This window comes from Orbicella franksi, chromosome 6 (genome assembly GCF_964199315.1).
Source record: "Orbicella franksi chromosome 6, jaOrbFran1.1, whole genome shotgun sequence".
In the NCBI taxonomy this organism is placed as follows: Eukaryota; Metazoa; Cnidaria; class Anthozoa; order Scleractinia; family Merulinidae; genus Orbicella; species Orbicella franksi.
This window is the reverse complement of record NC_138150.1, coordinates 29,835,396-29,958,717: the sequence shown is the minus strand read 5'-3', so window position 1 is coordinate 29,958,717 and position 123,322 is coordinate 29,835,396. Positions and strand designations below refer to the sequence as shown.

Sequence of the window (123,322 nt, the reverse complement as noted above, 5' to 3'; positions counted from 1 at the left end):
TTTGCAGTGCTAAATGGCGAACTTTACATGAGGGAACGTTTGCTTTGAAAAAAAATATGATTTTGCGTGCGTAACTAGTGTCAGTCCGTAACCCTGCAGTCAGATAATGAGTTACTTGTGTCAGAAATGCAAACAAATCGGGGGTCACCGACTTCGTTTCAAAGATAAAGCGTAAGGAAAACTACACTAATTTTGAGAAAACGGCGCACGTAATTCAGCATGCTCTACTTTGGTGAGTTAACGGAGGGAAACGATCTTAGTCATATGTTGTAGTAGTGGGTCTGTTGCGTAAATAATTGCAAATGTTGCCAACCCTTAACCCTTCAAGAGGTATTTGAAGCCGCCGCACAGATAAACAAAGAGCTAAAAATAATGGAAACCGATCGTGCATTTTGCAAAAACATCAAACTTCTAATTGATAGATTTTCTTCATTTTTTCGCTAAACGTAGAAAATCGGTAGAGAAAATGATCCATCAAAAGAAAAATGGGGGTCACCGAACGTCCAAGATCGATAAATCCAGGTAAAGCTATAGCAATGGCCATCTGTCCTACCATTGTTCATTTTATTACTTAGCGCGCGCATCGATGTATGACGTGGCGTGTGAATTTTCGTGCGCAGTAAGGATGCGCAGAAACAATTAGCGCGAACGGTCCTTACAATCCCTAAAACGTAGAAGAAAAGAGGAAGAGTTCCGATTATTCTTATAAACCAGAAATAACTTAGCCTTCTTTATAATCGTGCGCATGGCATTACTCTCTACAAGTAAAAGAGGAACACGTAACTGCTGTAGAAAGTCTGTTAATACGAGTGTTTATTACCTGATAAATTTTATGATAATGTGAGTTTCATAAAGCCCATATGTAGCATCAAGCTTGTGGACCGTCGTAATCTATTGAGACTGATTTTAATTTTCGGATATAAATGCCTTTTTTAAAGTTTTAGGGTTTTTTCTATTCTGGTCATGTGACTGGTCAAATATGGCCGTGATTTTAAACTTTAAATCTGCAGGATTCTTCAATGGCACAAACTTGTCCAAAAAGCTTATCCTTACTAGGTCTGGTTTTCAAAATATGACGGTTACAAACCTTCCTTAACAACAAATTCATGACCAATTGGTAGTTAAGACGAGCCGAGAGGAGGACCGGAAACAGCGCAAATGAGAAAAAGAAAACGAAATTGTAAGTATTTATAGCTGTCTTTCAAGAATTAGCATTAATTAATGAAGTAAAAAGTCCAGTAAACTGGGGGATTACAAGACCTTCAGCGCTCTAGTGGACAAAAACATGATACCTGTTACTGACTCCTCTTAAATGACATCTTGTGTCAAAGCTAGTTGTGTTGCATGACTTGCATTGTAATGCTGACGCTGCTAAAAGGAAGAAGTAATTACGAGTATTGCTTCTCTAGCAAACAAACACACTTACGTACACGAGTATTGAGGTCAAGTATTGGCTTTCAAGTAAATCGCCGAGTGACCGCATTGTTTTTTTTATTATTTGATTAGCACTCGACCAGTGGCCAGCTCGTAAATACGCTTCAGTAAATAAATGAATAAACGAACACAGACTCAACTGCCTTGACCTAAGATGTTTAGAATGTGAACTGGTATTAACTAACAATCTAGCCTACTAAAAGTTCAATTCAGGACCAGTTCAATTCAGGATTAATTTGCAGACTCCTCTTTGTTAGCCTTAAACAAAGACAAATATCACTCGTATTTGAAAACAAAAAAAGCTACCATGAAAGCATTGTTCATATTATATAGTATGCTAACATGTCTCAACGAGTTTCTCAAAATCTCTTGAAAAAGTAAAAAAGTTAAAGTAACCATTTTGCGACGCTCATTACCCAGTCACTTTGAAACTGACATTTACTGCGAAGTAAGATTTTTAGATGTAGCAAATATTATAAAAATTCAACTAACTTTGTTTCTATTTCTTTTTTAGTGCAAAAATGTCACTAAGTTTCTACTTGGCTAAGTTTCTACTCGGTTGGGGGTTACTGTCAGAAGCAATTTGTCTTTATGCCATTGTAAAAGTTTGGAAGTTAATTGAAATGTGTTGGTAACTACAATATAAAGTACTGAAGTGTCACTAGTTTCCAAAGTGATGTCAGCAGTAAATCAAGCTATTTGTTATATAATTTCACAGTATAATCAAGTCGTGTGCACTGCCATAAACAAGAATTAACTACGTAAACGCTAGCAACAAATGAAGACTACACGTGAGCAGTTATTTCACTATTTTACAGAATTCGAGAAAAGCAGAAAATAGCAGTAAGTATAACAACTGTTTCTTTTATTTGATGAGTTTGTGTTGCTCTTTATTGAGCGTAAATCAAATTAACAATTGATAGCTATGACAGCATCCTTTTCGTTCTTGTTCAGATATTGTAAACATGTTATGATCCGCCGGCATCATACAGTATGTGGGATTTTGTATCATTCTTGTAAGAATAGCTCTCTTCTTAACTGCGATTTGTGATTTACTGCGTGATAAGATCACACCATCGTACGCCCATTTCTACCCTTTTGTCACTTCACCTCTTTACCTTCTTACGGAGCCAGGATAAAATTCCGACAGGAAAAGTGGGAGGGAAAAAGTCAAAAGAACAACATCACATGAAAAACATGCAGCTCAACAAGACTCGACAGATTAATTATCATGCACATTGTATAGTTAAAGTGATTGGTTAACTCATAAATGTACTGCTCGATGTGCTTCATTCGAGTGATCACAAGCAAACCTGAGGAATTTTTCTGCCAGGAAAGAACTGTAAAAGCCAATAACCAGAAGTCAATAGTGAAAATTCAAAGAACTCAACCGATTTTCCACCTAGTTGGACGATGTTAAAATAATTTTTTCTACCGGTATATTGTGTAACCTCACATTAATACATGCACCGGAACAGGTTTAATATTGCAGCTTTTTCCCTGATCACATTCTGCTCTTTCCATTACAGAAGGCTGTTGTTTGATATTGGGCGACCAATTTTGTCACAACAAATAAGACAACAAAGATCGAAGGGAGAATCTTTAATTAAGCAAAGTGTTCCATCTACACGAAATGGCACAACTTTCAGCATTACCAAACGTGGCAGAAGGTGTTTGCAATGGCTGGCTGGCAGACAAAACCGACCACATTTCTCTTGCTCGTCAACCACAAATTCTTCGCGTCCACAAACTATTTTGGAAGAATGACAAGTCCTCGCGTGATTTGCTGAAAAGGATAAGTAAAATAAACTCGGGTGCTCTTGGTTTAAACGCCGAATCAACAAATTGCACTGGCGAACTAGTTAACAAGCAAGAGGACAGCGCAACAAAAGAGACTTTCAACAATTCAACCTGGGCTGTTGAAAAACGGCCCATTAAACGAAGTAATAAAACTGATGAAAGCTTCCTTTCGCCGGAACCGAGCTCTGAAGGGTCTCAAGGCCGCAAACCAGACTCTAGCTACATAAGATCGATCAGCCGAATCAACTTAACCTTTTCCGAAGTTTCCAAGAAAAACTGCAGTCATGAAACACTCGCTGCTTCCTTGTTCCAGCCAAAGTATGGTAAATTTGTAACCCAATTCCTTACAGTGAACGAAGGCGCTTTCTTTCCTTCAGAAGTGAACTTACAAGCGAAAAGAAAACTCAGCTTTGAATACATACAGGACGTTAGTATGCTTCAGTATGGACACAATTCAGTGGAGAATGGAAATTTTCGGAGATAATCTTTCCTCTGCCATTCTTCAATTCATGCCGCGTTTTTTACTCCGCCTAACTGTTCCAGCTGAAACATTGAACGAGTCATCAAACAGCTGAGCTACATCATTTTCAACTGTTATGGAGCCGTTGTGGTGTCATTGCTAGTAATGCACTTAGTTAGGAGAGTTTTACTTGGCAAGACAGTCTGTCTACATTTTAGCCATGAATTTTACGCTTATGTGAGGTTCACTTGAATTCCTCCTTCGTTCCGAGGTCAACCCATTGATGTCAACTGCATGTTGCTAATTTTCATCCCGTCGTCTGATCCACGCAGACACTAGTCACCAACCTTTCCACGGTGAACAATAAGAACACAAAACCTTTTCAGTCTAAGACGTCCTTTAACTAAGAATTTAAGAATTCTTATAACACAAGCTTTCTACTGCCTAAACCGCAGTCTTCAACAGATGAAATGATGAATGGGGAAATAAAAAGTTGAAAATATAGTGTGATACGGAAAAATACAATGACATAAAACGATGGAAACAAACTTATAAATTTTTGCTTAAAAGAATGCTGTGTGTCAGTGCCCTGATAGTGTTAGTGCTCACTGGGGGTCTTCATGGTGAGGCAAGTTTCAAAAAACTTTCTAATGCGATAATTGCCTTTCACGATATTAGGGGCGTTATTGAAGTCAATGACACGGTTATGAGATCATGCAGGATTTACTATCCTGAAGCCTTTCGCCACTGTTTGAGCGTTTCAAAGAACGTTTTAAAATTTAATATGAACCTGGCTCCAGCCCCTCGATATTTTCAAGAATCGACTTTCTTAACCAGTTTTGGTTCAGGCAAGGTGATGGTATCCAGTACTTTTATTTATTCATGCTGCTTTGTTAACATGGCCAAGCCTTTGGAGCCATGTTGTATTACCAATAATCAAGAAATTATTTTACTGGAAATTATTGGACCACAAGAGAAATTTAATGTTTTCAGTTTGCAATTTTTTTTTTTCATCCAAAATGTACAATATACATTGCGGTATAGGTCTGTATAAGTCTAAAACCCCGGCCAAATGATTGCAACATTTCAACGCAACATATCGCAACATTTTTGGGCGCAATATGTTGCACGCGTTTGGCCACCATGCCGGATGCGACGTGTTTGCGACATGTTGGGTGACTTGGGTGTTCTTGGCTCAAATTTGAAAATGGTCAAAATTTTCACGCAACATTTGTGGATGTTACATGATTTTGTAGTCCTTTGGCCAGGCTCGTGCAACTGTGTTGCGTTAGGCCATGCGCATTAGTTCGATTTTCAACTCCCAAGATGTCGCAACACGTCGCGACAGAGTGGCTAAACGCACGCAACACGTTGTACCCAACAATGTTGCTATATGTTGCATCGAAATGTTGCGATCGTTTGGCCGGGGCTTGCAAATACTGGGCCAACAATGTTGCGATATGTTGTGTTGAACTGTTGCAGTCGTTTAGCCGGGGCCTAAGAGTTGTTAAAGCTTGTTGTTCAGAAAAAAAGAAAAAAAAATTTTTTTTTTTTGGTGCTTTTTTCGTTTAACGGCTAAGAATGATTTTAAGCAACAATGATCAAAGAAGGGAGAAGGGAGAAGAAGGGAGATTTACCTCTTTTCTAACTACAATCTAGCCTCAAACATAAGCGTACGAGCTGGGGGAGGGCGAGGGGTGCTGCAGCCCCTCAGCTACGAAAAATTACGTAATTTTTCCGGCAAAACGGTCATGATTCGGGCAACAACACTTGAGGGAAAACAACAACAACAACAATTTATTTCTACTACTGTAAACAACTAAAAGAATTTACAAGATTATAATTATAAATAAATAAATAAACAGTACAGTACAGTACATACAGTAGTGGGACACCCAAAAAACATTACAAAGTAACGCTGGTGGCGTGATTTCCAAAAATCGTAAAAAAAAGTTTCTACTTTTTATGAAGCTATGTGCTGATTAGACGCCCGACCGGGAGTCTGTAGGACGTTAAGTGGTTTCTTCAGAGAGTTGGTACCTCAAGTAGTACAGTGTAAAGCGTACCTTTTGTATCTGCTCCGATCTTAAGTATCGTTGGCGCCCCTAAAACGCCACGCAGTCAGTCAGGACAGCGGCCTTTCCTTTCTTTGTACATTTTAAGGCTTGTAAGCTACTTTATCTGAAATTTGCCTCGCAAAAAAGGACTTAGACTGAAATGTTATGAGGGACCTGAGGTTTTTTGTTAGCTCGGACATGCTCGAACAGGGATAGAGACTGTCGGGGGAGAGTCGGAGTCACCGTATTTTCCCTTATCGTTTATTGTGTTCGCCAGAACGTAGTTCTAATCGCGTAACGCATAAAAATTGGAGACCTGTGTATCTATCTCTCTATCTATCTATCGGGGGACACCAATTTGGCCCCCCAAAAAAATTCTTCAGGAGCGAATGACGTCATGTCCATGCTAGTCGCGTCTCCATGTGTTTATCTGCTGTTACCGGCAAGTTGCGTATTTGAAGTTTGAAGTTAGAGTTATGGCGTTAAATGACCTTGTAGCTAAAATTTATCAGTGTTTTCACGAAATGTGTACGACTTTTGGGACAACTTGACAAAGGTGCAGTTCGGCTCCCTGTTGTCAAAAACCAACACTGCGTTGTGCGGAATAAATCGATGGAGGAAATGTGTCGTTTCCCCTTGCTGGCTTTGATTTCTGTGCGCAAATTATATTACTTTAACTTACCGAGTTGTGTAGCTCGGCAGATGGCCATGATTCGTGGTTATAGAACCATCTTACCGAGTTGTCTAGCTCGTTATAGCGGGCTAAAAGAGTGGAAACAGAAGCCGCACATTTAACTAGAGAATGTTGGTATGTAATCAAACACCTAGAAAGAATGTTCAGCTAGTTAAACGGCCTAGTGAATAACAGTTTATTTATTTTACATGAATGTAAATGATTATGTTGTTCTGGTCCCCTTTAGTCTCAGGTCATTGAAAGTAAATTGAAAATAACAAAAAAAAAAAAAAAACTTGGCATAGACGCAGAGCCTGAATTATGAAATTGTGCCACAAACCAAAACGAATTTCCTTTTGGGCAAACAAGATTTTCATGAACGCAAATCGAATGGGAGCTTTAAAATTGCTTACAGGCCAGAGTTCAAACTTGGTTTTTTGTTTACATTTTGAATTCACGCTGAGTTTACGTCAAAACATGAAATTTTTAAGGCGTAGTATTTTTGCCAGTCTACGGAAACTGGCGCCGTCACGCAACGTTTTGAACAACAAATCGGCCATCGTAGTCTATACAGGGGACCTCTTCACTGGCATGGACTTTGACACTATGATATATCTGTGTGTGTAAAACCTCGGTTGTTCATGAAAAATGTTGAAAGTCAGCTAGTTAAATCATTTAAGGTATATATATGAAAGTGACAGTGTCGAACGCAATCATGATCTTTGATAACTACTAGTATTTGAAATAATTTATCATGATTTGCAGTTGTTAGTTTTAGTGCCAGCGGTCCACATCGGCATCAGATCCATCAATCGTAGGAAGTTTTAAAATATGTAAAGGTGATGATTACGGATCCCTCGCCATATTAACAAAGCTTGTAGGTCCTTTTCAGCGTTTCTTTGAAGAAATTTCAAGCACTCGTGGAAGAATATTGTAACATTTCTATACGATTTTTATCCCAACATATTAATAAATATCAACTGAGTCGTACAACGTTCCACTTAGTTTAGTCTCTCAACTTGCGTACAATTCTATTTAATTGAAGGGACGTTCCTTACGTAGTAGTTTCTTGTTGTACATAGAGTGTACGGTATATCATGCGCAGTGACATAAAAAAAGAAGGGTTTTGTTTAGAAATGTCCGTGATGGTAATATTTAAAACGCAAAAAGAACAAAACAAATCAATGAAGCGGCACAATCATTAACGTATTACGTCACGTAGGAAATAGAGTCTAGCGCTGCGTGCCACGAGAAGCAAGGAACAGACGAGGTATTAACAGCAAGAGAAACTGTATTTATGCCATGTGCGATCTCCTCACATACACAATCTATGTCCCGGATTCCGGGACCGAGAGGGGTCTCGGGACTAGTTCCCAACATCTCCCCCCTTATATAAAAAAAAGAAATGTCTCTTACAAAATACCACAATGGGCCCTATAAATGGCCTAAGAGAATAAGCAACTGTAAGTCAATGTAGACCTCTAGGTCAGTTCATAGTCTTCAAACCTCGAAGGAGGTTTGATGATCCTCGTTCTTGTTCTTGTGTTCCCTAGAATGGGTTCTGTAGGTTTGTCTTGGCTGGCTAGAGTTGCAAGATTCGTGGACCCATTTTTTGAGAGTCTCTCTGTTTCTGCGTGTTGTGTCTGCGCTGGGGGATGATTGTTACATGTAACTACAGTTTCTTCTGCTTGTGGTGTTATGGTGACGTTGCCGTTGTCCGGTGGTGGTTCCTGGATCAGTGGCGGAGGGGTGGTCTGTGTTGGTGGAGGAGACTGTTCAACTGTTGGCGTGATATGAACCCGGTTTCTACGGATGGTGCTGTTCGGTGTCTGAATGGTGTATGATCTGGGTCTGTCCTGGGAGAGGATAGTTCCCTGTATCCATGGATGACCCCTCTGTGTAGGTGGAGGTTTCGCATAAACACTTGAGCCAACAGCAAGCTCGGGATGTACTTTGGTTGGTGAGCTGTCGTAGTAGCGTTTGCTCGCAGCTCGCTTCAAGGTGAGCTCTTGAGTGACGACAGCTAGGTTCACGGGTGAAGGCTTGATGAGGTGGTTTGGTGTTGGCAGTGTTGTTCTTGTACGTCGACAGAGCATACGCTGTGCAGGTGAATATGTGAGTCCCTGGGGCGGCGTGTTCCTGTAATTTAGCAGTGCGGACTGGAGGTCAGTGGATTTCTTCAGTGCTGTTTTGGCCACTTTGACGGCAGCTTCGGCTCTCCCATTGCCTCTAGGGTGATATGGTGAGGAGGTAGTGTGTTTGAATCCATATTGTGTGGCAAAGTCCTCATATTCCTTGCTTGCGAATTGTGAGCCATTGTCAGTATGGCACATCTGTGGTATGCCAAACCGCGCAAAGTGGGCCTTGGTCTTGTTTATTACTGTGGCGGAGAGGGTGTCCTGGAGTTCGTCGACTTCTATCCAGTCCGAGAAATGGCAGACAGTAACCAGGTAGTCCTTCTGCTCATGGCTAAAGATATCTTGGCTCACAATTTGCCACGGCTGCGTTGGGATTGGTAACGACTTCATAGGTTCTTTTGTAAGAGTTTTACTGTACTGGACACAGACACTGCAGGTGTCGCACATGTCTGAAATGGCTTTCCTCATGCCTGGCCAGAATAGGACTTCGCGGGCCATGCGAATGTTTGACTCTGCTCCAAAGTGGTTCGCATGTATTTTCCCAAGCATTGTTGAGTACATGGACTGTGGAACTAGGACTTGCTGACCTTTGTAAATGATTCCATTGTGTATGCTTAGTTCCTCTCTGAAGGTCCAGAAAGGGCGGAGGTTGGTGGCCAGGTGTTGTTTGTCGTCGGGCCAGCCAGAGATGATAGTTTGTTGTAGATCAGTCAGGGTTTGATCCCTTTTGGTTTCTGATTTGAGGAGTTCTTCTGTGACATCTGTGAGACGGGGGTTGTGGTCATTCTCGGAGTGTTCAAGTTCAAGGCGGAACACTTCAAACCCTGTTACATTTGCATGCACTGGGGTGGGTAAAGCAGCGCGGGATAGTGTGTCTGCTATATGAAGGCTTGTACCTTTCTTGTAATGTAGGCTAAACTGATATCTCTGAAGTCGCATTAGCATTCGCTGAAGACGTGCGGGTGACTTATGAAGTGGTTTCTTGTAGATGGTTTCTAGGGGTTGGTGGTCGGTGTGCACTGTGATGTCTGACTTGCCAAATAGCCAATGATCAAATTTCCCAAACGTGTTGCAGATGGCAAGACATTCCTTTTCGAGTTGAGAGTAGCGCTGTTCTGTGCTGTTCAGGCTGTTTGAGGTAAAGGCGACTGGTTGGAGTTTACCGTCAGCATTTGGTTGGAGGAGCGCTCCCCCCAGGCCTTCTTCGCTGGCGTCTACTTGGAGTACCACAGGTTTCGCTAGATCATAGTATTGGAGGATTGGTGCAGTGGCGATCAATTGCTTTGCATCATTGAATGCTCTTTCTTGAACCTCTGTCCAGGAGAATGGGAGATCTTTCTGTGTTAGGGCAGTGAGGGGTCTAATGACGGTACTCAGATTTGAGCAGTATGGCGATAGGTAGTTGGCCATTCCCAGAAAGCGTAAGAGGGCTGCCTTGTTTCTCGGTTTGGGCATAGTAGTTATCGCAGTGACTTTGTCAGGGTCAGCTTTCATCCCATTTGCTGTGATGATGTTGCCCATAAACTTCACCTCTGGTAACTTGAACTGCAGTTTTGTGGGGTTTAGTTTAATGTTCTTTTGGAGGCAACGTTCCATTAGGGCTACAAAGCGACGATCATGATCTCGCTCAGCTTCAGTGAAATCTGTTCCCTCTCCAAAGACCAAAATGTCGTCAGCTATACAGATTATGCCCTCTAGACCCTCCAGAGCAGAAATAAGTCGCATCTGAAATTCTTCTGGAGCACTTGAGATCCCGAAGGGAAGGCGTTGCCAGCGGTAGCGGCCATAAGAGGTGTGCATTGTGGTCATGCGCGAGGACTCTTCGTCAAGAGGTATGTGGAGGAATCCATCGCGTACATCAACAAGAGAGAAGCATTTTGCATGGGCTAGTTTATGAAGCTGCTCGTTGAGGGTTGGCATTTGGTAAATGGGACGAAGGATGGCTTTATTTACCGTCTGGCTGGGGTCGATGCATAGTCGGACTTTTCTGGGAGTTTCTCTGATGACTTCATTTGAGCACCATGGAGTTGGTTCATCAACCTTAGTTATGATGCCGGCGTTCTCGTATTTGTCTAGGGCACTCTTTTCTGCCGCCCGTTTGGCCACTGGGATGCGGTGGATAGGCATTTGAACTGGTGTTACATCGTGTTTGATTTCAAAATGCACAGGGGGCCCAAGGCAGCCGAGACCTTCAAAGTTCTCAGCATATTCCATTAGAATGTGTTCTTTTTGAAGCGCACCTGCGGGGGGTAGTCGCCGTTTAGCAGGGATGTTGATCGGTTGAGACGGAGAAGGGAGTGGGTTGCAGGTGCTTGGTCTGTTGTTGTGGAGTTGTTCGATGTGGTTGCATTCCACTTGCTCTTGTGCTTGCATTTCCTGTGCAGTGGGCGGGGTGTCCTGTGCTTCGTTGTAGTGGGCGATCGTTACTGACGGAGATAGAGAGAAGATAGTGTCTGATTCAATTCTGATAAGTCCCAATCTTTCACTGTCGCCCCCTGATAAGAGGGCGGGCTTGTTGGCCATGATGTCATCTGGTAGGATTTGGAAGGTTAGGGTGACATACTGATTTTTCCTTTGGCATAGCAGCTCGACTTGGCCCAAAGGTCTCAGTGGGCGAGTGTTCCCATATGGTTGTAAGAGAAAAGGTGATTTTGACATGTGGATGTCTTGGCCTAGAGTGGTGAGGGTACTATGAGATAGGGTGTTGCACGAGGCTGCTGTGTCAATTTGGAATGTAATTGGCTGGAAGTGTGAGCCGGTAGCTGACAGGGCCAGTTTTACAAAGTATTTCCTCTTCTTCTGTGGAGTTCCTAGAGAGTAACATTGCTCGTGATAATAATCCGCATATACCATGTGGTCGGTTGGTTCGTCTCCACTAAATTGCAAGTGATGCACATCTTCCCGACGTCGACTGCTGCCCCTGTTACTGGGTGTTTGGCTGGGGTTCCGGTTGTTGCGAGTGGAAGGAGGCAATGGGCCTCCCCGTCGTTGGAGTGGTTGGCCGTTTGCCAGGCAGACATTGGCGAAGTGGTCATTGATACCGCATTTCGAGCATGTTTTGCCCCGTGCTGGGCATTGTTTCCATGGGTGAGGTCCCCGTTTGTCTCCACACCAGTGGCATGTTCCAGGCTCTCTTCGTAGTTTCATTTCTTTATGTTTCACCCAGTGGACTCGTTCCTCGGTGGTTGATTTTGAGGAGTCGGTTATCAGCTTGTTTGCGGTGTAGGCAGACTCTAGGGCCTTGGCTTCGGTCACCACATCTGCCATGCTCTTAGGTGTGTTGTCAGGCTTGAGATGTGTTTTTAGCAACTCGGCTCGCATGGCGTCGTTGTTGAGTCCAAATATAAATTTGTCGCGGTACATTTCGTCACTGAGTGTTCCGTAAGAGCACAGGCTTCCGGCTTGCCTAATTCTTACTTCCCATGCTTGTACCGATTCGGTCAGGGTTTGGTTATGGCCCCAAAACTTAAATCTGTCGGCCAGAATTGAACTGCCGGTCGATCCCGTGTAGTGGATGCGAAGTTTCGCCATCCATATCCAAGGTTTGGCTCTGTGAACAGTCGCGATCTGAGGTTCTATCGTGTATCGTATTACCTGAAGTGCTTCGTCTGGCATGGCCGATCGAAGTGCGGCGATTTCGAGCTGGGGTTTCTTGTAATACTCGGCTGGCTCCGTCTCTGGGTCTTTGTCCAGGTTACGGTAGTCTGCTTGAACGCAATAATCATTGAACCTGACTTCGAAGTTTTTAAAATTTTCGGAAATGTTTCCGGTTAGGTTGAGTTCTGGGCGCTTGAGGTTCGACGCCATGAGTTTGTGTATCCAACGTAACGTTGCGAGAAGAGGTTTCGTGATCGAAGTTTTCGCTGGGGCGGTTCTAAAAAAAAAGGTTGATCCCACTTCTGACACCAAGTCTAGCGCTGCGTGCCACGAGAAGCAAGGAACAGACGAGGTATTAACAGCAAGAGAAACTGTATTTATGCCATGTGCGATCTCCTCACATACACAATCTATGTCCCGGATTCCGGGACCGAGAGGGGTCTCGGGACTAGTTCCCAACAATAGGAAAGTCAAACTGACACAGATTACCACATATATTATAGTATTGAAACGACATCGAGTTGTAAGATATTTGTAGTACAACCTCGAAAAAAGTTCAAACGCTAAGCCCTGACAAGTTTTTCTCCTTCCTTGTGTGGTTGCCTGTCCTTCTAAGGTGAGTAACGAAAGAATGTCGATTTCATCTTGTGCCACAGTTTCATGCTTATTGCGTGTTGAAAACAACAAGATGCTAATGTGATTGGGCTTGATTTACCTTGCGTGTCGAATCTCTTCAAAGAAACGGCGAACGTTTTGGAACCATTCTGATTTTTTGTCATTCAAACAAGGCGTTATGTGCATTGTAAGGACTCCCCGATGTAAGGAGGCTATCGTATATGGACTTAGGTCACTCCAGGAGAGCAGTTTGCACAGGTTGTGCATGTGAGTTGATATTTGTGGTTGTTGTTGTCATTAAAACTGTGTTTGGGTCGTCTCTAAGCCGTAAATTTTAAAGCTGTAAGATAGCGAAGGAACCCTAATCGGAAGCTAGCTCTACTGAGCCATGGTTACAAGACGCAACATATTTAAGAGACGAAGTGTAGAAGACAACACTTTCCATTCCAGCCTTATAAAATGCACACTTTAAATGATTTTACGTCTTATTCAACGATCAACATGTTACCATGAGCAATTCAGAACAAGCACCTTACGTCAGTATAAGCTGAGTCACCTGTTTTATTTATTCACGTCAGATCACTTTCATATCTAACTAGCAAAAAGGAGATCGTGATGAAATTTGTTCAAACCATATAATGTCACTTTTGTAATTATGGCCGTTTTTGTATGAGTTTGACTACTAGGCTGGATTAATTACTTCCTACTTTAGTATTTACTGTGGTCTGTAACAGTATTTGAGTTTTTATTTTTAATTTAAAATGGAAGAGAATAATTGGAGTTTACTGACACCTGTCTAAGGTTTATTTAATTTAAAGTAAATTCAACATGTGCATGCATTAAGATCAAAGATAGTTATAATGTTGTTGATCCGTTGAAGAGTAACATTGGATTACGAGCCTTAGTTTTCTAGGAGCTGATAGTTGATGGCACCAAACGATGAACCAACTATCAAGAGTGATAAACTGATGATTTTGGTATAATTTCGTGATTTAGATGTCTGCATTCGTGAGGAAAAGAACGTGACGAGCCAAACAGCGGTCTGCGTGGGAGATTAACGTTTCACCGGAAACGTAGCGAACTGCAGCGTACTCGCAATCATCATAATTGAGCTTTTATATAGCCTTGTATTAAACAGTAGATGCCCTGGTTTTTGTCCTTTTTGACGTTGAGTTATTTAGTAATATTTATAAATCTTTCCGCGAGACTTCGGAGAAACTAGAAAATGGTCAGTCTCTCGAGGGCCAGTGAGATTTAAGATTAACTGTTATAGTCAACCAATATATGCAGCCATTAGCACTGCACATCCAGTGTGGGTACAAAAATTAATTAATTAATACCTAAATTATATCACGATCATTTAATCAACCTTTAAGATGATTTCCAGCCCGTACTGCGTATTGTCAGATCTCACTCGAAGGACTGCAAATCTTTGAGGCATTTTTAATTCTTTTTCCTGCAATTCCTTTGAGTTTTTCAAAGTTATTTCACATAATGATATCAGAAAGATCGAAGCATCAAGCTTTGCATTCATAATGGCGGTTGGCACGAAACTTTGAAGTTGTCTCGTGTAAGTTGTTGCGAAATTTTACATTTTGTGACGTGTTACAAAAACACAAACGTAGGAAAAAACACTCGAGAGTGTGCAGCACGGACTAGGAATCATCGTTAAGGTCTTGACATAACACCCATCTAAACAGAGGTTCTTGTTTCAGTTTCAGATTAAACCAGGATAAGTGTAATTGGTGTGAATTAATCATTTTAGATTGATTCGCTAACTGGAGAGAATTGCGAGCAAATATTACGGCAAAAATGAACTCAGGTAAGTCAATATATCGTGGCACATTTTACTATATGGTGAACCTATTATAAAGACAGCAAAAAAAATTTACGTAACGTGTACTAGTCTAACATTTTACTGATACTCACGATTTACAGTTTAAATAGCTTCTCCAGATAAACAATTCCTCGGTTAGAGCAAACAAGCGCCTTAATTTTGAGTCAAATTTTGGCAACATCTCAATGTAATAAATTCTAATAGGTGTCTCAAACAAATCAGGCAATACTGGTGCTTGTTCCATGAAAAAAACACTTTCGTTTCCTTTTATTTTCCAGGCAAAATGACTCTGGAGGACTTTTCTTTGCCTGGGACAGTTCCTGCAGAAGATCTTTATTTCCAGGGCGCCATTACAAAAAACGACATTGAGCTCGATTCATTGAAACCGATCAAGCCAAAACGAGATAACGATGCTGATGAAGAGGGGAAAGATGCGGCTCTACCAAGCAATTATGGAATATGGAATAATTGGGTGAATAACACTTCACTGCATGGTATCCGTTATGTGTTCTGGAGACGTCCCCTCTGGGCCCGGATTGGCTGGTTGCTATTGCTGCTTGCATTCACCGCATATTTCTTATTCACCGCGTACAAATCATTAGACAAATACTTCAAACGCCCTATAAACACTGTAATCACCCAAAAGTACGTCAATAGTCTTGAATTCCCAGCTGTCACCATTTGCCCACAAAATCTTATAAGCAAGAAAAAGATGTATGCTTTGGACGGCGACGCTGATTTTGTTCGGTACGGTCTCAACGACAGCTTCTGCTCAGCTACGAAGTCAGTTCGTGGTGACAAGCCCTGTGGAGCAGCCATGGTGTGCTGTTGTTTACCCTTCTTTCTGTTCGATGGCGGGAACATTGTTCCAAACTGTACAACTCCGTACCTTGCAGCCTTGATTGCCGCACAATACACCTCTGGAACCTTTTTCGACACCATAAAATTTTACGAAAAGTACAGCCCGGGAGTCGAGGAAATGCTGAAATCTGAATTATGTGTATTTGATGGCAGAATAGATAAGCTATGTGGCGTATCGGATTTCTCGTCATCCGTGACGGACTGGGGTGTGTGCCACACTTTTAATGCGGGGCTTGGTGGACCGGACAGCATCAGAAAAGCTAAATTTACAGGCGCCGGAGGGGGTCTGAACATCTTATTGACCGCGCAGATTGATGATAACACAATTGGAAGACTGTCAGAGGGATTTAGTGTTATAATTCATCGACAAGGAGACCATTTTCTTCCTTGGGATGGGATTAACGTTGGACCTGGTATGCAAGCCACAATCACGCTGCATCAACAGAGGGTGAGCCAAAGTAAAGATACTTAGCTGTCGGTCGTACTCGGAAATTTATAACCCACCTTGATACATGGGAGTAATTCCCCCTTCCCTAAAATTGTTCTGCGTTTTATAGATAGACCTCAGCTTACTCTATAAGATAAGATGTCCTTTGCTGGTTACGACATAATATGATGCCACACTTAAATATTCTCACTTTTTTTTAAAGGTTAGAGTTAAATGAATCCGAATGGATCCATAAATCATAACCGAATGTAAAATGGTATTGATCCTGTAAAGCTGCTCAGCAAGACTGGGGGAAAACGAGGAATTCTGCCCAAGAGCAACATTTGGCTTAACCTGCATGCCAAAACAAGGTTGCTGTGGCAATGTCAAATTACGTGGAGAACCAATTACATGTAGCACGTTAAAGTTTCTGCGCATGAAATGAACAGGATGTATGATCAGCTGTTGAATGTTTTAGCATGACAGTGGAGATCCTCTTTTCAACTTTACGTATTTGCATCCAATACGTGCAACACAACCATCCCGTGATATGTGTATGTTATATTTATGTCATGTTTCCCATTAAGCTAAGTTGGATTTCTTTCTCATTTTTATTTTCTGTAAAACATACACAGAAAATTGATTAACAGTTATGATTAACAGGTTTCGTGGTGTGATTCTTTGTCTCTGACATTTTTCTACGTCAGCTAAAAAATCTAGAGGATCCTTATGAGACAAAATGCGAAGACAAGAAGTTAAAAGCCTTCAGTTCCTACACACTCAAAGGCTGCATCTATGAATGTTTGGCTGAACACATTATGGAATCTTGTAAATGCCGTACCGCTGGCTATTCAGGTTTGAGGACCTTGCTTTTCCGTTTCTCCTTAACAAGCCCTTCACACAGGTCCCTGCGATTTTGCCTCTAGCGGCAAACACACCGTTGTTACTGTTGTGTCGGTCACGTGACCTTATACGTAATTCCACCGGAGCGGAACGGGAAGATTGCACGTGGAACGCGAAGCTGTTTTGTGAGCTTCATGTAGATTCAATTCGTTCCTTGTTGGTGAGCTTAAATGCGATTAAAGGGACACAGTTATTGACGGAATACAACAGTTACGCAGTGCAGCGGGCGGGAAAATGGTCGCCAATACCGTAATAATGTTTTTGCTGTTTGCTAGTTAGTCTTCAAAGAAAAAAGTGAGATATTTATTGTATCCTGTCTCTTTTCAGCGGAAACCTCGTTGAAGACTTGTGCTAAACTTGATCAACCCTGTGTTGTGAACGTTACCGGTAAGAAAACATCCTAGACATCAACTCTAGAGCGAATACACATTGGCGTTTTCTCGAAACCTTAAATACTTTGGTCGTAACCTATCTTCAGCTCAAATGACGTGCCACTTTGTTTTTGTTTTGTTTTACCTTGGTTTTACTTCGCTTTTTCTTTTTCTCTTGTTTGGTTTTGTTTTTCCTCAAGTTACGGTATAAGATAGTTTCGGCATATCAAGAACTTATTACGCCTCTGTTCCTAATGTAGTTTTCAATCTCTTTGATCACACCAATAAAAAAAAAAAAAAAAAAAAAAAATATATATATATATATATCAAGAGGCTATGTTCATAGTGTCTTGAAAATATATATTAGAAAGACTTTCAGTAAATGGATTGGTTGTATGACTTTCTTGTGGAGTGTCATAGCGAACCAGACTTTCTATTGATCCACTTTATTTCAACTTGTGCTCTGACTCTTCCTGCCAGTTATGGACTGTTTTGCTGTCTTTCAAAGTCATTAATCCCCCTTTTTGAGGACTTAGCAAGTCTTTCAGTTGTGAATTTGGTTTTACAGATTAATACCTAAAACCTCTCTTTGATGATTAGGCATTGAAGTCCAGAACCTTCTCATCAATACACCAGGTTTATTTTGCACCGGGATTTCCCCATGGCTATCCAACGAGATCTGAGTTTTTAAGGCAAATATATTAAATACAAATGCGTTTAACGTTTCCAGCCAACCTCAACGTTTCAGTCTGTGACTGTACTGTCCCTTGCAATGAGATCAGATACACAACAGAGGTGCATTATTCCAAGTTCCCGGATGCAGGTTCTGCGGCTGCGTTACAAGCTGACGGTATCACCTATCCACCGTTCGAATACTTAAGGTAATTGTACCTTTATACCGTTCGAATACTTAATATCACCTATCTACCATTCGAATACTTAAGGTAATTGTGACATTACATTAATAAACCAGTATACGGAGGCGAGCTTTGACAGCCATGAACTTGTCGCATTAGAAACTCTGGGAATAATTAATATGATTCATTTGTGAAAAGAATATTAAACGAACGTACCACACTATGTAAATTAAATAATCCCCCTGGATTAAATTCTATTGACAATCCATCTTTAATTACCTGCAAGTATTTGGTTAGATTTTCATTTACACTCCGTGATAAGCAGAGGGAGGCATTTTCAGTCGAAAGTACGTGTCTCGCTTAAGAGGCAGTGACCTCAGGCCCCCGGGGCGAGGGATACTCCCTCATATGGGCTATACAGGTATGTGCGGCCCCAAAGAGTAGGGTTTTCCAGCCGTTTTGATCATAAATAGGGTACCGATTTTGGCACGTTTGGACATAAATAGAGTATGGTTTTTGCACTCTAGTATATATATAGGTATGTTTTTAAGAAGAAGCCACTTTTGCATCATTATGGAAAAGAAAATCAACAAAAGCTCTTCACAAATTGTGTTTACGGAAATTTAGCATTGGTCTGAACTAGGCAACTAATTATAAGGCAGGTCTGAAACAGGGTTTTGATTAAGGGTCAGGTCATAAATAGGGTTTCGAAATTTTGTCAGGCCATAAATAGGGTAGGGAAAATCGCAGATTTTGGACATAAATAGGGTAAGGAAAATCGCAGATTTTGGACATAAATAGGGTAAAGGTTTTGGCAAGTGGGCCGCACACCACTACTCAATTTTTCTGGGAGGCCTCAGGCAACGTTCATTTGACCACGAAGCACTCTATCCGGCCTCTACTGACTAGAACATAGGCACCTGCACCATCAACGGCACAGATAGGAAACAACGTTTTATATGTACGATGTAATGTTCCCATGGTTTATTTTTCCAGGAAAAACTCTGTGTTTCTTCGGATTGGCTACAAAACACTTAGCTACGAGTTACTTGAACAGAATGTGGCGTTTGGTGTTGAGGCGCTGTTTGGTAATTTTTCTCATAATTTTCTTGCTTGTTTGTTCATATATCTGAAGTGGTAACTGTTGTAGCCATATTTGATTAGATTCCTGTCTGCGTCTATACCGCTTTACTTCAAATAAACTTCGTATGTATAATTTTTACACTGGTAGTGTCTGAGAAAAAGCAAAACAGAGAACCAGACCTTAGCATATTAAACCGTTCCAGGGTAGCTTTTATGTTTAATAGCCCAAAAGTAATATCAGATGATGCGAAATGGATCACACAGCTTTTCTTTTTTGCAAGTTTGTATAGAATATTATCAGGGTCAAAAATATAATGACCCTCCAAACCCGCAAGCAGCATTGTATCCGTTTTGTTTTCCATTAATTCCTTGCATTAATCGAGATTATTATCTGGCTTGTGTTTGCTCTGATTGGCTAATTCTAGGGCATTGTTCTACCTTACTACTGACCCACGGGCCGGTCACGGGTCTGCAAAAGCTAAGCAAAAAGCCATATAATAAACAATAAACAACTACACTACACTCTACACACTACAAAAACACGGCTACAGAAACGATTTCTCAATAATAAGAAACTAGAGACCGAAGCAGAGTCAATGTTATAGCAATCACAAGCTTTCGACGCGGTCACAACATCTTTCTTAAATGAATATGCCGGGAATCTTTTTGTTACGCGAGCTTGGATGGACCAAGTTACGTGTCAAAACATCCTCGTACAGCCGGAAGTTGACTAATAGATTCCCGCCATATTAGCGTCGAAAGCTTGTGATCGCTAAGAACATTGACTTTTTTTCGGTATCTCGTTTCTTATTATGTCTACCACGTACAGAGCCGGGAAACAATATCTTAACTCGATTTCTCAATCTTAGATATATCAGGAGCGCTTTCCTTAAATTTTCACAATTTTCCCCTCTGAGGATGTTCACCCTGGGTACTGAACTGGGTCTTGATTTCTTTCTTGGTTCTTCAATGGCCGGTTCCAATTAAACCGATCTGATTAAATTGACTGTTCTCTCTGTGCAAGACAAATTTCTACAAAAGCGAGGATAATCATTATATTATTCGACTACTGTTCAACAATTTTCCAACTAATGATATATTTAGATTAACCTTTGTAAACATCGTAAGTTTCTTGATGTGTCGTCTGCCCAAGATTTGGCACAAGTCTTCACAGTTACTCTCGGTTACGCTTTTGAGTGCACTTACAAATAGGGCAGACTACAGAAATCACAGGATATCCATGGATGGTAGATGACAAGGACGTCCTGGCCATATATAGGCATTCGGTCAACTGGTCAAATAATACTAACTAATCAATTATTAGCCGAGAGCCAGTCAGGTCTTTACAATACGGGAAAATCTCACTGAAACCGAGGCCTTGCCGTGTTACCGGCAAGGCTGGGGTTTGAGAATTCCCCGTAAAGATCGAACCTTCCAGGACAATAAGTTGTTTATTATTTGGCTTTTTGCTCTGTCTTTGCGGGCCGTGAGTATCACGGAGAATAATGCCATAGAGTTAGCCAATCATAGAGCGCGTTCTATCGGCTACAAACGCAAGCCACACAATAACGTATTTTATTGTTATTTATTACATTTTTTTCTTCTTCTTCTTTTTTTTTTTTTTTTTTTGTGGTTAGGTGAAATTGGAGGTAATATGGGTCTGTTTCTTGGATGCAGCCTAATGACCATTTTTGAGTTTGCCGATCTTCTTGTGGCCTTGGTTTTCGTTCGTTCATTGCATAAAGAATATCAGACTTAATAGACCTTAATATACCCTCAGATATCAGAGCGATTGATCAGGAAATATAGTGTTTTGTTCAACTCTTGGAAATGGAACATGCGACTGAGTCATTCCTGTCCGGTGAACCCTATCAAGACAGGCCAGGCTCCTGTAATTGTAAACTGTCAGCACCCGTTTAACTACTGAAATCACGACTTTTCTGAAAAGTAGCTCTGCATGTACGCATATAATGAGTCAAGATATTCACATTTAGCTGGAAAATCAAGGCCGTCACGTTTATTTATCAATTCATAACCACTTGATTTTGATGACACAACTGCGCCCTGGCTACAGCAGTGCGATACTTACTAGACTGGTCTAAATCTGCGAGAACCAATATACAAATGAACTGTTCGATTATGTTTGACCGTCCATAGCCTAGAACCATTTGTTATCGATTACTTAACAGTATTTTCAAGCCGAACAGGTTCGGAGACGAATTTGACATGAAATTAGACAAATGACTTCCACAGAGATTTCAGCCAAAACCTGAAGGAGCAATATGTCATTCATTTTATCAAATCTTTTCATTACTGAAGGTGAAAGAAGGATGTAAAAGAATAGGCTTGTGATAAGATCGCTAGCTCCATGACTTTACATTTTTAAGTTAGACAGCCAAGTATAGCCATTGTAATAACGTCACGTACGCTTACTAGTACCAAATAAATTTGCTTTTGACACAAGTAAATAGTACTGTATAGAAAATGAAATGTGGTTCCCGTTGTTATTTGCAATGTATGCATTCATAGCAAAAACAAGTTTTAATTGGATTTTACAGAAAGCAGCAATATATATTTTAAAGAATATTTATTTAGTATGTGCATTAGAAGGTCCCTGCTAGGGGAAAACGAACAGAATCGATTCGAAAAATTGGCAGGCTTGAGAAGCGAGGGTTGTGTTCCTCCTGTCCTTATCTTTGTAAGATATCAGTGCTCATGACTGACTTGTTGCTAATTTTCAGCCACTGGCGACTGTATGGTTCTACGGTGGACAGACATCGCCACTTGGCATTCAAATATTAAGTGAAGACAAGAACCTCATTATTAATTGACGCCAGGCTTCTTCCTGTTGGCATTGTTGCAATTCGGAATAAGAAGTCCGGAATTAATTTTACTGGCACATGAAGACATTTGAGTACAGAGACGCGTAGCCAGATAAAGATTATGACTGAGGCAATGTCCATCAAAACATGATATACTGATGCAATGTTCTGAACGTCCGTGGTTTAATTCTCTTCCTAGGTATTAAGGTTGTTTATGATTACTGAAAACAACAAAGAAGAAAAACAATGACTGAGGCAAGTGCCTCTTTTTACCTCTTACTAGCTAAGTCCCTGGAGCGGGGATTTCAGAAAACCGAGTATGACAGAGCGAGGGTCCACTGTTATTTATAACAAAGTTTCCATATAACGCGCGCTCTGATTGGCTGAAACAGCGTGCTTTATCAGAGAACAGAGCACGGGTTGATGACGGTAAGTTGGCTTCCAAATTTTTGCTTCGGAATTTTGACGAATTTGACCCAGATTAAACATCCCCTGTGACTCAGACAAACGCAGTGGAAACGAGCTATTTGTCTGCAGTAAATATGGCTCAAAGAGACCATTGTTAGCAACAGTAGTGTTAAAACTGTACTAAAATAACAAGTTTTGCTAGATTCCCGCCGACAAAACACATAGCGAAATAAACAAATTCTCAACCTAAAGAGTGCTTCGATAAGGACATTATATTTGTTACGAAGGCAGAAATTATACTTAAGAAGTAACACAACGACAGAAAACAACAATTGAACTGTCTCTGTTTATGATGAGAAGCTTTATTTTTGTAAAAATGCTCAATTGCTTAAACAACACTTACATGCAGTGTAGTAACGCTCGTTCTCCGGTCATCTCAGCGAAGTGAACCGACGAGTGGTCAATGCAAAGCTTGCTCTGATATTCTCTTCTGTGCTCGGAGTAGAACCAGTGAGAGCCGTTTAGTCTTTCTAACTTTTACGCTAGTTCGGGCAATCTCGCTGCATGCGGCTACAAGCCGTAAATAATTGCAGCTCCTTTCAAATTAAACTCGGCATTTCGCATTTTCATCCGCAAGCTTTGAGCTCCGCGTTTCGTAATTTCCACTGGAAAGGTGCTCGTTTTCATGGGCCACAATACGGCCGGATTCCTCTGGACTATAAACTTTTACCTGCCCTTAGATCCGTATTTAAAAATGAACTTAAAAGCGAACTTTGAAGGCATCGTTCTTCTCTCGAAAGCCGCTCAAACTACTCGAAACTGAAAGCTTGGCTGAAGTCCAGTTTGTGATTGACAGCTGTCGCTTCGTTAGCCAATCAAATTATTTAAACAATTCTAACAAGGATTGTGATTGGCTTATTTTAGTGTGCTTTATCAGAGAACAGTGCATCGCTGACGCCACTTTTGCTCGTTTGGAAAATAAAGTTTGGTTTGAAAATTCAGCCGAATGCGTGGAGAAATTATCGGATTCTTTATCATAAAACAAATAAAGAAGCCTCGGCTGTGCTCTGTTCTGTTGTAAAGCACTTAGGAAGCGGTAGAGCACTCAAGAAGTAGGGAAAAACACTCGACTACGTCTCGTGTTTTCCCCTACACTTCTTTCGTGCTCTACCGCTTCCTGCGTGCTTTACAACAGAACAGAGCACAGTCGAGGCTTCTTTATTTGTTAAATATGACATTTCAAATGCAAAAATTTATCATTGTAACTCATTACAAAATCCTATCATTTCTTAAAAACTGACGCAAACAAGAAGATCTCACCTACGTCATGTCGTAACGGATGTTTTAGTAACGACGTCTGTCGAAAGATAAAAGATACGATAATATTTGTATGCATATCGCGTTATTTCTAAAAAAAACAAAAAAACAAAAGAGGAATAAAGTAATATATTTTATCCAAGTACTCTTTTAAATTGCATTCAGCTTGCTTTGTTCCAGTCGCTGAGGTTTTTAATTTTTTAGTAGTTCGCCCTTTTTCTAAAAAAAGATATTGTTTTTCCTGCCGAGGCTGAATATCCATATTTTTCTGCCGATTGTACGCTGAAAATATTCTTATGAATACTGTAAGACTATAGCAACATTTCTGTTTTCGAATGTATTTGGTGTCTGGATGATAGTAGAGTAATTTTGGAGCCAGCCTGCAGGAATTAACATCTAGCAGAAATGTTATTAGCATCGAAACTACGGCTTGTGCTGTTTTTGTTACTTTTTAGCTAGTTTCCCGTTTGGAGGAAGGAAGAATTTTAACGGTATAAACTTTTCAAAATCTCAACCTCGGGTTTATTCTTAAAATATTCTTAAATTTTGGCACATTTCAGCCTCAAAATTCCTATCAAACGTATTCTTATAAAAAGGAAAGCGTGTACGAAACATCCGTCACTTTTCTTGATTTATAATAATTAATATTACTTTCAGTATATAACGACATTAGCTCTGTTAATACCACTCCTAGACCATAAAAAATCAGCTTAAAACCACTAAACAGTAGTTAATATATTATATATGTTATTTTAAAATGAAACTTTTTTTTTGGTATTTTATTCATCGTCACTGTATCAGTGAAAAACATATATATCTGATGGAGAATTTTTTTGTCGACACGGCATCTTTGTATTGTGGTTAAAACTCCTGACCCTTTGATAACTTTTAAATTTAGCTACCCTTATTAACGTGTAGGTAAAAAAAAAATTAAAGGAGGTTAAGTCTGCCTTTTGAAACATTTTTTTTCGTTCCTCTCTCCTAACGATGGACATGAAATCTTTGTTTTCGTCGGCTATTCGCGGCCTTCCTTGTGAATAATCTGATTTACATTACATTACCACGACTTGAGCGATAATCTCGACAACGTCCCCCTTTACCATTTTTCCATACATATAAGATAAAGTTAAGCAACTGTCGTGCTAAAATTTAATTATTATAGTGTAAAAGCTTTTGGACATCGAACTGAGATAAAATCTACTTCGGCCTAACTATGGAGTTCACATACATTAGGAATAAAGTACATGTTGCTATATAAGCCGAATAACTCGGGAACCTTCGTTAGCTACAAGCAACTAATAGTATACTGTACCTGATTATTTCATTGAGTCCTATTATTTGATTGCCCCTCTTTACAACGAAATAGTTCATTGCTCGATATGGTCAGCAAAGCCATGACAGTCTCCATTGGTGGTTTGATCCTTTCCATCTCTTTTGGCGTTCTCGTGCTGATTGATTTAATCGGCAACACGCTAGTGATTCTAGTGGTAGTAAGCAACCGTTATATGCACACTCCAGTGAACTATCTCCTCGTAAATTTAGCCCTGGCTGATGTTTTAATCGGCTTGGCAATTCTTCCACAGTACGTGCTGCGTTACGCATTTCACCACCCTGAGGGTATTGCCGGCGACTGGATGTGTAAGTTCATAACTGGTGGAAATTTTATTTGGGTTGGGGGAGCTGCGTCGCTATTTACGCTCATAGCCATCGCATTCGAACGGTACTTTGCTATTATCCACCCATACACAGCACTTGGGAAAATAACCGCAAGGAAACTGAAGATACTGGTCATGGCAAGTTGGGCTTTTGCAGCCTTAAAGGATGGAACACCTTTCTTCGTCATAAAATATGATTCAGTTATTGACTTTTGCATGGAAACATGGTCTGACATCACGTCCGCGCGTGCTTTTACAGCGGTCATTTTCGTGCTAGACTCACTGATTCCCCTGTCCTTGATGGGTTATCTGTATGGAAGAATTGTCCACTGTTTGTGGTTTTCTGGTACACCTCCTGTGCGAGAGCTTTCGGGATTTGCTCTGCTGCGAGCGAGAAAGAAGATCACCAAAATGATTCTGATTGTAACAGTGCTTTATGCTTTATTCTGGACTCCAGCTGTGGTGTTACATTCCATTTCGTATTATGGAATTCCCAATATCAGTTACGGCTCAGTCGCATATAACGCTTCCGTGGTGTTTGTCTTCCTCAATTCCTCTGTGAACCCTTTCGTTTACAGCTTTCAAAATGAACGCTTTCGGAGAGGATTTCGAGACTTATTCAAATCTCGTGAAGTCGAGTACAATATAGCCCATCTCGGTCAACCCGCATTAAGCAGCTTAGAAAGGGAAACGCGAGGAAACAGAACAAAACGCAAGTTTCCTGATTTTCATCGCTGGACCGCCAAAGTCGCTGACGCCAGAGTATAAACAGCAAGGTACTTTGCCATTCTCGATGCTAATTACATGACTAATATGAAAATCACTAACTTAGCATATGACTCAATAATTTGTGGCTGAACACTATGAATGATAAATACTTTCAACTGCAGTGGTAGACTTTCCAAGAAATATTGTGAGTAGGTTACATAATCAAAACTTTTAAATCGTACTTTGCTTCAATTCCTCTTTGAATACTTTGGTTTGCATCTTTCAAAGTAGCCGGCGCTTTTGGAGGATTTCGAGATATGTTCAGCAGTCTTGAGCTCACCTGTCTAGTTTAATGAAGATCTTTCCTTTTTATTGTTATTAAAAGTATTAAGCTTTGTCATCTTTTTTTTTTTAGGTCGTTTGTACAAGAAGCTGAAAACATTGATATGTAATCGTGTTGAAATAAAGGTGGTATTTACGTATATAAGTAACTCCACCGCAACCGTTTCAATTTACCGCTGGGAAATTTCTTTTCGAAAGATATTTGCTTACTCTCCGCATTCGAAGGGAGTCAAGTGGTCGATTCGGAATGTTTATTCTTTCGGCTTCCTGTTTAACAGACAGCCGGTGACTTTAAAATCGTAATCCCGTGATTAAACTATGGCGAGTGTGAATAATAAGTTCCCCCTTTGCCTAAGGCATAGCCAACTCGTAACGCCGCTGGTGTGCTTGTCACAGCCGTCAAACGCAGCCTTGCCAAAACCGCCGTTCCTAAAGATTTCACTTTTGGCTGGAACCGCATTCATGTAAGGCGTTTCATCGCTATGAACCGACTAATTCATGTTATTACACTTTTATTTCGAAATTTGGATCAGTTGTGACTGGTAATTCCCATTCAAGAGTGATTTCAGAATGCGAATCAAGTTTCCCCCTTCTCAGTACCGTCCGGCCTTCTTTTTGTTTTGTATGTTAAGTGTATCTGTGGCAAAGGATCATCCATCTCAGTTTATTTCGTTAACATAACTGTGCCAAGTTATTCCTAGTGTCTCCATGAAGACAATACCGAGCTTTTACTTTACTTGCACGACAGAGCTCGCTTGACAGAGGCTCTAAAGCGTCGACTTTGAAGAGTGTACACAAAGGAATTGACTGTAGAGTTCAAACAGGTCAACAGCACAGTCCATCTATACAGTGGTGAGCCGTACACGGCATCGGAAATGTTAAATGCCAGGATGTAGAGAATCAGATTTGGCAACCAACATATTGAATAAATAACTGTTAACGTGATAGCCATTTTGGTGGCTTTTCTTGGAATTAAAATGGCTCTACGATGAAGCCTTGCTATTGACCTCTTTACCCACAGATGATAAACCACTTTAGAGTATAATACTGCCATGATGGAAACAGGTATTGCTCCGACTACAGAAAACCAAATTATTCCGTAGATTTTAGGAAGCAGAGGATCTGGCCAGTTTTCTACACAAAAGTTGCTTCGGTCGTCATAAGACATGATAAAAAACAGAGGAAGATTGAGCAAGGAAGCAAAAACCCACGAAGATGACACTAATACTCGCAGTTTTGACTTGGACAACTTGCGACGAACCTGATAAGGCCGGGAAGCATGGCGGCGTTCGAAGGCGATTGTCACCAGTGTAAAGACAGATGCTGCCCCTCCGATCCACATGAGATTTCCTCCCGTGATAAAACGGCACAAGAAGTCGCCTACGGAGCCAAGAGGATGTGCGAAAGCGTGGTTCAACACATACCGCGGAATTGCAAACACTGCTACCGTTATGTCTGCCAACGCCAAGTTTAGGAAGAGAAAGTCAAGAGTCGAACGACGAAACTTGAACCGCTTTCGCTGAAGAATTATTAAGCAAACCAATACGTTTCCAACAAAATCGGTTAGGGATAACAGTAAAAAAGTGGCCGAGAGAACCACGTCGTTTACAGAGGCCATTTCAACTTTGTAAGGTTGACGTAAGTCACAAGACTTAAAGATGTTTTTTGACGAGGTGAATTGACCGGACTCAAGTCACGAAAGGTTATTTTGTCCCACAAATATGCTGATTAGTTTCTCAACAATACGCCAGCTTGAGTTAATATTTGAGGAAGGGTGTTATTCCCCAAGAGGACGGTTATAAATTGGAATTGTGAGTTCAACCTGAAAGCAAAATAGGCAGGAAACTGAAATTATTATTTTCCTTTTCAACCACGCGTTGTATGTAATTTCACCTTATTTTACCTGCGACCTAATTTCTATTTTAGTTTCCAGGTGCATGCCCTTTCTATTTTGCAACTTTCATAGAATCATTGACCAATTTTCGTTTTTGTAGTTTATACTCGGTTGTCGTTAGTATATACAAGTCAAAACATGTTCATTTTTAATCCTGATATGTGATAAGTCAAATTAAAAATGCCGAAATATATACTATCCTTTCGAGACCGTAATAGAAGAAAATAGATATAAATCAAATGATTATAAATGTAAAAACAGAGCCACATACGGGATACCTCCGAATGAATTTGCTGGTGGACAATGTCAATAATTCATGAACAATGAAAGATGAAAGTCCTTCGTGATTAAAAGTCTTTATACGTCAATAACTTAATACTCAATTTGAGCAGACATTGCATGAAAATATTTTAAAGCCCGTTATCGTACAGGACGATAAAAATTTAATAGGAAAACTGTTTAAATAACTGCGACAAAATTGGTGGACAGTCTAATCCATTATTCCGGCTGCCTTTTATTTAAACAGAAGGATCTTGCTGTCAATTATCCCTGTAAAAAAGTGCTTAAAACTGATAAAAAAAGAGTGCATTGACGTCCAGACAGCCTACAAGACTTGCGGGCCTCTAAGATTGCCTTTACTAGTTTATTATTTCCATCTACATAACTATTTTTACATGTATTTCTTACCTACGATGTGGTCGGAATCTGACATCGTTAAGAGCCTTTTATTTACTTGGCGGTGTAATTTTCCTGAAGATGTTTTTGCGCTCACAAACAGTAAACTGGACGCACCGGTTTTTAATGAAATATAAACATTTTTTTTCCAGATCACACAGATTAAACTTTAGTTGCATCGTGCTTATCTGTTATAAGTAAATTACGTTCCCGTGAATGGCCATTTTAATACAGGATGTCAAATATCTCATTAACCCATACATGTCCGTGAAGTCCATGTCTCTAATTTGTGACATTTATAGTTGCCGTGGATCTTGTTAGCATAGTTATGGCAGATACGTCAGGACATCAAGGAAATTATTGCTCAGAGTATTAGTTTACAAAACAAATGGCACCTCATTATGCGCGGCTGCTATACCTCCAGCAGCGTGCTTTCTTTGTTTGCACTAATGCAAGTTTTGAAGCCCCCGGCTGTATGGGATGCACATTACTTAAAGTTTGCATATAAACCAGGAATTAATTTGTGTTGTTAAATGGCAGAATGGAGAGGCAAAGGGGCCTGTGTTATTTCACTGTTTTCTTCCCATAAGAATATATTATTTTATAGGAATAACAAGGCTGAAATTTGCGAAATATTAAGTATTAAGAATAAACCCAAGGCTGACATTTTGAAAAGAATATAATTTTGTGTGTCGAAAATTTGTAAATACAATACAATTATATGTCGTTGGCTAAACCGTATAAAAACAGCAAAAACAGCACTAGATGTATGGCGATACTAGTAACATTTGTGCAAAAAGTTATGTGAGTCCTGTCAGACTTTGTTGCCAACAGTCTTGCTCCAAAATTACTTCAACGCCATCAAAGTCAATAAAACGGAATGTCATACGTCATAATCTAAGAATATTCACAAGAACATTTTCAGCCTAAAATCGATAAAAAATATAAGAATATTCAGCCTGAGCGGGAAAAACAATATTCTTGTAGAAAGATAAAAGAGTGTATTGTCTTATTAGAACAATTGCAATTTGAAACTAATGTTCACCAATGCAAAATTCCCAGTCTGATAGAGCTCTCTTAAAAGTATAAATAAGAAAGAAAATTTTGCCTGTGTCATAGATGAAGTCAGTCCTGCCGGCAGGTGCTACAGAAGGGAACAAGAAGCGAGTGGCGGAAATGAATATGCCGATATAATCATGACTGAAAACGAAATTAAATTAGTTTTTTTTTTTTTAACGAAGACTGTAGCAGCCTTTTAGAAGAAGTTTGACTAATTAAACGTTTCTTCAGTTTTGAAAAATGCTGATTGGGCAATTGAGAGAGGAAGGACTTAAGAAGAATATTTCCATGGTTGTTGTTTTCGTTTATTGCATGACAAACTGCCGCCTAGCCACAAGTGCTGTTTTGTTTTGCCTGGGGCTGTTGCTGTGGTCGTTTTCATTTTGTTTTGTTTTGTTCTGCTTTGTTTCAATTTTTTTTTCTTTACCTGCGTAGCAAGCGTTACCTTACGCATTCTGGTCGCGCGCACCTCCAATTTGCTTGCGACCAGAATGTAGGCTCTTTGTACGGGACCGCTTGCTAAGCGGGCTAATTTTTTCTTTATTTTCTGTCTTTATTCTCTTTTTTTTATTATTTTTAGCATTTCGCCACAAAGAAAAGGATGTCATCACGTACGCTCATATTTGAGTAATAAGTCCAGAAGCTTCAATTAATTACGTGTGTTGTTTTTAACGAGTTATTTTGCCGCTATGGTAACACTTTGCGTCACGCAAAAAACTTCAAATTGTTCACCAAATCGAGATTTAGCATTGATCCATCAGGGAAGATGCGCTGGAAAAATGCTGCAAAGCATTAGGAGCCACCCTATTAAGTTTGACTCCAGTGGTAACGAAAATCTGTCCTGGAGCTGAACAATGAAAGCAGCCATTAATTGCGTGACCGGATGCGTCACGCTTTAACACGTGACGAACATTGTTTCAACATAATAGACTATAAAATACTACAAATATTAAACGTTTCAGTTTGATTTTTCATCACACTTAGTCATGTCAGCTTAGGTAAGAGTTTTTGGCGTATGTTGTTTTTAAGGTGAAATTGAAGAAAGGGAGAAGAGGCGCCATTCTCAGGAAACGGCGCTTCGAATCAAGGTAAATGTAATCACACTGGTAATATCTAATGTTGAATGGAAACAGAGGGATTCCGGGAAGTTAACTTAGTCCGTCCTGTTTGTCATATCTTCGACTGAAGATAAGGACAGTTAGTTCCCACTCCAGTTGCTTGGTATTTCCATAGCCAATGCCACATCTTATATTTCCTACATATCACTACAATTATCTGCTAGCTATTGATCGGTATTGATATAAATTTTTAGCTTCATCGTCATCCCTGACATTTCCTGGTATCATGCTTATGTAGAATATGTCGCGAAGACAAAGTCAACACTTGCAAGCTGTAGGTTGCGCTGTTTCCCAGAATTAACTGTGGGCTTTTAGCCAATGAGAAGACAGATGGTGACTACAATGTATAATAAATATATTTATTGATTTCTCAATTGTAGTGCTAGTAATCTATAATTCACTGTAGTTGAGCCAACGTTCTCAGTGGAATGCTATCTTCACTAAGCATAACCTTATGACATCGAGATTGTCCACGGGCATTCGCTCTTCATTTCTACGAGGTTACGGCAGATGAGGCCCAAGGCCAAATCAAGAGCGACTGACATGATTGTTTTAGTAGAACTTTAACTCTCTGTATTTCCTTCAAAAATTGATTTCCTATTATTTCTCTTCATATCAAGAAGTGTTATCGAAATCGCACGTTGCTGTATTTTCGTTTGAAACTTCAGCAATACACCTGTAAATAGTGGACCGAAATGTGGGGAAAGACAAATAAAAAAATAAGTACGGCAAAAAAACAAAAAACAAAAAAACAAAATACCAAAAACGTCCAAAGACAATTTGCAGATTAATTTATTCTCTTTTAGACCTTAATCTAAACAAAAAGCTATTTATATCGATTTTTTTGGTAGAAGAAATCCGACATTTTTCTTTTAGTATTATAAGAAAATTGCACCGTGTTGGCCGGATCTTTATGAATATGGCTAACTACCATATGTTACCTCTGTTGCAGGCGTGAATTCAGCCATGAACCCATTTATTTATGCTCTGCACAGTACCAAGTTTCGCCAGCACATAAGGCCAGCCCTCTGTTGCAGGACATTCCGTTCAGCGGACTTCCTCGAAGGTCATATTAGTAATTATTTGCAATGTGAATATACATTAAAGAAATATAGCGGTGCCTTAAACTTTGGAACTTATTGTTAATCTTCGTTCAGACTGTGACCGACCACCTTTCCCGCCACCTCATAGTTAAGTGACAGCCCTGGTGAAGCAATGATGTTTTCCAACAAATCAAAACCTTACTAGAACAGACAAAAATCTACCATAATGTTGCTCGACCCGAAGTTTTGTTCTTTAGCGACATGGATCCTACTTTATGTCAATCAACTGCTGCTTTTATTTCTGAGCAATGTCCCTTACACATGACATTTTCCATTGCAAACTGAATAACATTTGTTTGAATTCTATTTTGGATGTTATTATATTTTCTTTAGTTTAAATAGATTATTCCATATATCGTCATGGAAATTCCTTAACAAATTGTTGTTGTTGTGGTTTTGTAAGATTATGTTCACAAAATCACACGACATGAGCTATTCTTCTTGCTGAAAAATACTGTATCATAATTTGGCTCTAGCTAATGCGAATGCTTGGCCCGAGGTTGAACATACGTTTGGAATTTAATAGTTCCCTCGTAAACTATATACATGTTTGTTGAAGAATAACAGAGTTCTGACGTCTTCTAGGAAGTTGTTTATGATTTACAGGACATTTCTAACCCTAAAAATAGAACGTTTAATATTGATTTTCTCTCTCTAAATCAAAGAATGATTTATGAGCTTAGTGATGTAAAAATAGTTATTTGTCTTTGCGGTTACATATTGTCTTTTTCGTTTAACTTCGGGTTAAAAATCTTATCGTAGAGAAATCATTAAATCGACAAAAGATTTTGGTAGCAAATAGAGTTGCCCAGTGACGTTAACCTTCAAGCAACACGTTCCGAGCAGAAGATTTCGGAGTCAATGACTTTCATACTATATTGAGTTACTCTGCTCCACTGGCGAAGAAGGACAAATTATTAAAGAAATTTGAGTGCTTGGTCACAGGTCTATGCAGACCCTTTTCATGTAAAATGGCTTTCAATTTAAAATTCTTCTGCCGCGTGCATTTAAATTAGCCTCACTAACTTCGTTTGAGTGTAAAAATTATTTTGAATTACAAAATGTGTTGTTACGGGGTTAATAAGTGTAATTTTAATATTTACAAAACATTTTATAACTGGCAGCTATTTATGAAAAGTCTTTGACTTTCCTTTTATTGCCATAGGATATACGGTCTTCCGGAGCTTAATATGTCCGCTGTGCCAAATAATTAGTTTTTATCACATAGGGTTAGTCTGTGCGGATAAGTGCCCACAAGTAAACAGTAACGTTTCAGCTTCATAAGAGCTGAAAGGTTCGCAGTATTCGGTGGTTTTGGCTAAAGCTTTTATGTAGGCTACGAGCAGGCTCTCATCGTTGGTGTCGAACAAAACGAAGCGAGAGGCCCTTCACCAGATGCAGCTCGCTTCGCTTGCTGACTCAAGATCGCGACTTTGCTCATCGACTTTGCTCCTGCCGTAACGCATGAACGCCTGCTGCAGGCAAGCTTTTATGAGGTCAGTGCTTCATGTAGCTTTGAGGACGTATTGGTTTCGTGTAATTCGCACTGTCTGTATATGAATTGTTTTTAGTGTGGAGGTTCATCAGTGAAAAACAATATCGAAACTGTCCATAACATTCGCTATGGTTTTAAAAATAATTCTATTTTCAAGGCTAAAAAAGTAAAAAAAGTAAAAAAAAACCAAATGTTTTCGACATTAGGTCATCTTTAGGGTACTGGTAAAGACCGTCCGCTAATTGTGTATTTAATATATCAGTTAATTACGTAATTCTCGATGGGAACAGTTTCGCAATGTAGTAATGAACCTTTCTGTCTAAGGATGGTTTCCATTGTTGGATCATTTAACAAATTGACGTCAGTTTTTTTTGCGTCTGTCCTCTTATCGATGATCAATTGCGTCATAACATTGTCAAAGTGGCTGTGGAACCACATGCCGCAGGCGAGTGGTTCCGCAGTAAACTGACAGGACCGCAAAATGGTCAAATGCCGGGAATAAATGAGGAGAAAAGACGCCATAAACTTGCTGTAAACAAAGATAAGTGAATTTTATTCAAAATGACGCAAACAGCGTCAATAGCTTTTCTCGCTTTTTGATTGGCTACTTAAAAAAGTCCATAAAATCTCATTGGTTAAAACGTTGACAGTTTGACAGCTAAAAGTTGAACTTGAAAGCTTGCATAAATTAAAATTTTGTCCGTCTGTACTCTTATTGATGATAAGATTAGACAGTTATTGTAAAATAGGCCTTCGAGGATTCAACGCGGCTTTGTAGTGGATTGAGCCTTGCAAAGTATGCGCCAGCTAAAAGAATGCGAAGGATTCACACGTAGATGGCGGGCAGGCTCAGAGTCGCCACAACTGTTAGTGTGTTCATCAAATCGCACCTGCACATTTCTCATGATTTTACCAATGTAGCTCTCTCACCGCAAGAAAAGATAAGCCCGATGATGTGCTTGAACGTCTTAACAATTACCATCCTTACATTGCTTTCACAGACGGAGAAAATCCCGACCATTTCCTTAACACTGCTTTCACTTATGACAACCAATTCGACTGCAAAGTCTACAAGAAACCGGGAAAACTACCTACACATTGGAAATCGGAAATTCCCACTGGAAAAGAAATTGCATCACTGCCGCCCTCCACGGAGCCAAACGTATCTCTTCTGATTTTAACAACGAAATCAAAAAATTGAAAAAAACTTTTCTAAATGCTGGATACCCTAAGCGTTTTATTTCCCAAACAGTGAACAGTTTCCTGAATGATTCGCCCGCAGACGATGTTTTAATGCCCAGTTTCCTCTTTGAAGAACACAGGAAAGTTTTCATTAAGCTCCCTTACTATAATAAGAATGAAAAACTTAGTTAAACTTCCATTTGCAAACTAAACAATTTCACGAATTCCAAGTACATTTTTATTATCCTGTGGCAAACGAGACAAATCAAAAGCCTTTTCAACCGACAAAAACACTCAGATTACACGCAGACTACAAAGGAGATTTTCATCTTAAATAAGGGAAGGGTTTTTGGAAGTGGGCCACACACCCCCACCAAATTTTCCTGGGATTTCGCACCACAGAATCAGGCCACACATGGACACGAAGTTTGACCTTTATAACTACATTTTAGAAACGGTATTCTTATCCAAAAGTCTAAAATCTGAGGACAATACCAGGAGGAAAATTCTTCTAACAAAAGAAAGCATAGATAAATAGCACTACGGTTAGCCTAAGGTAAAATGGCCCTTCGGATTCGCAAGTAGTCGCGAGTAGCCTCAAGTTGTATTCGCATAGGGACTTGCGTTCGAGGGCAAAACGGACTTGCAAGTTTCCTCGAAAGAAAAAGCAAGTCGCAAAAAAAAAAAAAAAATCAAGGTTATGGGCTTAGTCCTATGAGGCCAATATCCTGTATTTCGTTGGCTAATAGGTTACTATAACAACTAATGGACTTGACTCAACTTGGTTGACTTGGGTTGGGTGGCCAAATGGTGAAAAACTTGCGTCGACTTACGTGCAAATTTGATATCGACCAAAGTGAGCGCAATTCATCGCAGGTGGACGCAAGGCCTGGCCAAACGGAGTCGCTAGCTGGTAGACCCAAGTTTTCCACTTTGGTATACCTGCGAGATCGTTTGGCCAGGGCTTAAGGTGAAAATTACCCTTCGGATAGCCTTAATAAAAAAATGGGTTACATGCGTGGTGTTCCGATAAACCTGAATAACATTCCGGTTGGCCTCAATGGCATTTCGCTCGTTCGAAATTATCTCTGACTCGAGAGAGATTAGTTTTTTGGTAAGGTGAAATTTCTGTATGCAGTTGCATTCAGTAGGTGTAGACCGTCCATGCATAGTTATACCGAACCATCTGACTATACTATATATACATACGTTCTCTATCTCAGGCTATAATCAGGCTATAATCCCTATTGGTCTGTTGTTTTTCGCTTGTTTTGTTTCCGTTCTTTGTTTGTTTGTTTGTTTGTTTGTTTTTCCTGTTCTGACTGTTTTTGTTTGGTTGTCTGCTTGTACATGATTTAAATTTATCTGATGTCTTTGGTATCTTTTTTTTCTTGGCCAGGCGACGAGTAACCTGTATGACGTTAACCATTAGCATGACCTGCAACATAACATGGATTCCAATCACCGTCATATTTCTTCTGATTTGATTCAGTTCACAAGTGACCCGGGATTCTCCAGTGGATCAACTGGAAATTCTGCTTATCACTTTTAACTCGTGCATCAATCCTATGGCGTACAGCTTACACGGCACTCTATTTAGTAAGAGCTTAAAGAACATAATCTGGTCCTGTAAGCCACGGTGTAAAATGAACATTGTTGCACCAACTGTGCCCGATACACAACCACGTGTAGAAGATGATGTAGACGTCACATCATATCGAAATGAGGCCTTCGTAGAAACCAGAATTGAAAGTAGACTGTCAGAAAGGAGTCCACAAAACCACCAGAGTTAATAAATAGTCATTGAAATATATTTCCATCAAAATAGCATTGAAGATGTCCATTACGTCCATGGAAACTTCATCTCGGTGTTGGCGCTGTTTTAACGTTCTCATTGGTAGTAATAGCTGTTCAACGTCACTTTGAAGTCGTTCATCTGCTCTGTGATAGCTGGAAGCTCACCAACGACGACTCTATTAACTACTGTTGTGATGACAGGCTGCGAGCTGGCTTGACGGCGTCATTTTCATTTTGCGCCTCTTCTTTGTGGCTCAATATGATGGAGATGACGAGTTAATTGCCCAGAGTACTGGCCAGATGAGGTTTTTTTTTTGTTTACTATCATTAACAGAACGATTGTTTATGTTTTTGTTTTTGAACTGTTTTGGGAAATAATTCGTGGTAGGACACATATATAGTTTACTTATTTACTGCCGTTTGTTTGCGGTTAGCATTTATATACTGTGTTTGCTTGCGATTAGCATTTATTTACTGCTGTTTGCTTGAGGTTAGTATTTAGTTACTGCCGTTTGCTTGCGGTTAGCATTCATTTACTACCGGTTTGCTTGCGGTTAGCATTTATTTACTGCGGTTTGCTTGCGGTTTGCTTGTGTTCTAATAAAAGTAGTATTAACGTATATAAGTTACTGCGCTGTAACCGTTTCCACCGCTTACAGATGTCGGCTTTCGAAGGGCGTGTATTGGTCGGTTCTGAATGTTTATTCTCTCGCGTTCCTGTTTAACACACAGCCGGTGACTTTTCAATCGCGATCCCGTGATTAATCTATAACGAGTGTAAATAATAAGAAGAAGTTCCTCCTCAGGCAAAGACTTTGCCTGGGGCAGGTCCCGGATGAACAACTCGAATCGTCGCTGTACGTCCCACAGTCTTTAAACGCAACTCTGTCAAAAACGCCGTTCCAAAACATTTCACTTTTGGCAGGAACCGCATTCATGTAAAGCGTTTCCGTGATCTTTGTGAACGCTGAATCATGTTATTACACTTTTATTTCGAAATTTGGATCACTTGTGACTGGTATTTCCCATTTAAGAGTGGTTTCAGAATGGGAATTAAGTTTCCCCCGCTACCGTATCCTGCCATCTTTTTTGTTTTGTCTTTTTTAGTGTATATGCGGCTGAAAGTATCATTCAACTCAGCTTAAACGTCAACGTAACTGTGCCAAGTTGTTGCCAGTGTCTCCATGAAGACAAAACCAAACTCTTACTTTACTTGCACGACAGAGCTCGCTTGACAGAGGCCCTGAAGCGTCGACTTTGAAAAGTGTACACAAAGGGATTGACTGTAGAGTTCAAACAGGTCAACACTACAGTCCATCTATACAGTGGTGAGCCGTACACGGCATCGGAAATGTTAAATGCCAGGATGTAGAGAATCAGATTTGGCAACCAACAAATTGAATAAATAACTGTTAACGTAATAGCCATTTTAGTGGCTTTTCTTAGAATTAAAATGGCCCTACGATGAAGCCTTGCTATTGAACTCTTTACCCACAGATGATAAACCACTTTAGAGTATAATACTGCCATGATGGAAATAGGTATTGCTCCGACTACAGAAAACCAAATTATTCCGTAGATTTTAGGAAGTAGAGGATGTGGCCAGTTTTCTACACAAAAGTTTCTTCGGTCGTCATAAGACATGATAAAAAACAGAGGAAGATTGAGCAAGGAAGCGAAAACCCACGAAGATAACACTAATACTCGCAGTTTTGACTTGGACAACTTGCGACGAACCTGATAAGGCCGGGAAGCATGGCGCCGTTCGAAGGCGATTGTGACAAGTGTGAAGACAGATGCTGCCCCTCCGGTCCACATAAGATTTCCTCCCGTAATAAAACGGCACAAGAAGTCGCCTACGGAGCCAAGAGGATGTGCGAAAGCGTGGTTCAACACATACCGCGGAATTGCGAACACTGCCACCATAATGTCCGCTAACGCCAAGTTTAGGAAGAGAAAGTCGAGAGTCGAAGGACGAAACTTGACCCGCTTTCGCTGAAGAATTATTAAGAAAACCAATACGTTTCCAACAAAATCGGTTAGGGATAACAGTAAAAAGGTGGCCGAGAGAACCACGTCGTTTACAGAGGTCATTTCAACTTTGTAAGGTTGATATAAGTCACAAGACTTAAAGATCTTTCTTGACGAGGTGAATTGGCCGGATTCAAGTCACGAAAGGTTGTTTTGTCCCACATATATGCTGATAAGTTCAGTTTTCAACAATACGCCAGCTTGAGTTAATATTTGAGGAAGGGTGATATTCCCCAAGACGACGGTTATAAATTGGAATTGTGAGTTCAGCCTGAAAGCAAAATAGGCAGGAAACGGAAATCTAATATTTTCCTTGTAATCACGCGTTGGTTATGTAATTTCACCTTTAATTATTTTACTTGTGACCTAATTTCTATTTTAGTGCCAAGGCGTATACCCTTTCTGTTTCGCAACTTTATAATAGAATCATTGACCAATTTTAATTTTTGTGGTTTATGTCGGGTTGTCGTTAGTATATACAAGCCAAAACATGTTTATTTTTGTGATAAATCATATTAAAAATGCCGAAATATACACTATCCTTTCATTTTTATTAGAAGAAAATAGATATAAATGATTATAAATGTAAAAACAGAGCCACATACGGGATACCTCCGAATGAATTTGTTGCTGCACAATGTCAATGACTCATGAACAATGAAAGATGTAGGTCCTTCATCATTAAAAATCTTTATACTTCAAAAACTCAGTACTCAATTTTTTTGAGCAGACATTCCGTGTAAATATGTTAAAACCCGTTATCGCACAGGTTAATAAAAATTTGTTGTACAGTCTGATCCATTATTCCGGCTGCCTTTTTATTTTAACAGTAAGATCTTGCTGTCAATTATCCCTGTAAAGAAGAGCTTAAAACTAATAAAAAGGAGTGCATTGACATCGAGACATCCTACAAGACTTGCGGGCATTTACGATTGCCTTAACTAAATTATTACTTCCAAGTGCATAACTATTTTGACACATATTTCTTACCTACGATGTGGTCGGAATCTGACATCGTTAAGAGCCTTTTATTTACTTCGCGGTGTAATTTTCCTGAAGATGTTTTTGCGCTCACAAACAGTAAACTGAACTCACCGGTTTTTAATGAAATATAAACAGATTTTTTTTCCAGATCGCACAGATTAAAATAAAGTTGCATCGTGCTTATCTGTTATAAGAAAATTACGTTCCCGTGAATGGCCATTTTAATACAGGGTGTCAAAAAAACTCAATAACCCATACATGTCCCTGAAGTCCATGTCTCTAATTTGTGACATCTTTAGTTGCCGTGGACCTTGTTAGCATAGTTATGGCAGATACGTCAGGACATCATGCAAATTATTGCTCAGAGTATTAGTTCAAAAAACAAATGACACCAGGAGCGGCTCCTGATGGCACCTCATTATGCGCGGCTGCTATACCTCCAGCGGCGTGCTTTCTTTGTTTGCACTAATAGGGAGCTTAAGAAAACCACGACGGCAACGGCAACAGCAACGTAGCTAAACAAAAGGTTTAATGAGCAGAACAATGGCGTGCACGTGCGTTATAATTCTTGGTACATTTCTTTGCCGTCCTCTGCAAAACAGCAACGTGAAGCGACCAAATTCTGCGTTGTCTGGAGAACGTGAACAACGGCGGCTAATTTTTAAAATTTTCATTTCGAATTAATCGATGTGCCCTTGATTCAGTTTCGTGATAGCTTTGACAGTGATAAACAAACTAAATGACTTTAGGGTACTGCGAGATTCGTACGTAAAATATAAAATCATTTTTTAATCGACGTTGTCTTCGGCGTTGCCGTCGTGGTTTCTTAAGCTCCCTAATGTAAGTTTTGAAGCCCCCGGCTGTATGCGATGTACATTACATAAATTTTGCATATTAAACACGAATTAATTTGTGTTGGTAAATGGAGGAATGGACAGGCAAAGCGGCCTGTGTCATTTCACTCTTTTCTTCCTATAAGAATATGTTTTATAAGAATGACCAGGCTAAAATTCGCGAAATTTTAAGAATATTTTAAGAATAAACTCAAGGCTGACATTTTGAAGAGAATATAATTTTGTGTCTTGAGAATTTGTAAACACAATACAATTATATGTTGTAAGCTAAACCGTGTGAAACACAACAAAAACAGCACTAGATGTATAGAGATACTAGTAACATTTGTGCAAAAAGTTATGTGAGTCCTGCCAGACTTTGTTGCCAACAGTCTTGCTCCAAAATCACTTCAACGCCATCAAAGTCAATAAAACGGAATGTTATACGTCATAATCTAAAAATTTTCTCAAGAACATTTTCAGCCTAAAATCGATTTTAAAAAAATAAGAATATTCAGCCTGGGCGGGAAAAACAATATTCTTGCAGAAAGATAAAAGAGTGTGATGTTTTATTAGGACAATAGCAACTTGAAACTGATGTTCACCAATGCTACATTCCCAGTCTGATAGAGCTCTCTTAAAAGTATAAATAAGTAAGAAACTTTTTCCTGTCTCATAGGTGAAGTCAGTCCTGCCGGCAGGTGCTACGGAAGCGAACAAGAAGCGAGTGGCGGAAATGGATATGCCGATATAATCATGACTGAAAACGAAATTAAATTAGTTTTTTTTTTTTTACGAAGACTGCAGCAGCCTTTTAGAAAAAGTTTAACTAATTAAACGTTTATTCAGTTTTGAAAAATGCTGATTGGGCAATTGAGAGAGGAAGAACTTAAGAAGAATATTTCCATGGTTGTTGTTTTCGTTTATTGCATGACAAACTGCCGCCTAGCCACAAGTGCTGTTTTGTTTTGCCTGGGGCTGTTGCTGTGATCGTTTTCATTTTGTTGTGTTTTGTTCTGCTTTCCTTCAATTTTTTTTTCTTTACCTGCATAGCAAGCGTTCCCGTACGCATTCTGGTCGCGCGCACCTCCAATTTGCTACGCGGGCTAATTTTTTTCTTTATTTTCTGTCTTTATTCTCTTTTTTTTTTATTATTTTTAGCATTTCGCCACAAAGAAAAGGATGTCATCACGTACGCTCATATTTGAGTAATAAGTCCAGAAGCTTCAATTAATTACGTGTGTTGTTTTTAACGAGTTATTTTGCCGCTATGGTAACACTTTGCGTCACGCAAAAAACTTCAAATTGATCACCAATGATTATCAACTAAAATCGAGAGTTAGCATTCATCCATCAGGGTAGATGCGCTGAAAAAATGCCACAAATTATTATGAACCACCTCATTAAGTTTGACTCCAGTGGTAACGAAAATCTGTCCTGGAGTTGAACAAAGAAAGCAGTCATTAATTGCGTGACCGGATGCGCCACGCTTTAACACGTGACGAACATTGTTTCAACATAATAGACTATAAAATATTAAAAATATTAAAAGTTTCAGTTTGCTTTTTCATCATGGCACGTAGTCATGTCAGCTTAGGAAAGAGTATGTCGAGTATGTCGCTTTTCTGGTGAAATTGAAGAAAGGAAGAAGAGGCGCATTCTCAGGAAACGGCGCTTCGAATCAAGGTAAATGTAATCACGCTGGTAATATCTAATGTTGAATGTAAACGAAGGGATTCCGAGAAGTTAGTCCGTCCTGCAGTTTGTCATATCTTCGACTGAAGATAGGGACAGTTAGTTCCCACTCCAGTTGCTTGGTATTCTCATAGCCAATGCGACATCTTATATTTCCTACATATCTCTACAATTAACTGCTATTGATCGGTATTGATATAAATGTTTAGGCTCATCGTCATCCCTGACATTTCCTGGAATCGTGTTTATGTAGAATATGTCGCGAAGACAAAGTCAACACTTGCAAGCTTAGAAAAAAGGACTATCATCAGCAATTCGGTTAAGAAACAGAGAGGAACTCTTTACAAGCTTAAGTTATAATTGTCACAATCAGATTGAGCCCCAGCACTAGCTACGATAATTTCGTCATGGCCTTGCGACCGTTTTTCACGGTTCTTCCGTTTAACTTGTCACGCCATCTCAGCGTTACACATTCCAAATCTGTTTCCGTGGACTCCTGGTCTATTCCAGGCCCTAAGCGTCATTTTTATCGCGATCTGGGCTGCCTTGTTGTGTGCAACAAAATACCGTTTCTGAAAGCAAGAATTATGTTTCTTGTTTTGAAGCAGCTCCTGTTTAGGGCAGCGAGGACAAACATACCAGTCCCTGTAGAAGCAATGTAGGGAAGTACCCTATATCCCTTATGAAATCCCTTGCTATCCCTTATGAGATCGTTTATTGTTTTTCTTGTTGTTTTTGTTTGTTTTGTTCTGTTTTATTCCCGAAGTAAAAGTAAAGTCGATTTTTGCTATTTATATGTGGTTCTAAGTGGTTCCATGTGGTTTCTGATGCCAATTTTTTCCAACACCCATAGCTCTGAAAAGGGAGGCAATGATCTCCTCTCTGACGTTGGCAGATAAAGCACTCACAGTTGCCTTCTCTGTGGTAGTGTTGCTAAATCTCCTTGGCAACGGCTTGGTCTGCCTGGTTGTGTTCCGATTCCGAGGCATGCGAGCACCAATCAATTACCTGCTGGTCAATTTGGCAGTGTCGGACATGATGGTGGCACTTTTTATCATTCCTGATTACATCGTTAATTGGGCATTTCAGCATCCATCAGGCGTCACAGGAGACTACATGTGCATGTTTATCACTGGTGGAAACTTCGTTTGGGTCGGCATGGCTGCGTCCACGTTCTCTTTGGTAGTAGTAGCCTTTGAGCGTTATACTGCGGTCGTTTATCCCCTCAACAAGAGCCTGCGACTTACTAATCGACGATTAGTTGCTGTTATAATGGCAAGTTGGCTTTATGCCATATTTTTCAACCTGCCCTTGTTTTTTGTGGTCCGACATGAAGATGGAGTTACTCACTGCGTCGAACGTTGGTCAAATAGCACTCTCAGGGAAGAGCACAAATTAGGCAAAGTTTACACAGTTGCCTGCTTTTTTGCCTTTGGTGCAATTCCCATGGGAACCATTGCATTTTTATACTTAAGGTTGCTCTGTAAGCTTTGGAAAAGTGGTGTTCGCGCCACGCTGATATCTGAACAGATAAGAATCAAAGCAAGGCGGAAAGTGACCAAAATGGCAGCAGTCGTGAGTATTGTGTACGCAGTGTGTTGGTTACCAAATCTGGTGTTATACATGTTGTCAGAGTATAGACCAGATCTCTATGAATATGGCTCAGTACCTTATGTCACCTCTGTTGTGCTTGTAGGAGTGAATTCAGCCATGAACCCTTTTATTTACGCTCTTCATAGTACCAACTTTCGCCAGCACATTAAAGTAGCCCTGTGTTGCAGAGACTATCGGCCAGCGGATTATCTTCGAATTCCATAGAAATTTGGGGACAAAATCTCAACAATAAACTCAATTAAAATACTGCTAAATTTAAAAAGACAATGAAGTTACAACAGTGCTATGAAGGGGAAGTAACGGCCAAAAATAATAATCAGTGTAAAAGGGATCAAAGGAACCATATAAACTTAATTATTCTGCCTTAATTGTGACTTAGTAGGGATGTTAAATTCTTTTCTATATTGGTCGTTTTCATACAAAAATGAGTGTGAACTCGTACGTTGAATACTATTTTGTTTATTTACTTATTATTATGTTAATTATTTGGATATGGTTTTATTAGGAAATTGTACAGCGCTGCTGGATGTTTAGAAGCATGCGGTAAATAAAATTATGCTATTATTATTATTATTATTATTATTATTATTATTATTTATTAGAACCAAAGAGAGTCGAGTCGTCAGGCTAACTCTGTAGTTGAGTATGGACTGGTTTCTAAACAATTATTGGAGGAGGTTTTTGTGATATCCGGAATAATCAAGGTCGAGCTAAGTGTTATTAGCCGAAGGCTGAGGCTGATTACACTAACCGAGACCTTGATTATTTCGGATGTCACAAAAACCGAATCTGAAAATTGTTTTATTGTACATTGTTTTAAAGAAAATAACGACAAACGCATTATCGCATCGAACGCAGTTTATTTTCGACAAGCCATGTTTTTACTTTACTGTCCTTTAAACATTAATCTTAGAAATCATGCAGTGCGTGCGCAACCTACAGATTATTCACTAATCTGCTAGCAGGTTAGTGAATAATCTGTAGGTTGCGCTGTTTCCCAGAATTAACTGTGGGCTTTTAGCCAATGAGAATACAGATGGTGACTACAATGTATGATAGATATATTTATTGACATCTCAATTGTTGTGCTAGTAATCTATAATTATGCAGTATACTATCATTGCAACTTGGGTAGCCAGCTTGAATGGAATTTTTTCGGTCTCTAGCTTTATCTACCGCTACGGTGCTGGTTGTACTTTACCTGTAAAAAGCACTGATAAAAGGGAACTTTTGATTAGAAAAGAACTCCTATAAATTTATCGGTGGTGCGTTCATTAAAAGTCATCAGCGAATTCACTGTAGTTGAGCCAACGTTCTCAGTGGAATGCTGTCTTCACTAAGCATAACCTTATGACATCGAGATTGTCCACGGGCATTCGCTCATCATTTCAACGAGGTTACGGCAGATGAGGCCCAAGGCCAAATCAAGAGCGACTGACATGATTGTTTTAGTAGAACTTTAACTCTCTGTATTTCCTTCAAAAATTGATTTCCTATTATTTCTCTTCATATCAAGAAGTGTTATCCAAATCGCACGTGGCTGTATTCTCGTTTGAAACTTCAGCAATGCATCTGTAAATAGTGGATTGAAAGGCTGGGAAAGACAAAAAAAAAAATAAATACGGCAGAAAAAAAAATGCCAAAAACGTCCAAAGACAATATGCAGATTAATTTATTCTCTTTTAGACCTTAATCTAAACAAAAAGCTATTTATATCGATTGTTTTGGTTGGAAGAAATCCGAAAATTTTTCTTTTAGTATTATAAGAAAATTACACCGTGTTGGCCGAATCTTTATGAATATGGCTCACTTCCTTATGTTACCTCTGGTGTAGGCGTGAATTCAGCCATGAACCCATTTATTTATGCTCTGCACAGTACCAAGTTTCGCCAGCACATAAGGCGAGCCCTCTGTTGCAGGACATTCCGTTCAGCGGACTTCCTCGAAGGTCATATTAGTAATTCTTTGCAATGTGAATATACATTAAAGAAATATAGCGGTGCCTTAGACTTTGGAACTTATTGTTAATCTTTGTTCAGACTGTGACCGAGCACCTTTCCCGCTACCTCATAGTTAAGTGACAACCCTGGTGAAGCAATGATGTTTTCCAACAAATCAAAACTTTACTAGAACAGAGAAAAATCTACCATAATGTTGCTCGACCCGAAATTTTGTTCTTTAGCGACATGGATCCTACTTTATGTCAATCAACTGCTGCTTTTATTTCCGAGCAATGTCCCTTACACATGACATTTTCCATTGCAAACTGAATAACATTTGTTTGAATTTTATTTTGGATGTTATTATATTTTCTTTAGTTTAAATAGATAATTTCATGTATTGTTATGGAAATTCCTTAATAAATTGTTGTTATTTTGGTTTTCTAAGATTATGTTAACAAAATCACACGACATGAACTATTCTTCTTGCTGAAAAATGCCATATCACAATTTGGCTCTAGCTAATGCGAATGCTTGGCCCGAGGTTGCACATACGTTTGGAATTTACTAGTTCCCTCCTTAACTCGTTTAACTTCGGGTTTAAAATCTTACCTTACAGAAATCATTAAATCGACAAAAGATCGATTTTGGTAGCAAATAGAGTTACCCAGTGACGTTAACCTTTAAACAACACGTTCCGTGCAGAAGATTTCAGAGTCAATAACTTTCGTAATATATTGAGTTACTCTGCTCCACTGGCGAAGAAGGACAGATTATTAAATAAGAAATTTGAGTGCTTGGTCACAGGTCTATGCAGACCCTTTTCATATAAAATGGCTTTCAATTTAAAATTCTTTTGCCGTGTGCATTTAAATTAGCCTCACTAACTTCGTTTGAGTGTTAAAATTATTTTGAATTATAATTTTTTTTTTTTTTTATGACGGGGTCATGATAAGGCTAATTTTAATATTTACAAAACATTTTGTAATTGGCAGCTATTTATGAAGAGCCTTTGACGTTCCTTTTATTGCCATAGGATATACGGTCTTCCTGGGCTTCCAAATATCCAAATCGAGTCCGCTAATTGGTTATAATCACATAGGGTTTGTCTGTGCAGATAAGCGCCCACAAGTACGCAGTAACGTTTCAGCTTTATAAGAGCTAAGTGAAAGGTTCGCAGTATTCGGCGGTTTTGGCTAAAGCTTTTATGTAGCCTGCGAGCAGGCTCTCACCGTTGGTGTCGGCGAACGAAGCGAGAGGCTCTACACCAGCTGCTCGCTTTGCTCGCTGACTCAAGTTCACGACTTTGCTCATCGACTTTGCTCCTGTCCTAACGCATGAACGCCTGCTCGCAGCCTAGCCTTTATGAGGTCAGTGCTTGATGTAGCTCAGTTTGAGGAAGTATTTGTTTTGTGTTATTCAAGCTTGCTGTATATGAATTGTTTTTAGTTTGGAGGTCCATAATATTCGCTTTGGTTTTAAAAATATTTCTATTTTCAAGGCTATTAAAGTTAAAAAGTGGAAAACACCGAACGTTTTCGACACTAGGTCATCTTCAAGGTAAGTAAAGACCGTCAGCTAAAATCAGTTACGTAATTCCCGATGGGAACAGTTTCGCGATGTAGCAATGAACCTGTCTGTTTAAAGATGGTTTCCACTGTTGGATCATTAGGTCTTCGAGGATTCTACGCGGCTTTGTAGTGGATTGAGCCTTGCAAAGTATGCGCCAGCTAAAAGAATGCGAAGGATTCACACGTAGATGGCGGCCTGGCTCAGAGTCGCTACAACTGTTAGTGTGTTCATCAAATCGCACCTGCACATTTCTCATGGTCTCACCTATGTAGCTGTCACCGCAAGAAAAGATAAGCCCGATGATCTGCTTGAACGACTTAACAATTACCATCCTAACATTGTTTTCATTGACAAAGAAAATCCCGACCATTTCCTTGACACTGCTTTCACTTATGACAACGACTGATTCGACTGCAAAGTCCACAAGACACCGGGAAAACTACCTACACATTGGAAGTCGGAAATTCCCACAAAACGGAAAAGAAAGTAAGATACCAAAAGTAAGGGACCCTTCGGATAGCCTTAATAACAAATGGGTGTTCCGATAAACCTGAACAACATTCTGGTTGGCCTCAATGGCATTTCGCTCGTTCGAAATTATCTCTGACTCGAGAGAGGTTAGTTTTTGGTAAGGTGAAATTTCTGTATGCCGTTGCCTTCAGTAGGTGTAAACCGTCCATAGCTATAGTGAGCCATCTGACTTGACTATTTATACATCCGCTCTCTATCTCAGGCTATAAACCCACTTGGTTTGTTGTTTTTCGCTTGTTTTGTTTCCTTTGTTTGTTTGTTTTTCCTGTTATGACTGTTTTTGTTTGGTGGTCTGCTTGTACAAGATTTAAATTTATCTGATGCCTTTGGTATCTTTTTTTTCTTCGCCAGGAGACAAGTAACCTGTATGACACTAATCATTAGCATGATCTGCATCATAACATGCATTCCAATCACCGTCATATTTCTTCTGATTTGATTCAGTTCACAAGTGACCCCAGATTCTCCAGCGGATCAACTGGAAATTCTGCTTATCACTTTTAACTCGTGCATCAATCCTATGGCGTACAGCTTACACAGCAGTCAATTTAGTAAGAGCTTAAAGAACATAATTTGGTCCTGTAAACCACGGTGTAAAATATGAGTATTTTTGCACCAAGTGCGCCCGATACACAGAAGAAGATGATGTAGACACCACATCATATAGAAATGAAGACTTTTTAGAAAACAGAATTGAAAGTATACTGTCAGAAAGGAGTCAACAAAACCACCAGAGTTAAATAAATAGCCATTGAAATTTGTTTCCGTCAAAATAGCGTTGAAGATGTCCATTACGTCCATGGAAACTTTATCTGGGTGTTGGCGCTGTTTCAACGTTATTCATTGGTAGTTGTAGCTGTTCAACGTTACTTTGAAGTCGTTCATCCGCTCTGCGATGGCTGGAAGCTCACCAACGATGACTCTATTAACTACTGTTCTAATTACAAGCTGCGAGCTGTCTTTACGGCGTCATTTTCATTTTGCCGCTCATCTTTGTGGCTCAATATCATGGAGACGACAATTTAACTGCCCGGAGCACTGGCCAGATGGGATATTTTGGGTATTATCAGTAATAGAACGTTTCTTTATGTTTTTGTTTTTGAACTATTTTGGCCGTATATAATTCATGGTACGACACATATATAGTTTGCTTTCATTTACTGCCGTTTGCTTAAGGTTAGCATTTATTTACTGCTGTTTGCTTGCGGTTAGCATTTATTTACTGCTGTTTGCTTGCGGTTAGCATTTAAGGGGTGAAGGGGAAGGCGACTAAATGTGTCCTAACATGAATTATATGCACGATTTTGCCTTGCTCTTTTCTCAGATAGCAAAAATTAAATCTGAATGAGAAATAACGACTTTATACTTTGCACGGTAATACGAAATAAATGGAACCATGATTGGTTGGTTATTCGTTTGGATTTTAAGGAATAGAAAAGCGTTTTCACCATCACTACGGCTCTTCACCTTACTTCAAGTCCCACTTAGAATGCAAATCACATCCCATGCCCTCTTTGAAAAAATCAAAGTGTGAATATCGATAATGGCTGTATTCTAAGTTCCCGGTGGCCTTTTATTTTCAGACAAGAGGCCCAAGTGTACTTGAAAACACATTAATCCGTATACAATACAATATGTTCAAAGACTACTCAGATCTTGAGTACGTATGGAATTTAAAACAGCTCTGTTTCGCAGGCCAACACAAAGTTAGCCCATTCATCAGTTATTCCATCCTGACACTGAAGCCTACTAAAATACAAAAATACACATAAACAATATGATTGGGCAATACGCAATAAACCGTCACAACAGACCGTTACAAAACATCGCAAAAAACCGTTATAATGTTGGAATGAATCTATAAAAATTTAAAACTTATGCGCGTGCTACATTGTACATGATAACATTTTAATCTCTAGACATGTTTGTTACTCTTAACTGATGGCAAGTTTGGTCAGAAAATAGACATATAACATATAAAATTGCGTCTCATTACACATTTGATATGGATTGCCGTTAATATTGATTTTGTCTCTGTAAACCTGTCAAAGAATAATTTATAAAAAATAGTTTTTTGTCGTTTGCAATTACCTGTTGTCTAGTTCGTTTAATTAGTTTCGTTAAGTTCAGTTTAGTCTAAAAATCCTGTTGTGAAGCAATCATAAAATCAAAAAGAGATTTTGGTAGCAAATAGGCTTGCAGAGTGACTTCAAACTTTAAGCGATATATGTTGCGTGCAAAAGATTTCAAAGTCAATTAGTTTCATGTCCCTTAGTCAAATTTGTATATTGAGTTACTCTGCACTACTGATGAAGCGAGACAAATTATGACAGAAATTGAGTCCTTGATCACAGGTCGAAATGACGTTGCTTTTAAGAGCATGTGATATATGGTCTTTCGGAGCCGAATACCTTCATCCAAATATCCAAATGGACTCCGCTAATTGGTTTTTAAAAATAACCTGGATTTAGTACATAGGGTTTGCGTGTGCCGACAAGGCCCACAAGTTCAGAATGTAAGCACATTAACGAAACCGTTTCAGATTGGTGGGATTGCGGCTTTCGCTTAACGCGAGCTGAGAAACTTCGCAGTAATCGGCGGTTTTGGCTAAATGTCATTACGGTCAGTGCAATTGATGTAGCTTTGAGGGAAGTATTTGTTTTGTGTAATTTGCACCGAGTGTGCATGTAGTGTTTTTAGTGTAGAGCAGCTGTAATATTGAAAGTATCTCGATTTTATACCCCACATCACAAAAAGAAAAGAGAGCTCTGGACGATGAAAACTCCTACACTAGGTCATAACGGCAATGGGATTTCACGTTTTATCAAACGGCTGTCGAATAGATTTTATCTTTTAGTCGTAGGAATCGAAAACTGGCTTACCTTAGTCTCATCATTGCCTCAGTTCCATGCTTGTAATCACGGTACAATACTGAAAAGTGAGTAAATTACAGAAGTGTGTAATATTGTCTACAGCAACAATTCAAGCAAACTGCAAACTAATACCGTGTTCACACCGGGTCAAAAGTGTCTAGCCGTCCATTACGATTATGCGACTGAGTATAATTAAAACTTACGTTTCTGACCAATGTTTAATTCCAAACTATTTTCTCCAATAGGACAGCGTAACACTGACTATGCAACTGTGAATCAACATGGTGTCTAATGTTATTATCTCCCTGTGTTCGGTCATGGTTGCTATTAATTTGATTGGTAACTCGCTCGTCTGTCTTGTGGTACTGAAAGATAAAGCCATGAGAACTTCCATGAATTTCTTACTGGTAAATTTGGCAGTATCCGACATGATTGTCGGTATCTTCTCCACATTCAGGTTAGTGAGCTCAGATGAGCCAGCTTAGCGCACGACAGACACGAACACCTAAGACATCGTCCAGACTAGGCCGGGGGAATTTAAAAACGCAACAATCACCGGTCATTTTGGATTTGTGTTTGAGGAAAACTCGGTCAGGGAATCACATGATTTTCGTGACGTCATCGTTTTCAAAAAGCTCCTTTTTCAAAATGTTCTCCGTCCACACGAAAACGAAAATCCGACGTTTTCAAATTCCTCCGGTTTGAAGAGCGTTTTCGAAACTCTGTTTTGGTGACGGATTAGTGTATACTGTAGGCCTAACCGTAGAAATTAAGTTGCGTTTTCAAATTCCTTCGGCGTGGTGTGGACGCTGCCTACATTGTTGAAACATCAAAACACCTTATCGGTCATCTGGTGAATACCGGTACAATAGACCAATTCTATTGACCCATCAGCGAGGGCATTGTATCTTATTTACTTCATAAAAGTCGAACAAAATCCTATATCATAATCATTTCTGCAAAGATCAAAGCTATTTTGTCAAGGATAAACTTCAAACAATGTGACGCGTCAAAACTGCATCATCATCATCACCATCATCGTCATTATCGTCATTATCATCATCAACAGCATAATCATCATTATAATTTGTTCCGCTTTGTCCCACGGGGAGAGCGAACACTAAATATATATTGCAACTGTTATCAACGCCATTGAGTTTAAGGTAATTCCATCGAAATAGAACTCACAATAGATTTTCTTTCAAACTTTGCCTGTTGGCTGCTTATATCAAGAGAACTTAAAATTTGAAATAAAAAGGGGGGTCCCCATATTCGTTTAGGAGCAGGAGGACCTTCAACAAACCCCATAACTCCTGAAATTATCTGCTTTCAGTAACCGTTATATTTGAACCATTCACCTTACGCTTTAGGAGGGCAGAAAAATAGGGAGAAAGTTAAGCGAGAAATACAACAATGGATGTATTGCATAAATGTTAAGGAGCAATTTGATATACGTTTCATGATAAGGACACTCATAGTTAGTTCACAGGGATGCTATACGTTCCAAGCACGCAGTGTTCTAGGGCCACATTTATCTTTTACGAGTGCTAGCTATGCTCTCATTTTGCGTGATAATTTTTTACTCTGCAATAGAAATTGGTCCACATTCACTGTATAGAAAGAAGGTGATCTCTGCATTCAAACTATATAAAAAATCGTTAGGTCCCGGTACTCGTTTCCGAGAAAAAAACAATGATTTGTCTCTCGCAAGCCAAGAGCCACCATTCTGTATATGTTGTGTATGATTACACGAACACGAGTTTGACTACGAATAAAATGACAACCAAATAGAAAATTAATGAGAACAACAGTCAGTAAAAAAGGAAGCTAGGCTAATAAGGAAAACCAACAGAAACGCGACTTACAGAAATTCCACCAGAATGATAAAGTTGAAATAGAACAGATCCTGAATACGCGATGCACGGCTATTTGCTTGATGGAATTTACAAGCTATTATTTTAACGAAGAAATTGTTGATACAAAATTTATAATTATAAGCGGGCGGGGTGCAAATGATTTGTCCCAGTGGGCCGCGAGAAACTTAACGTACGAATGTTACAGCAACAAAGCTAGTAAAGCTTTGTTATACGTGACTAATTCCTCTGCACTAACCAACAAATTTTGTACTTTTTCATAGGTTTCTTGATGACCCTTTCAAAAATTACCAAGGCACAACAGGCGCTGACGTTATCTGTAGTATGTTAACTGGAGGAAGTTTTATATGGACGGGGATATTGGCCTCTATGTTATTCCTCGTGCTGATTGCTGTAGAGAGACACTGCGCTGTATTGCACCCGTTGCAACACAAGACTGGACTAGTAACTAAAAAACTGAATGTTATAATTGCAGTTTGTTGGACTTACGCCATTTTATGGAATATTCCCTCGTTTTCCTTTCGGCGCTATAATGAGGAAACTGGGGGCTGCTTTCTACCCTGGCCCATTCCCTACCTCGGTCAGGCTAGAGCTGTTTACTGGGTCTTCACCACCGCTGTAGTTCCTGTGATTATTATGGGCTATCTCTACACTCAGATCATCCGTAAACTATGGAGTACAGAGCAACCGGCATCTGTTTCGTATGGAAAAGCAAGGTAAAGAGGGCGGAGTGGGGGGTGGAAAGCCTTGGATCAAATAAAGTACGAGTATCAATGAGCTTTGAAAGAAGATTTAATAGAGAGTTTCTTACTAGCCTTTTCAAACGAGGTGGGCGTGCACTTGAGGTAACTAGGAATCACCTCTCAAACAAGGTCCAAACTGAAACTTAGTGAAATTTATTCTGAACAGAATTTCACGTTAAAAGTCTAGGGTTAAATTTACGTGTAACACATACGCGGAGCTTTGCCGGTATAAGTACACTTTAGAAAATGGCTTAATGTCTGAATAGCTCTTCTGGGAGTCTAAATTATATCTGACTCGAGAAAGGTTAGCTTTTTATCAAGGTGTAATTTCTATGTTTAGCTGCATACATGTGTACTACTGAGTTCTGACTATTTTTGTTTGCTTCGTTGCTCGTACATAATTGGAATTTATCTGATATCCTTGGTATAACAAGTTTCTTTTTTCCTTCAACAGAAGAAAAGTAACCCGGATGACACTAATCATTAGCATGATCTACATCTTAACATGGATTCCAAACAGCGTCATATTTCTTCTGCTCCAATTCAGCTCTTACGTGACCCCGGATTCTACAGCGGATCAGCTGGGAATTCTGCTTGTGACTTTTAACTCGTGCATCAATCCTATAGTATACAGCTTACACAGCACTCCATTTAGTAAGAGCTTAAAGAACATAATCTGGTCCTGTAAACCACGGTGTAAAATGAACATTATTAGGCCAACACCGCCCGATACACAACCACGTGTAGAAGATGATGTAGACGTCACATCATATAGGAATGAAGCCTTTGTAGAAAACAGAATTGAAAGCAGACTGTCAGAAAGGAGTCAACAAAGCATTCGGACAGAATAACCATTGAAATTTATTTCCATAGATATAGTGGTGAGAGAAATGTCCATCATGCTAATGCGAAGTGACAACCAAGTCAAAGTTCGGTCATTTTCTACCAGTTAACCACCGATTAGCGCAATACCGTTTTTAAACATTCTCTCTCAGCTAGAGATTGCAGATTTGACATGCTATGTTTGATTCCTTGGGTTGATTCCTACATACTTACTTACTTACTTTTGAAGCCTCTACGAGTCTGTGTGCTTGCTGAGAGCAAAAAAATTCTATGTTATTACAACGCTCAACAATTCTTGGTATTTTCAGTACTTCTTATAAAGTATTTAAAAATTTGGACTCCGTTAGTTCGGCACTATGAACCTTTACTAGTGTATTATTATCCACGTCCAGCCAGTTTGTTGCTAAAAGAGTTCAAGTATTGCACGATTAGACCATGCTTGTACGATAACTGAAAACCCACTGCCATTTTTTTTCTATTGTTAGAGGATTTGTTTTTGCAGTGGGTGTTTTCAAAAGTTGTGGAATAAATTTATTTATGACGTAGGTATATCGGAGCGGTTTTCAATTGAGTGTCGTAAAACGAAAGCCAAACCAGTTACTTACCAATTAGACTACTCAGCCAATCTTGAACCGTAGTAAAACCAAAACCAAAGCCAAAGTAATTGCTAGATTACTTTCAACACGTAACTGAACACCGCTCTACTAGTAACAGGTTGATTTAACTCATAAAAGGGACAGACAAGTCCTAATCAGGAAATCTCAGTACTGAATTGTTTTATGATGAAAATGTGGTTTGCCCGCAGAACGAATTTAAGATCGATGATATATACTCGTCAAACATAAAACATGTTCACCTCCAGTCCGGACTACAGTGTAATACAAGAAGCAAATTACGAGCGTAGGGATCTTTTGAATCATGCCAGTTTTGAATGTAAGAACCGGTTGCTATCAAATTCCATTGCTTTATAATACTAATCTTTTAACTTACCACTGTGCGGTGTAATTGGGTGCCTTTCCTAAGAATCATTTCAAAGCGATAGGAAGGTAGAGGCCTAGTGGCTTTGAACACTTGTCATGTGGTAGTTCTGATCCCAAGCTTGGCCATTTTCTCTGTGTTTCCTTTTTAGGCAAAACTCTTTAAATTCACAGCGTTTTCCCTCCGATCAAGTGTATGTATTGACGTGGGATTCAACGTGGAATGGATTGGTATTACATCTAGGGGGAGTATCAATATAATACACTACACCACCACACGGAGAAGTACTTGTTAAAGCGTGTAATATTACTGTGTCAAATTCGACAAAGAACTTATACTATTCCCCCTCACTGGCAGCATGCTCCCAGTCCTCATTCAGACGTTGTGTTTCCGGAAAAGAGTTTTAAAAGCAAGTAATGTGGCTGCTTAAAGGCCAAAATGAAATCTATGGTAGTGCTGGAATGACTTTTAAGGATTTCTGGTTTCCAGTATTGTGGTTTGTTCACAGGAAAGACGTAGAGATCGGGGAATCCAGATAAATAATCGATATGACAGAATTTTGTAGCACGAAGCAACGACTGAATAACTACACGAGGAGAAGTCCTCCTCGAGTAGCCCATTCCAGGCTCCTAACCAGTTATCCCTGAAGAGCGACACTGTTGCATGTAATGCCTCATCTTGCTGTTTACAGAAAAACCAGAATTAAACATTTTATTGAAACAGGGCCGTTTTAGACAATACGGATCTTTAATCGACCACATTTTGCGGTCTCAACACATGTATGTGTTTCCATGGTCATCGCTTGTAAATATGATAAATAATTACAAATTACCTCTCCTGATTGGCCAAGAATATTACTAGGCTTGAGTTCATTGTGTTTATGTGCGTCGACTCTGACCCATTACTTTGCAATGATTGACAAAGATGACTTAACCTTAGAATTTATAATGGCGGCTTTATTATGACTGTTCTCTTACTAAACCCTGAAAGACTGGTCCACATCAGTAACTTGGCACCTATTTAGGTTATAAAATTGATCGAGGTATGTATAATCTTCTTTTTCCTTGATTTTAACTGTAACATGGGTTAATCGAAAATTTCAGCGCAAAAAAAATAATTTTATGTCTTTGGCGAATAGCAAGGTCAGAGTATTAAGTGAATAACATTAACGGCTCGATATTTACTGTTCAAACTTTAATTTATCACGGATCAAACACAATTACATTTTTATTTATCCAAACGAGGGTTTGAAACATTTTCAGTGTCAACCATTTTGAATTTCACAAACCTATCTTAATACAAGCACAATTTTGAATATGCTGCAAAGTTACCGACGAAGAAAAAATGACACTTAAGAAATGGTCAAAAGGAACAATTGAAGGGTCGATACTTGTGTAACGTGGTCATTGAATCAACATCATTCTATAACAATACGAAAAATCGCTTCACGGCTCGCTCTATTTCTTTTTAAACAAAATATAAGTACATTAAAAAAAATGAATATTTCTCATACACTGTTTTGGATTCAGTTTAAAATGGTACATTTTCTAGTTTCACAACATTTCTTCAAACCATTGTTCCGGTGACAGCTTCACCAGGCTTGGCACGGCTAGTGAACAATTGAGCAGTACTTCAACTTCATCCTAAATCTTGAATGAATATCGTAATTACGTACAACCTGAGGTTTCATTCAAAACAATCGTTGACACTGAATTTATTTCCAATAACCAATTTCGTTATTTCATGTTCGTTTGTAGTGTGTTGTGTTAGCTAGAAATAATTTTACCTGGTATTTCTATAATTATTTCTGTACTCACCAAATAACGTATGCAGGAAAAACGATGCTTTATTAACTGGCTGTAAATCTATTTTATCAGATGAAATTGTGATCGATCAAGCTTCGGGCAGTTGAAGGAAATTAAAGCAACGTACAATACCTTGGAACTTGCTCAAACGCGCCAGCTGCCCTCCCAAGGAAACCTCTAGCTTTTATCCTCGGTACAAAATCTAAATTCGTTTCAGTTTAATGCATTCTATTAAAATGAGAAAAATTTCATTTCATTTCATTTCGCCCTGGGATATTTTAAAGTTCATTATTTTTCCACAATAACGTCTTAGGATCAATGGGGACGAGTGAGTGAGAGAGTAATTTGGAGAAAAAAAAACACGAATTAATTAAACCTTTGCTACAATAGGACCCCTTTCATTTGAACCCAGTTATTCAAGTCGAATCCACGGTTATTTCGACCTCAATACGATTCCCTTGGATTTGCCCTTCAGTCATTTACTGTCGGCTATTTCGAACTCACGCACGCTATTTCGAACTAATTTTTCGTTTTCCCAGAGAGTTCGAAATAGCGGGCTTTAACTGTAACTTAGACTGTTACAGCACTCAATTTCTTGAGTCAAAAAGATTTTTCCATTATCTTGTTTTCATTTTTGTGCCATTCTTCGTCTCCCTCAAATGCCGTCTACTTATTTGATTATGACACTGCATTTTCATTGTTCGAGATTAAGTGCTTTATTAAAACTCCTTCAGTGTGTTTCCTGTATGATGTGATTGTTCAATGTGACACGTATGTGATTAATATCTTTCCTTTTTTTTTCACTTCAAGTAGACGTCAAAAGAACACAACCAGTCCTAATCACGTTCGATTTCATTTTCAATCTTACTCAGGCTCTAACAGTTAGTTAACATAGAGTTGAGATTGCTTCCAGTTAGGTTTACTTCAGCCAGTGTTATGTTTAGGTAAGAATTACGGAAAGATTATCGGGAAATCTCTTCCTTTTTATGTCTTTGTAAATGCATTCTGTCTGCAGGCTCCTTAAAGATTTTAAGTTTAACACTTTTGCAAAATGTGTCTTATTGAGAAAACAGCTCATCACTTACTTTGTCTCTCTCCGACAGGAAAGCTCTTTTTTAGCGCCAGTCATTGTTCATCTATTGTAGTCAGCATGGTTAGCAGAGCAGTTATTTCCCTGTGTTCCGTCATGGTGGTGGTAAATTTGCTGGGGAACTCGCTCGTCTGTCTTGTTGTTCTAAGAGATAAAAACATGAGAACAACTATGAACTTCCTGCTCGTAAATCTGGCAATATCTGATATGATTGTTGGTGTCTTCTCCACATTCAGGTTAGTGATTCTTGCCTCCATGTACTTCCTCTGTATCTCCTTCAATGTTGCACTTATGTCTCCGTGAGCATCGTTACTATGCATGGTGTGCTATGACGAGCAAGTACCCTCTTAGGCAAACATAACTTGTACACGGAACGGGAAAACTTCGAAACATTTATTTTGTTCGTTCATACGAAAGGTATCAAATTTCAACATGCGTGTTGTTCAGTTTGTGCTGCCCCGAAGACATCCACTCACTGCATAAAAAGCGTCAATGTGTTTGTCGTCCACTGCGCTGCTGGAAGGAGCAGCAGCAGTTTTATTAGTTTCTTGTAAACTCGAGAACTCTTCCTTCTCTTAAGATTTTTTACTGCTTCGACGGGCCATTAACAAATTAAAATTTATCCTTTTTCGAAAGGAAGAGTTAGGCTTATCATGTAGATCTCTTTGACAAATTTGACTGGCAACTCTACAGGTTACTTTGTGCAAAAGGATGCTCCTGTTAATATAATTAAAATCCCGTAGACATTTTTGTTTTTATCTTTGTTTATTAGAAAAACATCTTTTCGAAATGCCTTCTCATCTCAAACAATATTCGTATAAACAGTTTTGTACCGATAACATTAGTCTTGGATTAATCTAATCCTGATTTCGAGTTAAGTTCTAATGCATGCCGTTGAAACTGTGGTTGTGCGATTTTGTTTAGTACTCACTTGATTACACACTGAATAGCACTCCACTCAGACATGTTACATATATCACATATAAAATAAAAAATAAATCCAACAGCTTTCTATATAGGAACTGGCTAAGTGTAGCAGCTTTTTTATAAGAATTTTCATAAAACACTATTTAACGAATTTATTGGTGTCTTGCCCCAGTCATGACAAATGGGGACTCTCTCCCCATCTGCAAATCGTTTCCATCCGCTAACGTCTTAGTCTGTGAAAGAAATTCTATGTTGTGACCATCAAATGGAAGCTATTTACCATTTAAATAATTTTTTTTCGTGCATGGAGAGCCTGTAGGCTGATGGATGCCCCGGGAGATTTTATGTTGTAAAATACAAATATTAGCCCCCTCAAGAACGAAGTTCGAGGGCTTATATGTAGCTATGTAGAATATAAAATTTCTCGATGCAACAATACGCACATATAGGCCCTCGACATAAACACTCTATGGTCTTTTCGTTCATTACTGCATTTTCCTGTAGCCGCGGCATACCTAAAAACCGAAAACGATATGATTTCATTCATTGAAATTTGCAACTTCCATGAGCACTTGTGGCTTCCGCCATCAAAGAATCCTCTTAGGTTAAAATAAAAAAATAATAATAATGAGCCTTCAAAAGCATTTTCTATTCCAATATTGGCCATTTTGCTGAGCAGGCAACATCGTCTGATTGTCAACCGTGGGAATCTATCGCCTCATAGTGTCAGGGTAAGATTTTACCGTGTGATAAGTTTTGGCCAATGTCAACAAAGTAAAATTGAGTAATTAATTATAATTAACAATGATATTTATTATAAGTTCGAGATAGAAGACAATTCCAACTAAAAGTTGCTTGAAATAACACTTAACAATTATTTCAAGTATTAAACTTCACGCTTTAGAAAAATCGTGCAAACTGAATTTTCATGTGAAAATGATTTGCCGTTGTGTACAAGCGCTCATTATTTTCATAATGATTTCATTCAGCGATTAATTTCGAGTTTTTAAATTCAAGAAACCGCAAATGTCATTATTTTAGTCTCCTCAGGAATTTGATTGTCCAAACGTTTCTACACGTTCCTTCAAAACTTTGGAGAAACGAGAAACGTTGTCATTTTGCTGATCACATCAAACCACTGCGCGCTAATGGCCGATAGTTTGCGATGGCTCAGCCAATCAGGTTTTAGTATTTGCATAAGTAAACTAGTAGATTCTACTAATTTCCTATAGAGCTGTTTACAATTCTTTTCAAAAATATGCTTCATGACGTATCATTATAAGTATTTCGTATGAATTTATTTATTACCTTTCTCTAGGTTTTTCATAATTAACCCTTTTGAGAAACTACGCGGTACGTCTGCCCATGCGGTTTGCAGTTTACTGACGAGTGGGTCATTCATGTGGACAGGGATTTTAGCTTCTGTGCTGTTCCTCGTTTTGATTGCTGTGGAGCGTTATCATGCCGTACTATATCCTTTACATCATCAGACTGGAATGGTAGTTACAAAACTGAAAACTATTGTTACCTCCTTATGGGTTTACGCACTCGCCTGGAACATTCCAACGTTTGTGCTGTTTCGTTACAGCAATCAAAGTGGACGCTGTTACCAAAATTGGCCTAATCCCTACTTGGGTCGAGCCAGAGCTATTTGGTGGGTCCTCAACACGGCTCTGGTTCCTGTGATTATTATGGGCTATCTGTATATTCAGATTGTCCGCAAGCTATGGAAGAATATACCAACGGGCAGAATTCAATCCCAGAAAGCAAGGTAAGCTAGCTGAATATCGAATTGCATTTTTCTTGTGCAGTGTCTTTGCATGAAAACCAGTTAGGCCTACCTGTTATGAGAAACATCAGTACTCTAGTAATGTTGACTGAAACCGCAGCTAGGATTTCACGAACAAAATCACGATAGTGTGAAATTAAATTTCAAAATTCTGGACACTACGTTGATTATGACAGAATCAGTAAGGTAAATACTCAGTTTTTTACTGTTGTTTTTCTGCTACCAATTTTCTCTGTTCCCCTCTTGCTAGGAGAAAAGTAACCCGGATGACACTAATCATTAGCATGATCTACATTTTGACATGGATTCCAAACAGCGTCATATTTCTTCTGCTCCAATTCAGCTCTTACGTGACCCCGGATTCTCCAGCGGATCAACTGGGAATTCTGCTTATCACTTTTAACTCGTGCATCAACCCTATAGTGTACAGCTTACACAGTACCCCATTTAGTAACAGCTTGAAGAACATGTTGCAGTGTTGCAAGCCGCGGTGTTCAAGAAATACTGTTGTACCAACCACGCTTGTTACTATTCAAAGAGACATAGACGTCACATCATATAGAAACGAAGACTTTGTAGAAAACAGGATCGAAAGTAGACTGTCAGAAAGGAGTCATCAAACCACTCAGAGTGAATAAACATAAAAATTGCAAAAGTTAAGGTCTTTATTGAAAAGCTGATCCCAACGGATGACATTTCATGCCATGTCTAGTAGCTCATACCGGATCTAACGAAGGGATGCTAACACCCACTGCTATATAAACAATAGCTTCTATTTGGCGCGAAAATATGCTCGGATATTTGTCCGCGGACACTATCATTTTCGGAAGCGAACAGTTTTCCGAGACGTAGCTGAAGGAAAACTGTGAACTTTGAGGAACAGATAATTTCTAAGAACAAATATCTCAGCATATTTCTGCGTTTGTTTTCTTCAAATATTTTCCTCAACAGGCACAATTTTGAAAATTGGAGAATATCACTGGGATATTCCTCCGTTTTGGCTGGACCATATTCAGTCACTTGACGCATTTAGACAAATCTCGCGTAAGTGAAAATAATTGATGGACTATGATAGCGGATATTCATATCTCTCTTGTGGGAGGTGTAGGAAATTCTGGAAATTTTGTATTTTGAAACCTTTCGTCTGCAGTCACACAGGTACAAAGGTGACAACAAGAGAAGATCAAGGAGAGAGAGTTAATCCCAATATAGGCTTTATACCCAAGGTAATCCCTCTTAAGTTAGTTTTAGACATGGTATTACTCGCGTGACGTGTGAATAGCCCGAGCGAAGTTCTCGCAACTACTTGAGACAAAATGGCGGAAAATATGGTGAAAAGTCGAGTAAAAGCGATTAAAGAGGGATTACCTTGAGTACCTATATGGGGAATTCACTCTCTTACCTTGATATTCTTTTGATGACACCTACTACGCAGTACAGGAGCGTGTTTATAAAGAATGACCTAAAACCGACTTTGCGTATATAAATAATCCAAAGTAACTTCCTAAGATACTACTAAAAAATCCCTTTGGGAACACAAAGTTTCTCCGGCGCACAATTTGAAGGGACATCCCGAGCACAAAAATGAGTGAAAGTAGTATGTTGCACTTTCTCAGGCCAGGGCTTGTGAAACTGGAAGAAGCGCAAGCTCAGAACACCACCATTTCTCTTTTATATTTCTTGACTAAAAGCGACACTTTGGCCACTTTCATACCAGAGACGGACAAGTCTTCTTGGTGTTAAAACAGGACGAACAAAATTCTGGGGGCTGAGTCGTTCTAACTTTTTGAGGTCTATTGTTCGTCTAGATGGACAAGTCGTAAAACGTCCGACTTCAATTCACACCAGACGAAGAGATCACAAATAGTTGCATCTCGGTGGCTGTCTCTTTAAGGGAAATGGAACTAGCAAATAGAGTGATGGCTCGTGCATTGCAAAATCGAAATGAAGGATGAAAAGCAAGGTATCCAAGCCTGTTAGTGCCAGGCTCTTGCCTTCAAATTCGCTGTCTTTCCAGATCTAAATTTACCACGACCAATACAAGGTGAGTTGTCCTTCTAAAATTCTCTGCGGATATGACTTGTCTGTTCAGACGATTCGTCCGTCTTCTATTGTGAAAATGGCCAATAAGATAATTTCAAGATTTTCTTATTTGTGCGATACGTCAGCGCAAGGTTGATAAACAATTTATCACAAATCCTGTCAAATAAGACTAACCTTCCCCAATTAAAGGGCTTTTGTTTAATTACGAGTGCTTATTAGAAGTGAAATATTTATCGAACTGTATTGAATGCTTTAATTAAAAACAAAGACGGTTAAATGAAAACACGTCCCGGCTTCACAGTTAATTTCAAAGCTTGTTTAGTTCTAGCTTGTTAATTCCTTTTCGTGCCTCAGTCTCCGTTCGATATAATTAACACTATCTCAAAATGGCACCGATTTGAATTCGTTTAGTTCATTGTAGGTAGTAATTAAACGATTCAAGGCTGCAATTTACCACTATTTAGCAATACTAATAAGAGAGTTACATCAGTAGAAAACGAGATTAGTTTCCATCGAAAAGGTAAACAAATATTTCGTATTGGCTTTGCATGTTTTGAAACACAAAAATTTACATTTGCCAGAGCTACTTACTGTGCAGGCAACTGTCAGACAATGATAAAAGATACTGTGGAAGAAATAAATTTGAATTCTTTACAGTACCTGACTACCAAGAGTCAAATCAGAGAAATCGACAACCCGTGCTTGCGAAATTCTCGTATATTCTCTTAACACTGGTGTCGGCGGATTAAAACTTAGTTCCGAAACATATCGGTTTTTAAGTTTCCAACTTGAACCAAGTACTGGAGGAAAGCTTAATGCTTCAACTGTGTTGGCTGAGTTCTCCTTTGCTACTGCATCAATAACAGAATTATCACAAATACGAGAAAGGCGAGGAAGTGCCTTGAATCTGAATATGTATTCATAATCTACAGTCTGGTAGTCCAGGTCTTCGATTGCTTGGTCTACAGAATGGCTTCTACGACTTAAAGCACAGTTTAAAGCTTTGAGCTTCCCTGTACTTCCCATGCTGTAGCTTTTACCGTTTATTTTGATTGCATTCTTTTCACTTTCTGTTGCACTACAAGCCCGCGCTAATCTTCTGTTTTCCTGACAAGCCCCGTCGCTTCCTGAATGGCTGTCCTCGATTCGTTTATCTTTTCCCGTCTCTACCATCTCTTGGGTTTCTGATGAACTTGATATATCTGATGAAGTTTGACGGTTCGGTGTTGCAGCATGCTTTCTCTGTACTGGAAATTCAATCTGTTTTCTACATAAGTCGGTGGATTCTTTTCGGCTTTGGGCTTTGTTTTCATATTCCATACTCGCACACAAATCATACAGCGCTACTTCTGCTGGATTCCTCAACAATTTAGCGCGAGACCGTGGTCTTTGCAATTCCCTTGTGTACTTTTTAAATTGCGAAAAAGATATGTCTGTAGTCATATTTACTTGCGCATTTTTGCCTTCTCTTTGGCTTTGTCTTTTGTTGACAATTTCCACCTTAAAACCAGAAGAAACCGGCCTGGATATAGCCATGTCTTTCAACGTTTCCCTTGCAGTAATTCCTTTTTCTTTAGCAGCTGTTTTCTTTAAACTGTGGTTCTCGATTGCAGTTCCCTTCACCAAGAAGTCATTTGACGTCGCCAGACCAAAACGTCTGCGCGAATTAGAAAGGTCATTAGCAAGTTCGCTTTTTCTAAAATACATTCTTCTGCCAATATACATGTAAACCGTTGGATCTGTGTACAACAATGACTCGAAGCCGAAGACAGAGCTTGAGAGTTCTCGTTTGCTCTACGCTGGCGAAATGAAAACCTTGAGCAAGCGTTTGAACAAGACATTCAATTTTACGGCGTTGAAGTCTCGCTGATCTTGAGGAGACAAAACAAAAAGGTTAAATTAAGAATCCTGCCAACGCTAATTGCTGAGAGAGCGTTTGAAAAGTTAATTGCCCCTCATCTCTTTCAACTCCTTAAGAGCAAGGAAATCTCCATTTTGTCAAGTTTCAATTACAATGAGCCTTAACGATTCATGAACGAAATACTGATTTTAGCATTGTAGGCGACGAGAATTGTTTCCGAAACGTTTGTCTTCTCGATGTCTTGAAAATTTTTATTACGTGCAATGTCAAATAATATTTTCTTCTCACTTTCTAAGTTGCTATGGCAATTAAGGATTTCAGCAGGTGTTTGTCACTAGACGAGACAAATTACTGAAATAGAATTTTATAAACAAAAATTATTCAAATTCATGATGCGACGTAACTTATGCGTCATGGCTTTTTTCTGCTTTCCAAATAACTGAGGTATATTGTGAAAAGCAGTTCCAGTTCTTCAGTCAAGGAACTTTTAGATCAAACGAAAGCGACATCAACTCGCTTTACTGGATCTGGTTAGAAGCACTTGCATTTATGTCTTTAATGACAGTGTTTAATATTTGTCGTTTTAGCGGTTCGTGTAAGGCGAGTTGTAGTCGGACGCTTTAATTTTAAAAGAAATAACGAAATAAGCTGTTTTGTACTAGAAACAACGAAGCAATTAAAGCGAGACAAGGTCATTTTTAGTGCTTACAACGACAATCCAAGCCCTCGATCCTTAAAAAAATATAGCTTCCAGTCTCATCAAAACAAAATTACAAACGTTACCTTATCTGAAATATACTACATATATTATATAAACTAAAAATGTAATAATATTTGTATATGTATTGTAAAAGATCGCAATACAGATAGCAAGAAAATAATAGAATACGTCGATTTTGTATACAGCATAGTCCCTAGGCCTTCTTTTGGCCTCGCAGGGCGAACGTACTGAATGTTAATTAAGGGCCTAAGAATGACTTTGTCAATCGGAGAAGTTATGAAATTTCGTGAGAAGTTAAACGTGAACAGTAAGAGAACGACTGGGTCCTAGACTGCTCTTAAAGGCCGTTTCGTGGATACAATATTCATGGTGAGCCTTCGCATTTAATGGTCAGTGATTCATCGCATTCTGAAGACTAGATACAACGATTGTCATGGCCTTTTGAATAGGGGAAATCCAAGAGCATCGAGCTCTCTGTCTCACTTTTTCTCTTTCTTCTGAGAATACACAAGCCATTATATTGTTAATCTCAGCAAAAAGCAGGCGAGAAAAGGGCCAGCTGAAAACCGCGCAGAAAAATTCTACAATATTATTCTTTTGGCCGTCAAAGATCGATTCGAGAGATCTATCAGTTTGTCTTTTTCACAACCTTGTTATGTTGCGAAATAACCATACCAAAGAAGGCCTAAGCACGATGGGGATTTTTAAATTTTTAAAAGACGGCGATCAAGAAAAGGTACAGTTTATGTGTGACGTGTTCTTAAATTCCATGAGTATTCAAGTTAAAGGCCGGAGTCGTTTAGAAACAATATAATAATATCAGTCCTTGGCTTTTTATATTAATTTCTATGAAGATTCAACGGGTGCGAAACAAAAGCAAAATTAAAAATGTTTCCTTTATTCAATACCTGATGACTTTGAAGTCAATCAGAGCTGACCAAGGATCCAATCTTTATTTATATGAAGTTTCATTGTATAGTTTCCATTTTTGGGGGGGTGTGTGTGTGTGAAATAAACTTATACTCTGGATGGATTCATGTCAATATATGCGTACCTTCAAAAAGTTAGCACTTTATCTTATTACCCAAGCAGTGAGGCCTGGGTTTAAATTTCGGCTTTCTTTTTTTCCGCGTTCAGTCACAAATCGCCGTCTGGTCTCTAAAGCGCATGCACCACCTGTGCATGCGTACAGCACATGGAATTTACAGAGGTTGTCGTGGAGAAAAGTTAGCACGGATTCCATGATTTCTAGGGCGATGAAATCACATACAAACGAACACACCGTTCAAGGTAGACCAACACTAAAGGACGTTAAGCGTTTTCGGAACGGGTCGCTGCAAGCCTTACGAGAGATCAATTTACGAGCGAACATTTTGAGTGAATCATGAATCATGTTATACCAAAGGAGTCATCAACCGGGGCTATCAACTCTTCAACTTGATAAAAAGCATCTTCAGAAGCGTCTTCGTATTTTTAGACGTGATCGTGAACCAGGCAGAATCCCAGCACGAGCTCAAGAACGTCTGAGCAACAAGAGCAGAAATGTTAGAGAATTTGTTTACGAATTCATCTGTTCGGGTACACCTAAGTAAAATGCTCTGAGAAACTTCGTAAAGTATAATAAAGATAAAATCTCGAACTAAACGATATTCTCTCGTTATTTTGCTTGTAACAGAGTTATGTGTCTTAACAAGAATGAAACTCATGTAGCGAATTATTGTACATTTAAGCTGAAAGAAACTAAGATATGTCAGTGACTCCAGCAAAAAAATTCTTGGTTTGCCCTGTCACGCAATCCTGACGCGATAAAAAATTTATTCGAAAACCATCTAGTGGATAAAATCAAGAAATTGTGATGTTATAGGAGATTAATAAAGATGACACTCCTCGGATTTTTAGGTCTGTGCGTTTTCCCAAGCTCAGATATTCGTCGAAATATTTTGCAAAAATTTACAGAGACCAGTATGGAACCGCCATGTTGGTGTACCTCTGCGGTACGTCTACATTGCGGGCGGAGAATATTGTTAACATCTGGAACTTACTTTGGCTATCTAGGCGACTGATTATCTGTACTGAACAAACCAGCATTTACAGAAGCACTTTTCCTAATACTTTAACTTCTAAATGGGCTAAAAATCACGAGATAAGTATATGATTTCGACAACCGCGTTCGTAAGTCCATGTCACGCATCGCCATAACAATGAAATTCAAAATGTCTCGCTTGCTTGAGAAACGCAAATAACAACGACAAAGGCTAAGGAAAATAGACTGAAACGTTTATAGGTTGATATAAAGACCTTGACTCATTTCACACCCTAAAGACTTGCAAACGAGTAATAAGCTATTAATCGATTCCGAGAAATGCAATCAAAAGCAGACTAGCTTAAGCACACTTCAAATGCAGAACATTTAGCTCAATTGCAATATAGCTATTGCTTCTCAGTATTAAGACTGCCTGGGTACACGCAGCAAAGCGTCTTGTATTTTCAAAAACTTTTACCATCAGCTCCTTCCACCTACTACCAAAATAAAGAAGAAAGAAAAAGTCTTTAGATCTGTTGTCAAGAATTTTTTGTCTTGTGGCTTGGTTGTACAGGAAGAGCAGAGAGACTTAATAGTAAGCTTTATTAGTCTACAATTCTTATAATAAAACCTTAAAACCTTTTTCATACCGGAATGGTCCTATGGCCTAAAAATCTTTTACAGTTAACAAAATAATTCTTTAACTTTTTTAACAATGAAAATTAATTTCTAACTTTTTTAAGCAATGGTGATTAATTTCTAAGATTTCTGTTGATCGTAAGAAAACGAATTAACTGTTAGCCTTAACAAAGAGCCAAAATATTAACCGTTAGCCGAAAAAGTCACCACCCCACTAAGACCTTCATTGCCCATTTTTTGCCTGTCGTGAAATTTAATTTAAAGTGAGATATCCTTTAAAACGTACGAGTTCTAATATTTACATCTTGAGTTACACCTTAGTTCCTGATTTGTATACGGTAAACTTATTTAAATTTGACGTGCTATTGTGAAGATCCCTTACTCCGCACACAGTATTACGTCTTTGACGTCCAGTAGGCGTGACCTCAACCGGCGTGACTTGAACGTTGTGTGACGCAGTACGGACGATGGTCATCTTTACTTTTTGCAGGTTTGCGTTCAAACGCAAAAATTCTTGAAAAATCGCATCAGCTCTAGCAAGCTCAGCGCGAAAAGATGTATTGTCTGTTTTCACGGGAGTGCAGTGTTTCAACTGAGCCAGTTCAATCCCTCCCAAGCCGAGCTGCACAATAGATCGTCGCCTCGAGATCGGCTGCTCGCTTTTCTTGGCTTTCGCTCGAATGAAATTCTTCGCCGATATAGTCAGCAGTTTCAGCTTCTTTTCCAAGTCTTTAGCGGCCATATTTGCCGCAATCTTTTCTTTGGATTCTTTCAAGTGCTTCATAAGAACAGCAATGACGACATTGACAAGAACAAACTGCGCCGCCAGTACAAACGTTACGAAGAACAGCGTTGCAGTGTATTTGCTGACGGAGCAGTATTTTTCGCACTCGGCTGCCTTGGAGCGCTCAGAACGGAGTGTGTCCTGGAAAAAAATGGAGTTCATATTTCATAAGCGGAATAAATTTGTTCGCACCATATTGTAGGTAAAGGCCAAAGATTCGTAGCTCTAGCTAAGAGTGTCTGGAAAGCGAGAAAACAAGCAAAGAGCAAACTGGTGATTTATCTACGGGAGATGATAAGAATGGGGAGCAGGGATGGCTCGGTGATGAGAGCGCTCGCCTTCCGCCAATGTAACCCGGTTTGGATCCCGGCCCGGTGCCATATGTGGGTTGAGTTTGTCGTTGCTTCTCGCCTTGCTCGGAGGGTTCTTCTCCGTGTGACGTCACAAAAAAAATAAATTTGAGAAATTATGGGATTTGGCGCCATTTTCGGATAGAGCGTCCTCAACGAAGGGTCTTTGCCAAAAATTACCTCTTAATTGTAATTCCCAGCCGAAATATAAAGGATGAAAATTTGGTACTGCCCCATATAAATCTCTCTAATTTTGAGTCAGTTCTAAACTGAAGAAACTGAAACAAATTTTGAAGGGTTTGTATGGGATGCTATCAAACTTTGATCCCTTATATCTCATCGTGAATTGTAATTCAGAGCTAATTTTTGGGATGAGGGCATCTTTTAGGATCCTCTATAAGAATATGACATCATATCCCATAATTTCAAAACTTTTATTTTTGTGACGTCGTCACTTTAGGACTCTATTCGACCAGGATAGAGGACTGCATGAAAACCAGCTGAGGCTGGTATGGCTTCCTCTCGCAAAATTTCAGCTGCTAACTGTGCTGTATTGGGTTTTCATTTAACAACTTCTAAACTGGAGTCTTGAACGAAGACGTCAGCCAACTGAACAAAGATGTCAGCCAAGTTCAAAAATCATAAAGTCTCTCAAGTGTCTACTGACAATAATTTGTGACATACTTATTAGTCAAATATATATTTTCTTACCTCTAATATTCCATTCCAGTTATCTCCCGTTGCTATTCTAAACAAAGTCAACATGGCAGTGCCAAAATCCCTGAAGTGCGCATGCGGGCCGAGTCCTTGGCAGGGATGGGACGGAGAACACTCTGTGACGCAAAAAAACGCGATTGACTCAAACACAGTAAAATTGCGTCCCTATAAAGCCAGAATATAAAAATAGAGGGGGGGGGGGGGGAGGGGAAATACTGTAAACATTGTTCAGTACTCTGAACCACTCTACTGTAATGTTGTGTACTGTGATGTGGTTCAGTACCCTAAACCACTTTACTGTGATGTTGGTATCCTCATTAAAGATTACTATTACTGCTGCTGCTGCCACTACTACTACTACTAGTACTATTACTACTACTACTACTACTACTACTACTACTACTACTACTGCTACTACTACTACTACTTCTAGTACGAGTATGAACACGGAACAGCTGCAAGTTTCCAATTCAGCATTAAATTCTAAAATAAAGATTAAGACAAAACAAAGTTTATTAACCACTATATATATTTGCCTTTATGACCAAATTCGTGAGAGGCGCAGTGGTATCATAGTTAGTGCGCTCGTCTCCGGATCGAGCGGTCCGGGTTCGAGCCCTGGCCAGGAACATTGTGTTGTGTACTTGGGCAAGATACTTTACTCTCACAGTGCCTCTCTCCACCCAAGTGTATAAATAGGTACCGGCGAATTTAATGCTGGGAATAACCCCGCGATGGACTAGCATTCCATCAAGGGGAGAGTAGAAATACTCCTAATCACTTCATGCTACAGAAACCGGGGTAAGCTCCGGCCTAATGGGCCACTTGGCTCGTATGCAGATTTTACCATGAACAAATTCAAAAACAGAACATTTAAAGAATATGTAGTGAAAGAAAATTCAATCAGGAAAAGAACCCAATCATGAGCAACGCCGCGAATTTTTGCGTTAGAACACTTTATTATTGAACTCACCTAGGGTTCCAAATAACTGGATACCCAAACAGGAGTAGATAAAAAACAAAAGAAGGAACAACAAACCAAGGTTTGCGACCTAAAGGAAAAGAAGGAAATAACGTTGCAAAGTCGTTCGATAGATGCGTTGAAGATATGCAACTGCTCTGTTAAGACTAAGTATAAACTCACGACGTAACTACTTCCCAGTTGGCTTGATAGTTCAGTTGGTAGAGCACTGCACCTGTATGTCAGAGTTTATGGGTTCAAATCCCGTTCAAGCCTGATTTTGTTTTTTTTTTGTTTTTTCAGGCTTTAATTTTACAGTTGCTTACGCTTTGTGTATAATTATAACTGCGATGATCAATCATGTCTTCATATCGTTCATATAATCTTTCATGTATACATTTGTAGAGTAGTTTTAGACAAGACAGGGGAACCAATGAATGAATGACTGCCGAGACTTCATTTGAACGTCATCGCTATCAGCCATCTGACCTTAGAGAGCTTGTATGTGTTAAGATGAGAATTCGTCAACTTGTAAACGTTTTAAAATCACGAAATAAGAGGTCCAAACAAGACGTATTTAACAAACAAGACGTATTTATCCGGAGTCTCACTGAATCACGTGGGTACGCCGCCTTCTGAACTATAGCTGATCTACTTTGTAATTCAAATATTTAGCCAGCGCCTAGTAGGTGTCCAACTGTTAAAAGAAATGTAAAACTCGGTCCATGTTACCAAATATCAACTCCTCAACAACAGAAAAAACGCCCAATTAATCGGTAGGATTACTACAGTTGACAATTCGAGATGCTCTCTTATAGTCCTGGTAAGTGCCGTGAAAACGTTACTTCAGCATCAAACTGGATCTAACTTAGGCTTCTTGATTTAACTAAATCTAATCTTGAAGCAGAGGAAGAATTGATATACAGCTGGGATGAGAGTTAAGTTGCAAGCCGATGGTGTGGGTTGTAGTCCGTTCTTTGTACTTAGCACCCTATTTATACTCCCTGCTGGTAATATTAACTCAATGGAACAAACCTGAGGGAGAGCCTCGAACAGCGTGTCCAGTAACGAACGTACTCCTTTGGCTAGCTTTACAAGCTTCAGAACTAAAAATCAACCATATTTAAATAATTAGATTAAATAATTAGACAGAAGTTATTTTAAAGATTTTGGGCAAAAGCCACTAATCACTCACCCTTTCAAACACACTGCATATTACGGTAGGTGGTGTAAGGGGATCCATCACTTATGAATACATAGTGTAAATAAATGGTTGGACATTCTTGAAGCCTAAAAAAACCGTGTCGAATTTCTAAATACTTTGTCAGAACTAGAACGACTTTGTCTATTGTTGACTTGAATATAGACTGTACTAGTTTCATAACAAGTTTCTATCAGTTTGCACTACAGCATATCCAGAGCCATTGTCACGTGACAATGACCAAAATATAGACCTCGTGGTTTTAAGTGTTCCGGTCGCCATTTTGGATGAAAGATTTTTGGTTTTAGTGGAAATGCAGTGCTCGTGATCGCTTTAAGCGACATACCTCGAATGATACGCAGCACTCTCAAGGACCGTGCCACGGTAGGGTTGATCAGTAGTCTCCTTGTAGAGCTCAAGGACTCCACAAGTATCCCAGCCAAGGAAAGAATAACAATAACCAGATCAACAATGTTCCACCTGTGGATGCAATCACAGCTGTTAGCAAATATTTAACTATTATTCACCGAAGTGGAGGTAAGTATCCACCACTTCCACCGACACTGAGGTGAATAGTTGTTTTAGCCAGTATAGCGTACAAGTTGAATAATCAGCCTCGTTTATCAATAAAATTTGCTCTTCGGTAACCGAAGCGAAACGGGAAACCATTTTGTTTTTATCCGTTTGCTCCAAGCTAGCCAATCAGAATGCGTGGAAAGTAGTATTCACTTGTGTAGTATATACTGAATATTAGTTACTCAATGCTCTCTCGTGGTATACCATGAAATATCCCACGAGTCACTTGTATTTTCTCGGTATACACACGAGCCTTTAGGCGAGTATGGATACCAAGAAAATACAGGTGTATGTCCATAGTACACCACGACAGAGCGTTGTATAACTGTTTTATACCACGCCATAGAAAATACAGTGACAAACACAATCAATGCGACATACGCGCGCCGCATGATGGGAAGGTTGGATGTAATACCGTCGAATATACAACGGCTTTCCTGGTTATTCTGATTGGCTGTATTTTCTATAGCATTGTATAAATAATTGTGGGAAATGGCTAAATATATGGGTTATTAACCAAGCGCGAGGTCAAGATGGCTGAATATTGTTCAAGTTCTTCTTACGCGTTTTTGGAACATGTGACGTTTAACGAACGACAAGCTTAGAAAAACACTGAGGTAAAAGACTACAACCGCGCGAAAAATGTAACCAATCATAACGGCACGGGATGCAACCAGCGACAAGCGCGGGAAAGCATGTAACCAATCATAACCGCGCGGGGTAAGAATGCAACCAGCGGCAAGCGTGGAAAAACATGCAACCATTACTCAAAGCGCGGTAAGTGAAAAGCAAACCCTGAAATTATAATTTCAAGCGCAGGAATGCATGCATGTGGAAAACTAAATTCTCTCCGCATAAATAAGCATCGCATTTTAGAGGTACATCGGTTTTTTTCTCTCAGGGACGACATGTTTTCAAAAATAAGCCTTCACAAATAAAATATGCTGCTTACCTGTCTTTAAAATATCGCACGAATCCAAAGGCGATAAACTTGAATATTACCTCTAAAACGAAGATCCCGGTGAAAAAATAATTCGCAGTCTCCACAAATATCTCAAACGTCTGTAATGCAAAGGAAATTCTTTAGTTTAGAAAAGTTTGACTCATCTTGGGACGGAAGCAAAAGGTGACTTGGAAATGGCCCATGATTTGTTTTGTTCTTGCTGCGAAAATACAAGGGTATTTTTTGATAATCACCGTGATAAGGACAAATTATTTCCATTCATTACTGCAAGGGAACTCCTTGGACTCGACTTACAACAAGCTATACCCTCGACATAGCATTAAAGGGATACGCATACCTCTGGTTGGTCACTGAGTGCGTAACTAGCTTAGCAGCAACAAATCAAAGTCGCTGACACTGATTCTTGTAGAACTACTTCATCAGGATGTTGAATGTATCCCGCGGGACTATCAGATTTCACTCTGAACCTCGCGAAGTGACAGACATCAAACAACGGGTGACGCCTGTTTTACCAAGACAGTGAGCCTTTTATGTGTGTTTGAACAGCCTTAAGGTGATTCCTTGGTATTGCATTGCACATCCCTTCTGCGCACGATTTTCGCGTCATTGCCGCGCGAACATGAGCACGTGCGCGTACAAAAAGTAAGAGATTTCCCTCAAACTAAGCTCGATAGCGAAATAAATGCTCCTTTTCTCTTAAACGAGCACGTTGACCACCACTTTTTATTTCATAATTTTAATGAGAACAATATCCTCAATAACTGAGAAAAAAATTAGCAATCTATGGCTACTTTTTTGGCAAATGAAATAAATACTACAGAGGGAGACATAACGGGCCCAACAGCGCATGTCCAAATTATGTTTCCTTTAGAGGATAAAAAAATGCAGGATATTGGTTGTGTTGTGTTCTTCGGCAATACACTTTACTCTCACGGTGCCTTTCTCCACCCAGGTGTATAAATAGGTACAGGCGAATTTAATGCTAAAGGGTAACCCTGCGACTAGCATCTCATCCAGGGGGGAGTAGAAATACTCCTAGTCACTTCATGCTACAGAAACCGGGATAAGCTCCGACCGGATGGGCCACTTAGCTCGTATACAGACTTTACTACTTAACTGACACCACTGACTAATGCATGAGAATGACGTTGGGAGAATGACACCTCGGGATTCAAAGGGCTCGTATCGAGCTCGAATTTCTTACCTGAGACATCTGATAATGTTCTAATGACATGCAGATTACATTCAGGCAAATCACCATGGCAATAGTGACGTCCCAGTACAAATGAAGACACATGTCATGAATGCGCCGGCGCCAAGTGCTGTAACTTTCATAATATGTGCGGTCTACTTCTGAAATGGAAAAACGAATAAAGAAACAAAAAAGTCATCGCCTGGAGACATTGTTAGGAGAACGTAAAGAGCAAGAGGGATAACGAATTATGCATATCCGATGGACGTAAGGGCTTCTGAACCGTCTGAGTGTAAAATCCATGAGCACTCATTACAGTTGTCTATTGACCGACTGACGGACTGACTGACTGACTGACTGACTCACTGACTAACTGACTCACTGACTCACTGACTCACTGACTGACTGACCCGCTGACTCACTGACTCACTGACCCACTGACTGACTGACTCATTGTCTCACTGACTGACGACCTGAACAGATGACTGATTGTAGCTGTTCAAACAGACGCAGACGACGGATAGACAGAGGGAGCGACAGAAACGTAAACAGAACAAGGACTATATGGCGGCTGTACATTTAACTACATTACCATGCGAGCCTTACACAGCCCATAAAGTACAAGGAAAGCCATATTTTTTGCAATATTTGTCCCTGCACTAACGACACTGTATACTAGGTTTAAAGTTTCGTTTTTTCCTGCAGACGATTTATATCACTTGTTTTCTTCGTTAGCTACCGGCTCATATCTACCTTCTTGGTTCCTATTTTTGTTCTTTTCCAGCAATTTTCGTCGTCTTCTCTGCTTTTCCTCGTCCTCTAATTTTTCGCGACAGCGCTGAAAGTTCTCCACCACCACCCCCACAATCATGTTAAGCACAAGGAAGCCTCCTAACATTAGAAAAGGAATGAAATACGCCAGCCTCCATTCCCGGTAGTTCTTGATGGGCTGAAAACATTCAAAGCATTGCATCGAGATTAACAATATCAACTTAAAAAGCTAAGAAAAGCCCAAACTACAGTTCATTACCAGTTAGCAGATTAGTCTTGGTAAGTGTATGTAGCAGTCAGCCTCCGGAAGGGCCGCCAAGTGGAGCGCCATATTCATAGGCACCCATGAATTACTTTTCTCATGGTCATCATGGCTAGCAGTATTGCTCGTGGGTGCGTAGACACGACGGCGACGACCACGAAGTCCCGCAACATGGTGGCCATGCTCCAGGTAATAAGCTGACCAAGACATGCAGGCTTGGTTTACAGCGTACATCTTTGACATTGGACATTCAGGTTATATGTTAATTGATACCTGTCAAAACAAGGTATCACGAGACCAGTATCACGAGACCAGTATCACGAGACCAGTATCACGGGACCAGTATCACGAGACCATATTGACCACCGTAGACCAGGTACTGGTTTTCGATTAGATTGCAGGCTCAGGCCAGGTTAACTTATTGTAATCAGGAGCCCCGCTCTTAGGCTTGGATAAATCTATGTCTTAGTAGATACTTTTATAATGGTATTGATTGAAATAAAATACAAAACTTTACTATGCACGAAACATTTTCATTTTTCTTACTTTCCAGTTATAGCTAACTTGTTTTTCAACTGTACTTTCAGTAGACAATAAACACAAATGTCGTACCTGTTTATCGATTCCCACTGCATCGATACCATTGTGCATTATTTCTACCCATCCATCTCGTGTGGAGAATACAAAGAGTGATATTAAGGCCTGCGCATTAAAGAAAAGTGACGGTTATTTTATACATTCACATAAACATAGCTTCAGATAGTTTAATGTAGAGATATATCAGCTACTTATATTTCAACTTATATATTTCAAGTTATTGCCAAACGTTCCGATGTAAATAGATACACAACCAGGAGTTCCCAACTGTTAAATGTACCTCTTTTTGAGACTGCCTCTGAACAGTCAGCATCTGGAATTCCTTGGAATCGAATTTAAAACTTTGTAGTAACGAAACAATCTTTAAGAAGCGTTTAAGGAGTAAACATCTAAGGGATTTGTTAGGATATACTTGATATAGTGATGAGTAGTTGTGTAACTGATATAGTAATGAGTAGTTTTTTTTATTTTTTAATCTTGTGAATAATTTAAATAACTATGTAAATTATTACTTTATAGTTATTATTGCTCCTGAACAGCCCCATTGGGGAGGTTCAATAAAGTATTCATTCATTCATTCATAGTCAGTAAGATCGGAAAGAAAAATAAACATTCAGCGAAAAATAAAGAAAAATTCAGTTTGAACTTTAGTTTCAACAATGGGACGGATTACATTTGGTAAGTTGTCAAAATTGTACATGTGGTTCTCCCATCTGCCACTGTCATTCACACACTCGGACCTGTCGGTCACATGACCTCTGTTGCCTTCGCAGTAATGAAAGGTGCCCTTGAAAATCTGAAAGAAAAAGTACGCCCATAAGTTCACGTTTCAGAGCAGAGGTACTCTCTTGGACAATGTTCAGAACACCATTACTGAATTTGCTACATTATCGTTCCATTAAACGTGTCATACATGTGTTACAAATCACATTACGTCTTCTTAGAATTTTCGCATGAATTTTTGTCCAAGAGGGTACTCCACAAAGTCCTATACTGGAAGGCTCCGCCCCACGGTCCAACCCCTTACTCTTTATTATGCCATTTTGTCAGAAAAGGTAACCCTTTTCCATACCTTTTTTTTCTAAATGTGGTATCCCTTTCACGTATTGCTGTAACGGGTCCGCATTTTAATGGAGTCGCAGTCACTTTGATGTAGTGCTTCATAAAATTCAATGATACCGTAAGTTGTGAAATCCCTACCCTTTCATAAACCTGAAGCTTGAAAACCCTACCCGCCCCACCTCACCCCCACACACCGTGACAAAGAATTCACTTTGTGCGATAGTGTGTCATGATGTCAGTAGCGGGATACCTCTGCCCTAGCCCGGACAGCCTTGTATTTTGCTTTAAAAATCAGCTCTGAGTACAGATAACTATCCACTTGCTGTGTTGTCGATGTCATCGGGGATAACCGTTTTTTAGCCTGCCGTGTATCTTTCAAGGATAATGACAGTTTCTTCAGAAACCTTAATTGGTATTCGGACCAAATAAACCAAAGACGACTGTAGAATTAAGAGCATGAATGACAGTTACCTGGACTCCCAGTATGCCAAACATCACAAAGAATATGGCAGCGATCAGAACAGTATTTCCAATTGGTTTCAATGAGTAAAGAAGAGTTTGAACAACCAACTTCAGCCCTGGTGCTCGCCGAATCATCCTATTTGATACAGGTAGAGTTGGAAATATCAACAGTTTTAATTGCTCAGTTTAAAATTATGTTTATATTTGGGGATGTCTCAGTAAGCTTATAAGACAAACCTCAAAGGTCTAAGTGTCCTTAGCGCCCGGAAAACTCTAAGAGCTCCAAGTACTTCTGGTGCGGTGGCAGAACTATAAGTAATGATGACATCAATCCAAGAAAAGAGAACGAGAATTCCATCTAAGACATTCCAGCCGTCCTTCAAGTAGGTCCCGGGGCCCAGAACCAAACCATGAGCAATAATCTGTGCGGTTATAAGAAGTAGAGAAGTTCAGGAAAACAATGAGAAGAAAAAAATCACCGAATGGGAATATGGATCTGGCACATATGAGGTAGGAGAGTTTAAAAAAAAGAGGTCACTTTACATTGGTTGTTTAACATTTGAGAGCAATTTTGCAGAATTTTGGAAGGGAATTTAAGTTCGATATGAATGTGTTCCATTTGAAGTTTCCGCGAAGGAAGGCTAGTTTGGTCGAGGCGTGAGGCCGTAAGGCCGCGAAGCCCCAAGGCTTGAAACGGATGCAGACATTTTCATTCAACTGAGCCGAAAAGTCGTGTTTCTTCTACATTCCAACGGGAATTTGAGGAATCAGGAGCCGAGTTCTTTTGGTAACTGGAAAATAATTCTATACCTTAAGTAGACATCATATCCCAGTCAAAAAGGGTAATCTCTTCAAACATGTCAAATTTAATAAGAACTTACTAATTTAAATCAGGATGCATTACACTAACAGTTGGTGTAAAACTATGATCCAGAAATTGAATTATCCGCCAAAACATTTCCGCGGACTCTTCGAATCATTTTACGGGATCGTTTACAAAGTGCATGATTATTTTCAGTAATATCACTAAATAATCTTAAAATTGTTCACTAGGGCAATATATTTACCTTTATCATCATTTCAAGGCTAAAAATTATGGTCAGTGTAAGCATTGCGATGTCGATTATCCGGCGTTTCTAACGAGCAAGAAGAAAACGTAACGAAGAATTGGGTCAGAGACAATATAAAAATATTGTTTCATAAACAATTTAGTGTTTAATCATTCAAGTGTTTAAACATACGGGAAACTTAGCATTTCTCAAATCTTTCACTTATGTCTCTCGAGAAACAATGTTCATAGGCACTCAGTGTCTAAAAATCAGACTTTCCTACTCCACTGTTGAATGCTACCCAATCGAAATTCAAATCCGAGGTGGTGTCTGCTTCATGCCATCTTTATCTTTATCCAAGACGATAATGGAGAGCAGGTTGGTCAATTTCTTTCCCAGTGTTTCAGGTTCATTACTACACGCACCACCCACATTCCCTTCACGTCGTTTAGTGCAAAAATTAAAGGAAAAGTAATGTAGTAACTTCACACACACGCCTTAAAATGGACCTTGACAAATCACACAGCTCTCATTATGGCTCTGAGTTCTCTCACCTGGTGATCTGATGGGATGTTAGGCTCCTCTAGTGCCAGGACCACACAGCTTATTAGAATAAAAAACAGCACAGCGTAATCAAAGTACTTGTGCCCGCATACGGCAGTTAGAAATCGACGAAATCTGCAAGAAAATCAACAGATGACATCGATCAAAAAGACGGTATCACTACGCTCAAGTTCCTCCAAAAGGAAACTTAACTTGTACATAGAAATTTGGCCACTACTGGCCGGCACCCACGCTTTTGGTAGTTGCTTGAATAATTTCCCTCTAAGATACACACCCCTGCTAAGTGAAAATCGTAGACGGCGCAGAAAATGTCCACTCTTAGTTGTTGTTTTTTTTTCTTACATACAATGCAAATCATTCTTCTACCTATGAGGGGAAGTGACAAAATTATCTTATCTTTTATTTTGTAGCGGTATTTACAAAATGCGAAAGAAAACAGCTGCCTGCACAAGAAACGTTCATTGCAAAGTCTTACCTGTTTGAGGGCGAGAACAAAAACAGAGACCAGTCTGATCGTATGTCCTTCTTCATAACCCTTACTTTCCTGGTCTTCGACACAGAGAGAAAAATAAAGAAAATTTCAATACTTGGGTATAAATAAGTCGCAAAGAGCAATTTTGTCTGAAGATACAAGTAAACATTGTTGTTGACTCATACCTTGGACTCGGGAGCAGCACATTCACGTAGTTGGTAGACGTCTCGTGTGTTGTGGTTGTTCTGAAAGACAATTTGGGGTGACTCAGGCCGAGATGTTGCTAGCGACACTTCTGACTGATTCATACGTGATCTCCTACCAGCAATTGTCGAAGATTCAATTTTCCAAGTAAGTTCAGGTGTTCTCTTGGAGGAAGCCTCAGAATGCCTCTCTGATTCCAAAGCTGTATCAAGATTAGACGTGTCCTCTGTTACTAACTCATCGCAGAGAAACCCTGAATTATAAGCTGCCGAATTCGCCAACTCAAAATCACCGCAAACCGCGTTTAATGATGTTCTTCTCACCCTCTGTTTCGCCAATTTTGATTCCTGTCGAATTTTTTTCAGCTGCGGCATTGTCAAGTTAGCGTCCTTGATTTGTGAAGCAGCTACTGAATTCTTGGTTTCTAAAGGTTCCAGCGTTGCCAAGGAGAGGCTCGGCGTGAAGTTCGTCTTGTGTTGGAAAGTTGTGCCTAAGGCGTTTCGTACTCCATGGCCACAGAAATCCGGCAGAGACTCTGGGTTATAATTTCCGGGGCATGGTTCTTCAGAATCTTCTTTAGAGATCAAAATATGAGGCATTTCAAACTTCCTAACCAGCGGTTCTCCTAAAGTTTTTCCACCGGTCTCTTCCTTGGGCTTTGGCGATGCTTTCCGTTTCTACAGGAGAAGAGAGTGATTATGATACGACAAATACTTTTTTGATTGTCTCAAACAGAACTGTTACTGATTTTGATTTGTTTTCTCATCTTCCCAGTTACAAAATTTTAAGGGGATCGAGAATGGGTGCTGAAATATACCCTTAAAGGAGCTTCCTCACGGTTTGTGCATCTTGACGAGTTTGGTCAAAATTTTTTAAGTTCGTCGTTTCTAATCCGTGTTTATCTTCTCCATCCTTAACCATCCTTGTTCCTTTATGGGTTACTATTACCTCTTTGGTGTTTTTACATCTTAGTATACTATTATTTTTAAGTTTTCCTCAATTTAAAGGCAATTTTTACGTGTTCAAAATAACTCAATGCAGTGACTGAGCTCCTTTAAGGCTTAATTATACCATTCAATGCGTTTGCAGAATTATCCAGATTGACAACAGGCTATTTTATAAAGCAGTATTCTACTAGATCTGCTGTTTGCGTTTAGTTCTTTTAATCCTCTGCGTTCTGTAAATCATCAAGCAACTTATTACCGCAATTGGCAGTGGTTGCATATTGCACACTTTGCACAGTTTGCAAGTTTTCCCACGCTTGGCATCAGTTGCAAGTTTTCTCTCGCTTGGCACCAGTTGTTTGCCTTCCCGCTCTTTACGTCAGCTGCATATTTTGTTCTAGACATCTAATTGATTTATTTATCATGGTCTGCTCTGATTTCCCATAAACAAGTCCTGGGATTTTGGTTATAGCTTTAAGAAGGCGTCAGAAACATCCTTGTCATATGTTTTTCGATTACTTAGGTTTGACTTCATCTGAGTTCAGCTGAGTTGTATTGAGCTAATGACCCTAACCCTGAGCTGAGCTGGGTTGGATTGAGTGAAAGAGGCAAGATGTGGTTAATTATGGACAGTAGTTGCAACGTACCCCTGAATTTGTGAATCCTTCTACAAGTATGGCCACCAACAGATTGAATAACACGTAATAACCAACAGCCATCAGCGCGATGAAATACAAAGCCGCCCATTTCTTTGTAGAGCGCATGCCGTCATACATAACTTGATTCCAGTTTTCCTGAGTCAGGATCTGTTGTGACGAGATATTCAAGTGTTATGATATTTCTGCTTTATGCTTATTGTTGGTGAAACCCTTCTGAACTAAATGCGAATCGTTCCCCAAGCGGATTCCATGTGTCAACAACTAGCTTCTTTCGACTTAAAGGGACCTAGTCAGTCACACCTTTATTTTGTTTACATACGAAAGTTTGGCTATTATATTTTGTTCGAAGCTTATCGAAATGAAGCAAAATACTCTGAAAATATCAAAAATAATTATGCATACTTTCAGGAACACAACTTACAGTAATGCGATAACATTTCACTTCACCATGCAATATCAGCGGAGGCTGACTAGTGTCTTTTAAGCTGAGCTTTTAAAGAGGCAAAATTATGTTAACCAGCACGATTTACTCAGCCTGCGTCTGTCTTACCCGCGTACGTAAGGGCTGGAACACACAGGGAATTCCGAGAGGGCCATAGCAAGGATAGTTATTTCCATTTATAAACTTAGTAAAAAAAAGTATTGTCGGGGAAGGTTAGAACACTCCTGATGGGAACCACTTCTCTCCACATTAAAAGGCCCACTCTTGGACGGGAAGTTTTTGGAACTTAAATCCAGGCATCATAAAAATACTGAAAGGAGTACTCGCTAAGAAACGAGCGTACCTGAAACACAGACACCATCGCCCAAAGAAAGTTGTCAAAGTTGCTCCGGGAGACCACTTGTTTTCCTTCAGCGTTCTCAAATTTAAACTTTCCACCAAAAAGATTCATTCCCAGAATTGCAAACGCAAATATAAATAGAAACAGGAGGCCGAAGAACGTCATGACACTCGTCATAGTTTTTACGACGACTAGTAACTGGTATCGTACCGGTCTAACCAGTTTGAAAATCCGGAGTAACCTGATACTCCGGAATATCGAAAGGGCTGAATTTCCTTGGGAGAGCAGGATCTCGCAGACACTGTAAAACAACCAAAATATCGGAAACATCAGTTATCAAAGCCTTGGGGGCTTTGTCATTCTATTATAGTCAAGAGGCAAAATTTATCTACAAAAGCTACCGGCAAACGGTTTTACTTTAAAAAATAAGGTATTTCAAATGGAACAGACGTTATTACCTTACAATAACAATGAAGCCGTCGAATACGTTTTGTCCCTTTCTTACGTAAGCGGTTACTCCAAATCCCAGCAACTTTATAATCATCTCAACGGCAAAAATGGACACAAAGATAATATTTACGGTCTCCAGTGCAACGGTCAAACGTTCAGGCTGCAAAGAAAACTCTGAAAGTTATTTGTGACCCAGCGGTTAGTTCTTCATAATATAAACACAATATAATTTATTTCATTTACGATCGATAGCTTCCCGAATCTGTTTCTTTCAGAGATGATTACAACTCTTAGCACTTTCTTGAAAACTTTGTCTTCCAAATTAGGTGATCCTGAAGAACGTTTAGATGCAAGGGACTCATGGAAAGCGCAGTCCCAAAATATCGCCCTTCCAGTAGGCCATAAAAAGAGCAATGGTAGAACAGTATTAAACACAGGAATCTTAGGCATTTTAAAACGTAGCCTGGGTACCCTGGTCCCAGAGGAAGTTTTTCTCCCTTTTACTCACATTTAAGTAAGAAATAGGAAAAATAAGACCTCTGAACCAAGGTACCGACTGGATAAGTATCGTTCCATTTTCTCGAAATCTGTTTAGAATTAAGGGTTAGTTCCCTCGATCAGATGTAAATCACTTTCTCTTCATTGTAAGCTACACAGAATATATGGACATGCATCACTTCTAAGGAGAACTTGTATGTCGATCTCAGCGGAAAACGCTTTTTCCCGCTCTTATCTCTCTTACCTGTTGGTAATGTTCAAGGCCCATACAAATCATATTCAACAAAATGGCGCTCATGATAACAAACGTGAATTGCTTGCTTTCGGTAATCTTTCTGCAAAGAGTCCTCAGCTTCTGCCAAGCTCCATGATTCGCTGTGACATCATAACTTGCACTTTGTCTTAAGTTAAATAAACTTTCAAACATATCATCTTCACTCTGGGTGGAAATATTTCGGCGTTTCAAGGAAGGTCTTTTCGGACTCCTGCCGGAGGTGTTCTCGGGTTGGCATTCATCGTTCCCCCTCTCCAGAAACAAATCCTTAAATGCCGCGTCTCCTTCCATGTTTTCATTCTCAATGTCACCGTCTAAAGAGGATAAAAACTCTACGTCAACCATTTCGGGATTTATCTCATTCTTACTGAGCTCTGCAACATCTTCGTCAAAATGCTCAGATGAATTGTAAGAGGAAATCCCAAGTTTTCGAGTGCGGGCCAACTTGACATGTGCTTGCTGGCTAAAACGTCGATATTTCAATGCATCCCTGTCCTTCGACTGAACTTCCTTGCTTTCCTTCGAAGGTTCGGTGACTTCATCCTCTGACGTACTTGAGCGAGCAACCAGTGGATTAATTTCCGCTGACACCGTTGTAGACGCAGAGACTTCTGTTTTCCCAGAGATAGAATTTGTTCTGCTTGCAGTATTGCTGGATGAAAACGCAAAGAAACCAGTTGTTGGCGAAGGAATGCTTAATTTCACGCTTGTCTTAGTCTGCGCGACAATTTCTTCGATGGAAACGGCTGACGACGTTTCTGCGTGAATTGATAGAGTATGCGAGCATACTGAGGTTTTTGAGCCTCTTCTAGAAGGTTGGTCAGGAGGCGTAAGGAAATCTTGAAACAACCCAGGTTCTTCGAGAAAGTTTGGGGAAGAAGACAAAGTTCCCTCTTCCTGAACCTCAATTTTTGGTACGTTTGCTGAAGGAAAAGAGTTGGGGCCTGGAGATGGTGGTACGAAGCAATTGTACAAATGATGATGAAAATGGTGATGATGATAAATGTGGTGATGATGATGATGAACGTGTTCCTTTTCTTGGGAATTGTAGTTGCAAAGCGTTCCTAGCAATTTAAACAAGGTTTTCAATGGCTTTGATGAGCGGAGAGGTGATTCATCTTTACTGTTTTCCATCAATTCTATCTCACGAGCTTTTGTTTCCTGGAACTGCATGGTGATAACAACCAGGCACAAATTCACAAGGAAAAATGAACCCATCTAGAAAAGAAAAGAAAAGAAACTATAATAAGCTAGGGGGTATGCGGCGAGAAAGAAAGGAAGGGAAGGGGCGTGAAAGGAAGGATGGAAGGATTGGAAGGAGGGAAGGAAGGAAAGAAGGAAGGAAGGAAGGAAGGAAGGAAGGAAGGAAGGAAGGAAGGAAGGAGGGAAGGAAGGAAGGAAGGAAGGATGGATGGATGGATGGATGGATGGATGAAAGGAAGGAAGGAAGGAAGGAAGGAATTATGGATGGATGGATGGAAGGAAGGGATTACAGGATCTAAATGAACAAAATTCAGTGGATTCAGACTTAACATATTTATTACTTTGCTAGTATTTTTGTTTAGTTGAAATATTCCTCTCTTACCACAATGAGTACAACAAAATAGATCCAGTTCCAATTGCTATGTGCATCCTGGACAAAATACATGATATCTGACCACCCTTCCAGGGTAATAACCTGTAGAAACGAAATAGCCATTCCAAGGGTAAATCGTTTCGTATTAAATACGACTTACTCTCCGTTTTGCCAGTTTTGAAAAGCTTTTCTCACCTGAAATATGGCGATCCATGCAATACCAATATTATCAAATGAAGTCGTGTCATAGAATGGGTTTGGTCCGTTGGGCGTGCAGTTGATATAGTACTGATTCCAGTTTACACAGACTGACTTATTCGCAACAGTGTTGTCCTCAAAGGACCCATGGCACTCGAGACCGTCCAGGTAATAAGGCTTGATATCAGAGCATTTGCTGGTGCCGCGGTCTTCGGGTGAAGAACAGACGAAATCGGGAAAATAGAAGGATGGTTGGTAAAATGTTGACCTGTTGTATCTGAAGCAATAAAAATAAATTTTTGTGATATGAATCAAGAAATAATGCTTTATTAGTACTGGAAGGCTAGTCATCGAAAGAATCTGGATGGTCGGTGGCCATCAGTAAAGCAAAGATCTCAAAATCTCAAAATATGCTAGACTTAATTGAAGATCAGACTAGCTAGAGGGTAACCAGTTGGCTCTTATTAACAAAGTGCGGCAAAGGATTATCGATCAAATCTAGCCTGTGGTGGGATGCAAAATATGTACCAGAGAGCTCCAGATTACAAGACAAGGGCAATGATACAGAAATCAGGTTTAAACATAACTCGATCTCCAATATGAGCCTTACCTGTTGAAGAAAGCTGAATCTTTAGAGAAGGTGGTAAAGCATCGATTTCTCAGCTTTCCTTGCCACAGCTGTACGCCAATGATACCGAACACAAAGAAGATCAGAAAAGACAAAAGAAGGACATTGCCGAGCATTGGAAGCGTGTCAAGAAGGAGTGTCACCAGGATCCGAATACCTTCAAAATAAGAGCAAAACTGAACTTCATAACTTTGACAAAATATGGCAGTTATCGAGAAGCTTTGGGAAGGCTACTGTCTTCCTTATCTAAAATATTCTCCTTTCTCTCCTCCAACACAGGATCCGTAGATCCCGAGCTGAAGACAAATGGGTGGCATATCTACCTGACAGGGCCGTGCTCTAGAGGCGCTCGGCTGCCACAGGCGACTGACTTTTGCCTTTAGGCGACTGGAAAAACTTACTTTTTTCGGACAAGCTTAAGGGCTGGACACCTCGTAATTGTTTTTGACATACATCAAATCAAAAAGAATACATTGAATTAAAAAAAAAATACATCAAACTCTTCACTTACTTGGAACTTTATTGATGGTTCGAAGAGGTCTTAGAACTCTGAATGCCCGCATAATGGTCAGATAGTTACCACTTTTTATTACTTTCTCAATCAAGCTAGAAAAAAACATAGGCATTTCGGTTTTATTTAGCTATTATGTATTTAATGAAAACAACTTTAGGATCTAAATATCGCTATGTTCGATAGTAAGTAGCGATGGAAACTAAATCTGCAAACAAACCATTTAACACCACAGACTCTCCTAGGGCTCTCTTTCCTCTGGGGTATGCCTACAAATTTTGGGGGGAAACATTGCGCCTGTAGGGAGTAACATTGACCTTGTCACTACATACTAGGTGCCATTGCAGCGTTAGACCATCGTAAAGGAAGCGCTACCTGGATCTGCACACAGGGGACGAAAAAACCTTTAACATGGTTCATTCATGGTGCAGAGACCTCGCTCTGTACACCATGAGCTGAAACCAGCACAAGTGTCTTCTCGTCCCGCACGAGCTAACTCGACCAATCTTACCCAATGACCACAATAAAGCAATCCAATCTGTTCCACTTGTCCTGTAAGTAACCTTTCTTTCCAGTGACACCCATTGCTAGCATCTTGATCACCATTTCGGCGAAAAAGAAAGCGAAGACGACATGTTCCACGTGCTCGAGTACTTGGCACCGAGTGGAGATGCATTGTGGATCAAGTGGATTGTACATGGCTAATGTGACACAGTTGATGAGGATCACGAACATGCTGATGCGTTCAAACCATGTGCCACAATGTTAAGGAAAAGTGCAAGAGTTAATCTATTTACCTTTTTGCAAATAAACTAAGTTATCATTCGATGCATTTTTTTCCTCCCTTCTATTGGCTGAGAACCCACCACGTGACCTGCAAATAACTGCCTACAAATAATGGTCTGCTCATGCGTAATACCGTCTAAATGTGTTTTGCTGCAAATGACATTCTGCTCATGTATAACTAATTATGACCGCGCTCTCTGGTAAAAAATCGCAGATCGCTTCCCTGCGCTGTCGGGTAGTAATTTAAATTTGAAAACAAACTTGGTTATAGAATGATAAAACAATTATTGAACTTGGTTATTGCAAAATATCATGATTGGTCAGTGTCTCGCAGATCAATTATTTGCTGGATCTGCTCGCCAATGACAAATTACAATATTTAGCTCAACCTCGTCCAATAATTGTCAATGTTTGGAAACATAGACCTACTCAGTTGCCACATTACCAAAAACTCAGGGGATAAACTGACCGAACATATCATCACAAACAAAAATGTTCAATGAACCATTATTTTAATAAATATTTAAAAACTCTCAATAAAAACTTGGCGAATGAAGCTGATTCTAAATACATGACTAAATTTCTATCTTAAAAGTCAGGATTTCATTGATTTGAAGCGATATTTCCATATAAAGAGCTGGAAACTTAACACGCGTCGTGATTGCAACGCAATCTTATCAATTCTTTCCAATGAACAATTATAATACATGCTATTAAAAAGAGGCGCTGCTGCTAGTCTTGTCTGAGACTGCGTGAAACTACCTCATAAAGTGGTTGCTTTGGCAACCTTCGCAAACTTTTTGACGTCGCTTCAGCCATCGCTGGCGACGCGAGTGAGTGATCCACGAAAGTAACTTAATGAAAGAAAGACTTAGGAAGGACTTTCAAAACGTCTTTAGCAGCTTTCCATATAAGAAAATGTGTTATATAAGAAGAGAACTAATCTAATGGAAGAGTGTTGCGAGAATCAGTGTCGCCTCGACATAGATTTAACGGAAAACGGAGAAAATGTACTTCTTATTTCTTTTAATAAAAATGCGTGACATAAATATATATATATAAACAGCTTTCATCTGAGAAAGTAAATGTGTTATTGATAATTGCTCTTCTCCCGTGGTTTACCTGATCAATTTTCATTATTTTTTAACCTTTTGAATCACTTTCTCCAGAGAATAATTTATAACAACAATTGCGTCAGTGCGTGGTAACTTACGAAAGTGGATAAAAAATGAGTCATTCATTTACGCAAGAACCGTGATCTTTGCCCATTCTCTAATTGCAGCAAAATTACGAAACATTAGTTGCTAATTGCTATTCAAGTCGTGAATTTTTTGTTTGTAGTTCGGTGCCGACCAAATGCATATGCAAACTTAACATCGGTTTCAAAGAGGCGAAAGAAATTTATTGATGGCCTAAACAGCAGTTAGATTTAAACGCTGTCAGTCAAAAATTCCATTAAACCTAGAAACAGATACAACATTTCAAAATTAAATTTGGCGGCGCATTTTATAATTACGATTATCTAAATATCAAGAGTGAACGCTAAGTGTTTGATAATTTTCGTATTTTTCCATCCGAGTGTTAGAGAATTAGAAAGTCTCACCGTCCAAACGAAGTTATTCAGAACCTAACAGAAACGTTTTACCATAAACTACCTTTCTTAATAGGTAGATAAATACATTATAATTCAGTCTCTTTTTTCCTTCCCGGTTTTCTCGCTGTTTTTTTTTTATATGGCCATCCTCTATTTTCACTAATATTCAACAAAAAAAAATTATCTCTAGGAAAGGGAAAACATAACTCGAACAGGTATAAAGCACAGTTCAAAACGTTCGTCCTGTTATGATGTGTTTTGAAAATATCGCGCAACATTTAACAAAAATATGAAAGCTTATTTTATTATTTGTAATTTCCAATGGAACAATTCAGAGTTGAAAGTTTCCCAACCGAACATAAACACGGGTGGTAAAATCCGCTTTCTAAGATCGCCATCACACTGTAGGCATAACCTAAACATATAGTTTGTACCTGATAGCGAATTATATCGACAATCTCTAGTTATTGATATCAATTGCGAGTATCTGTTCTTACTTCAGGCGCCGGTTTATCGGAGAGTTTATTCCGACAGTGGCTAAGAGTAAACGTTAACTTGTAGGAAATTGCGCGCTTTCATCCTTAAACGCCTAAATTAAGATCAAACACAACATTTCGCTTCTAAGATAAAATTGCCTAGTTTTCAAAAAGGATATGGCCATTTTATCAGCTGGATCATCCAGCGCCTCCCTTTACTGTCCTTGGAGATGATAAAACAAGAGAGGGCTTCGAATTCAGAACTCCCATCGATGTCATGTTGTGTTGGTAGCGTCGTGTCGCTTGTCTCACGGTCTTCCTCCATGATGTCAAAAGCCGGCCTTTGCTCCAGGAAGTAGTAATACAGTCGAACGTGTTAAAGTGATCATTTGGGAGATTCACCTTCAAAAACACAATGATCACCCGTTTTTGAATCCCTCGACGGTTTTTTTCATGATGTTTTCCCCAGAAAAGAGAGAGTTCTTTTTATATCCGGTGCAATGTGCGTCACTGGATCAGCTTTTCAATTTTCCATGTGAGTGAAATCTACATCTCCTGGCAATAAACAAAATATCCAGAAACATTAATGAATTTGGATTTGTCACTTTGGCTTTAACTGAAGGCCGCAGATGAAGCCACAATACCTGAATACAAATTGAGCTAAATCTTTTTAGACGCGTGGGGAGATGTCTAAAAACGCTGAAATCGACTGCACTTAAAAAAATTAAACCTCGAGAAAAAAGAGGTATGCTTTAAACCTAGAATTTAATGGCCATTTAAATAACTTTGGCGTTAAACAAAGACGCCAGCTGCCCCGCTCATTTCCCCTGATATTAAAACCTTATTTGCCGCACCTACAGTAGAATTTGTCCAAGCTTCCAACCCTTTTCCATTCAGTGGGTCCTTTTTCGATTCGCTCGGTTGAAAATTTTGTTCAAGTGTGCCGAAACCGAATTATCATATAACCAGCTAAAATACAAAAGTTTACTTTAAAATATGGTAAATAACTCGTATCTAACAATAGTGAGCCACTGCAAGTCTTCAAGTTGCTTGCAGCTGATTCAGTTCACACAGAAATGTAGGCTCAAGTAATTTTCATTTCGGAGCATTTCGAATTTAAATTTCTAGTGCTAGTTAAGTTCTTTTTCCCACGTTCTCTGCGGTCAGAGCAAGGATTCGTTCAACAACAAAAACAAAAATTAAAGCAAACAGATCGGCATTCGATTGAAAGTTGTGCAAAAGATTAACATATTTTATAATTCAGAATTTTTTATAATTTTTTATAATTTTTTATAATTTCTCCTTTATACGGGCGTCACTTCCATAACTATGTTCTTCAATATTACGACACGTATTTGATCTCTTTAAAATTATTGCTGTGTGATGAAATGACTAATTGTCGCCTTTACACCAAAGCAATAACACGATAATGAGGCCATTACCGTATTCCTCCTTATCTCTCAGCCCATATTGAAAGGAAATTAGTTTTCAGTGCGGGAACTTGGAGCCGAGTGAGAGTCCGTTAAGACTTGTGGGTAACTTACATGTATCGATTTTTTAACTTACATGTACATGATTTTCGTGTCCGAGTTTTCCCCAACCACATATCCAACACTAAATGGCCGGTTATTGTTGCGTTTTTAAATTCCTCCGGCGTACTGTGGACGGAAAACATCTGATGCATTTTCAGAGTGAAACTTCCGTTTACAAATTTTGTTCCGCGTGGCGTAGACGAGGCCCTAAATTAGAAGCACAAGGTAGCCTCGTATTGACAAAAAACAACTGAAAATGGCATGCGATGAATAATTCAAAGGATATATAACAACTTGAAATAAGTAATCAGATCTCTTTTTGGCTTTGTTCTTTTGTTTTTCTGTTTTCTGTTTTCACAGAAATTTTCATATAATCCTTGAACTTTACGTCTTCCATGTTCCTAAACTCGAAAATTATCTAATGGCGTCATTCAACCGTCATCAGCTAGTTCTATGAATTTTATTATAACAGAACTTGTGTGAGTAATGGAGTCATTTACAATATTTTCGACAGGATACTCTTGAGGTAAAACGAAAACCATTTTTGCAAATCGACAGTTTCACGGCTTCTTTATGGCGTCACCCCATTTTAAGTGACAACTCAATATGGCAAATTGAAGATAGAAAATGTACTTTTCTGCATGACAGGAAAGTTTCTTTAGAGGGTTAGCTAGGTCATAATATCTACGAATTTCTGATTATTTTTGTTAGCTAGTCTATGAATGCTAAACTTCAAATTTAGCAGCAAAATTTATTGACCAAAACTCGGCCACATCCATGACATAAACTCATGCGAAGAATTACGGATGGTTTGCGAGCATTATAAATAGTAACTCTCTTTTGCTAATTGATATAAACTTGATAGTTGGACTGATGTTTTTCAAATTTACCTTTATACAATTCGCAGTTTAATCCATGCTCCTTTCGGCTTTCGTTGTGTGTTATTTTGAGTTCTTCAAGCGTGTCAGGCCGTTATTGCAATATTCAGTTAATTCTATGACCAGGTGAAATAAGATTTGCGTAAAATTGGGTGACCTATCTCCTATAATAGAGGCTTTGAAGACGTATACTCATTTCGGTAACTGTGTGTGTTTAGCCCAACGTGTTTGGGCTAGTGTTTTAAATAAATCTTGTCGATTAACCATACAGACATATGTTTTGAAATTCTTGGGCAGAAATCTCGTCTGCATAAGAGTGTGAATGCATGCAGGACGAATTCAGCTCTTAACTTTATCACTCGAAGTCTAAGTAAACTCGGAATAAGATTCGTCCGGCAGCAGGTCGAATAACTAGTTTTGTTCCGTTCTTCCGGGAAACTGAGAAATTATACTTAGCACGATAACAAAAGCTATTCATCCGTCATCCAGTCAAAGCAGTTACCGTTTTCCTTTCTCCTGTTCGCCGTTTTTATGTTCTTGATCGTCAAAACGGGAAGAAAAACAGGCTGTGTTCAGTGTTTCAGCCACTACTACAGGCAGATAATATATACGTTCTAGATTTATCTGAAAGTCAGCTCATTCAGTTTAAAGCAGAATTCTCAGTGTTTCGCGGTGGCCCAGGCTATTTTTCAAGGCTTCAATTAGCAGGTTTCGTTTTCGTGTCAGTTACAGTAATTAATACCCACGCAATTTTGTCGAGAATGGTAGGTGCTCGAAACTGAATGATTTATTCCGGCTCAATTTTTTTTTTGTTTTGGTCGATGAACAACACATGGAGCAAGAAAAACATAAATGACGGACTCTCACCAGCACCTGTTTACTGTACAGAAGACAATCGAAATTTGCATAATGCCATTTGAAACTGTTCGATGAAGCTATACGAGTCACTGCAATCGAAGTAGGCAGTTTAACTGACGGAGAAAAAACTTCCCCTGTGATGAAACATTTCATACTTAAGTGTGGGTGAACATTTAGATTCATCAATTTGTAAAGATGAAGTAACAATAACGCAATAAGGTCTCCTGCACTACGAAATTCATCTTTCATGTTGAGAAAAATAAACATCTCTCGGTGTCAGAAGTTTTTCTCTAAAAAAAAAATAATTGGGCAATTTTCCATTTTTTTTTTCTTTTTAGGTAATGATTATAACATCGATGTTTTCGTTTTGTTGACACAGAACACCAATTGAAAATGACTTTAGATAAATTGAGGGGATCTAGATATGTGTTCGATTCACCGTTTGGAATTAAAAAGACCTACTTCTTCTAAATCCATGATTGTTGATCGAACTGGCATAATAGTGGCACGACAGGTATTGTGCGGAGCTCCCGTGGGAAGGAAACAAGACTCAGAATTGTATTGTCTAGCTTCTTCGTTTGAATTTAAAAATTTGTCTGTGGTCAGAAGTCTTATAATTCAACGCCGTTTGTGAACTGGTTCTTGCAACAGTCGAATCCGAGGAATTTCTTAAACCTGTTTTGCAATACAGCCCGACCATGCCGCCTTTCTTTTAGTTCTGTAGTATTGCAACAATCAAAAGATTTAAGGATGGATCAGTTTTCTCGGAGAAATCCGGCATGAAGTATATGTATGTAGATTACTAAACTGCTTATCTCGTAATACATATTACGGTAACCTACAATATAAGTTGTTTGGTGGAAGCCGGCAGTCCGATATAAAATTATTGCAGTACGGAAAATCACCCTGCCGCTTTGACAAATCCAGAATTTCTATCATTATTATTGAAAAAAAAAAAAAATGGAAAATAGACTGATCCTTTGCAAATGTAATGAACTAAATTTTTCACACCCCTACTGAAGTAGCTACACCAGTAGTGAGGAACTAGTCGAATTTACTCCTATCACATACCTTCAAAATATTCCTTTCGCCAGTCAATTAGTTGATTGAACACCAGATCTTCGATTCTCTTTTGCAAAATGTTCCGGCTTCGTTACGTCGCCCAGTGAAAGAAAACACGCTTTAAATGAACTCTTTAGAATGTTCACCTGACGGCCTAAAGTTTGTGAACATTTCCTTGTTGACAAACTGGAGTCACTCAGCTTGTGGAACACAGCGTGCGCGCGGGGCAATATTGAGCTTCTGCAACACCGCCAAGGTTGTTATTGTCAGAGTGATTTACAAGGCGACAGTGTCAAACATAATACCGAATAATACGTGTGTGCTGAGTCGTTAAACAAGATGGAATAAATTATACACAACAGCTGAACATTTTCAGTTTGGGGTCGGCGAGGTAAAACTGAGGCACACGGTCAAGTTCTTCGCGGGAAGATAGGCGGTGAAATTAAAGTAAACATAAAAAGATTTAATCGTAGTCATAATATTTTGACACTTTTTTCTCGTAATATCTCAAGGTGAGTGTAAATCTACTAAGGTAGTAAAAAACTCACTCCAAACTGACAGAAATTAGCGAACAACGTTCATTTGAGACCCATTTAGACCACGCTATGGTAGCACAATGAACAGAAAAACCCTTCAGGGCAAAGTGATTATTCACTCGCCAAAGAAGTTGTTTTCCCTTTAATCCAGCGACACGTCATATCTTAAGAAAAAAAAAAGTTAAATGAAATTGAACATCTTTCATACATATTTGCGTATTTAATTTGTGCATGTAGACAAAAAACACTCTGCGAAAAAAAAGAATCAATAATTAGTTGCTAACTGATGTAAAAACCATCGCGCAAATGATTCGCTAGGTTCACAACAAGATTTGAGTGCCACTGTTCACGGTCTTGTCTGCTATCTTGTCCCTGGTGCTTACCTTGCATGTTTCACTCCGGGTTCTTTTGCCTTATCGGACCCCCCAGCATTTTGTTGGGATAATCACCCAATGAAAAGCTAGCACCGGTACTCAATGAGAACCCCGGACACTGCGCTTCGATCCACCGCTGACCGCATCCGAGTCTAATGCACAGGCCTTTAGATAACCTGCGTTCATTTCTGTCTTTTTTTCTTTTTTTGAAAGGGACCGGTGGGGGGGGGGGGGGGAGGGAGGGGGGAGATATAGGGATGAGATGTAGGGAGCAAGGGTATGATTGCCTTTAGCCCATCTTGTCCTAGCCTCCCACGCAGAAGCTCTTGGGGCTAGGAACGCGTGACGTGCCCACCATATAGGCTCCGATTACCAGCAGCCGGCGGGAAAGGAGAGTCGAGAGAGCGGCGGAAATCAAGCCTATATCCACCCAGGAGCCCATTTCCACCACAAAGTCCTTCAAACTGAATCAACGGAAAATTCATATTTTACTTTACCACTTCTCCTTTGGCAAGATACGCCATTTGTAATCGGGTGGACAACTGGACTTGAGGGTACCGGGATCCATGATTCCAATTTTCCAACTTTCCGGTATACGTTTGTATGGCCGTTTGAGTTCCGGTTGCTAGCTCGTTCCCAGATCCTACACTGCAGAGAAACTCGAAGGCGCCGAAATATTACGCTCCAATTGCCGGTCTTTAGAAAATCGAAATCTTGTAAAATATACACATACAAGATAGAAATATGTCGACAACAGACATTCTTTACTTGTCAATGTTACTAGGATCGATTCCATACGGCCATCTTGTGAAAATCTCCGGCACACCTGCCCGTAAACAGCTCCTGTGTACAGCTGCTGGAATCTGCTTGTCAATGGCTTTGGTGGGATTTTGGGGCATTTTGCATTCGTTTGTCACGATTTTAGGCACTTATTTGATAGTTATTTCTCTTGGTCCAAGGTAAGGCTATTCTCTGTTCATTTTGCGAAATGCTGACGTTCACGTGAGACCTAAATGCAAAGAAATTTACTTGATAAATCTATGTAAGCTTGAATTCCGATTTCACATGATTCCGCCATTGCGAGGCATCGTGCTAGAACAAATAGAACCCAAGCTTATCTTAATTTGCACCCCTTACAATAGTAATTAAAATTACACACGTGTTGAATTGTAAGTGAAGATTGATTCAATTAACTTTTAACGATGTACCGAGTAGCTGAAATGATATAGATGGTTAAACATAACCCTTACATGCTACTTTGAGCGGAACCACTGATTTCCTCCAACGTAACGTTATCATTGGTGTTTTGTCGGGGAAGGAGAAGGGAGCGGGGGGGGGGGGGGGAGGGGAGGGGCAGTCAGTGGGAACCCATGATAACTGAAGATAGCTAAGAGCTTTCTTGTATTTCATCCTCCTACAACCGATTGTAAATATTCTTATTAATAATTAAAAATCTTAGATTTTTGATGAGACCGCTATTTCACAACATGATCATCATTCACAGCTTGAGGTTGGGTTGCCTGTGTCTGTACACCACAAAATACACATGATGCATTTCAGTGCAAAAATTTTCATCTGTTGGTCAACCAGTTTCATCCAATTTATAATCCTTACCAAAACCTGATATACATGTACACTGCAAATATAGTGTAGACATGTGAAACTCACCTTTAGGTAGATGTCATTTGTTCTTCCTTCATTTTTCTTTTCTAGACGCTGTGAGTGGGTAGCATTTCTGTACGTGTTTGGTTATTTGTTCTTCTTCCGAACCTGTAGATATTTTGGCTTTGAGAAGCCACCAGAACATAGCAATGCTATTCAACTGTTAGTTACCTTGAGGGTAAGTTTTAAACTTATTCCCAAGGTTATATTTCTGTCAGAGCCAAAAATGAATTTAATTTTAAAAACCATCCCTAAGGCACCTTTGCTAAGCTCTTCAGTTGTCGATTAGTTTAACAATGACCAAAGTAGACCGGGCAAATGTTGAGAAATTTTATGTTTTATGCTATGTTCTTATTCTCTGCCTAAAAGGTCAAAGGTGAAATCTTAGTATAAATTATTACTAATAACTATGTCTGAGAAACAATATTGTGCCAATGGTATCAACAAATTCATGTCTCAGCGAAGATTTTACGTAACAGATGACTGTGAAATTAATCTTTTTAGTTTATTTTCAAGAATTTGACAAGGCCTGCATTGCTACTGGTAACTTAAATATAGAAAAGTATTACACAGCACCTGGCATGAAGATATGTATTACATTTTGTGAATGAGCACATATGAGACTGAGTAAATGTTGCTTGTAACACCAGAAAAATAAATTTGTATCTTCAAGCTGTTTAATGTAATTTTCTATTGTATAATTATATTATATATATTGCATAATTATTGTTATGTAATATTTTTTAGTGTAAGAATGTTATTAGTGTTTTTAAATAACATCTGGTTTATGCCTTCTTTCAGTGTTGTACTTTACCGTTTGAAATATTTGACTCTGAGGAAACCAGCGAGGCAAATTCCAAGAAGTCAAAACGACCGTCTTTTTATGAGTTTCTCAGCTATTCTTACTGTTACTGTGGGCTGACAACTGGGCCGTATTATCGCTACAAGACTTTCAAAGACATGATCAATCAAGAACATCCCGAACAGATCTCAACCATCATTCCAGCCATGAGGAATCTAAGGACTTTACCTTTTTTTGGTGTAACCTACCTTGTGTTAAACCATTTCTTTCCAGTCAGCCACATTGCAAGTGATGAGTATGTTAACCACCCCTGGGGGATGGTGTTCCAGCTAGCCTATCTTGTACCAACATTCATTGGGTTTCGGTGGCGATTTTACATAGGCTGGCTCTTAGCTGAGAGTTGCTGTATGACCCTTGGTTTGGGAGCGTATCCATTTCAAACGGATCCTAGAGCTGGATTTGGGCCTACTAAGTCAATACCACAAGAAAATGGCATAGTCAATACGGGAACTGCTTCGGAGCAAAATGATGAGCCTTATAAAGACACCCACAGGTATAGTAACATGTTCGTAATAACTGGAAGTGAAGGTGAATAACTATTAATAATGATTAAAAGATCAATTTTTAAACAAAGTGCTTGATTATACAATGTTCAATTGATAGTAAATATAACTAGAAAATGCTATGACAAGGTTCTGTTTGTTGTCGCAATGGTTATTTTTGATTTTGATTGTCTTTGATTTTTCATTTTGCCGTTTTATGTTTATTTTATTCAAAACTTATCGAACTGACCTGAAATTTAACAATCACTGTATATATACAGTGGCATGTAAGATTACTTATCCATGTCTTAAAAATTTTAAAATTATTAACTTGGTTCAACTTTATCATGGAGGGAAACAGTTTAACTGGTTTTCAAGGATATCTGGTTTCTCAAGGGACCAGTCATTAAGTGATTTATTATATAGCACAGTGAAGATATTCAAAGATGTGGTTGTCATTCAGCATTCACAGGTAACGGTGCACTGGTACCCTTTGATGTCATAGATTTTGCAATCTTATGTTGTCCATTCGGAGACTTTTTGGTGAAAAGCAGTTTTATTGTCAAATGTTGCGTGACCCCAAAGTAGGCAGTAAAAGGGGTTAAAGCACAGTCATGTACTGTTGGGGAAACAATCCTGCTATATAGCAATACTAATTATGATCCTGTTATCAATCTTCACAGCTTTGAAACCATCCACAATATAAATATCTTTGAGGTGGAGTTTTCACCTTCCATGTCAAACACAATGAAAAACTGGAACTTGTCTGTTCAATGGTGGATTGCTACTTACATTCACAGAAAAGCACCATTTAAGAACAGAAATTTGAGGTAGGCCTCCTTAATGTTTTCAGAATCAACAGTATTTTCAATAAACCTTTTGAAAGTTAGAAATTTGTTTTAAAAAGTTTTGATTTAATTGCTTTTTAAAACTATTTATTCACACATGTTACATCTTGATATTATTTACAATCCTGCCTGATCTCAAATGAGATCATCATTTCCTTTGGTTCACTGTTATCTCAGTCTGAGGTGTTATTTTTATTATTATTTTCAAATTCCCTTCATTTTAAAGTTTTGAATATCACAGACTGAAATAGTATCCTAACAGTTACCGTAAAGCCTCGAGTTAGAGCCTCCCCTGAAACAAGCACCCCCTTCAAATGAGTGCCCCTCGTATCAGCCAAAATTAAAAATAAGCATCTCCCCTTGAACAAGCCCCCCTCCCCTCCCCATGTTTTAAGGAAGAGTACTGAGGCATTAAAGGATGTATAAGTTTGGTCATGTTCAATCACAAGCAAGTGATTATCGACTCATTCTACTTCCAGTCACTCGAGGGTGACTGGCACTTCATGCTACAGAAACCTGAATGAGCCCTTTTGTTCTGAATAAGCCCTTTTTTGGCTTGTGGCTGCAATAACAGACTTAATCTATTTTCTTAGTCATAAGTATGCCTTCACTCAGTCTCTACTAAGTAATAACATTTCTGTTCATCTTTGTAGGATGTTCACTACACTTTTCGTGAGTGCCTTTTGGCATGGTGTTGCTCCGGGATATTACCTCACTTTCTTGTGCGTTCCACTGGTAGTTATTGCTGAGGTGCGAATGGAGAAAGCCATCAAGCCTTACTTATCACCAAAACTCTGTTACTACTACGACTGGCTCAGTTGGTTTTTCCATTACCGCTCCATGGAGTACCTTGGCTGTGGATTTATGCTCCTTCAACTAGCCCCATGTTGGGCAGCATGGAGGAGTGTTTACTTCATTGGACATATCGTCCTTTTGGCATTTATTATTATTCCATTCTTCATTCCCAAGAAACATACCAGTGACAAAGAAGCCAGAAAAAAGTTGTCTTGATTGCAGCTGTAGTTACACATTGTTTCATTCCAAAGTATCTATTAAAAGGGTACGATATTAGACTACCTCATGGTAAATGACTGCAACAAAAGCCGGGTTGGAAAATCAGCTATTTATTTTCAGCTAATTCCTATATTGTTTTTAAAGTGTATGTGATATTAAGCTTTGTGACAGAAATGCAAGCAGAGGTGAGGCTACACTGGCTTTTGATGTTATTGCAGCACGTTGCTGCAAATAATATTATTACTTATATTTTTGATGCCAATCTATGATTGTACGTTTGATTCACTGATTTCTAATAATCATACTTGTTATCATTTCATTGGAAGATTTATTTTCCCTTGCTACTAGCCTCATGTAATCACTGTTTGTTGTGTACAAGTTTATAGGATCTAAAATTACAAATAGTCTGATATGACGATGTTGAAAGTGATGATACCGAGCCAAGTGAAGATGAGAAGTCAATCAGAAAAGCGATATGAAAGAAATTGATGATTATGATGGTGATGATGTTAATGATGATGATGATGATGATGATTTGCAAAAAAAAAGAAAAGTTTATCAAATGTCTTTGTCATTAATTTTATATTCTATAAGTCAGAAGAAACCAGTAGATGAGATTCAATATAACTTTACACATTTTTGACTATGTAAGTCTACTTTTTCACTCTGGATATCAATGAGTTATCCTTGTGATCCTATTATAAATGACATAGTTGAACTCAGAAAACTGTGGACACATATGTTACATGGCAAAGGTTGCCCATCCCGCCACAGAGTGCTGGTGCAGGTGCATGTGATCAAGTTAATATAGAGCAAAGTAATACTGTGCTGTGCATGGTGCCCTTAAAAAAATAAATAAATAAGTAAATAAATATTTATGGAAGGTTATTGTGTATATATATGAAGCAAGGTAAGAGCCTTGAATGATATTAACTATTATTAGGTATGAGAAAACTAAACTGCAGAGTCTGCCAACAGCAACAGTAATGGGTTTGTGTTTTTGAGGTTTGATCATGTGTCCTGAACTTCATTGTGATGGTCAGTACACAACTGACCTTTCAAACTCAAATTGAAATGTTCACTTCTTTTTTTTCTTTCTTTTTTTTTACAGACAGTTTTGTAGTCCAGCTTAATTTTAAATGAAATTGTACATCTATAATATTAACTTGGAATAAAACCCCAAACAATGAATTGTTTTTCACAACCAGAGTTGTTGAACCAAAGCATGTTCTACATGGCAAGAAGAAACGTTCTAGCCTTGACGTGTATGTATAACTCAAAATGTTGGATCTGTCTCATCCTGATCACTCACATTTTGATGAATGTAAAACAGAGATTTCATGGCTAAATTATGATTATAATTATTATTTTGTACCAATAATGTAATGAATTTGTTTATAAGTAACTTGTAAGATGTTGTTTTGAGATATTTTATTCAATATTCTTTCTGATGTCAATTCAAATTCTCCCCACAATTCAATACATTTGCTTATACATGTAATGCCATTTAGGAAGGTTTGGAAGAACATTTTAGCAGATTTTAGTGCTTCACCTTAGCATCTTTTCATTTCATCTTCTAACAACTGAACAAATCGGTGTAATTTGTCAGCGTAAAATGTCCACTCACAGTTTTAGGAGTAAGTTTTAAAAATTAAAGATAATGGCCAAACGAAAAAAAAAAGATATCGTGCACTGGCCGGGAATCGAACCCGGGCCTCCCGCGTGGCAGGCGAGAATTCTACCACTGAACCACCAGTGCAGGTCCTGAGAAAGGGTGGTGAAATTGCCTTATTTATCGTGTTTAAAAAAAGGTTGGCCGTAAGAAATTTCTTTATTGTGTCTTGATTCCCTGTATCTTTTTCGCTAGTGAATTTTATTGAAGGAGATAAGGTATTAACAACCGTGACATAGACAGTTTGAAAATTTGAGAAAAATTTAAAACAACTTTAGTCGACGCTGACACGTGGACTGTAAAAATTAGCATACATCGGAGAGTATTGCTCTTTATTAACAACCGCAGACCAATTGAATTATGTTTGGAGTTTTTCTGAACCGGCTTATGATTTGTATCTATAGTTCGAAAGATTTCCATATTTTAAGACACTAAAGGAGGTTCAAATGATACCGGACTACAATCCTGTTGCTCAAGCTCTTCTGGGAACTTTATTTACCTGGGCAGTAACAGCGCTAGGGTCAGCGCTTGTGTTTGTTTTCAACAGTGGTCAGGTAACATTTGATGGTAGCGGATGGTAGCGCAGTGTTTGCTCACTTGCTCTCCGTAAAAGCAGTACTTCATATTATTTCTCTGCAATAATTTTTACTATTTTACGTATGTGACTTTCTGTTACGATCTCTAGAGAAAGATTTTAGATGCAAGCTTGGGATTCGCCGCCGGGGTAAGAAATGTAAATTGTATTTGTTAATTCAGCTTACACCTAACCTTAAATATAATTTATTATTATAGCTAGCATTTTCCTAGCATTAAGCATGTATTTAGTACGTACTCAAGCTTTCAACTCTTTTAATCACATGGCAAAAATGTTACAATTGCCATAAATCTTTTTCTTTTGGTTTTTGTAATTTCTGAAGTTTATCACTGAAGACAGTCCCTCTTGGCTGATTGTTTGCTTTTTTCTCCTCACCTATCTTTTTTGAAAATTTATTGCTGTAGTAAAGAGAAATAAGATACTAATCAATATTGGAATTTTTTTGGAATTTGGCAACTGTTACTGTCTGCTTTTGGTATCACTAATTTGATCTCAGTATTATTTAATTATTTAGGATTCTTGAAAGTGCCAAACCAGGTTTTCTTTTAAGTGCAACTTTTGTTATGTTGTGGCATGTATGATATTGCCAATTTCCTCATCCTTATTAACAGTAAAGCATGTCCAATACTTACCAATAGTTTCCACAAGTGGTGCAAATTAAGATAATAGGATTGTTCGAGGTGCAAAATCAGGGTTTTCTAAACTTTTTGCATGTGGGTACTTTCCGGTACTATAAAACTGAATGCATAATTTTATGTACAACTGATGAAAGTGTACATCATTAATTAGGGTTCCAAAGGGTTTAAAAAGCGTGATGCGTGATGAGGGTAAACATTAGTGTGAGATGCATGAAAAGCTTGACTAAAAGACATCTATGACTCATGAATTTATGCCAAAAAAAGCTTTGTTAAAAGCTGCCAAAAATATAAGTGGCGCATTAATTTTGTTGAAATTTGTGCATGAATGAGATCACAATCCTTGCCCCATTTCCTACCCTCATTAGGTGAGGCACCTATAAACTCATATACAGGTAGATAATTATTTTTAAGGAACTCTGTGTAACTGGCAAAACTGCATCTCATTGGGGGAATAGTCAACTCATGTGTCTTTTTTTCACCAGCCCCATGACTTGCATGAGTCTGATACCTGTTGGCAAATCCTCTTTGTAATAATTGTGCTCAAAAACTGAACCACCCTTAACAGTTGTTCACTGGATGTATGACTAAATCTAAGTTGCAGCAATTTACTAGCCCTGTTTCTAATGATTGCACTAAAAAACTACAAAAGTCCATAACAGTAAAATTATTTTATAATTATAGTATTTTATTGTAGGTCATGCTGGCCGCATCTTATTGGTCTTTGCTTGCTCCAGCTATTGAGATGGCAGAGATATCTGGAAGTTATGGAAAGGATGGCAAGTTTGCCTTCATTCCGGTGTCTGTAGGGTTTGTTCTCGGAGCAGTGTTTGTCTATGGAGCTGACAAGCTTATGCCATTTCTGGTAAATTTCAAGTCTGGATAATTTGTTGTGCATAAATACTTGTTATGAGATAATAAGAAAGTAAATTTCAGTATGATAATACTAACCCCTTACTAACCAAGCATGAGGGCTGTACTGAGGAATATTGGCCCAAGGTCATTGCAATATGGACCAAGCACAGCAAGGTTCTACAAAAACAACTGAGGGCTAATATTCCCCAAGCAAGCTAGGTTAGTAAGCTATTATTGTATGGCACTCCATTGAAGTTGCAAATTTTGAATTTATCAGCTTTCAAAAACAAAAAATATACAGCTTGTGACCATTTCCATGGAAACAGTCTACATGGCAAAATCCCAAACAAGAAGAACCAATCAGAATAATTCTTGGATTTACCACAAGACTACCTTGCCATATAATAAAGAATTATATTTTTTTATATCATAACAAGCATAATGTTCGTAGACAAGTTTGTTTTATTCACATTTGGACCAAAATGCTTAAATATAAGTTTGTTGTCTTTTTTAGGGTGTAGAATCGTCTAACATAACTGATGCCATTACTGGTGACTTCCAGAATGGAAGTGCATGCAAAGAAAAGGAATTAAAAGAGGACATACAACACACTGAAGTCTCCATAACTAACTTCTCATACAGTAGAGATATATCACAGCTAACGCAGAGAAAGAGAGAGAATTTATACACAAGTAAACAAGAAGTTGATCAGGAAGGGCAAAAATCAAGAGAGCAGCATGCCAGCTGGAGAAGAATACTTTTACTAATTATTGCAATTACTGTTCACAATATTCCAGGTAAAATGCTAAATGTATTATGTTGTGGCAGTCATTAATTAATAATAAGTGCGAGGTGGAGACACAGTGGTCTGAAGGTTGGTACGCTTGACTATGGATCGAGCGCTAGCTCCAGGTTGGAGCCCTGGCCGGGGACATTGTGTTGTGTTCTCAGGCAAGACACTCAACCCTAGCTCACAGCGCCTCTCTCCACCCAGGTGTATAAATTAGTACTGGTGAATTTAATGCTGGAGGTAACCCTGTGATGGACTAGCATCCCATCCAGGGAAGGGTAAAAATTTTCCTAGTCGTTTCATGCTACAGAAACTGGCGGGGATAAGCTCCAGCCTAATGAACCACTTGGCTTTTCTGCAGACTTTACGTACCTAAGTGCAAGGCACAGTAACATCAGAGTTTGATCAATGGATTCCAGTTCAAGAGTAGTGGGAAGAAATTTGGTCAGGGTCATCGTCAGTAAGGTGGATTAAGTTTGGCAATCAAACAAAATTGAACACTGAAGTTTGTAGCTGAATTAAAAGTTAATCTACCTAAAATGCTTTTCATTCTCTTCTTGACAGAGGGACTAGCAGTTGGGGTAGGATTTGGTGCTATAGGAAAAACAGCTTCTGCAACTTTTGAAAATGCCAGGTATATCATGTTGTTCAATTGGACTGACATTCTGACCTACATGTATATATTTAATTTAAGTGAAAGTCTATTTTATACATTTATTATAAATAACCACATGTTTCAGTCACTGTGTATTTTAACAAGTGTTCATAATAATAATTTGTTGTTGTCTACTCTTTCCAGAAATCTAGCGATAGGTATTGGAATTCAAAACTTTCCCGAAGGGCTTGCCGTCAGTCTCCCTCTTCGAGGAGCAGGATTTTCCTCATGGAAGAGTTTTTGGTATGTATGCTGTTTGTTTCTTGTTTACAATAGAATCATTGTAGTTGTTATTACCATGGCTTTGTAGCTTACTGTCACATGCTTTGCCTTGTCATCACAGATGATCTTTAAGGTGATGTCTCACAAGCTGATTTTTAACATCAACTTTTAACCCCCAGTTTTAAATCCATGTTACACAAGAGAGCTTTTAACACAACTTTGTTGCGGCGAAGTTATGTTGTGATCAGCAACAGTATGTGACGCAACTTTGCTGATTTTAACGTCAATTTTTAACCCCCAATTTTAAATCCATGTTACACAAGACAGCTTTTAACGTACATGTAACTTTGTTGCAGCAAAGGTATGTTGTGGTCAGCAACAGTATGTTACACACTTGCTGATTTTTAATATCAACTTTTTAACCCCCCATTTTTAATCCATGTTACACAAGACAGCTTTTAACACAACTTTGTTGTGGCGAATGTATGTCATGGTCAGCAACAGTATGTTACACAAACTGGTTTTTAACTCAACATTGTATATACACTTTTTAAATTTGGGCAACAATGTTGCTGGTTTTTGAATTGCTCTCAAAAAACCTGCAATGTGTCCACAACAAATTGCCCTGTGCACTATGCTACAAAAGTTCAATTTTTAATGCAACAATATGCAGTTCCGGGAAATATCCATACTCCCTCACAAAAGGGATAGGAATTTCCTGGGGGTTGGGGGTGGGGGGGGGGGGGGGGAGTAAGACCAAAACAAGCAAGCTTAATTGGAATTTCCAAAGGGGAAGGGGTCTGGAACCAAACAATGTTGCATTGAAAATCGGCATTTAAAATCAAGTGGTGTAACATCACCTTAAGTAGAAATTTGATCCAATTTTCTTCAAGGTATGGCCAACTCAGTGGTATGGTAGAGCCAATTGCTGGACTGTTTGGTGCTTTTGCAGTCGTGGTGAGGATTCTTCTAAATTGACAATGATGCCAATTTGATTTCGACATACAAATACACTGTACTCAATGTTTGGCTCTGCACATAATTTTGTTTTAGACATAGACATAGGGTACATAGACATAGTTTACTTTACTTGGATAACACACTTAGCTATGGTAACAGTGCATCCCATAGACTTGATAAGCAGAGTCTACAGGATGCACCAGCTACAGTTGTAGTTTACAGGTGTGTTAAGAAAACAAAATAAGTAAGTACTGTAAAGGAGATTTTGATTGTTGATACGTTTATCATCAATACAACACTGTCCTTTTGAAAAAGATTCCTGTCATTATTCTCAGCATTCAGACCTGACCTTATTTAAATGTTTTGATGAGAAATGTGTGTATGAAGTCTGTTGGGCAGCTTATAAGGCTGAATGTTTTGTCACTGTTGAGAAGGGATCACTTGTAGTACAGGATAGTCCTGTGAACTGTTCAACATTCCCACCCACTATCCCAGGGGCAGATCCTGGATTTTTCTTAGGAGGGGGTGCACCACTAAGGAATGGCATAACTGACTGGTGAGGTAATCAATTTTAGAAGCGAATATGTCATCTCAAGCGGGGGGGGGGGGGGGGAAGGGATGTGCACCCCCTGCACCCTCCCCTAGATATGCCCCTGTACCCCAACATATCTCACTGATATGGCTACCCAGTGGCCATTCCATGTAACAAAGGTCTCTTTAAAACTCCAGGTTGCTGAGCCCCTGTTACCGTATGCTTTGGCATTTGCCGCTGGTGCAATGATTTATGTTGTAGTAGATGATATCATACCGGAGGCACAGACAAGGTTTGATATCATTGTGATATTTACTGCAGTATTCACTAATCATGACTGTAAATTTGATTTTTATGATCTTATTATACATGTAGTTATGTTATTTGAGTAAATATTTGGCTAAACTAGTTTTGGTCTTATCTGTGATATGCTCTCTTTTATAAAGTATAGGACTGGTCCTTCTATCAAAATTGTTTAGAAAATAGCCAAAGAAAATTAGCATGCTGATTGGTTAAAATCATGTTTCTATTTAACAATTAGATTACGAGCTTGAGTTTTCTATCACGCATAGAAATCGAGAGCGAATAAATATCTAATTGTTTTAGTATAAATCTACTAGTCATTCAAAACTTTAGCTAAATCCTCTTCACATAAACTTTGAAAATCCAACAAGAGCACACTGCTACGATACTCATTGTCTGCTAAACAAGGTTTCAAGGTTTCTATCTTGTGATAGTTGACGAGGGCGCAGCCCGAGTTAGCTATCACAAATAGAAATCAAATAATCTAACTGTTTTAGTATAAATCTACTAGCCGTTCAAAACTTTATCTAAATCCTCTTCACAGACATTTCATAAACACCAAGAAGCGGCCTTCATTTTGTTAACAAGCGCAGACTGCTACGCTACTCACTATGTATCACAGAATAGATAGTGAGTAGTGCAGCCAATCAGCAAATCAGAGAACGGCATTCGTGATAGAATGCTAGTAGATTTATACTAAAACAGAAATAGATAGTGAATAGCGTAGCCAATCAGAGAACGGCATTCATGATAAAACCAAACCTCTCTTTGAAGTAAACTTTTTTATTTTTTCTTTCAGTGGTAATGGTCGTTTGGCTTCGTGTACAACTATTGTTGGTTTTGTTGTCATGATGTCACTGGACGTAGGACTTGGATGAGAACAGTCTAGCTTGATTCATATTTTATCAATTATGGCCTGTAGGAGCAGTAATTTAACTCAAGATATGGATTTGAACTACCTGCAGGATAATATGCCCTGCAGTAAGGAGGGTTTTGTACAAAACACCGGGTTACAAAGTACACTATGATGGAAAGAAAACGATGAAGGAGGAGGACTGGAGTCTCTGTCATGTCAGACTTTCTCCACAATCCACCGCACGAAAAAAAATGGCAGCTGTACATTTTACCACAATACCTTGCGAACCTAACACAGCCTGTAAAGGCACAAAGAAAGCCAAATTTTTACAATATCTGTCCCTGTACGAAGGACATTCTTTATGTTAGGTTTGAAGATTTTGTAACTCTTCGTACGTTTTTACGAACGTTAATTTTTTTCGTGCGCTAAGAACTATGGGTAAATGTACCAATCGTCATCTTTTTGCCTACAGAGGATTGCTGAAGCTTCCTATTGTTAGTGCACGCTGGTTCTATGTATCATAGCGTAGTCCCGCAGAAAACGCAGCTTTTTCAAGTTCTAATTAAATCTTCTCGAAGTAATTTATTTAGTTCTAGTCACAGATTCACAAGGACTAAAGCAGCTACGTCACGGTTTTGCGCATCTTGAAAATTTTAGCCTAAACTTTTCAAGTTCGTCGTTTGTAATCCGTGTTAATCTTCTCCATCTTTAACCATCCTTGTTAATTTATGGTTTATTGTTATCTCTTTAGTATTTTTCTATCTTAGTAAACTACTATTTTCAGGTTTTGTGCAAGTTAAAGGTAATTTTGTAAGTGGCCAAAATAACTCAAAATACCGTGACTGAGCTCCTTTAAAGAAGACTACAGAAAACATTCAGAACATTTTTTGCATGAAATCACGGTAAAATAAGGGAAGCGAGTTTCCTCGTAGTAACAGAAAACTCTGAAAACACCCATAATCTACGAAACGTGTGTACTGTAACTAACAAAAGGAACTTCCGATGTTAAGTGCGCGAAAATATCGTATCAGCTACTCGCACTATAAGAGTTACTTCGTATAGTCGTTATCGCATATTCAGGAGTGGAGAGAAGTCTCAATTTTACAGTGGCTTTATAACTGAGAGCCTTTTGCACCGGAATTGTAGGGGCTCGAGATTTAAATCCTCTAGAAACTTTATTTAATACGCCTACTCGCTTCGGAGTGTACATTTGTAAATCTCCCAAGATGTCCCCTTCTTGGAATGTTTCTTCCACTTTGGCTTTGCGTGGCTCATTTCTTACAGTCTATACCATAATTTACTTTGTTAGAACTATATCCACATGTTTTCAGGAAAATCTCTCCATGGCGTAGAATTCTGAAATTACCCAAAGTAACACTTAAAAACTTATTTGTCATTCATGAACCTTTGCAGTGAATTGCGTGTTGCTGGGAATCTCAACGAACATAAGATAATTTCAAAAATTGGACTGGTTTAATCTCGGTGTAACTCTGTACCATTTCGACAAATTAACAAATGGTAGCTTATTTTGATTTAAAAAATTTCTAAAGCCACCAATATTTCTGGGTAGGGCGTTAGATGACAGATTTTTGTATTATAATTTGTTATCTCGCTACTGTAGTATTTAATTAGGAACATTTGTCATTATGGGATAAAAAGAAAGAAAAACAAGAGAATAGTTGTAGTCCAAATTTACGGAATTTTAGGGTGTAGTTTTCTAGCGTTCTTGTCAGGAGGGTGGATTGTTCTAAAATCGTATAATAAACGACACACTATATGAATAGTGTTTATATTTATTGAGGTTGCAAAGCTTTAATAACCAGCAATTTTGGTACAAACTTGTTGGAATAAATTTGCCGTCAATTTTATGACAGTCACTTTGATTTGCATCTTGTCTTTTTTCCACGGGCGATAACATGAGATGGATGCACTTTTATTACGATTAGAATTGAGTCCTGTCAACTGGTCTTACATGGGTTTCAAATAGTCTCCTTGAAAGAAGTGTATGACGAGCAAACATCTATTTACGCCTTTTCAGCCCTCCGCGAGGGGGCGGGGGGGAGACTCCCATAAAAAGGACGGGGTGCCCTTGGAAATCTTGAAAAAAACCCTAATAGGCACGAAGATTCTGTTTTGTGAGCGTGGCTTGAAATGTTATTCATCCCTAAGAGGTACCAATTCCAGGAGATGGGCTCCTGCCAATTCTAAAACAACACATTATCTCCTGTCATATTTTTTGGGCTCAACACCCTAAAAGGTACTGCAAAAACTCCCGCTGTGGACCGTTTGAGGCTGAATACCCCAAGAGATACCAAAACTGCCCTTTCAACCCGTAAAAGGTACGACGACCACCCCCGTCCGAGCTCGAGTCCTCCGCCGGGGGGGTGTTGAGAAGAATGAAATGACTGTAACCCTGAATGGCGCGTTTCATACTAGAGACACATAATCCGTCCGGATAATGCGTTTGCAGTTCTGTTCCTCACTGTGGGAACGGAACAAGCTATTAGTCTTCCCGAGCCTTCAGTTTGTCGTTTAAGACACACAAAAGCAGATAGTTTGCCTTGACGAATGAGCTAGTATGGCCATCTTATACTGAGGCAGCGTCCACCACGGCTGAGGAATTTGAAAACGCAGCTTTTTTTCTTCGGTTAAGTCTACTATCCACACTCGGAGCTTTTCGAAAACGCTCTTCAAACCAGAAGAAGCTATGGCCTGAAAGCATTTTGAAAACAGAGCTTTTCGAAAAAGATGGCGTCACGATAATCATTTGACTGTTTTCCACAAAGACAAATCCAAAATGAGCTGTGATTGTTGTATTTTTAATTTCCTCCGGAGTAGTCTGGACGGAAAGCATTCGATGAGTTTTCAGAGTGAAACTCTCTCCGGTGTAGTGCGGGCGGGGGCCTTGTTAGCCGCTACTCGGTTCAACCAAGGAAAGGTTTACCAAGGGGACTATCCGCTTAGCCAAGTTCATCTCTTGGTTTGTCGCTCAAGGTGCGATACTAAATTTGTCCTCAAAAACATCAAAAACCTCAAAACTAAGTAACAGCCAAAGAGAATACAGCGAGAATAAATAAGCGTAGGCGATAAGCGACGAAGGTGTCGACTACGGTTCACTTTACACGAAGTGTCACATGATCACACCATGTACATTTTGTACTGCTGGCTCAATTTAATCAAAAATGGCGGACCGTAGACCGCAGGCAAGCGAAGCGAAGGGGTATGAAACTGAGCTGAAGTATGTGTTAACAGACAAAGTGTTCGTCTTCGACCAGTCATGGCTCAGGACCAATTGGCTCTTACTTAAAGAATGATCTTTCGACGCCTGATACTCGGCGATGCTTGTTCACGAGCGTCTAAACAACATCGGAGAGCCAATCTTCAAAGGTTCTTATTTTCGGGAGATGGACTACCCTCTCTTCAATAGAATTTCAGAAATCTTGCTGCAAGTGGAAAGTTCAAGTTACGCACGCAGAGTAGCGTTGGTGGTTCTCCTGGTTTTTGCAGGTTTTCTTTTGAATGCAATACTTGGACGATTGTTGGAGAAGATACGGCGAATGGTCCTTCGAAGAATGTTTGATGTTGCCGGTGCCGGCGACGAAGGCGAGATTGTATTTGGGTTAGATTTGGCTTTTGGATTGGCCAATTTAACTTGTACTGCTTTGCTTGCTTGGGAAATACACCATATTTGCACATGGATATTACAGACTGATCGTGAGCCGTCGTAAGCTCATTTATAGGTCAGTAGCAGATACCAGGTTCGATGCTTGACAGCTTTCCAAATTAAAGACATGGTTGATCATGATCTTTCGTATATTCACTTGAAGCTGTCCAAATTGTTGCACTGAAATAGCTGGATAAAGAAAGAATTTGAAGAGCTTTCAAAAATACTGATGGGGATGTTAGAGTAAACTTCATCCAAGTATGGCGTGACCTATCAAAACAAACAAAAAGGTATCTATGACAGCGAAAAAAAACAATGTACGGGACTTTATTCAGGGGTTAAAAAATAAAATACCAAAAATAAAAAACACCATGAAAGGGAGTTAAAAGAAGTGGACCCTATGTAAACAAATTCCCTAAAGTATACTAAATGCTCCAAATAACATACATGTAACTGAAGGGACAGTTTTAATTTAACACTTTTGTAGGAAATGTCTGAGGTAAACTCTACTGTGGACATTTCATCTTAGAAATCACGATTTCATAAAGGATAAAGAATCTGGGTAATGCCATCATTACCTTATTGGGTTGTCAGATATTTACAAAGTTTTTAAAAAGCTTTACTAGTAAGAAATTTTTTTCATGTACTAAGTACCAAGAAAAAAACTTCTTGCAAGAAACTTTAACAGTGACAATATTATTAGTGGAGCTCTGGCAGCCCAAAGGGCCACCAAGCAGAGCCCCATACTCATATAGGAGAGAAAAGAAAACCCATGAGTTGATTTTCCCATGGTTATCATGGCTAGCGGTATTGCTCGTGGGCATAGACACACGATGGCGATGGCGATGGAGTCACACAACATGGCGGCCATACTCCAAATAATAGGTTGACAAAGGCATGCAGCCGTTTACCGTTTACCGTTTACTTCTTTGATATTGGACATCCATGTTATGATCAATTGACACCTTTCAAAACAAGGTATCTGCTGACCAGTAAAATCACATGACCATATCGTGGGCTCAAGTTTACAGCTCATTGAGGTCATGTGCTTCTTTGAAAATGACTGCTGACTAAGTGCTGGTTTCAATTGGATTGCAGGCTCATGTCAGGTTAACTTGTTGAAAACAGGGCAACGCTAACCCAGGATTTAAAGTTAACCAAATTATAACTTTTTCTTCTATACGAATGTTTTTTGCTGTTTTGTTTTGTGTATATGGTGATTATTAAAACTCACAGCGGAAGGCCAAACAATATACAGAAAACTTCACTGCAAAGTTACAAAACTCAAACCAAATCTACCTTTTCCTGGGTTAATTGGGCTCTGAACAACCCAGCCCAGGAGCTACGCTTTTAGGTTGGCCTAAATCTGAATATTAACTGTTACAATATCATTGTATGATATACTAGAAAATGGAAAACTTGCAAAAAAGAAATGGACTTTTTCGCCCAATTTGTTCACTAGTATATTAGGGGTAACCTGAAAACACTGAACCCTGGTCCGTGGACCCCCACTACGGACCCGGTCCGCGGACTACCTATGGACCGGTCCACGGACTCCCCCTACGGACTCCCTCTACAGACCACCCCCAAAATATAATAAAAATAATAAATAAATATTTCAGTTACGGGTTGTCTAATAGATTACTTGTGACAGCGAAATTGTGAACATTACATTGTGCAAATGTAACAGACCTTGATTCAGGCTCGGGTGCAATTTAAATCATTACACATTGCCATTTCCTTTGCGGTGGCCATAAAGCATACGAAAGACGCGTACGGGGAAACCTCCGGGAAGCCTCGAAATTTGTGTTTTTTCCCCTCTGTCATTTTGTTCAGCCCATTCTCCTGTGGGTTCTTGAACTCGTTCCTGGCTTCACAATTTGCTCAGCAGAATAACAGATACAACAACAATTAACTGCCTAAAAATATATCTTCCATAGCCAGATTGAGCTACGAATGGAAAGTAAGAACTTTCCTCCTTACCATCAGCATCTCCTTATGCTGAAAACAGCTTTTGAGCATTTTTTTGGGAGGTGGGGGGGGGGGGGGGAGGGTGGGGTGTTAAAAACCCAAGTCTGTTACATTTGCACAGTGTAACACTCGAAAAATCACCGACATGAGTCTGAATCTATCAGACAACCCATAAGTGAAATCTTTATTTATTATTTTTACACTATTTTAGAGTGGTCCGTAGAGGGTGTCCCATAGGGGTAGTCCATGGACCGGTCTGTAGGGTAGTCCATGGACCCAGTCTGTTGTGGGGGTCCGCGGACTGGGGGTCAGTGTTTTTGGGTTACCCAGTATATTAGAACTACTAGTAATACTAGTAAATGGCAAACTGGGAGAAAAGAAATTAGGAAGCTTAAGCAATGACGACAGCAACGGCTAAGATGACATCTAGTCAAAAATGAATTTATATTTTACCAGCAAAATTTGCAATTGTCTAGATTTGTTCAGTTTACCAGTGGCTCTAAAATGTGCTCAGGCTAAATATGCATTGCCAGCATTCAATTCCAAATGGAAATGCAAAAAATTAGCCATCCTCATTCGCATTCCTTTGACTACACAGAACTTGGTCATTTTACGTTGTTGTTTTGCAGAGGACAGTAAAGAAATGTATAGGGCATGTGCACAGCTATTGTTTTGTCCATTAAACCTTTTGTTTGGTAATGTTCTCATTGCTACCATCGTCATGGCTTGCTTAAGCTCCCTATTGACTTTTTTGCCCAATTTGTTTACTAGTATATTAGAAGTATATTAAAAAAAAGAAAAAAAGTGGACTTTTCCGCCTGATTTGGTTACTAGTATATTAGGTGTAAGATCTAAAAACAAAGATAAAACCAAAATATTTATGTCCAAAGAAATGATCGATTATAGAAACTAAAATAAATATGGTTAGTAGTTGTATGACAAGACCACTGACTCAAAGGACAAGTGAGCTATATAGAAAGCGATCAGTAACTGGTTCAAGTCAGTAGCACCCCGGGGGGGGGGGGGGGGGTACTCTCAGAAAAGTTGGGTGGGGGTGTGCAGCCCGCTTCCCGAAACCCTTACCCTATTTATGACCAAAATCTGTGATTTTCCCTACCCTATTTATCACCTGACAATAAAATTTGATACCCTATTTATGACCGTTGCGGCTGGCACAGTTGCCCTAAACATAGTTTATGAAGGGCTTTTGTTGATGTTCTTATTGATAAAGATGAAAAAGCACAATCCTGGTCAAAAGTCTTGGGACACTTTGTACTTTGTCAAGGTATGGTCTTTCTGTCCACCTCCCCCTCCCCACCCCCAACAAAATGTTGATGTTGATTCATCCAAGGTAGACCCACTATTCCAACGTTGTTTTTGGCGGAGTGGGGGCCTCGGCAAATTAAATAATGACTTTCCAATTCAAAATAAAGCGTCACCAGTTGTCATTTTATCAAGTGTCCCAAGGACTTTTGGCCAGGATTGTAGGTGCAAAAACCATGCCCTTTTTCAGCGCCAAAATGGCCAAAACAATGCCCTATTTATGACCAAAGCGGCTGACAAACCATACCCTTTAGGGCCGCACATACCTATATAGCCCATATGAGGGAGTACCCTCCCCGGGAAAAAAAGTAAACTGGGTTTTGGATTCAAGACAGAGCCTCCACCACCCTTTAGTTTTCATTCTTGTTTATCTTTCAGAGTTGCCTAACAAGGAAGAATTGGCAGAGTTGCGCATAAAATGAAAACAGTAAGGGGAACTTTAGACTACGAGTAGTCTGTCCGTGCGTGACGCCAATGAAAACCGCGAGAAAAAAATGGCCGCGCGAAATCCCGGGGGCGAGAAGCGCTCGAACGAGGTTTATTACGGTCTCGATCCCAGGATTTCGCGCGGCCATTTTTTTCTCGCGGTTTTCTTTCGCGTCACGCACGAAAGACTAAGCGAAAGACGGACTTCTCGTAGTCTAGAAAAACTTGTAGATCTTGAAACTGTACGGTATAACTTTACTTACATGATTAATTTTCAGTTTCTGTGGGGACAAAGGATGCGCTGGCTAGATATCGGTTTTCCTCCGCAACAAGAAAACCGCTTCATTTAAGTTTAATCTAACCGCGTAAGAAGTCAATTTGGTGATTATTACCCGCAATCACACTGAAGCCATGAATTTTTTCCCGCAAATCGCAGACGTTATTTAAAAGCGCCATCATATATCTTTTATATCCTCCGCCGATGATTTGTTCGAAATTAAACTGCTCTGCCCGAGGATAAAAATATCGGTCTGATCCGTAGCAAGCCGTCCGTGATAAACCGACACCTTTGAAAGAGGCGAGCGTTCCCAATATATTTTGTTTCGAGGTTAAAATGATTAACAAAATGAAAATGAAACGCCAGACCACTTTGTTCATATTGAATTTAACTTTCTGTGAAAGTTCCTATTTTTAGTCATCGCTTTTAAACTGGATAATTAACATAACTAGGAAATGTCCCGAGTGCATGCAATGGAATATTCATCGCTTTTAGTTTATTCATTCAATAAGGAAGCGATTCCTTGAGGTGAATGCGCGATGGGAAAAAGATAAGAAATCAAGGGGCCTTTCTTCGGCGTTGCAGCTTCTTCTGAGCACAGTATTGTTTTGTTTGTTTAAAAAAAAGTCGGAAAAACTACGAATCTGATTGACAGTGCCGGATTGTATGTAAGTGAATGACATCTCTTTCGTCAATTTCCTGTTGGCCTGACACAATAACCTCTTGCAAGGCAAAGCAGCAAGAAGTAGAAACGGTTTGCAAAACAACAGCTGGTCGAAGCTTCGCCCACATACCGCCTACACACTAGGAAGAACGACAAAACATTTCCGAAATATGTCCCTTGCGTGGTGACGATATTTTAATTTAGATAAATTGATCCGGCGTTAATGTTTTATGTGAATTGCTTCCAACGTTTCTAAACTTTCGACTTATACAGTGTAAGAAGCTCGTTAGATATCGCTGGGTAGAATATTGTTAAGAATTCACAATATTTGAATGTACGTATTAGCATATTGTCTATTTTTTGCTATTAAATGGTTATTATTATTATTGTTATTATTATTATTTTTCATGTTTTGTTTTTAGGGGAATAAAACGAAGATGCTGTTACGGCGATCCAAACTAAAAAAGAACAAGAATAAAGAAATAATCTAATTTTGACTCAGAATCAGATCAGAAAAAAAAGCTCGTTATGGCGCTTACGAAAGCTAGAGCAAGATCGATATGAATGAGTAATTTACACGTGCTGTCCACACGGTTCAAGAAATATATTAAAAAAGTGAGCACACTTGAAATGCATGGGACAGTCCTGGAGTGCAATGCGACGGTTTCACCCACGTCCTTCCAGACAAAGCAATTAGTTATGTCTGTCTTAGGGAGAAATAACGGGTCTTCAAGCTTTCCAACTGCCATCAAGATGATGTCGACAGCTCTTTTGGACAGCTTTCAGTCTGATCAATTAAGTGGCACTTTTACAGTGAAACAAAACTTCGTTTGATTCGGTGCCTATAAAAATCTTGCCGCACTTCAACTTTTTACCTTAATACATGTCACTTAATCAAAGTCGTAGAAGTGAGACTTTTAATGCGGCTTCTACATCAGCTGGTTCTGCTGTCTTGAAGTTTGCTCTTGAATATTTTCTTCGAATTAGTCCACGTCCGTTAAAATTAATATGGCCAAGTTTAACTGCGTGCATGAATATACATCCCGGAAGCATATATACACATATTTAAGTCTAACCCTGTTGGTGAGATATCGATAAATATCTGAGTAACTTAATTTTCAATTTTATAAATGGCTACATTTCAAGAAAAGACGGCCTCGGGTTTATTATTTTTAGCGCAACACTTGCAGTTACTTGTGTAATGAATTACGTCTTTTGCTCATCTTTGTTGTAAACCTTAATGCTATCACGTTTAAAGTTTGTGATTACATGTGTCCTGCAATGTTTATTGCGGAGTGTTTCATCTAGATGGCCGGCTTAAGATATTTGTTCTTTTATAACAAGGCAAGCAATTTGAATATCATATTATTCATAATTGGATTTTTTTCAGCCACACGGTTAGAAATATTTTGACAAGGCAAATTTTTTTGACGTTCATCACAGGTTCCGTGTAGGAATATCTTTATAAAAAAACGTAAAATGTTTTTTATTTCTCTCATGGAAAAACGGCCCTGAAATTTGTACTGATATAACGCAAAAAAAGAGCAGCGATGTTATAAACTAATTGAAACGCCGAAAATGAAAACTCAGGCTGATTATTTATCCATAACAAGAGGTTATATGAGAGCGTTGAAGATGAAAATGCTAAAAGGTCCATGTTAATGAAATTCAACATCAGTGATGGCAGCTGTTCCGAAATAAAGTCCTTTCATTAACCAAGGCAAAAAAAGACAGGAACTGAACGATGCCTATGCAAATTTGGCGGAGCCTCTTCCCACAGAAAAGAAAACAGTTTTCAACGAGTTTTCGTGTATTTCTCGGTGATTAGAAAATGAACGAGCACAAAGTTTAAACATCGCATCGCGCAGGTTCACGGCGCTTTGTCGACGCAAAATACGTTGTAAATCACCGTGGATTATATTGATGGGTCGATTTTCGCCCTATCCTCGCCAGAACATCTGCCACGGAACAATGACGGCTGATTTGCTATTGTTTGTGCAACTCGGCGAAAAAAAACTTTAGCGATAGCGCTCGGTTATAGAAAAGACGTTCACAAGTGATCTCTTCTCAGTGTAGCGTCAGCCGGGGAAAACAAGACCTCTTCTGTTTGGCCACGGGAAAGTCTGAAACTGTGTGAAGAGCTTATCACACAGGAGCTGAGCGCCCGTGAAGTCTTTTTGTTATTGGATTAAAGGTGGACAACTGGATCACAAGACCTCCAGCTAGCTGAGGAAACCATCTTTGATGAATGATCAAGTTGGAAGGAAAAGAATCGAGAACTATAGAACAGTGAATCGGCAGTGGAGCAGCCCTTGTAAAATTTCTTTCCTTTCACGCTTCTAGCTACTGAAAGGCAACTAAATAACTGCAATCAAAGACAAGGTATAATTGAAATTGCGTTTAATCGGACTGACGGGAATTAACTTTATAATTTCCGTAACGTGCCGAATTTTCAAAACAGAACCAGGCATGAATTTAACAGAAGAGTTTAATCGCACAAATAACCAAGGACAGGACGAAGGGGATTTTCTGGCGCTGAGGATTATTCAAGCGGTGGGAATGTGCCTGTTTATTCTCACTGGTATTCCAGGGAATTTTTTAGTGTGTTACCTGGTTCGCAGAACGCGGCGCCTTCGAACAGTGACAAATTCAATCATAAGCAACTTAGCTGTTGCAGATCTCGGGGTGTGCCTCTTTAACATCCCTGTTTCCTTGGTAACAGTCATTTACAACCGCTGCGTGCTGACCGATTTCGTATGTCGGATCGCAGGCTTCACGAATGCCTTGTTCCTTTTCGAAGCTCTGTGGTCGCTTGCGCTGGTCAGTATTAGCAGATACTGGTGTATCGTACAACCAGCCAAGTTTTCCTCCATTTTCACCCGTCGCAGGACCATGGCTTTGATCACTGCGACCTGGATCTTGTCGCTGCTGTGCTCTCTCCCGCCGTTGTTCGGCTGGTCGCATTACGTCTTCACAATTGGCAAAGCAACTTGCTATTTCAATCTAAGCGAGCACCTTCCTTACACAATCATCTTAGCCATTGTTGTATTCATTTTGCCATACATTCTGATCACCGTTCCATATTACAGAATTTTCCGCTTCATTCGCGGACACAGTCGAAAACTGAGCGTAAACAGTGTCTCGGCGAGTTTCAGAAAAGGAACGCGTTCCACTTTCCAAGATTTCAAAGTGACAAAACTTTTGCTCGTTGTTGTTTGTGTGTTTGTAGCCTGCTGGACTCCACATATCATTGTTAATTTGTTGAATGGTTTTGGCATCATTCAGCCAATTCCGCGCATTTTAGACGCAATAAGTACATTTTTAACTTTTCTCTCCAGCTCCTGTAACCCGTTCATCTACGGGCTTATGAACAAAAAATTCCGCAAGGGCTTCCGCACGGTTCTTTGTGCGCCTTGTCAGAAATGCGCTAAGACAGAAGAACCGAAGCTTGAACGGAAAATCAGTGGAGAAACCACCAGGAACGTGAGCTCAAAATCAAGAAGTAGTCATAAGAGAGAGTGGAAGATTGTAACAGAGACACGCAGTACAATTTACGAGACTTGCGTTTAGAAAATGCAAGTTAATATAGAGAGTAAGGAATTTGAAAAAGTATGTAGTCTGCATGGTACTAAAACAATATAAGTTGAATATCAGTTCACGTCAGGTTCACGTTGAAAATTTCTGACCTTGTAAGTTATAGGTTTAAAGTAATCTTTTCAAACAATATTCTCCATTCAATTGTCAAGCGCAATTTTCTTAAATATGGTTGATCTTAAAACCTTTAGCGTTTAAAAGTCATTGACGGAATCGAATTAAACTGATTTACCTATTTACTAGGCCACGGTGTGATTTCTTAGTTTCTCTGTTAGTCGTTAGGCTGGAAACTGAGTCAGAGTGATGCTAACACCTTGTCGCATCTACTTCCAGTGAGTATTGGATACTAGGACTATCGATAATTTTTATGGTGCGTTGTTGTAGCCGCTTTACCAGGGGTGGGGTGGGGGAATAGGAGGCTTTTGTGCAAGGGGGCCATTTTCCCTCGGAAAATTCCTAGGTTCAATGAGAAGGAAAATTTCTAGTATTGTTGCTCGAGCGGATCATTATTTCTTAAAAATATTTTTCATTTAATATTTACCGTGGTGGTTTCTAATTCCTGCCTTGGGTATTTATGGTGCAACTAAACAACTCAAAACACTTTGTAGCCTGCGGCGGGAGGCGAGCTACTTTACCGGCAGATGCAGTGGCTAAAAAAAAGTTTCATTTGAGTACTGTAATGACTTCAGTTGACAACTCTTAATGCATGGAGATCTCGATCTTAAACGGACACCACTCTAAAACCAAATGTCTATCCGCCATTTTTCTACAATCACTGCGATGGCCGTCTCTCTAGAAATGACAGCGGTCACTTTGCAGCAGTCAACAAACACCCGAGAAGAGTGCTTTTCGCTGAAAATGCACTCTAGAGGGAAGAATAGGTAGATGCTGCATATGTCAGCATATAAGATTTGGGAGAACAATATTTGTACTTAAACTGATTAAAATAGCCGTGTTTACTTGCTTCTAGTGATGCCCAATATATACGTCAGGATTAGTAGTGCCATGTTACCTCGACTCGATTCTCATTAGGTGTTCCCCACGATGTCTGGCTTCAAATCGCCATGCAGTAGACTGACAATTCTTACTTTTCAACCTCTTTCGCAAGGTCTCTCATCATCGATCCCGGAGCGAGAGAAGAGGGCCGCGGGGAAGATGAGAGACCCCGGTGGTTGCTAACTCTCTGTTACAGTACTGTCAGCTAGGGAAATAAAAATCCGACGTTTAGCGCTCATTAATTTCATGTGGGAAGTGATATGGTGTTTATTTCTTTTTCTCTTAATTCATGTTAATTGATACACCTCTTCGTCGTATCTAGGTGTACCGGCATTACCACGGACGACAAAATCGATCAAAATCCGTGAAAATAGACTTTTTGAAGACGAAGCCCACCGGGATGGGAATTGTGAGACTGAAAATATTAATTGCTCATTATTTGTTGTTTATTTTTTTTTTCGTTTGTTTGTTTGCCGCTGTTGTTGGTTTCCTTCGAGACAATTGAGAGGAGGTGGGGCGGGGGATTCGAAAGAATTTAGGGTGTTGCATTGATTTTGAGAGGACCTGTAGTGTGATTACCAGTCTCTCGAAAATTACCGATACTAGCGCTATAGCGAAACTAGGAGCTGGTCACTTTGCGAGTTCGTAATAGACCCGTAGACTAAGTTACCAGCTCCCAGTTGGCTTGATAACTTAGTTGGTAGAGCACTGCACCGGTATCGCAGAGGTCATGGGTTCGAATCCTGTTCAGGCCTGATTTTTTTTCAGGTTTTAATTTCCCACCTGCTAAGTTGAGTGCATAACTGCGATGACCAATCATGTCTTCAGGTTGTACTTAGTCTCGCAACCCTGCTTCCGATATAAAGGTGGCTTATTTTTCAACAGTGCAGTCCTAACAGGGAGGAGAGCGTACACGAAATCACGGTGCCCAGTTGGCAATCCATACCAAAAATCTTCGACCACCCTTTGACGTTATGTATGTACACGTACTCGTAAGCGTGCTCTAATGACGCGAAAATCGTGCGCCGTGCGCTGTAGGGATGCGCAATGCAATTCCGGGGGATTGTCTGCAGTCATTCTCGTCCCAGAGCCTTCGTATTTTAAAACGAGTACCACTAGGGACGAGAATTGTCTGCGGTTGGAAACTCAAGACACGAAAGACTGGAGACATTTCTTGTAGTTTGGGTCTTGATTTTACAGTTTATACAAACTTCAGTCTACAGTGTGTACAATTTAAGCAGCCATACTTTTCAAGTTTCCTGGGTACCAGGGGATTTGGATGACATGTGGTGTGGTAAAACTTTAACCTTGGTTCAATTTCAACTTCCTTTTTGTTTTACTGTACACTCACCATCGCACACACTAAAAACAAACACACAAAAAAGGCTGAATTCATGAACAGACTTAATATCTGCTTTAACCAGAATAAAACGGTACAAGAAAAACCTCTGGCACCCAGGGTAACTCTTAACTTTAAAATTGTTGAAGTCTTGTACAAAAGTTAGTGTAGCCCGCATCCTGTCTTATTAAACAAGGGCTTTTGGGGAGAAGAACAGCTGTTGTCATACATGCGATCACACTGGCGAAAACTAAGAAGATTTGCATGTAGCTTTAACGTTAATGTCGACTGTTTTAAATTAAATATAAACAAATGCACTTTACAGTCTTCTATAAATTCCATTTTATGATGGTGTTCCTGCCACCAAAATTGACAAAATAATGGTGGAAAACAGTAAAATATTACAGCTGTCTTCTAAGTCCATATACCTCAAGAAAAGGAAAAAAAATAGTAACGAAGCTAGAGGCTATAGATTTTATGTCACGCAAAATGAGGACTGAAATAAGAAAACTAAGTTAACACCATGAGAATTACTGCTTGGTGTACGACCATTTTGTGGACTGCAACCAGGGAAGTATACACCTTACAAACACAGTCCAAAAACAAAAAAAGAAACACCACCAGAAGCCAAGAAATGCTGGGAAATACAAAAAAGGCTTTCCTTAGGAACTGAAGTTATAAATGCTATGAAAGCAATGTGTATACATCATGTACTATTGTTTATCTCAAACCACAGTGGTGTTGACTATTTGCCCTGAAGAGAAGTGAGGCCATTGATATCAAGTTTCAGGTCATTTTGGAGGACGCGTAAAATGTTTTGAAGAGTGGCGTACAGCAGAGAGTTCCATCATTCCACTTTCTCTTTCCTGTCTTGTTCCACTAGCTCGTCTCAGCCCAGTCCCTGAAGATGTTGGAGTCATCACAGGAGTTGAGCGGACATGGGCACCAGACATCCGTGATATGTCACCGCGTGGAAGATCCCCACCTGTTACCTCAGCTGGGGCTCCGCGATGAAGGCGTGTGATTCGTCTTTCCCTTTCTGCACGAGACATGGGCCTTTGTGCACCTTGTACCAGAAATAGAGAAAATAATTACGTCAATTAAAAGATGAAAGGTGTAATGCCAAAGCATGAAAAAAAACAAAAAAACAAAACAAAAAAAAACATCATTTCATTAATACAACAGTTCTTCAGTCTAGAACTTTACAGTAGTGATCCAAGTGGA

At 39.3% G+C, this 123,322-nt stretch overlaps 12 protein-coding genes, 1 non-coding gene and 1 pseudogene across 18 annotated transcripts in view; 8 read left to right on the top strand and 6 right to left on the bottom strand.

Annotated features, from left to right (window-relative positions):
• Positions 1-7,905: 7,905 nt before the first annotated feature.
• LOC145490587 (uncharacterized) lies at positions 7,906-12,369 on the bottom strand. The gene has a single exon (XM_081469682.1). The coding sequence runs from the start codon at positions 12,367-12,369 to the stop codon at positions 7,906-7,908; it is 4,464 nt and encodes a 1,487-aa protein (XP_081325808.1).
• A 256-nt stretch (positions 12,370-12,625) lies between these two features.
• LOC145489515 (acid-sensing ion channel 4-A-like) lies at positions 12,626-21,569 on the top strand. Of its 2 annotated transcripts, XM_081468498.1 has the most exons (8): positions 12,626-12,775; positions 14,490-14,596; positions 14,890-15,920; positions 16,607-16,754; positions 17,130-17,189; positions 17,904-18,054; positions 19,027-19,118; positions 20,751-21,569. In XM_081468498.1, the coding sequence occupies exons 2-8, from the start codon at positions 14,587-14,589 to the stop codon at positions 20,870-20,872; spliced, it is 1,614 nt and encodes a 537-aa protein (XP_081324624.1). In that variant the 5' UTR covers positions 12,626-12,775; positions 14,490-14,586; the 3' UTR covers positions 20,873-21,569. The 2 variants fall into 2 exon arrangements, 1 of the variants encoding a protein (XP_081324624.1); XR_014049603.1 differs by lacking the exon at positions 20,751-21,569 and having other exon boundaries at positions 17,904-18,117; positions 19,027-19,113.
• A 3,299-nt stretch (positions 21,570-24,868) lies between these two features.
• LOC145490586 (allatostatin-A receptor-like) lies at positions 24,869-37,074 on the top strand (annotated as a pseudogene). The gene is made up of 5 exons (XR_014049709.1): positions 24,869-26,077; positions 26,439-26,445; positions 31,023-31,081; positions 31,988-32,177; positions 36,291-37,074. The product of XR_014049709.1 is annotated as an allatostatin-A receptor-like (transcript).
• On the bottom strand, positions 26,591-31,701 carry LOC145490021 (galanin receptor type 1-like). Its single transcript, XM_081469110.1, has one exon. The coding sequence runs from the start codon at positions 27,981-27,983 to the stop codon at positions 27,099-27,101; it is 885 nt and encodes a 294-aa protein (XP_081325236.1). The 5' UTR covers positions 27,984-31,701; the 3' UTR covers positions 26,591-27,098.
• A 514-nt stretch (positions 37,075-37,588) lies between the features above and the next one.
• LOC145490724 (pyroglutamylated RF-amide peptide receptor-like) lies at positions 37,589-38,844 on the bottom strand. Its single transcript, XM_081469815.1, has one exon. The coding sequence runs from the start codon at positions 38,780-38,782 to the stop codon at positions 37,898-37,900; it is 885 nt and encodes a 294-aa protein (XP_081325941.1). The 5' UTR covers positions 38,783-38,844; the 3' UTR covers positions 37,589-37,897.
• Positions 38,845-42,153: 3,309 nt separating this feature from the next.
• LOC145490821 (allatostatin-A receptor-like) lies at positions 42,154-44,354 on the top strand. The gene is made up of 2 exons (XM_081469920.1): positions 42,154-42,222; positions 43,085-44,354. The coding sequence occupies exon 2, from the start codon at positions 43,102-43,104 to the stop codon at positions 44,047-44,049; it is 948 nt and encodes a 315-aa protein (XP_081326046.1). The 5' UTR covers positions 42,154-42,222; positions 43,085-43,101; the 3' UTR covers positions 44,050-44,354.
• Positions 44,355-50,413: 6,059 nt separating this feature from the next.
• Positions 50,414-54,792, top strand: LOC145490053 (galanin receptor 2a-like). The gene is made up of 3 exons (XM_081469160.1): positions 50,414-51,218; positions 52,899-53,351; positions 53,833-54,792. The coding sequence occupies exons 1-3, from the start codon at positions 51,043-51,045 to the stop codon at positions 54,227-54,229; spliced, it is 1,026 nt and encodes a 341-aa protein (XP_081325286.1). The 5' UTR covers positions 50,414-51,042; the 3' UTR covers positions 54,230-54,792.
• A 2,917-nt stretch (positions 54,793-57,709) lies between these two features.
• Positions 57,710-61,811, top strand: LOC145490794 (allatostatin-A receptor-like). Its single transcript, XM_081469889.1, has 3 exons — positions 57,710-58,330; positions 60,340-60,792; positions 61,061-61,811. Exons 1-3 carry the CDS (start codon positions 58,056-58,058, stop codon positions 61,446-61,448), a joined length of 1,116 nt encoding a protein of 371 aa, XP_081326015.1. The 5' UTR covers positions 57,710-58,055; the 3' UTR covers positions 61,449-61,811.
• A 5,411-nt stretch (positions 61,812-67,222) lies between these two features.
• On the bottom strand, positions 67,223-88,216 carry LOC145489053 (voltage-dependent T-type calcium channel subunit alpha-1H-like). The gene is made up of 25 exons (XM_081467950.1): positions 87,317-88,216; positions 86,806-86,900; positions 86,277-86,451; positions 85,664-85,943; positions 85,478-85,570; positions 83,863-85,110; positions 83,129-83,280; positions 82,674-82,971; positions 81,877-82,035; positions 80,267-80,962; positions 80,085-80,158; positions 79,600-79,723; positions 79,064-79,132; positions 78,234-78,418; positions 78,006-78,132; positions 77,146-77,268; positions 76,488-76,577; positions 75,596-75,791; positions 74,855-75,003; positions 73,639-73,748; positions 72,457-72,590; positions 71,945-72,015; positions 70,922-71,000; positions 69,943-70,064; positions 67,223-69,022 (listed from the first exon to the last, which is right to left on the bottom strand). Exons 1-25 carry the CDS (start codon positions 87,538-87,540, stop codon positions 68,408-68,410), a joined length of 5,688 nt encoding a protein of 1,895 aa, XP_081324076.1. The 5' UTR covers positions 87,541-88,216; the 3' UTR covers positions 67,223-68,407.
• A 6,919-nt stretch (positions 88,217-95,135) lies between these two features.
• On the top strand, positions 95,136-101,098 carry LOC145490322 (membrane-bound acylglycerophosphatidylinositol O-acyltransferase mboat7-like). Its single transcript, XM_081469448.1, has 5 exons — positions 95,136-95,860; positions 96,615-96,741; positions 97,365-97,918; positions 98,591-98,737; positions 99,409-101,098. The coding sequence occupies exons 1-5, from the start codon at positions 95,646-95,648 to the stop codon at positions 99,764-99,766; spliced, it is 1,401 nt and encodes a 466-aa protein (XP_081325574.1). The 5' UTR covers positions 95,136-95,645; the 3' UTR covers positions 99,767-101,098.
• A 359-nt stretch (positions 101,099-101,457) lies between these two features.
• On the bottom strand, positions 101,458-101,528 carry Trnag-gcc (transfer RNA glycine (anticodon GCC)). Its single transcript has one exon. It is a non-coding gene; the product is annotated as a tRNA-Gly (tRNA).
• Positions 101,529-101,600: 72 nt separating this feature from the next.
• Positions 101,601-110,752, top strand: LOC145489608 (zinc transporter ZIP11-like). Of its 4 annotated transcripts, none has more exons than XM_081468604.1 (9): positions 101,604-101,995; positions 102,127-102,165; positions 103,369-103,536; positions 104,041-104,323; positions 104,881-104,950; positions 105,116-105,214; positions 106,087-106,150; positions 106,883-106,977; positions 107,788-110,752. In XM_081468604.1, exons 1-9 carry the CDS (start codon positions 101,888-101,890, stop codon positions 107,864-107,866), a joined length of 1,005 nt encoding a protein of 334 aa, XP_081324730.1. In that variant the 5' UTR covers positions 101,604-101,887; the 3' UTR covers positions 107,867-110,752. The 4 variants fall into 4 exon arrangements, with proteins under 4 accessions (XP_081324732.1, XP_081324730.1, XP_081324733.1 ...); XM_081468605.1 differs by having other exon boundaries at positions 101,979-101,995; positions 103,356-103,536; XM_081468607.1 differs by having other exon boundaries at positions 101,905-102,165; positions 103,409-103,536.
• Positions 110,753-117,811: 7,059 nt separating this feature from the next.
• On the top strand, positions 117,812-119,912 carry LOC145489064 (rhodopsin, GQ-coupled-like). Its single transcript, XM_081467966.1, has one exon. It carries the CDS (start codon positions 118,639-118,641, stop codon positions 119,737-119,739), a length of 1,101 nt encoding a protein of 366 aa, XP_081324092.1. The 5' UTR covers positions 117,812-118,638; the 3' UTR covers positions 119,740-119,912.
• A 791-nt stretch (positions 119,913-120,703) lies between these two features.
• Positions 120,704-123,322, bottom strand: part of LOC145489062 (casein kinase I-like) — a 10,902-nt gene continuing 8,283 nt past the window's right edge. Inside the window, exon 8 of the mRNA XM_081467964.1 lies at positions 120,704-123,164. Coding sequence (XP_081324090.1) covers positions 122,890-123,164 — 275 coding nt within the window. The 3' untranslated portion in view covers positions 120,704-122,889. The remainder of the gene's footprint in view (positions 123,165-123,322) is intronic.

Bases quoted from the DNA above. Each gene is read 5' to 3' on its own strand.
- LOC145490587 (XM_081469682.1), bottom strand. From the start codon at position 12,369: ATGGCGTCGAACCTCAAGCGCCCAGAACTCAACCTAACCGGAAACATT.
- LOC145489515 (XM_081468498.1), top strand. The intron at 17,190-17,903 runs GTAAGAAAACAT...TAACGTTTCCAG, and splicing joins CTGTGTTGTGAACGTTACCG to CCAACCTCAACGTTTCAGTC. The intron at 18,055-19,026 runs GTAATTGTACCT...TTATTTTTCCAG, and splicing joins CCACCGTTCGAATACTTAAG to GAAAAACTCTGTGTTTCTTC.
- LOC145490021 (XM_081469110.1), bottom strand. From the start codon at position 27,983: ATGGCCTCTGTAAACGACGTGGTTCTCTCGGCCACTTTTTTACTGTTA.
- LOC145490724 (XM_081469815.1), bottom strand. From the start codon at position 38,782: ATGACCTCTGTAAACGACGTGGTTCTCTCGGCCACCTTTTTACTGTTA.
- LOC145490821 (XM_081469920.1), top strand. From the start codon at position 43,102: ATGATCTCCTCTCTGACGTTGGCAGATAAAGCACTCACAGTTGCCTTC.
- LOC145490053 (XM_081469160.1), top strand. From the start codon at position 51,043: ATGGTGTCTAATGTTATTATCTCCCTGTGTTCGGTCATGGTTGCTATT. The intron at 51,219-52,898 runs GTTAGTGAGCTC...ACTTTTTCATAG, and splicing joins GGTATCTTCTCCACATTCAG to GTTTCTTGATGACCCTTTCA. The intron at 53,352-53,832 runs GTAAAGAGGGCG...TTCCTTCAACAG, and splicing joins GTTTCGTATGGAAAAGCAAG to AAGAAAAGTAACCCGGATGA.
- LOC145490794 (XM_081469889.1), top strand. From the start codon at position 58,056: ATGTGTCTTATTGAGAAAACAGCTCATCACTTACTTTGTCTCTCTCCG. The intron at 58,331-60,339 runs GTTAGTGATTCT...ACCTTTCTCTAG, and splicing joins GGTGTCTTCTCCACATTCAG to GTTTTTCATAATTAACCCTT. The intron at 60,793-61,060 runs GTAAGCTAGCTG...CCCTCTTGCTAG, and splicing joins ATTCAATCCCAGAAAGCAAG to GAGAAAAGTAACCCGGATGA.
- LOC145489053 (XM_081467950.1), bottom strand. From the start codon at position 87,540: ATGTTCGTGATCCTCATCAACTGTGTCACATTAGCCATGTACAATCCA. The intron at 86,452-86,805 runs GTAAGTGAAGAG...CTTATTTTGAAG, and splicing joins AACCATCAATAAAGTTCCAA to GTATTCGGATCCTGGTGACA. The intron at 76,578-77,145 runs GTAATCCGTCCC...TTTAATGCGCAG, and splicing joins ATTTTGACAACTTACCAAAT to GCCTTAATATCACTCTTTGT.
- LOC145490322 (XM_081469448.1), top strand. From the start codon at position 95,646: ATGTCGACAACAGACATTCTTTACTTGTCAATGTTACTAGGATCGATT. The intron at 95,861-96,614 runs GTAAGGCTATTC...TTTCTTTTCTAG, and splicing joins GTTATTTCTCTTGGTCCAAG to ACGCTGTGAGTGGGTAGCAT. The intron at 96,742-97,364 runs GTAAGTTTTAAA...GCCTTCTTTCAG, and splicing joins AACTGTTAGTTACCTTGAGG to TGTTGTACTTTACCGTTTGA.
- LOC145489608 (XM_081468604.1), top strand. From the start codon at position 101,888: ATGATACCGGACTACAATCCTGTTGCTCAAGCTCTTCTGGGAACTTTA. The intron at 104,951-105,115 runs GTATATCATGTT...TACTCTTTCCAG, and splicing joins GCAACTTTTGAAAATGCCAG to AAATCTAGCGATAGGTATTG. The intron at 105,215-106,086 runs GTATGTATGCTG...ATTTTCTTCAAG, and splicing joins TCCTCATGGAAGAGTTTTTG to GTATGGCCAACTCAGTGGTA.
- LOC145489064 (XM_081467966.1), top strand. From the start codon at position 118,639: ATGAATTTAACAGAAGAGTTTAATCGCACAAATAACCAAGGACAGGAC.